The 119,720-nt window shown below is 35.6% G+C and overlaps 4 protein-coding genes, 1 long non-coding RNA gene and 1 pseudogene across 9 annotated transcripts; 4 read left to right on the top strand and 2 right to left on the bottom strand.

Moving 5' to 3' along the window:
- Positions 1-30,651: 30,651 nt before the first annotated feature.
- On the top strand, positions 30,652-39,483 carry LOC130054226 (cell death abnormality protein 1-like). The gene is made up of 7 exons (XM_056163243.1): positions 30,652-30,886; positions 31,107-31,232; positions 31,373-31,549; positions 33,748-33,960; positions 34,475-36,022; positions 37,449-37,569; positions 37,708-39,483. Exons 1-7 carry the CDS (start codon positions 30,826-30,828, stop codon positions 37,823-37,825), a joined length of 2,364 nt encoding a protein of 787 aa, XP_056019218.1. The 5' UTR covers positions 30,652-30,825; the 3' UTR covers positions 37,826-39,483.
- Positions 39,484-40,014: 531 nt separating this feature from the next.
- Positions 40,015-41,112, bottom strand: LOC130053818 (uncharacterized). The gene has a single exon (XM_056161416.1). The coding sequence runs from the start codon at positions 41,110-41,112 to the stop codon at positions 40,015-40,017; it is 1,098 nt and encodes a 365-aa protein (XP_056017391.1).
- A 15,035-nt stretch (positions 41,113-56,147) lies between these two features.
- LOC130054225 (uncharacterized) lies at positions 56,148-57,995 on the top strand. The gene is made up of 3 exons (XR_008802516.1): positions 56,148-56,705; positions 57,539-57,642; positions 57,890-57,995. It is a non-coding gene; the product is annotated as an uncharacterized LOC130054225 (long non-coding RNA).
- Positions 57,996-68,499: 10,504 nt separating this feature from the next.
- On the top strand, positions 68,500-69,157 carry LOC125671623 (RE1-silencing transcription factor B-like; annotated as a pseudogene).
- Positions 69,158-75,607: 6,450 nt separating this feature from the next.
- On the top strand, positions 75,608-88,241 carry LOC130054224 (multiple epidermal growth factor-like domains protein 10). Of its 5 annotated transcripts, none has more exons than XR_008802515.1 (7): positions 75,608-75,697; positions 75,866-75,991; positions 76,321-76,497; positions 77,677-79,545; positions 79,939-80,153; positions 83,333-83,453; positions 83,558-88,241. XR_008802515.1 is itself a non-coding variant. In XM_056163241.1 (7 exons), the coding sequence occupies exons 1-6, from the start codon at positions 75,637-75,639 to the stop codon at positions 83,336-83,338; spliced, it is 795 nt and encodes a 264-aa protein (XP_056019216.1). In that variant the 5' UTR covers positions 75,614-75,636; the 3' UTR covers positions 83,339-83,453; positions 83,558-88,241. The 5 variants fall into 5 exon arrangements, 4 of the variants coding, with proteins under 4 accessions (XP_056019216.1, XP_056019217.1, XP_056019214.1 ...); XM_056163241.1 differs by having other exon boundaries at positions 75,614-75,697; positions 79,336-79,545; XM_056163242.1 differs by lacking the exons at positions 77,677-79,545; positions 79,939-80,153 and having other exon boundaries at positions 75,614-75,697.
- Positions 88,242-94,906: 6,665 nt separating this feature from the next.
- On the bottom strand, positions 94,907-100,391 carry LOC125669073 (uncharacterized). The gene is made up of 4 exons (XM_056161415.1): positions 100,276-100,391; positions 99,438-99,804; positions 97,798-97,910; positions 94,907-96,392 (listed from the first exon to the last, which is right to left on the bottom strand). Exons 1-4 carry the CDS (start codon positions 100,389-100,391, stop codon positions 94,907-94,909), a joined length of 2,082 nt encoding a protein of 693 aa, XP_056017390.1.
- Positions 100,392-119,720: the final 19,329 nt, after the last annotated feature.

Raw genomic sequence — 119,720 nt, 5'->3', positions numbered from 1 at the left:
GACGTATTTTTGATAAAATATGTAACTTCAGAGTTTATATATTTCAATGGAATACACAAATCTCGCATAGAAACCGTTTTTAAAAATGTCATATCACCGATCATAATATATCGATATGTGGATGGAGGCACCAGGAATATATCAAATTACACGAGGAAGTTTCTTGGTCACGTGTTCTGTTGAAGTGTCGCGTCAGTCCACAGTGATTTATCCGGCTAACGGTCGTGTATAAGCTGACTCAACCTACAAGTAATGAGTAACGGTCACCAATTCCAAATAGTGTACAGCATGATATGATAAGCTAACCTAATACATTGCCGTAAATTAATGAATTACAAGTATGAATTTTTGACCTATATCCAATGAACAAGTAACGTAGAATACGTAGACTCTACCCACGATCAATAAGTATACAAGTTAGCGTTTTACACATTTTGGAGTGAAATATATTCAATATAACGACAAAAAGCTGAATTCACTGGGTATAACCTTTAATTTTTCTCAGTAAAATAATCATTTAAGGGTACAACTCCAATGTATGGGAAACAATAATGGATGTTCAATGTGTTTGGCGTAGTCTGTTTAAATGTGATATCGATTTATTTAAGGTTGCAAATCAAAAGGTCTTGCACAAGTACACATGAAATACACCATGATATGTATTTAGTTCGAAATGGTTTCGAGGTAAACGTTTGCATAATATATCTTTTTACAAGAAATTCAAGAATTCATAAAATGAAGTATTTTGATAAAAAGTAAGGATGTACAAATTTGAAAGCCTAATAGCATGTATTCATATATAAGAGCCATGATTTAGGGTTCACGGCGGGTGTGGCCGGTCGACAGGGGATGCTTGCTCCTCTCGGGCACCTGGTCCCACTTCTGCTTTGTCCGGGGTCCGTGTTTGCCAAACAGTCTATTTTGTGTTGCTTATAGAAGTTATGACATTGATCATTGTTTCTTATCTTCACATTTCATGCACAGGTAACTTGTTTTGGTGAGTGCATTGACCAATCAAGTTTTACCTGTTCTGCAGCTAAATATAGAATTAAAATCAACTCCGGTAAAGCATAACCATACAAAGGTAGTCGATAGATTTATCTTAAGACTTTATTGCCTTTCATTCATGGTTTATTTGCATTCTCACCATGCTACACATCGACGATATGATATTTGAGTTATTGTCCTTAGAATTTCATAGTTTGAAGTTTTTTGGTCAGCATAAATATCATGTAGGGAAAACCATTTCCCCTTCAATGATAAAAAAAGCCAGTAAGGTACAAATAAAATATTTCAGCATATTAATACATACATAAAATAAGCTGACCAGGAAGCTTTTGTAAGAGGTCGTATATTCCAATAACTGAAGAAAAATCCGTGAATCTGATTGGCTTTCCATGACAGCTGATTAATATCAAGGAAGTTTGTTTTCTACTAGATCGAATCTTGTGATGACGAGAGAAATTAAATGCATTGTGTCTATTTTTACATGAACACTGATAAGTATCCAGGAAGCTTTAACTGTAAAATTGTATCTTGTACTGACAAGAGAAAATGCCCTCGAATCTGAGTGGTTCTTAATGAAATCTGATAGGTATCAAGGAAGTTTTTCTAAAGAGAGGAAACCGTTTCCTTCACCCAATACTTTGTTAATAGATATGTTGGTTTGCACACAGAAATAAAATCCGTGATTATGATTGGTTTACCATGGAAGCTGACAAAAATCAAGGAAGTTTTTGTTTCTAAGCGATGAAAAGATTTCCTGGATTCAAAACTTTGTAAATATATTTTGGCTTGTATATGGGGTTTTAGAAACAATGTCTGTACTTTATTTTAAGAATTTTACAGGGAATTAAATTGAATGACTTGAATCATAAAGTCTTGACTACAACAATATTAAACTTTGAGGCATTCATTGAAAATTATGCAATGGTACTTAACATAATCGCATTGTGCTTTATTATAAAACATAAAACGACATTTAACATGATTTATCATGCTTTATTATAACATACACAATGATAATTAACATAATTTACCACGGTTTATTATAACATACGCAATGATATTTAACATAATTTACCGTGCTTTATTATAACATGCACAATGAGAATTAACATAATTTACCACGGTTTATCATCAAATACACAATGAGAATTAACATAATTTACCACGGTTTATCATCAAATACACAATGAGAATTAACATAATTTATCACGCTTGATCATAACATACACAATGAAAATTAACATTATTTACTGTGTTTTATCATAACATTCACAAAGAGAATTAACATAATTTACCGCGCTTTATTATAACATACGCAATGAGAATTAACATAATTTACCACGCTTTGTTATAACATACACAATGAGAATTAACATAATTTACCGTGCTTTATTATAACATTCACCATGATAATTAACATAATTTACCGTGATTTATTATAACATACACAATGAGAATTAACATGATTTACAGCGCTTTTTTATAACATACACAATGGGAATTAACATAATTTACTGCGCGTTTTGATAGGTATACAATGAGATTATCATAATCTAATGATAATTAACAGAACTTCTTCGGTTTATTGTCACAAGTTAATGAGAATCAACAAAATTAATGCACTTCATTATACCATATGACATTGTCACAAGTTAATGAGAATCAACAAAATTTGATGCACTTTATTATACCGTATGACATTGTCACAAGTTAATGAGAATTAACAAATGTTAATGCACTTTATTATACCGTATACAGTGACATCAAATAATGAGAATTAAAAGAATTTGCTGCGGTTTACCGCGATGATATATTACCTTGCTAATACAATTTACTTAAGATGAAATGCTGCGGTTCTTGGAATACTTGTTTCAGATCTATCGACCTTGGGACACGGTCGTCCTATTGTTCCAAACTCACCCAGGTCCATTGGTTTAAAACTGTTGAACTAAACTTAGTCTGGCTTTTTATTTTATTCCTCCTAATATAATGTTTGAACCGTGAAGCTATTTTTCATAAGGTTAAAATCCCCAACCCCGGTAAAAGAGAATACGAAAGTGCTGAAGTATTGACCCCTCTCATGATAAAGAGTTAGCAAATTGTCACCATTGTTCCACTCCAAGTATTGTGTCATAAGCCCTAAACTTAGGTTCGAACAAACCCCGCTCCACTGGAGGATCCAGAATTTGTTAAAGGGGCGGGGTCGACAGGCACTACCTGGGATAAACTTAATGGGTTTTACTGGAAAAAAATTCTTGACATTCAAATCAAAGAGCTGTTCCCAATCTTCAAATTCCTTAATAATGTACATTATAGGTAAGTGTACTTTTCCTTTATAACCACAAAATCTCATCTTTTTCAGTTTTCTTAAGGTTGCTCACTACACCCAGAAATAGTTTCTCAAATCAGTACGAATTGATTTAATAATAAAAGATATGATGATATACAATAAGTATATATGCCAAAAAAGGCAAAAATATACAAATGTGGATAAAACATGATTTAAAAAAAAAAAATTCAACACATATGAACAAAAGACTCTGGGAGATTCGAACTCGAGATCTGCGGTTAACCAGTTTAATACTTTAACCACTGAGCTACGAGCATAGGAAAACTAATTGATCGATACAAATAATGTCACAAAACATTTTGAATCGCCATATTGTGACGTGATATCATAAAGAGTATAAGCTTTAGTGTAGTGAGCTACCTTAATTCATAAGGGGGGTGTACGATAAAAAAGATCCCGTTCTGTATATCCAAGCTAAAATCTAATACTCAGAAACGGTATAAAACAACACGTGTTCTTAGGATATAAACGCCCCCTTAATGCGAATTATCAATGTATTACCTTAGTCATTATTTTATTGACGTAACTATCGCTTGTAGACAAGTAACGATAGTGCCACACAGACATTGCTAAAATGTTGTTAACTTTCTTAAAACTCATAGGACAAACGTGAAGATTTGCAGAATAATTCAGATCATTGTGCTAATAGCATACGTCACCTGTATGATCCGATGTCCTGGTATTATTTTTGTACATAATAACTTTAAAGTAAATTAATTTGTTTTTAAAGTTGATAACTTTCCCTCAGTTACATGCTAGAACACATTTGCATATAGAAGAAAACAGTGAAAGGATTACTTAAAAAGTAAATAGTAACAGGAACGCATAAATCTGCGTCTAGAAACAGCCCAACGCGGCTCAGAGAAATCCCAAAATGAGGTATAAAAATCAAAGGCAACCGTTTAACTTTAAAGTCCGAAAGAGCGTAAAACAACGAATTACTATCAGGTATTTGATATTCTTATTTATCTTAAACTTATGGCACAGTGCTGTTGTAACCATTTACACCGCTTTAGACAGATAAGATAACTGATGATCTCAAAGTCTTAATTGGTCACGTGACTGTGATTTCTAATGGCCTAATGAATGTTGTTTGTAAACACCGATTTAAAATCAAAACATTTTGGTTAAAACAGGTGAAGGAACGTATGTCATGCTACACAGCCTCATAAATACTTACTTATGATTTGACGAGCGTTTTACAAGGTCAGTGACTTAGCTAGGTTTGAAATATTTGTAAACAATGTGCCGCCCCCCAGAAACTGAGGACATTTTTCGTAATATGTAATAAAAAAAGTAAGGAAAATATTTGTAAGAACGAGCATACAGCGCTACTGTGTAGGTACGCCACTGAAGGCGGAACAAATGGTCGAAATTTGGACCGTGTGACTTTAAACAAAAACTGAATTCAAATATGGAAATGTAATAGTTCTGCATTAAATAAAAAATACAATAAAAGTCATTTGTATCCGATATCTTCTTATTCAGAGTCGTAACCAGTATTGCACAGGCTGCGATAGTATGATCCATCAAACCAGTGTGACGTCAGCTTTCAGATATGATGTATATTAATAGACCTAGTGCTTTTCCTTTATGTACAGTCTCCATTTTCATTTTCCATGTCAAAATACACAAAGATAAAGTTTTACATTGCAATGTATTTTTTTATCGTTTTGATTTGAATAGAAAATGTATTGACATCATTTCGGGACATTTTTAGTGAATCGCTGTTATTCTTCCATGAGATTGGCTTGCATGTGTACATCAATACTTTAAATAGTACTATAGAGTGTCAGCTCAGATGTTGAAACCAGTGTTCTTGAAGAATAGTGAAATACAAAATGATAGAAATAATAAAATCTCTGACTTTGAGATTGCAGTACAATTGTCAAAAAAGATCGATGATGTAAAATGCATTCAATTAGACAGAGACCTGTGGCGGATCTATGTGGATTCTTTAAGCAGTAGATCTAAACTGGTCACCGAAGGATTTGATCTTAGAAGTAGGAACGTACAGGTATATGCAAACAATCCGTTTTCAACAGGCACCGGCAATCCAAATGAGCAGGTACTTAAAATTACAATCAAAGGCGTTCCTTTGTCCGTCGACGACTCTGCCGTAAGAAACATGCTTGATCAGTTCAAAGTTTCTCTATGCAGTGAAATAAAATACGAAAAAATTAGAAATCCCAGTACCCTCAGAATGACAGAGATCTTGAATGGAAATAGATTCGTGTATGTTAAACCCTTTACAGAGGGGGAGTTTCTACCCCGATCCTGCGTGTGCGCCGGGATTCAGTGTTTGTTATTTCATAAGGGCCAACCCTCTCTCAAGCGTTCTCCTAGATGTACAAAATGTTGGAGCAATGAACACTTTACAAATCAGTGTGATAGCGTTCAGTGTTGCAAAGCCTGTAAAAAACCAGGGCATAATCCAGGAGATGAAAAGTGTGAGCTCTATACAGAGGCGGATCCTAATATTATTCCATTTAGTGGAAAAGATGACATCCTTTCAAATTTTCACCTTAACGATATCAAAGTATTCGGTGTTGAACACAAATCATCGGAGCATGCATATCAGTACGTAAAGGCAGTGCGTTCAGGTGACATTCCACGCGCGACGGCTATCCAAGCTGCACCCACTGCCTTAGATGCCAAACAAATCGGTAACAACATTTTGGCTTCTCAACATTTCATTGATTCTCAATACAACATCATGAAGGAAATCGTGGAAGCTAAGCTAGCTCAAGTTCAAGAATTTTACGATGCTTTGAAAAGTGCACCCCCAAAAGCCTTGTTCGTGGAATCCACCTACGACGATTTCTGGGGATCGGGGCTTAAAAAAACTGGTACGACGCACACTGACAAATCTGATTGGCCTGGTGAAAACACGCTAGGTGATATCATTACCAAGCTTTCCAAAAAGGTCAAGAAAACAAAAAATGCACCCGATGCCAGCAAAATGCGACACAGTCGTAGAAATCGGTCACAAAATGAAATCCTCAATTCTGGAGAATCAGATTAGAACTTTAGCGTAATGAATGATTTATCCATTATTTCCCTCAATGCTAGAGGGATGAATAGCTATGAAAAAAAGACAAAAAATTTTCGATTGGTTAAGAGACACTAATGTTCATATAGCTTTAATTCAAGAAACGCATTTTGTTGAGAAGAATCAATCGAAGTATAACAGCCGTTGGTTCGGCAAATGTTTTCATGCTTTTTCGAATTCACCCCATGCACGGGGTGTTTCAGTTTTATTTAACAATGTAGATATTGATGTAGAAAATGTACACAAAACTCAAGATGGTAGAATTTTACTACTTAATATAAATTTTCAAAATAATGCATACACAATTGTCAATATTTATAGTCCAAATTCAGAAACGGAAAGAGTGTCTTTTTTCAAAAAGCTAAAAGCTTATATTTCAAAATATGCCTTACATGAAGAAAATATAATTCTCGGAGGCGATTTTAATTGTGTGTTTGATAAAACGGATAGGAAAAATAAAACTACGGCTGCAGATAAAAGCACAAACATTTTGATAGAAATTTTAAATAAATTCAATCTTAATGATACTTGGAAAAAAATTCAGGGGTTAAAACCTGGATTTACGTGGTGTAATTCAAGCAACAAACCCGTAAGTCGTATTGATTATATCTTTTTAAGTCAAATCATGTTAGCTAAAGTTCACAAAATACGTGTACAACAAGTGCCAGGAACTCATTCTGATGGAATCAGGTTAAGTGATCACAAAGCTATTAAACTCACTGTTACTGTAAATGAAAATGAAAGAGGTAAAGGTTATTGGAAACTTAATACGAGTCTTTTGAACGATAAGAAATATAAAATGATTATTAATGATTTAATTTATAAATATAATGTTAAAATAGCAAATTTGAATACTATAAATGTACATGATCTTTGGGAACAACTTAAACAAGAAATTCGTGCTTGAAATTGACATTCGATGGAAACATATTGTTCTCGGCTTTTTTCATGAAGATAATCCTAAAGTGCATACATTTAACTTTGTGATTTCATATATTGCTTTCAGAATTTACAAAAGTAAAATGATGTTAAGACTTGAAAACAAAACTGAAAGTGTGAATAATCTGTTGATACAGGTTAAATTAGACTGTTATAGAACATACTTAACATTAAGAAAATCAAAGTACGATTTCCTAGATCACAAATTATTTGAGAGACTTTCTTTGTTACTTTAATGTTTTATATTATAACACATGTATTGCAATAATCTGTATGTACTATGTATCTGATATTCAGTTTCCAACAATAGCATTCCACCAGTACTTGAGGGTGACCTGTTCCTCAGTACTTGTTGTTAGGGGAGTGGTGAACTGTTTGTGATTGTGTCTCCCCTGCAACAATATGGATCAATCATTGCTTTATATGTATTAAGTAGATTAGATTTTGCATACTGATATACTTTTGACACCTAAATATACTTTGCTTTTTTTTAATTGAAAAATATTGCTATCTAGCATGTAAATCTTTAAGTGTAAAAGAAAAACAATATTATCAACTATACTGTTTGATATCATGTAGATATATTTCTTAAATATGCATACATGTATAGTTAACACATATATATACATATATCCAATCCATGGAGCCCCTGGCACCCTAGGTGAGGATTATTCGGGGGTCTCTGCGGAGACATTACCCCCAAATATCAAATGTATGTTAGCTAGAAATAAAAGATATTGAAAGGGGAAAAAAAAAATAAAAAAAATAGTACTATATTTCATTTGAAATTACAAGTCAAAGACAGAAAGAAAGTTGAAATGTTATTTTTTTAAGATACAGGTGACTCTCGATAACTCGAAATTCAAGGGACCTTGATAAAACTTCGAGAAATCGAGAGTTCGAAAGATTGAAATTCGGAAATTGAAGGTCCGTCGGTATATGGTTCAGATTTTACAGTAACCGGAACTGTGTACCAACAAGATCATATGATATCGTTTTGACATGTTTCCTTCATATTCTTCAGGTACTTTGATATCAAAATAAAAAACCTTATTTTGCATTAATAAAAACATTTCAAAGTTTATATATTTATTTGTTCTTTAATCATGCTTAGATATGCATACAAAACCAAGTTCCGATGACGCTTTACTATCGCAAACTAAACAGCTGAGCACAATGTTATGTTGCTTTACCCAAAACAAAAATTCTAAGGAATGGGTAAAACGATGTTTTAGAGTAACTTTACACAAAGAACAAATTCGAGAAATTTAACAGTCTGTAGATCTCTAAATTATGTACAAAACTTACTCTCTCTTCACGGCAAAACAAATTATAGATTTTATGCATAGTCGGATTATATATAATTGTAATCCCCCCGACTCAAAACCCCAGTGCAAGGTGTAAACTGACCAATTAGCCAATTATATGCTCAAGTGTGTGACCTCCACAAAGACGCACTGGCGATGTTTCCACTATGTAAATGTCTAATTACCCCCCCCCCCCCCGGCATTTAACAAAATCCAGGTAAGGCCCGAGCGGAAATTATTACACGCTTGTGTAACGGTTGGTATACGTTACCACCACTTCAAAAGATCGAGAGTGAAAAACAATGAAATTTGTTTTACGGGACCCAACTTCACTTCGAGAGTCCGAGAGATCGAACGTTCGAAAGATCGATAGTAAATTTGCTTTGTTATATAAAGAGAAAAAAATCTGGACCACCATTTCACTTCAAGAGTCCGAGAACTTCGAGAGATCAAAGTTCGAGCCATCGAGAGTCATTTGTGTATCATCTTTCAATATCGATGATGCAAATCGTAGATCTCTAGAGGCGGCTAATCTTATTTCAATATCTGATGACTACAAATTGTAGATCTCTAGAGGCGGCTTATCTTATTTCAATATCTGATGACTTCAAATTGTAGACCAGAGTGTGTTGCTTACTATAAGACCATGACTAATTGGGTTTTTTCTTACTCCTTTTTTTCTTTCGATTCTACGGATCAACACAATGTTATCCCGACGCATTTGAATCTAGGATGGGGTGAACTACACAACCGGTTGTTGATTATTCTAATTTTCTTTTAAAAGTAGATCAATTGGTGCCTGTCTATTAGCCGGAAAAAAAATTCAAAACAACCCTTCTCTATTTTTCCATATAGTTAACTAATTGCAGACATGAGGAATAAAAGGCGAAGATAACGAGCAGTGACCAATCCCATAAATCCCACAATGACTACGAAATAAGAGTAGGCAATCACAGATCCCTGGACACACCAGAGGTGGGATCAGGTGCCTAGGAGAAGTAAACACCCACTGTCGACCGGTCACATCCGCAGTGAGCCCTATATCCTGATCAGGTAAACGGCGTAATCCGTAGTTAAAATCAGTGTGCTAAGAACGGCCTGGCATCCTGAAGATGCAACACGTCAAACAACAGTTGACTCAATTTAATCATTGGTAAGTAATTGCTATTTTTCAAATGTTTCATTTTTTTCAGAACATCAAGCATAAGCACCCAACAGTAAAAGCATGTTTGAGAGGTGACATTGCATTAGTGAAGATATACTACCAGAATATTAAAAACATGAATGGAAACATAGTCTTGCGGCATATATTTCAAGTGGCTAGAAAACTACTCCTTATAGACGGGAACACTATTTTTCAAGATATCTTCCACCTACAGCTCATGCGATATCTTTGTTTTCTCCCATACTAGATCTGTCTTACTTCTGAAACTTTTTCACCCCCCCCCCCCCCCCCCCCCAGGATAATAAAGATAGCGTCATAAGACTCTTGTTTTGTTCATATTGTATTGTATCCTATTACAAGTAACGTGCATTTCTAATTTGAACAGAGTAAGTCAAAAATAATAAAGAATTCACGTTTTTGTACAGCGACATTTTTTTCTTCAAAATCTAAACTTATATATTTAACACGGGATGTTTTTTTCCTGCAATAATTTCGACCTTCATCATTCAATATCAACACTTTTTGTCTATACCCCTATTGAATTTAACTATCTTGCTGATTAGCTCAGTAGGTTGGCGTGTCAACTGCTGAACCGTAGATAGCGGGTTTGAGCAGTTAACATGCTAACCTACTGAGACAATAAGCCATACTTATACTTTTACCCAAATAACATACCCTCTTCAACTAATTCCTTTTATATAATGTTGTTAAAAAAAACAATAATACTAGCATGCATGTTTTTCCTTAAAATAACACAAATTACAGCCAACGTTCAAACACAAAATCTCTAAGTCCTTAATATTACACTTCCCATTTAGGCCTATTAAACTATTTTAATATATCCAGGCATGTCCTGGATTAAATATAGGATTCAGAATCCTATTCCCTGTATTATCAATAAGCGTATGCTCCTTATTAGGGTGTAAAGTTCTCTGTATTATAGTTTGAATTAGACACACATGCACTTAAATTTATCAAGTAAATCTTTATACAATAACGCATCGGTGCAAGAGGCTAGCTATCTATTAAAGACAGTGGTCTAACGCATCTTCTATGGCTTTCTCATAACGTAATGGACGTGCGAGCCTTGTCAACTCCACGTTTAACACTTTCGCTCATAAATACCGTTGCATACACACAACTATCCTTCTGCTTTCGGCCAGTAACTAAGGAAATTTAGGTGACTATCTAAATTATTTAGACAAATTCAAGCACAGAGCTGGTGGGTTTCTGCACTGGATCCGATGGGGTGCTCCCTCCGTACCTCCTTTGCCGCCTCCTAAACACAGTCTTCAAGAAGACCGTCTCCCCGATTTTACTGAGGGAGATCCGATGGTCGATCAACCACAGATGAAGAATAGCAAGCTACCTTCAAGAAGCCCTGTCCCCCGACTATAATGTGGGGATCCGTGGGCGATCGACTCTAGGAAGAGGAGATGGACCCATCCACCACCTTCTGGAGGACCTAACCATCCCCGGATCTTCAGGAAGACCCGTCCCCGTTTTCAGGAGACCCGAGGGTCGACCACCATCGTCGCCTCGTCGCAACAAACCAAGTGTAGCAGGGCCCCTACTGAGCAGTCTGCACTTTAAATCTTCACCATCGTCGTCGACAATAAGCCAGAGAGAGAGAAAAAAACGTTGGAGATCAAGAATATCGTAGGGATCTGGGTTGAAATAGTCCTCAGCACCCCTTACTTGTCGTGAGAGGCGACTATAAAATGAGGCGGTCATTCGGACGAGATCGCAGAAACCGAGGCCCCATTTCGCAACAGGTGTGGCACGATAAAGATCTTTCCCTGCTCAACGACCCTAAGCGCCGAGCATACGCCTAAATTTTGCAGCCTTACACTGGCAGTGGTGACGTCTGCATGAGTGAAAACAATATAGAATCAATCAAGATCCTTTTTTTTAAAATTGAGATTACTTTCTACTAAAACTGTCTCTTGGACTAAATCAAATAAATGTGAAAGTTTTCAATTTCAAAATATTGCTGTGTAAATCTTCTACATTTACTTCACATTGCATTACAGTTAAAACTAGTGTAGCATTCCTCCTTTAAATCATCCCAATCAGTTAGGAACAATGTAACATTAGGAACTTCATAGAGACGGGGAGGGGGTCATCAAGACTAGGGCGGAATATCTCGGTAAATCTAAATAATATTGGGTATTCGGGTAGAGCGCATTGGCGGTGGTTTTGGTATCAAGGTGGAGAATCGGTTTTAAGAAAACCTGTTTCACTCGATCCCGCGATTCACAGTTCACCTGTTGAAATAAAAACCTAGCTAGACAATTCAATTTTCAAATGGAATAGAACAAGTATTGCCGATATTTATGTTTGCATCCATGTTGTGAAAGACAGTCAGCGGAGTAGTATACATTCTTCAGCCCAATCCCAGACTGACCCCAGCATACCGAGGGAGATCATGCGTGACGTTGAATCCCTGTAAACAGGAAGCGGGTACCGAGGCTTCCACACCCCATGACACAAGATAGAGATGTGTGAAGATTTTTTTTTATCCATCCAGTCACCTTAATTACAATGCAGTGTGTCCTTAATGTTGTTTCGTTTGTAGGTCGACTATGTTAAATACACACACACAGTACACCACGCGAGTTTTATATCCCCCACCACCACCACCACCATGGAAGGACAACAAACATACATGTACTACTCTGGCGGAAGTTTGGGACCACGAATATTCACCGTGTCGCATGGTGTGTGTTATCTGCCAATACACATAGCATCCAGGGATCTTGTTCTGGCTATTGGCGCCTTGCAAGAGGCGTGAAATTCGCAGCAGCAGGCTGAATAATCACAATAAAAGTGGAATTTAAACAAGACTTATAGGTCACCTGAGTATCATGTAACAACCTTCCAATGTTTGAACTAGGTTTGTGTTTAAATATAAGAATTTTACTTTTGGATGGAAGAAACATTGAATAGCTATGTGGTCAGCCCCGCCTTTGCACCAGAACCCCTGACCCAGGGGCCATAAATTTCAGTTTTGAAAGAAGCATCCTTGATCATCATTATCATACTATTAGTTTGTCTACTTAATACCCAGCAGCAGAGGAGAAGATTTTCAAAGAAATAAAATGCATTTTCACTATATGATCAATAGGGCCCCACCCTAATACCAGAATCCCTGACCCAGGGGGCCATGAATTTCACAATTTTGAAAGAGGCATCCTTGCTCATCATAACCATGCTATTGGTTTGTCTACTTAATACCCACGGACAGAGAAGAAGATTTTCAAAGAAATAATGCATTTTCACTATATGACTTATAGAGCCCCACCCTAGCACCAGAACCCCTGATCCAGGGGCCATGAATTTCACAATTTTTAACAAGAGGTACTGTGTGCAATGCTCACTAAGAATACCCCCCGCTTACCCCAATCTCCCAAAGGGTGTTGGTAATAGGTATAAACTACCTGTTTTCTGAGTGTTGCTACTTCGATGTCCAGTGCGCATGACCTTTGACCTTTTGACCCCAAAATCGACAGGGAACATTTTCATCCCATGGGTAGTGCATATGTATGATATGGTGACTGTAGGTGGAAAGGATAATGCTTTAGAGCCCGGAAACCATATTGCTACTTCAATGTCCAGTGGGCGTGACCTTTGACCTTTTGACCCCAAAATCGATAGGGATCATCTTCATCCCATGGGTAGTCCATATGTATGATATGGTGACTGTAGGTGGAAAGGATAACACTTTAGAGCCCGGAAACCATATTGCTACTTCGATGTCCAGTGTGCTTGACCTTTGACCTTTTGACCCCAAAATCGATAGGGAACATCTTCATCCCATGGGTAGTCCATATATATGATATGGTGACGGTAGGTGGAAAGGATAATGCTTTAGAGCCCGGAAACCATTGCGTCTACAGACGGACGGACGGACGGACAGACGGACAACCCGATTCCAGTATACCCCCCCCCCCCACAACTTGTTGCGGGGGGTATAAAGAGGCATCCTTGCTCATCATTACCATGCTAGTAGTTTGTCTACTTAATACCCAGAGACAGAGAAGATTTTCAAAGAATTTCTACATTTTCACTATATGACCAATAGAGCCCCACCCTAACACAAGAACCCCTGCCCCAGGGGCCATGAATTTCACAATTTTGGAAGAGGGCTCAACGCTCATTATAATTATGCCCACAGTTTGGCTTCTTGATCCAGGAGTAAAGAAGAAGATTTTTTTTTAAATTACACTCATTTTGATGGTTTTTGCCCCACCCCTAAGACCCCAGGGGGGCAGGGACCACGAATTTCACAATTTTTGTTCCCCTCCACCCACAGATACTATATGCCAAAATTGGTTGAAATTGGTTCAGGGGTTTCAGAGAAGAAGCTGAAAATGTTCAAATGTTAACGCACGACGCACGACGAACGACGACGGACAAAAACAGATAGCAATAGGTCATCTGAATGACCTAAAAAAAATCTATAATTTTTCCGATATATGCATATTGTTTTCCCAGCTGTTTGAGAACATTCCAACGATACCAAACACTGTATGCGTATGTTAGTGGTAAAAGATGTTTGTTTAATTTTATTTTAAACTTCTAATTCCGTTCTTCATTGCTTAAATTCACGGTTTACCAACACTAGTAATACTAATAAGTAATGTGGGCAATTCCTGTTTTGAATGCGAATTAGTATTCAGTAAAGGGAAAACTCGCTACATGTAATATGGATATTCAATAATTATGGATATGCTCTCTCTCTCTCTCTCTCTCTCTCTCTCTCTGACAAATGGCTAGGCACATACTTACTTCATCATATTATGTTAATAGGCATCTAATCAAATTAACTCGAATGAAAATAGAAATTAGCGCAAAGTCGATGATTTACAAACTGGAATGAATTTATAACAGAAGAAAAAATACAAACCGTACAATTATTCAAAAATAATAAATCTTAAATCTGTTACATTTGACCGGGATTTATTTACTTTGATAGAGATTTCATCAAACAATTTTCACCAGAAGTATCAGGACTGATAATAAATAATAAATTCCATGCACATTCCGGGGACCTTTGCCACACTATAACTAAATTACGGTTAGCTAGTTCCAGTATTTGAAATTAACAGAAGTGTTCGAGTACCTGCAGAAATGTGAAATTGGGTCGGTGCAAGATACACGTGATCTTAGACTAGATCTGATATCGCATCGACGCAATATACATGCATTTAACATCTTTCGCTAGAACTCAAACACTGTGTTAATTTCAAATACTCGGATTAGCTGACCCCCAATAGTCTTATTGCGGCGAAAGTTCTTCGAATTTGCATGGAGTTATAGCATAGATTAGTCATTTTGTTTTATTTATAGAAAGCTATTGACGACGAAACATACCAACCTACAAGTTGGACTTTATTTTCAAAATATCAGAGGGGGCACACTGTAGGTTATTTTATATACAATTTTCGAGAAGCACAAAAAAAGTCAAAGTCCTGAAGGGCCGGAGAGTCAATTCGCACTTCATTGTCAACAGGAATATGTAATCTTGAAGGAGCAAGATAGTAGTAATCAAGGATGACGAATATCGTGTGTGTGAGTTCGCATATGTACGCTTCTTTTAGCAGGATTATACTTCCATGCATTATGCCTGGGTAAAGTGACTACATTTGACTATGTCATGACCACTGCCATTTAAATGACATGTACATATTCAACATGAGTCACTGCTAACTGATGATTGTGCTAAACAATTCATGATGTACAAATGCTAAGAATTGGAGGAAAATCATTATGTAGTCATATAGTACGGTGACCGCCCAGTATTCCGACGATCCGATAGTCCGACGGTCCGATAGTCCGACACTCCGATAGTCCGTTATTAATTTGTGGACACATATAAGAGATCGCTATGTAACAGCAGAAAACAGGATGAAGTGCCTTGTGCCAGGGCGATTTTTTACGTCACAATAGCAAAACATCGCACTGTGGGAAAACTTTGAACGGGTTCGACCTACATCGGTTACCTGTAAAGTGCGAAACGAAACGAAACGAAATCTACCGAAACGTAACCCACCGAAACGAGACGAAACCCATCGAAACGAGACGAAACAGATTGTATAACCGAACTTTATTAATTATAATAATTAATAATGGTGTATAACCGAACTCTATTAATTATAATAATTAATAATGGTGTGTAACCGAACTCTATTAATTATAATAATTAAAAATGGTATCTTAAGCCCCTGTTAAAGTTACCACTTATAAATAAAATTCGCCTCCCCATTGATGTAAGCTTTCGGCTTGACAGATACGAAGTTTTAAAAGTTGGAAGGGGGTGAGTAAGCACAAAGTTCATATCCGAAGTTGATTGAATACCATGTGCAATTAGTTTCGGATCCATACATTTTAGAACAGAGGGTTACAATTCGGCATAAATACACGTTCCAGTATTTTTTGCTCTAAAGACAAATCTATGTGTACATGTGGATATTGTGTATTTGTATGTAGTATATCAAACGGTGGATTCTGAGTATGTCTTCCCGTTCTCTTTGTAATTTCTGCTTCCCTTGTTCATAAGCCTTTTGAGTTTACAAAATGCTGACCTCCTCCTGATATTATTGCATAAAAAATTCTGTTTTCCGCCCCGTTTTCAATTCCCCGTCTTAGCAACACCACAAATGTATAGAGTTATATTTAGGCTCACTACATATCAATAATAATTTTTAATAGCACATGTATATTATATCTTACCTTGCATTCATATAATATGGTATACTATGTAACTTTTTCCGTTATTGAAAGTACTCGCACCTCAGCAGTTAGAGATAGAATAAGAAGTTAAGAGCTCTTCCTGCTTTCAAATTTCTCAGACACCAGTTTCTTCAAATAATGTATCTATGCCCAAAGGCGGATCCAACGCCAGCGACCCCACCCCTTGTTTAGTGTGTTTCGCCAGACCTCTGAGACTGTAACTCTCCGTTCTGAAATTTATGGATCTGAAATTAATTGCACATGGCATTTAATCAACTTCGGATATGTACATTTTGCTTACTCACCACCTCCCCCCTTTCCAGCTTTTAAAACTGTGTATCAGTCAAGCTGAAAGCCTACATCAAAGGGGAGGCGAATTTTATTTATATGTGGTAATTTTCACAGGGGCCTAAGATACCATTTCTAATAAAAGAGTTCGGTTATACAATCTGTTTCGTTTCGTTTCGGTAGATTTCGTTTCGTTTTGCCCACCTACATCTACATGTATATATTTCGGCATCGTCGGAAACCCACGGTTAAATACGCTTCGTTCCTTTCTCCATCACCCGTGGGTTCATTCATTCCTACTCGCTGTGTGTGTGTCTGTATGTATGTCTGTCTGTCTGTATGTATGTATGCTGAACTTAAGGAACATTTTCATCGTGTCTTTATAGAGAGCTATGTAGATACATGTAGGTATACATATATATACAGATATCTATAGGCTTGTAGGGAGGGCTGACAGCGGATACTCGTCGGGGACGTAGCAACAGAGGGGGGGGGGGGGAATCCCCTCCCCACTTTTTAAAAATTTTCCCTTTCTTCTTTTTTTTTTTTTTACATGTAAAAACTATTTTGGGTCCGGCTGCCCCCCCCCCCCCCCCCCCCCCATCCTTTTTGGCTGGCCCCCAGCTTCCCCCTTTCAAAAACGAGGCCACGCGCCTGCTCGTGCCCCTTAACAATTTCAAAGGTAGGGGTGGGGACAAGAGTATGTATTTAATGTATGTGCCCCCTCCTTACACTTCTGGGACCCCAAACGAGATCCTCATCTTTATAATAAATGTTGTTTGATAACATCCTCCCCTTAATTCTAGTGCAAGAAATTTCTGTTCAAAAATTGTTATTTGCTATAAAGAAAGGTATACCATAAAATTGGTATAAAATTCGGATATCCAGATTTGCGTTGAAAAACTTAGATAGGCTCTGATTGGCGCATAATTGCATTATTGTCGTCCCATACAAAAATTGATTTCCTTATTGATTGTGTTATGCCCCGTTATACAGAAAATTTTCATTTGATAAACTTTTGCCCGGGGGGGGGGGGGGGGGGGGGGGGGGACTTGAGGCCTACTTCAAACTTTTAAGACTTGAGCAGGGTGTAGGGATTCCTACCATTTTAAGCTTGTTATTTCAGGGGTTTGGGGTGAGTATGTAGGTTACCGTCGCCATCTTCATGACGTTTATATGGAAAATTTTGGAACTGAACCCCATTTTAGCATGTGCCCCAATCTAAGTTTTGTGCTCTCCTATCAACACTTTACGATGTTTGACTGCGGCATTGGCGTTGCCTTATAGCTAATAACAAATTCGTACGAACAAATTACTTTGTCCGAACAAATAGCTAATTCTTCCGAACGAATTACTAATATGTCCGAACAAATAGGTAATTCGTCCGAACGAATAATATATTTATATATGGCCTTTCTACGCCGCCGTAGGTTCACACTTGAATGATTTTGGTCAGAAATTGATTGTCTGATTTATAATCAGGCCGTGTCGATTTTGGCGGTTTCTGGTAATTTCCATAAAATAATGCCTGACATGAATAAATTTTAACTCTATTAATTAAAATTTTTGGTGATAGTCAACATGTCGGACTATCGGACCGTCGGAATATCCGACCGTCGGAATACTGGGCTTGAACCATATAGTACATTGTAACACGACAGAAAACCCCCAAATAAGCACCACAGTGGTTGTAAGAAGATACCATCCAACAAAAAAGTTTCGCAAATCAATCCCCTAGCTTAAACTTTAGTCAATGTTACAATGACTATGCAGTTGACATCTGTAAGACACACCGCTGTTTTTACTGTACTGACTCTCCGTGCATATTTTGAGAATTCACTCGGGTGTGACTGGTCGACAGGGGGTGCTTACTCCTCCTAGGCACCTGATACCACCTCCGGTGTGCCCAGGGGTCCGTGTTTGCCCAACTATCTATTTTGTATTGCTTGTAGGAGTTATGAGATTGATCACTGTTCGTTATCTTCACCTTTCATTCAGCAACTTAGTAGTCATAAAATGCTACCATCAAAACAATAAAGAAAACAAAAAATGTTTGTCAAACAACACAAACATACAACAATACCCCCCCCCCTCCAACGTGGTGAAGAATAGAAAGGGTTATACACATGCATCATTTAATTGATAATAGTACCAAACTTTTCATTTTTTATGAGAAGGGGCACATACTACAGACCATTAAAAGGTTTTCAACTCATTTGGTTTAAGTCAATGCATTCGCCGCGTTGTTTACCTATTTAAAAGCGTAAAATCGTTTTAAAAAGAATTATCATACACCCTGTAACTAATCATTATGAAACAGCCAATTAGAATTTATCATTGTGTAATTTTTAAAACTGTCACGCTATTATGATAACGTGACTAGCACATGTTTTGTGTGCACGCCGTTTGTCACTTGATTTTGTCAGATTTCTGCATGTTGCACGTTTTTCATGGGTCTGGGAATATGCGATTACTTTGAGATTTTTAAATTTTTGAATTGCAGCATATTTCTCTACATGATATCTAAACTTTAAGTGACATAGTAATCCAACAAGATTTGGTTCTTTATTCTGCATTAAACAGATAAATATGTATTGTTTAACATATAGAATTATAAAGTTTATAGCTTTATTATTTAAAGACAGTGGAATTTCACCAAATATTATATTTGACACATTAAAACCAATTCTTTCTGACATTTTTTCTATATATATGAAGACTTAACTCACTCCACAATGTTTGGGTCTTATTACAAGAAGTAAAAATATGTGTTATTGTTTCAATATTACTTGTACAAAATCTACAGAGATCATTTGTTTTAACACTAATGTTTTTCAAATAATAACCAACAGGAAGAATTCTATGTAAAATTCTAAACTGTAGCCACTGAAGAGAAGAATCACGAGATGTTTTGAAACAAATTTTAAACACATCTTGCACTGAAATATCATCTACTCCATATGAAGATAGAACATCTTTCGTGTATTCCAACTTATTTCAAGTTCAAGTCTACACCCTGTATTTCCTACAGCTATACTTCTACTATTGCATCCAAACTTTTTAATTATAAACAAACTTTGCAGTGCATAGATATAGACCATCTTATACGTTATCCACCAACATGTTCTTGTTCTTCATCTTCTTTCAACTACAGTCCAGCTGGACATGTCATTACTGGTGATGTTGATATAGTTGAAAATGAGGACCTCAAATCACTTATTCTTAAAGGTCCTAAATACAGAGAACCTCGGTCTTTTAATTGGCGACAGAACTTCATCTCTATTATGAGTTCTGTCGAAGATTATGCCAGACGATGGGCTAAATATGAAAAAGAAGAACTTGATACATTGTCAGAATGGGTTAAAAGCATAAGAGGGATATTAAAATCCCGCATTAGACACATGAAAACAAAAGTACATACCATCTATCCTTCTGTGTTTAGTAAACCAGAAGTGATAAAAGAATTAGATAGGTTACATGAGGAATATGTTTTGGTTCCAGCTGACAAAGCTAGTAACAACATTGTCTTTGTTTGTAAGGCTCATTATTACAACTGTATTTTAAACGAACTTGGCATTAATTCCACTTTTGGTAATCATACTTATACTCCAACTGCCCTTTCAAAAGACGAATTTCTTCAAAACCATGCTTCAGTTTTAGACACATTTAATATTCCAGTCAAGGGGTCGAATGAATATGAGTTACCGTACCTATACTGCATTCCTAAACTACATAAAAACCCTTACAAAGATACATTGCTGGATCCAGTAAGTGCTCTACCAAGCCCCTATCTTTGCTCCTCACGAAAATGTTAACAGCTGTGAAGGAGAAACTTCAAACTTACTGTGCGACTACATATGCCAGAAGTGGTGTTAATCAAATGTGGATTCTAAATTTTAGTAAACTTGAAATCACAGAATTTTTCCCAAATCAATAGCATTAAAACCTATGACTTTTCAACACTATACACGACCATTCCTCACGATAAATTAAAGACTAGACTTTTTGACATCATAGACAGTTGCTTCTTCAACAAAAACGGAAAACGGAAATATTCATATCTAGTGATCAGTCATTCAAAAACTTACTTTGTTAAACACCACTCTGATTCCACGCACAAGTACTCTGAAGTTGAAATAAAAAATATGCTAGAGTTCCTCATTAACAATATCTTCGTAGTCTTTGGTGATCAGGTCTTCCAACAGTCTGTTGGAATTCCAATGGGCACGAATTGTGTTCCTTTGTTAGCTGACCTGTTTTTATATTCATATGAAGCAGAATTTATTCAAAAACTTTTACGTGAGAAGAAAAAATCTCTCCCTGTGACCTTCAATTCGACTTTTAGATATATCGATGACGTTTTGTCTATTAACAATGATAGCTTTAAGTCATATGTCGATTTGATATATCCCTGTGAGCTCGAAATAAAGGACACCACAGAGTCGTCCACTTCTGCTTCATACTTAGATATTTTATTGAAAGTAGACATTAACGGCAAACTGACAACTCAACTGTATGACAAACGGGATGATTTCAACTTCTCCATCGTCAACTTCCCACATTTATGTAGCAATATTCCATTATCATCTGCATATGGTGTTTATATATCTCAACTGATTCGATATGCAAGAGCTTGTTCTGGGTATAGTCAGTTTTTAAATCGAGGTAAGCTACTGACAAACAAGTTGATGGTACAGGGATTTCAACAGTCTCGATTGAAGTCAGCATTTCGCAAATTCTATGGTCGTTATAACGATCTAGTTCGTCAATACAACCTCGCAATGGGTCAAATGCTGTCTGACGTGTTTCATACCGATTGTTAAGCCGTTCTTGGCACACTGATTTGACTGCGGATAACTTCGTTTACCTGATCAGGATATGGGGCTCACGGCGGGTGTGACCGGTCAACAGGGGATGCTTACTCCTCCTGGGCACCTGATCCCACCTCTGGTGTGTCCAGGGGTCCGTGTTTGCCCAACTATCTATTTTGTATTGCTTGTAGGAGTTATGAGATTTTGATCACTGTTCGTTATCTTCACCTTGCATGTAATGAAACTGGTTCAAAAAATATAGGCATACATGGATTAACATTTTGTTTGGTTGAGTGTCTATCAATTAACAGACATTTTAAATATTTTGAAATAGCAGTAATAATGCTATTGTATTTCATTACACATACTTCTTAAAGATTGTATAAACACTGAAATTTTTCTATGGTATGGAAGTTACAATCAGTATCAAAAAAATCTTGAACAGCTTTAATCCCCTTTTCATACCATTTCTCATAAAACACAGGTTTTCCCGCAATTCTAATATTAGAATTGTACCACACTGGAATATCATGAAAATTATTTTTAATATTTGGAAGATTTTGACTAGTCTTCAAATAAAAAAAAAAAACAAGCATTAAAAACATCCTTCCAAAAAACATTGCTTTTAACACATAATTGTTCCACAATAAAACTATCTCCAAAGTCATATAATTTCTTTAAAATATCATTTCCATACATGGCAAAAAAATTATTCATCCATGGTTTCTGACAGTTGGACCTAGTAAGCCTTTTAATCCAAGAGCATTTCAATGATGTAATAAAGTTACTTATATCAACCATCTTGATACCACCCGATAAATAGTCTTGTGTTATCACAGACCTCTTAACTTTATCTACACTAGATTTCCATAGGAATTCAAAAATAATTTTGTAGAGATAAGAAATTGTTTCTTTCTTTGGAGTAGGAAGTGATATAAACAACTGATTCAATTTTGGAATAAGCAAGGTTTTAATGACAGTAGCCCACCCAATGGGAGTAAGAATCCTTCTTTTCCACTGTTCAATAAGAGCAACGATTTTTGGTATTTGAATTCCGAAATTTATATCTTCAATTTCTGTAAGGTCAACTGAAAAATTAATACCCAATAAATTAAAAGTTGTTGATCCCCAATCTAATTTTAATCTTGTATGGTGAAAAACTTGATCTGAAAATTTCTTTGAACCAATCCATACAATTTTTGTTTTAGAAGAATTAATCCTTAGACCAGAAAAACTGGGAACAAAATTCTATCGTATCTAGAGCTGCAAAAAGCGATTCAGGTGAACCGACAAGGGCTAGTGAAGAATCATCTGCATATTGCGATATTTTGTGTTTTGTGTTTTCTATACATATGCCTTTTATACTTTTGTTTTGTTTAATTAATATTGCAAGAATTTCTGCACATAGGGTGAATAAATAAGGTGCAATGGGATCACCCTGCCTACATCCCCTTTGTATATCAAACTGTTCAGATAAAAAGCCACTCTGTAAAACTGAGGCTCTGAAATTTGTGTTTAAGATTTTTATCCATTGAATAAAGTTTCCCCCAAAACCAAAATACTTTAAAACTTTATATATGAATGACCATGACATTGAGTCGAAGGCCTTTTCGAAATCAATGAGAACTAGAAGGCCTGGGATATTATTTCTTTCAGTGTATGACATAATATCATAGATAAATCGAGTATTCTCCCCTATATATCTACCTTTTAAAAAACCAGACTGTGTATCGGATATTATATAATCCAAAACTTGTTTAATTCTAAAGCTGAGACAACCAGATATAATTTTGTATAATACGTTTAAAAGTGTAATTGGTCGCCAGTTTTTTAAAAACTGTCTTGGTTTATCCCCTTTAGGTAAGAATGAAATGATTCCTAGTCTTTGCGAAATAGGAAGTTCCCTCTTATGATATATACAATTAATAGCTCTAACGACATAATATTTAATGTCATTCCAAAAAAAATTAAAGAATTCAGTTGTATAACCATCGGTACCAGGGGATTTGTTGTTTTTCATATTTTTTAATACTTTAAGAACTTCTGCTTCTTCAATATCATCCTCCAGTTTTTTGGTTGCATGTGTATCTAACTTAGGAGAATTGTAATCTGAGATGATGCTTTCCAGGTCGACATTAATTAAATTAAAATCATTATTAGTATATACGTATACGGCTTCATAATATTTCTTGACACCTTCTAATATATCTGACTGTTTGTAAATTGTACCAGTATCGAACTGAATTTTTTTGATAGTTTTATTTAAATAATTTCGGGATTCTAAATTACAAAAGTATTTTGAAGGTTTTTCCCCTTCCTCTATCCAACGTGCACGAGACCTTATCATGTGACCTTGTAGCTTTTCTTTTCTAATGTTTTCAAGAGCTGCTCTCTTCTCATCTAGAATATTAAAATCAATAGGAGAGTCAGACTCTAAAATTTCAATTTCATCTAAAAGTTTCTTTTCTTTGATGTCTTTTTCTCTTTTCTTAAATGCTGAGTATGATATAGTAATTCCCCTAATTTCTAGTTAACTAGATAGGTAGTCACGTGGTACAGTGACGTCATATGCGACCTTCGTCGATCAACTTGTTGTAAAAGTAGTGTTAGATATTTTTTAAAACCTGGGTTTTAAGGGCCTAATTTATTTACCATGGGTAACATTTATTTCGATGTTGACAAATTTCCCGAGCCTTATATCTTTTAGCCACCAGTGCATACAAATAAACAACCAAATGTAGCGAGGAAAGCGAGTATGAAATCTGCATAAATTTGCGAGTAAATAATGTTTACATGGGATCATTGTCTAAACACTATTATTTGGTAATGCCATTTCTGTAAACAACTGTAATTAGCGTTGTTGCTTTTCTAAAATAAACAGTGCAATTATTATTAAATTTATTTTTGGAGAAGTTAGATAGACCTAACTAAGCCTACTGTCACGGGTGCATTTCAAAAAAATTAATAATAATAAAAATGATCAAACTCATTGTGAAAATCACAATACTTTTAAATTATTTTATTCAAGCAATTTTATTAATCATTATTTTTTGTTATCTACACGTTGTTACTTAGGAAGTGGGAGCGCGGCGTGCTGTTGTTGTAAACACGTTCGCGTTCCTTAAAAAAAATGAAATCATTATAATTCAATTCATAGTTGGGAAATATCATATTTTATCATTTATAATTGAAAGTTCAATTATCTTTTATCTTTAAATTTCTTTTTTCAAACTACCAGTTGGTAGACACTGCTAGCGAAGTTCTGCCTATATGTTGTTACAAGGTGAAGATCTGTTGGTGCGAGTGTGTATTGAATTTGAGGCCTATTTGTAACAGTGGGTAGCTTCGATAGAACCATTTTCTCGCAGTTTATCTACGTCTTTGTCCAAGTGCTTGTTTAAAAAAGTACAGGGACAAATTCTACTGGGTTTTTTTAAGGCAAAGTCGTTGTGCCGACAAAAAATATTCACGTCTTGTCCCTCATACCTTCCTTCGGAAATTGAAAAAACCCACTCCAAATCCTCTCAGCTGACAGCAAGTACACTCTTAAACGGCACAAAACACGCTAATGCAGTGTTATTTACAAGCCGTTAATGTGATAATTGTTTGTTTGTCAATTAAATTTAATCTGTTTATGAAATGGCTAACAACTGTTTTCAAATCATCTCGCTCGAGGTCGCATATGACGTCACAGATAATGGCGCGTAAAATATCGAAGAAAATATGCATATCGCAAGATTTGAATTTCATCGCTTTCAAACTCGAAAACTACGCAAACTCCTTCATTTAAAACACATGTAAAGTAGTTTTAGGCATGAAATGAATTAATTTTGCTGAAAAAATTAAAAAGTTTAAAAACATGCGATGTATCCTTTAAGAACAATTCACAATAGTATTTTAGGGGCAACCTTCACGAAAACCCGACAAAAAAAAAAACTAGGGAATTGTTTTTTTAAACATAGTTTATATTTACATGGGCATTAAATGTGCTTAGAATAAGCTCAGTCAGCTGCACAGCTGGCAGTACATGTTGTGATTATGTTTGCCATGGTTCGAATCCGCCTATATCTCCTTTCGCATTGCATATTTCTCTGCAGTAATCTACATGTAGTTTGAACTTAATATAAAAGGCATTAAAAATTAATCATTTGTATATAAATGGGAAAAAGGTTGTTGTGGCCTTCAACATGACATTTAGATATATCGACAACGTTTCATTTATTAACAATAGTCATTTTCATTCATATATCGATTCGATATATCCCTGTGAACTCGAAATAAGAGAAACCACAGAATCCTCCACATCTGCTGCGTACTTAAATATTTTATTTAAAATAAACATTAACGGCAAACTGATAAATCATCTTGATGACAAACGGGATGATTTTCCGTCAATTTTCCATATTTATGTAACAATATTCCATTATCGCATGCATATGGTGTTTAAACTGATTCGATACACAAGAGCTTGACGTCTGATCACGTCTCCAGATGAGTGAAACATTCTCGAGGGGAACCTTGAACAATATACAATCAATCAATAGGATTTTATGATCAGTTTTTAAATCGAGGCAGGTTAGTGACACACAAGTTGGTGTTACAGGGGTTTCGTTTACAGTCAGCATTTCACAAATTATGTGGCAGTTATAATGATCTAATTTGCCAAAACAATCAATCATTGGGTCAAATGCTGTCTGACGTGTTTCATGCCGATTGTTAGGCCGTTCTTGACACACTGATTTTGACTACCGATTATTCCGTTTACCTGATCAATACATGGGGCTACCGGCGGGTGTGACCGGTTGACAGGGGACGCTTACTCCTCAAAGACACCTGATCCTACTACTGACATATTCAGGGGTCCGTGTTTGCCCAACTCTCTATTTTGTATTCATTATAGAAGTTATGCGATTGATAACTATTCGTTATCTTCACCTTTCATTAAACTAAAGTAAGAATATTTACCAAGATTGTTTAATTGCATTAAATGGGAAAAATATAGCGTTCTGTTTAGTAGGACGGATTCATGATGTTATTACTGAACATCAAATTAAAACACAAACTCAAAAGCAAATTGTTAAATGTGTTAAAGATCTATACAGGCTTCTTGGCCCGAGTTCTTGGGTGTTTACAAACTCGAGGATCCTTCAGGACAGGGTTCAAAGAGATATAGATTCATAAAACATTTAGTAATTCATAGATTGTTATTCCCGTGAGGATCCGGGTTAGCATAGGTCCTCAGTACACCTTGCTTGTCGTAAGAGGCGACTAAATGGGGTGGTCCTTCGGATGAGACCACAAAAACCGAGGACCCGTGTCATAACAGATGTGGCATGATAACGATCCCTTCCTGCTCAAATGCCGTAAGCGTCGAGCATAGGTCTAAGTTTTGCAGGCCTTCACCGGCAATGGTGACGTCTCCATATGAGTGAAAAACTCTCGAAAGGGACGTTAAACAATAATTAATCAATAAAATCAAGAATTTTTAGAAAGCATGTAGAGTTGTTCTGTCAGTGATGGAAACCAGTTAATTCCCAGCCTTCTTTAACCTATTATAATACAGCTCACTGCAGCTTGAGTTACATGTATGCTCAGTCCAGATTGTACAGGGTCTTGGGTTGTAAAACTGTCTCATTCTCACTATGTGTTGTTGTTATAAAAGTGAGAGTTACATCAAAAGTCAGCTCGGCTAAGTTTATATAAGTGTATAAGCTCGATATGATTTCTTTTATTTCCCTTATGAATGCAATATTTTTTTTATATTTTTGAAAAGCATATATTACCTGCTTTCAGAAGATATAAAAATTATTTTTAATGCCTTGCAAGTTATATGAAAATAGCAATTTTTGCACATGTACGTTTTCTTACGATTTTTTTCTCAATGTTTAAACAGATCGGCATTTTACCTATACTTATATATAGAAATAGGGAAAAGTAAACACAGTCTCTAAAAGTAGAGGAAATGTCCTTTTTGATGGGCCTTTATTCATGTTATAATTCTCAGTAGTTTCTATATTACGATAAAATGATATTGGGACATACTGTGCGGTTTTCGTTAAAATTAACGACAAACCGTCGTCTCTAAAAGCAATCGACGAGCGTCGCACAATAAAGTCGTGAAAACTATTTGTATTGTCCTCTATTAGTAAATTCAGTACCTTTTGAAACACTACAACAATATGTATGTATGTTATAACAATCTAGTTCGTCAATACAACCTCGTATTGGGTCAAATGCTGTCTGACGTGTTTCATACCGATTGTTAAGCCGTTCTTGGCACATTGATTTTGACTGCGGATAACTCCGTTTACCTGATCAGGATATAGGGCTCGCGGCGGGTGTGACAGGTCAACAGGGGATGCTTACTCCTCCTAGGCACCTGACCCCACCTCTGGTGTGTCCAGGGGCCCGTGTTTGCCCAACTATCTATTTTGTATTGCTTATAGGAGTTGTGAGATTGGTCACTGTTCGTTATCTTCACCTTGCATACACATCTAGCAAAACGCCGCATGCGATTGAAATAGGACATTTCCGATGTAGACGTGAAATCAACGAACAGAAATCGAGAGATGACTAGGGATAAACACCATCGTTAAAATCTTATTCCCCCTTGATTTACATTTTAAACTTGTCTCTCAGACGTATTTAAGATATGTACAACATTTAAAGATCACAAAATGATGTATGAATGTCACCAGAAATGATGCAAAGAATGCACTGTCGTTGTATAACAGTACGTACAAATATAAACTCGCAAACAGAAAGGCCTACCAATAAGGCGGTTCACAAAAGAAGAACAATGATGACAGCATGATAATTTTACATGTACCGTAAGGTGGTAATATATTATAGAAAAGTTTGGAGGTGGGTAAAAAGAATCGGAATGGGGTTCAATGATAGACAAAAATAAAAAGACCTTGGGATTCAGAGCATAACATAAATACACTTCATATATACATGTACATAATTTCATAAAAGATGTAGTTGTTTATTTAGAGCAGTTTTTCCACAGTATTTTATTCTTTATTCTGAGTAGGAGAGACTGGGGTCACCAAAGGCAATACTATTTATAAATACAAATTGAATGTTCATCAACTGGAACTGGTTTGCTCCTTCCAGAAAAATTAGTTGTGTGAATTATCATTTATTGAAATGACAATGTGAAAAGGGAGATCACCAAGAAATATTTCATACATAGGTATCAATGAAAGTTACGTAATGATCTTCCCTGACATAAAAACAAACAAATGTAAGAAAGAGAACAAAGTGTAAAAACATATATACAGTACAATCAAATCTACTATACCGTTGACAACCTCATACAGATCTTTGAAATAACGAGTCTCGCTCTCTAGAAAAAATCAATATGACAGCTATCTACAATGTCATGAAGGATGGGGTGATGGGGGATCCATATCACATAATCATTTTGATTCCAAAACTAAACAACTATTTAGAAGGGATGGGATCATCTACCTGAAATTGACAATATTGTTTTCTTAACCAATATCCAAGTCCCGTGATGATCCGGTTTAAAATAGGTTCTCAGTACCCCCTTGCTTGTCGTAAGAGGCCGCTAAATGGGGCGGTTCTTCGGAAGAGGCCGCAAAAACCGATGACCCGTGTCTCAGTAGGTGTGGCCCGATAAAGACCCCTTCCTGCTCAAAGGCCTAGATTTTGCAGCCCTTCACCAACAATGGTGACGTTTTCATGTGAGTGAAAGATTCTCGATAGGGACTTAAATAATATACAACCAAACGAAACAAGGCACCATTGAGTATATCTGTTATAGGGAGGCAACACCTTTCTCCTTCAGGATATACACAAGACTGTATCTTTTACTGTGTTTAAATTCTCCGGTTTGCGGTGACCTCCGAGTTGAGGTACCGCCGTCGTTATAAACGTATTTAGCATTATATTGATGACTGTTCCTAACACTACTCACTCACTAGTCACGTGAACGTTGCATCCTTCCTAGAAGAGAAGGGATCATACACATACTGATGAACAATTCGCTGACTTGTGTTTTATTTCTGCTGTGTAAGAACTTTTAACTCCTTGTTTAAGTAATTTTATTTTTAATAAATTAGTATATGTGTTATTACTTTGGTTTTCTTTAAGCAATCAACATGCACTAGATTATATGTACAGAATGTATATTTACAATGACAGTTTTACCATTCATACCAAAATAGATTGTTATATATACATGTATATACATGTAAAACCCCTCACTTTCAGTATTATTTCATGCCCTTTTCTCTGTATTTAGTGTTCTTTGTTTTAGTTTGTTTTTACTGTTTTACATGTAAAACGCTTTATGGTAATTGTCTTAATTAGATAAAGCGCTACATAAATGTATAATAATAATAGAATAATATTACATGCGAGTGAGTGTTTTAGTTTTAAGAAATTGTGCTCGATTCCCTTCAATTGCAATAAAATATGTTCAAACCATAGTACGTACACAAATTTATGCAGATCTTCAAAATAATGAAGGTCTCGCTCCATAAAAAACGATAGCGCAGCTATCTACAGCATCATGAGAATGACTTGAATTTTATTGTGCTGTGTCATGTGTGTAAGAACTTTTAACTTCTCGTTCAGATAATTTGATTTTTTAAATAACGAATGCTTGCTTTCCTTGTTTTAGTTTTATTCTGCTTGTTTGTCGGTGACGTTGTGACCATTAGATTTCCTACCCTGTGCGCAGTCTACATATTGGGTCGTTAGATAAAGATCCTATTTTTATATTAGTAATATCGTTGTTTTGTTGGGGTGGAGGAATGCTGTGTGGTAACCCGCTAAGACTACACCAAAGTCGAAATCGCTACTGAATAGAATACACATGTAGTACTCTTTATCATTAAATCACATGGACATATTATAACTGATCTATCATTAAAATATCACAATACATTGATGAACTTTTAGTGACGTGACCTGTAGTCTGAATATGTACTGTGTCGAGGAAAACACTCCTCAGTCTAGCACACGTGCATATCAGAGGCAAAAGTTATTTGTACATAGACAACGTTCTAGTGTGAGTTTGTATAAGAGGAGTCAAGAGATCATTGTACATCCCGTACACGTGAATGCTCTCCAACAAGGAAGGAAGAAAAGTGAACTTTTTGTGAGATATAATACTGACTTCTTGGTTATCATCCAAAATGTACAGACGATGGATATATAAGTGTCTTATATTCTATCTTACTTTGGAAACTTCTTATTGTAAGTACACGTATCTCGTCATTAACCTGTATAAATTTACCCATCAATATTAAAGTGATACCTCTGTGTAAATGGAAAAATCCTACATAATATAATATGTAAGACACTACATACACACTTACCCAATAATCAATGATAAATTCATTACATGTAATTAACGTACTGCTGCTAATAGTTACACACGGATTATTATTACTATTCTCATTATTATATATTATAGCACAGTGTTATGACAACAAACTTTGTGAATGTCACTGCGATTGTTGTTCAACATGCTTTGGATCTTATTGTACCTCGTGCAGCAGAGAAGGCTGGAGTGGCTTAACTGACAATCTATGTCAGAGAAGTATGTGAAAGAGAAGAATTTTTACTGAAACAAACACAAAAATTGCAATTACAGATTTAGATTTAAGTGACTTTGAAAATTACATTTTGACATTTTATCATGAGTATACTTGATGTTAACTTTATTACTCCTCTTTTCAGAGAATATAGCTTATAATCAAAGAACCACCCAAATTTCAACAGATAGGGACTCAAGCAATGCAGTAGATGACGATAGCTCAACATATTCTAGGACTCAATATGAGGAGAATCCTTGGATAATAGTGAATTTTGATAAAATCGAAAGAGTAAAACACATGTTCATAACACTTCCTGCAGGTAAGGAAATGATGTATGAACAAGTGAATATAACGAACAGTGATAAATCTCAGAACAAATAAATTGTATTGTTTCACGTCATTATGTCTTCTAGAACAGTCATTCATTCAACACACTTATAAGTTGACTCTCTTGAATTTAATTTGTTCAGTGCCAAATATAATGAAAATTGTTCGTTGTCTTCACTTGTTCAATTGATACGTACTCCACTGCGTATTTATTTCTTTTTCCCTTGCTTATCAAAGTTTCGCTAAGACAAAAATTCAAAACGTTTTTACGACAATTTTCTATTAAGACTGAAAGGAAGTGCGTAGTGTCATCATCCCGTGATATGAGGGGGATTAGCAAGGATTCTGACTAGACTTCAATCCATTGATATCTCTAAAACAAAAATCATTACAAATTATGTCAAATGAATCTTGTCATTCAAAGTTTTTTGGTAAATATTGGCAATCCACCAAAATTAGAATTTAACTCATTTCATTGACCTTGTTTTCTTTGAGTCAAATATCAGCTTTTCTAATATTTCTGGGTTTTAAAAATACTTTTAATATACATTTAATGCAAGATACCGGGTACCTTCTCAAAATAATTTTGGTCAATGACCAGTTTCTTAGCACTTTTGTATAACATAGATATGCACATTTACTATTCTAATATTATTGCATTGCAAAGTTTAGCCTTTTTTTGTTTAGTTTTAACTGAAAAGAATTATAGTACTCATTGTCGTGGCAAATGGACCTTCGTTGAGGGTTCATTCTCGAGCAACTTAAGGACGAACTTTTTGGCCAAGGTCATCACACATTTATAGTAATAAAGAGTCTTTGTCTCGTTCGAGAATTTGTCACTCCAGCAATAGATGATGACTTGTGGACTAAATATGAAAAAGAACTTGATTCATTGTCAGAATGGGTTAAAAGCATAAGAGGAATATTAAAATCCCGCATTAGACGTATTAAAACAAAAGTACGTGCCATCTATCCTTCTGTGTTTAGTAAACCAGAAGTGAGAAAAGCATTAGATTAAAGGTGAAGATAACGAACAGTGATCAATCTCATCACTCCTACAAGCAATATAAAATAGATAGTTGAGCAAACACGGACCCCTGGACACACTAGAGGTGGGATCAGGTGCCTAGGAGGAGTAAGCATCCCCTGTCGACCGGTCCCACCCGCCGTGAGCCCTATATCCTATATATATATACTGGTGATAACGGAATATTGCTACATAAATATGGGAAGTTGACGATGTAGAAGCTGAAATAATCCCGTTTGCCATACAGTTGAGTTGGGTCAAATGCTGTCTGACGTGTTTCTTACCGATTGTCAGGCCGTTCTTGGCACACTGATTGTGACTACGGATAACTCCGTTTCCTTATCAAGATATAGGGCTCACGGCGGGTGGGACTCTTCGACAGGGGGTGCATACTCCTCCTAGGCACCTGATCCCACCTCTGGTGTGTTCAGGGGTCCGTATTTGCCCAACTATCTATTTTGTATTGCTTATAGGAGTTATGAGATTAATCACTGTTCGTTATCTTCACCTTTCATGTGCATGCCGCTTACGACCGGGGCAGTGAGTGATCTTTATTATGCCAACATCTACAGTGACACGGGTCCTGTTTTTAATCAAGGTTATATCCGACGGACTCGTGACTTTCACTGATCCAAAATCGGGTGATTAAATAATGTAGCTATATGAATACTGATTAACATACTAGTACTGTGGTACATGTAGCTTCATGTCATTCTTTGAAATAGCGTTATGATAAATTCAGCTTTATAACACATATTTTGACCTGCTTTATTCAATGCCGTAATGTCAGGACGGCGAACCCTATTCCTTTCCTTATTAGATTTCACTTAAACTTTGATTTAAATAGAAAGGTTTCGGTATAAAATTTCAGATCCTGTCTAAACTGATAGATATCCTTTTTTGATGGAGCGAAGTAAGTTACATTGTAAAGTATAAGAAAATAAAATGATAAGCGGTTGACATACATGTAGACATTTTATTATAACTAATTACTAATACACAATATATAACCGCCGCGGTGGCCTAGAGGTTAGAGCGTTCGAAATATAACGTTAATATAGCGCAAAGTAATGGATACTGGACAGTTAGACGGAAGGATGGGCAAAGGTCCGTTTGCTTAAATCAAATATTGCGTAATGTGTAATTTGTGTATTCTTTTATAGGAATTGGACATGACTTTATAGTATATGTGACGAATTCGTCAAATGAGAATTTAAATCAAAAATCTTTCTGTACCGAAACATGGAGTAATAAAAACCAGCGATTGAAATGGAACATTACATGTAAAAATAACCAAGTAATTACCGGTGATCAAGTTCTACTAGAGAGAAAAACAAATGGAGGAAGTTTGACCGTGATTGATATCAAAGTGTTCCGTAAGTATTCTATATTATTCTCACCTTTATAAAACCATCCAACAGACTAATTATGATAATCTGGACATGCTTAGAGAAACATACAGAGGGGTTGTCAAGTTATTCCATGGAAATTTGGCGACATACTTTTAAGTGAAGATTTATCCCCCCCCCCCCCAAGGTTTTCCCTTATACACTGTAGGTCCGGTTCAGTCTGATGTTAAAATGTCGTATTTTGAATAAAAACGACTTATTGAAATCCAACTATTTCTTAAAAGCTAAACTTATACCAGGGGGATATTGGATTTTAATTATAAGTGATATAATTTGTTGAAATCATTTGATTTCGTTTTAAATTTTTATCTAGCTTTACAAATGAATACATGACTTCCAGCTACTGAATTTCTCAAACAATAAACTTATACTAGAGGGGATATTGGATTTTAATTTGTTGAATTCATTTGATTTTGTTTTAAATTTTTGTCTAACTTTACAAATCAATACATGTATGGTTGTTCTATACAATGCAGCGTAGGTACATACGGGTACTGGTGTGATAAGACGTGCGTAAAGTGTTTGGACAATCAATGTGACGGATTCACGGGAGTTTGCATAAAAGGCTGCAAGAGTGGTTGGTATGGAGACAGGTGTGACGTAGAGTGTCCCTCTGATTGTGTAAATGGTTCCTGTGACAGATATAAAGGGTGTACAGATTGTCGTGATGGCTACAACGGGGCTGACTGTAATAAATGCACAATAGGTACTTATGGGGAAAACTGTAGTTTGAAATGTGTGAATTGTGATACATATTCTTGTAACAATGTCAATGGATGTCAACAATGTTGGAGTGGTTTCTATGGACCGAGTTGTAATAAGCCCTGTCCAGAAGGTTGCAGGAATAATGAATGTGATAAAAAATCTGGACTCTGTTCTGCGGGATGTAAAGACGGATACAAAGGCCCGGATTGTCAACAACCTTGTGACAGTCGATGTGCAACTTGTGATACAAACGATCCATGTATTTCTTGTGTAGACGGAAGCTATGGTCAACAATGTGAACTAGTTTGTCCAGAAACGTGTGGCGGGAAAAAGTCTTGCGATAGAGTCAACGGTAAGTGTCATGAGTGCGTTGCTGGAAAATATGGTGGAAATTGTACAGAGTCCTGTAGTAAGAATTGTGTCTCTGCTGACATCTGTAAAAGGAATGGGGAATGTCTAAGTGGCTGTATCAATGGATGGATAGGTGCGAAATGCGATAAAAATTGTCTAGAAAACTGTTCACAATGTACACTGTCTATGTCTGAAATTGTGTGTGAAAAATGTGACGAAGGACACTACCTAGACAGTGACAGGAAGTGTCAGAGCTGTCCATCGAACTGTTTATCGTGTGACAGTGAGTCGAGATGTACCCGATGCAAACAAACGTTTACTGGAAATCTGTGTGATAGTAAATGTAACGTGAATTGCATTGATGATTTATGTGAAATTGATGGCCGCTGTTTATTTGGATGTAATAACAGGAAGTATGGCATTGGATGTACCACGGATTGTAGAAAGAATTGTGTGTATTGTTACAATGGTAACAACTGTACACGATGTTTACCAGGATATTACGGAAGATATTGTACTGGTAATTGTTATGAAAACTGTTACAACTGTACTTCAGGTCCATCTTGTGAAGCATGTAAGCCTGGATTTTATGGATTTTACTGTCAGTACGGTTGTTCTTCTAAATGCCTGACCTGTGACTCGGCAGATTCATGTACTTCCTGTAGGAAGGGCTGGTCAGGTAGCTCTTGTCAGTGTAATTCAAAATGTGCTGATGGATGTGGAAACAATGGAAAATGTTGGAATGGATGTAACGGTTCATTTTATGGTGACTATTGTGACATCCCCTGTCCATCGGATAGCTGTGAGAAATGTGATCAAATGTTTGGAAGCTGTACAGAATGCACGAAGGGGCGATACGGAATCCATTGTGATATGAATTGTAGTGGGACATGTCTGGAATCAGCGTGTGATATCGCTGGTGGGTGTCTCCGGGGCTGTGTAAAGGGGTTTTCTGGAACAAACTGTGCTGATCGTAAGTAATGAATGAAGATTTACTGCAAAAGTGGGCACTTATGCGGTTTCTTGAAATATACTTTTAAAGGACTACTTTTAAGAACATACATTTTTGGTCATGATATTTAAATGTTCTTTGTTTTCATATTTAAATAGTAACAAACAAAATAAAGAATGCACTTTAAGTTCCGTTTTGAAATTTAACGACACTTGTCGACTAGAAATTATCTCAAATGCGATCAGAAATTCGGGATTGGACAAGCTAAAGTTATCTCGTATGTCATAAATTTGAGTTGTTCGTTTCCCGTTAACATGTATTTTTAATAAAATATCCAAATGTGAAGATATGGAAGTGGCGTCTTTTATTTTGAGTTCACCGGAATATATCAAATCGACATATGAATGTGAAAATGATTATTTTTAATAGGATAAACGTAGTCGATATATTTATATTTAAATGTCGAGTTAAAGGCTACAACAAGACATTTTTCTTCCCATGTAAAAGCTTTATAATAAAATCTGCCTCATAAGAATACAAAAAAAAACAAAAACAAAAAAAACAGGTCAGGTAATAAAGTACAATTCATGGCCATGGGATTTCCAGCAGACTGTTGAAAAACCCGGTCACCAAAAAATTTAGATCACTAATCACAAGATATGAATTTTTCAGCCTTCCATTTTATTGAAGTTGTGGTTTAAATAGATTTGTAGCTTTAGGTTAGGTTTACTGCTAGCTTTCTTTCTTCTTTTTTTTTTTTTTTTTTTTTTTTACATCTTCTACTATACCAAATACAAGATGAATATATCTAATTCAGTTGTTATGAGATTGATCACTCTTCGTTATCTTCATCTTTCTTGTTAACATATTATTAAAGATATATAGTTTGATTGTAGGTTGTGCTTTAAATGAAAGTTTGTAAAAATATGATATTTTTACTAGTTTGTGTGAGCAGATTACAGAATAGGTACAATGTTTTAGCGACAAAATATACACAAACTACCATGATACAAAATGGTAGTCATATAATTTTAATAATTGTGCACTTTATAAATGTTTCTTTGCGGGATATCGAAAATCATGAACTTCGATTTTTTTGTTTAGAATTACAGGGCCAAATAATTGATGAAGTTGAAATAACTCAGTTGGTCTGTATCAAAATGGAAAAAATAACCAAAAATCTTTCATACATGAAATATCAATCTAAATATTTTCCCACATATGAAAACGTCAGTTATGGCGGATTATTTAAGAATAGGAGAATAGGAACTACCATTCAACGCGTCAAACATTAACAACCAACGAACGTCAATTCTTCTCAAACCGCAAAAATCTGATATCATTGTACAGTATTATACAGGTGAATATGTAATGGACTTGTCTACTGTGAATAGGGTCATTTGGATGGCATTTTCACTACTTTTAACAATTTTGATTCTAATTTTAGAAATAATACCGTCAAAGAGTTCGTCATCAACAACGCCTTATGTATACGTTGTCGCCGTCCTTGGAGGTCTGTTACTGGTATTGACAATTATACTGGTTACATTCTTTGTGAAACGAAAAAGGTATTGAAAATTTATCTGATCGACTCTCTCTCTCTCTCTCTCTCTCTCTCTCTCTCTCTCTCTCTCTCTCTCTCCGACACTCTATCGTATTAATATTATTATAAAACGGCTTCCATTCAAAAGGTCTATACATTTCAGGGAGCGAGAAAGAACGATTCGAATGACCTATCAAACTGTCCGAGTCGCCTGCCAGGAAGCTGACCATGACTACGAATGTGTTAGCAGGGAACCTGACTATCAAACTATCGATTCCTGAAATTGCGGGACTGTGTTAGCAAGGTCTTCAGTCGTTTTCGAACTGAGTCACAAATAAAATGAAATAAAGAAAAAGCTACATTTAACATGTTTAAGAGAGTGTGTAGACTTTTGGCCCATTACTATATATCTACGTGAACTGTTCAAATTAAGAAATCATGATCACGTTTTCGTGTATGTTACAGGATAACCCCCTTGGTCTCAAAATTTTGTTTGAAATATTGAAGCCTCGGATAACGCTAACATTTCTCGACCTTAGAGGTTATCCTGCAACATTCGAAAACAAGAACTTTATTTCTATTCTACTAAGGCTCAGAAATATACAGCCGATCGTTTCCCTACATGTATAAAGCTTCGTATTAGGTCACTGTGATGGCATTGCAGTTTGCCAAATGAACTGGGCCTACATGTTTTTGCTGACGAAAAAGTTCAGGTGGTAGGGCTTTTCTACAACTATTTCAAAAAGACATTTCAAGCATTTAGTTTGATGTTGACAGATTGTAATAATTAATTTGAATACACAGTCCAAGGAAACTTGTTTGTACAGTAACATGTTTACGTGTGTATTGATCTCGTAATACAGACGATTGATTTTTAGTGAATGACAAATGTTCTTCAGTCATGATTATAGTGCTTTATATATATATAAAGCACTATAATCCAGCAACACTGACGCTCGATGGGACTAGACTTTTCTATTGCCACACATTGCACTCACTATAATCCATATATATATATATATATATAAAGCACTATAATCCAGCAACACTGACGCTCGATGGGACTAGACTTTTCTATTGCCACACATTGCACTCACTATAATCCAGCAACACTGACGCTCGATGGGACTAGACTTTTCTATTGCCACACATTGCACTCAATAATTTTAATATGTAGACGCTTTGTTTATTATCAGCTTTTGTAGTTTAGTTTCCTTTCCTATTTAGTTTTCTTTTCTATATATATATATTCTATCATCCTGAGGAAGGAACAAAATTTGACAATTCACGGTTGTTGGTGTCGTTGGTATTTTTTTGTGCTTTATATACCGGGGTATATATATATATATATATATATATAGAGAGAGAGAGAGAGAGCGAGAGAGAGAGAGAGAGAGAGAGAGAGAGAGAGAGAGAGGACCGCAAAATCCGAGGTCCCGTGTCACAGCAGATGTGGCACGATCAAGATCCCTCCCTGCTCAAAGGTCATAAGCGCCAAGCATAGGCCGAAATTTTGCAGCCATTCACCGGCAGTGGTGACGTCTCCATATGAGTGAAATATTCTCGTTAAACAATATTCAATCATGGAGATGTCCTGTATTTGAAGTGATACTACACGTGTAAAAATGTGTAGAATAATTCATGACATATATCGAAAGTAGTTATGCAATATGTAGGTGTCACCGTGATTCATAGCAAATAGGCAAGTGCTAATTGCCTTCTGACGAGAAAGTGACTGATTGATAACTACCATTTCAATTCTTTTCAAATACCGTATTAAGCATTTTGGAACAAAGGAGACATCAATTGTAAATTTCAGGACTCTTGTACCCCTAGGGACTTAGGGCAAAAATTGCCACAATTGACCAATTCAAAAAGGATTCTTCTTTATAGAAACTAAATGCATAGTGATGTAGATCAGGAAAACCTCTACCACGTGTAAATTTGATGATTCGCAGGGTAGATTTTCTGACTTCGGGGGGGGGGGGGACGTTGCATTTAAAAAATAAACTTTAATATCTCTTTTTGGTGAGTACAGGAAATTTTTCTAGATTTCATAGGCCTTGGAACAAATGATGCTGACGCATGTAGCTAATGCTTCGGTGACCGATAATGCCTGTGAGTCTCTTATTTTGAAACTTTTGAAACGCCAATTTAGTCATGGCTGTAGGACCGGAATTTTCGCGAAATCAACAATACTTTTAATAAATCTCTCCTTTATAAATAACAAGTATGACACCAATTTATGAAATGAGATTCTCAGACTCTCTCTTTCTCTCTCCCTCTACCTTCAAATGTAAATTATATCTAGAAATACTGGTTCCTGACAATTAGAACCTGTGTGCCAAGTTATAATGATATTGACGCTTAGGTGCATGTGTAAGTAAGAAAGCCAGCAAGAAATTATATCAGTTTTCTAAAATCATATTACACTACTACAATGTGAATTAATAAAATTCCATACAAACTGCTAGCCACAATGAAATATTATGGCAATGTTCTCTTTTGAGATTGATGGATTGATACTTGAAATATTATAAGCACTAAGCAAAGCCTCTCCAACTGTGCTTCTGTACATGGATGGCTTGGTAGTACTTATTCGAGAAGAGCCAGAACACTTTTTATATTCAGTAGGAATTGAACGAGTACTAGAGTTGAGACAATAGGCTGTGCACATCTTCCCACACGAATCATGGGCGGTAATCAACACGTGACTGCTTCTGTTGTTGTCTGGCTTTTTAACGCCTACTGCGCTTAATGCAGAAGACAAAGGGAATCGTTCATCTAGGAGAGCATGATCAGTGTAAAATCCTCGATAGTCCAGACCAAACGTCTTCACGTATACTTTAGAAATCCCAGATCCGATGTGAGAGCATCTCTCTGTTTTACTGGAACCCATCTGCTCGCTGCTCGGTTTACTTTTGATATTCAAGTCTTGCTGAAATACATCTCCAGATGAGAAATCCGGCACTCCATTTCTAATGGGAAAGGCGTCATAGTTCTGTCCATTCGATCTCTTTTTGTAAATCATCACTGGTATAAAAACCCAATTAGAAATATCCTCTTTACCATTAAGCACGAAAGAATTCTGAAAAGAGTGGTAAAAAGGACTTGTTTTTAAGTTGAACTGGTGGGTGGCATCTATATTTCTTCCCAAATGAGTGTGTTCGTAGTTACGTTTGATAGCTGGATAAGGAGTCGATAAATTAGCCAGTAACTCTCGTTTTGCTCTATATTGAAAATTCATTCTCTCGTGCTCTTCGATTGTCAAAGGTTGACATAGTTTCCTTTCACACCGCATCAGAACTGATCGACAATCGGAATCAACATCACAGTTATATGGTGGATCATCGTACTTCACAAACAAAGACCATGTTTTGGAATATCCGATCTTATTTTTCAGGTACTTGTCTTCACCATTAGCTTCTTTTCCAATCAATAATGGCCTCATTGGTGCGTCCGGAGCGTGGCCTCCATCCACTAACGGATACCATTCTGGATCAAAGCCACGTTGAATTTGGTTCTCCCGAAATCTTTCCCACAAAGCGTCCACAAAACAATGATGCATGAAGAAAAGTGGATCAGCGGGAGAATAATTGATATCAGAGAGAGTTCCACTAACCCAGTTGTGGACAGAACCGTGGTGAAACTCAAGACTGGTATCTATTTTAGTTCTATCAATGGCAATGTCCTCAATACGATTCTGAGAAAGAAAGAGTTCAATGAATTCCCTGCTGAATAAGCTACCTGATGATCCAATGTTGCGGATTAAGACACCAGCGTGTTCGTGTTTCCAGTCGCTGAACGGACCATCCCGAATAATCCCTGTTCCAGGACCCACGCCACTAGATGTGAAAATGGCACTGGAAGTGGGATCCTCCAAAAGATTGTCAAAGGAGGAATCCCAAAATGGAATGAACACTTCTGGCTCATATTTTTGTAATTGTCGCTCGAATCTACATATGAAAGAAAAGGAAAGGTGGATATAACGAACAGTGATCAATCTCATAACTCTTACAAGCAATACAAAACAGGCAAGCACGGACCCCTGGACACACCAGAGGTGGGATCAGGTGCCTAGGAGGAGTAAACATCCCCTGTCGACCGGTCACACCCGCCGTGAGCCCTATATCCTGATCAGGTAAATGGAGTTAACCGTAGTTAAAATCAGTATGCAAAGAACGGCCTAACAATCGGTATTGAACATGTCAGACAGCATTTGACCATTAACTTTTACTATAGAATGTATACTGTGACTACATAAATCATATGGACCGCCGTAAAATGGCTGAAATATTGCCAGAACGGCGTAAAACCACAATCAATCAATAAATCATATGGATAAATTCCTACACGTATAACATACATATATAAAAACACATTCGTATGCAAGCAGTGCAAATGTTTGTAAAATTAATCGCCATGGACTAGTAGCATGGTTATTTCTTGTTTTCTCGACATTGTGATATATGACGTGGTAGTGAGATTCTAACATTTAAATTCAAAGTAGAAAAATCATATAGGAAAATGAACAATTACTTACAGGTTTAATGATAATTAAAGAATAACAAAAGAACGTTTCTTAAGGTAACTCCATACTCGCAGTTTTATCTGATACAAGTTTAAATTGTGTATTTATTTCCATTCATTAGAGTTAAAACTAACAAATTATCAAATAAAATACATAGGTCAACACACTTTTTAAGATATGAGACGTACATAATCAGAATCATATATCACCGTCAGAAAATTGCAATTTTCATTAAACAGCGTTATCAAAATCTCATAAAAACTGGTTATGATGATATAGGAGCATTCATAACAATTTCATGAAACTGTATCTTCACAAAAATATACAAAATGTATGTAAAAAATAAAGGAAATCATCGCATAATAGACTTGATAAAGAAATCAATAGAAACAGAGTTATTGCCCTTGGTTTCAATATTTTGAAACGTATCATTGATTATTCATCTATAACTTAGACTTTTGAAATATTTTATTTTTAACAAGATTTTTTACAATAACTATAGGAAAAGACTCCAACAAAATTTATGTTCCTATCATGCATAAATCTAAATAAATCATTGATTTTGCAAAATCTGATGACATCACAGGAGGGTGGAATTACTTTAAGTGAAGACAATACTCGAATACATAATCGCGATGAATACAAGTAACGTACACACATGGGTATATATATATATATATATATATATATATATATATATATATATATATATAATTTAAATTGTTGCATTTTAATACTATGTATGTTATTTTAAAAATAGACTTGCAGTTATTGTTCTTTTATTCACAGTTGAGGTAAAAGTTCGTGTATATATGATATTAACCCAAGGAGAAAAATGTAGGAAAAGCTCGAATGTTTTCAATATCTGACTTTGTCATACCTGATGTTACATTGTTATTTTCTTTCTAGTATTTTGCGATCGCACTAACTAAAACTTTCTAAAGTTTGATAGTACCAGCTTATACCAGTGTGTTTAGTACGGTATCTGTCTTGTAAATCTGGAGCCTTCGTCATACTTTCACAACAATTAGCGAAAATAATTTTTCAAAAAAATCATTTGGTTTGATGTGACGTCTATGTTGTGAAAAAAATTAAACCTAAGCAATCCTATCAACTTCCATTGCAATATCTAACTAAAACACACAGAAGCTGATTATATGGCGAATTATTTGAATGTTTTTGCAGATAATATGATTTCTTTTAACTTGACAGTTTTCACTTACAAAAAAAGGTAGGTCCGATGAAACCCAAGGAAGGCGGGTCCAAAATGAGCACTGGGTGCAACAGCAGCCGGATGCAAGTTCACAAACCAGTCATAAGCATTGGACTGTCTGTTCTGAAATATTCAAAATATATTGTTGTTGAACAATCATTTTAATTAGTTCACCTCAGTCACTCAGGTGACCTATTGCTAATAGTCCGCGTCCATCGTCCTATAACAACTTCTTCCCAGAAACTACTTGGTCAATCTTGGCCAAATTTGATATGTAGCATCGGTAAATGAAGGAAGCGGGGATTGTAAATTTCATGACACTCCAGTATAAGGGGCCTTGATTTTGGGGTAAAAATTGTAAAATTTATGTATTTCTTTAAAAATCTTATTCTTTACTCCTTGACATCTAGCAGAGAAAGTGAGTATATAGTAATGATAAGCAAGGAAGCTTCTAGAAAAACTAAATGCATACTGATGTAGAGCAGGAAGGCCTCGACCAAAATTGTAAATTTCCACCAATGCTTCTGTCCCCAGGGCAGGGCCAAGCTTAACTATATAGTGATTATTTGTAAAACACCTAAATAACATCTTCTTAAGTGTTGTTGATACTAAATTAAAACTACATGGATATTTAGAAAGAGCAGGTAGTCCTTTACAAAAATTGAAAATTTCATGATTTCTGGAGTAGGGGTTCTGACCCCATGGTGGGGCAAAACTTAGTATATAGTATTTATCTGTAAGTTTCCTGATACTGTATAAAATTGGGATGCATACCTAGGAATAGCAGAAAAGGATGTACAAAAAATGGTGAATTTCACAACCCAGGCTTTTGACTCTAGAATGGTTGCAAATTAGTCATATATTTTAATGTTTTAATGTCAACCTATTATATTATGCAAAGCCTTTCATCGGTGTATGCACTTTTGAGGACAGTGACGTTTTAAGAACACATCTTGATTCTGAACATTAGAATTAAGCTTAGATATTCAGAACAGGAATTTGTTTCTAAATTCCATAGCCTCTGGCTCTGGGAGTAGTGATGCTTTTTCACTTGTACTCAGGTGATCGATAAGGCCTTTGGGCCTCTTGTTGATTTATTATTATAACCAAAAATTGATTTGACTAAATACTAAAGGCAATCTATCAGTGCAACAATAAGCATCTGTACCCACCTCATGTGTATAAAGACGTATTTTGCGTCTCGATTTGCGTAAGAGTTAAACAAATGGAAACAACTATTGCGCAACTCGGAAATTGTGTATAATGTAAACATTTAAAAAAAAACCAAAATATGAATAACTTCATATTAATAATTAGTTTATTGTTGCAGAATTCTAACGCTTTGGAAAAAGAACTCACAACTTCGCAAAGTTCGTTTGTTGATGTCGCCGAGTTAATTTGCCAGTGAATTCAAACCCCTTTGATTTCCATACTCAAATGGTTCTATATTTTCTCTCTCTATTTAGAAAACGAAACTGTTCATGTCAACTAATTTCCCCACCAATATTTTATCTAAATATTTTGGACGAAATGTGTCCAGTCCGGTTAAAAAGAATCGTCCAAATAGGTTTGAATATAGGATTTTATCCATAGTTTTGATTTGTCTGGTCCGTTTTTATACTTTTCTATTAAAAAGGGATTGGTGGACGCGGGGATCCAACTAGGCTTTCATAACCTACTAGGATTACTTTTCAATAGTTAAGAGCTGATTAATTATTCGTGTTTATGATAAATGAAGACCGAATATCTACATGTACCATTTATCGGGATTATGAATTAATACAATAATTAACGGAGTTCGAATTGGCTGGGAACTTCACATGGCTACGTCAACAACGAAATTATATGAAGCTGTGATTTGTCGGTTCACAAAGGGCTGTAATTAATTAATCATTTGCAAGAATAGAGTAATAACAGATTTTAATCGTGCGTAGAAAACTGACGCTCTACCATGATGGGTTTTTCTAAGGAACGGGTCTGTAACACGCTTGGTATGCCCTATCCCCCCCCGTAGAACTCATTTCTGCAGCTAATTGGTTTACTGCCAGGGGGATTTGTGTCTTTTACATTCTCTAATATAAAGGTATAAGTTCAAATTTCAAAACCATCCGAATGTTTTTAGTGCATAAAAGTTTCAAATAATAGAAAAGTGTATTTGTATCAGATAAATACACAAGATTCATATCCAAATTCTGAAGATGAAAAAAATACCCTGTCACTGGTGTCAGCCTTCATTGCTTGCAGTGCTCGATGAAATCGTTCTCTTTCATTGCGGGTCAAGTGTCGATATTCTTTTCTCACGATAGGTGTTGCTCTTTTCATTTTCTTGACGGGATTTGATTCCTCAACATCGAATAGTTCAAATATATCAGAGAACTGTTGTAAACTGTTGATGTTGATCTTCGGAACACCATCTTGGTTCCACGTCTCGTTGGCACGTTGCACTAGATATTGGTTTTGGCAATAGTAATGTATTGATTCTTCTCTCTGGTCCATCAGAACTTTTGTATTTAGTTTTGTTTTGCATCTGCTTATACAGTTCTGTATAGTCGGTGGTAAAGGGTATTCGCACACTTTACTGAAAATGGGACCCAGCATAATCATAAAGATTACAAGATGATTCCATCGTCTATACAAGGTAAGCTTGTATGTCATCTGGAAGGAAAATGTCCATTAATACATAATATAATAATATAATGTACATCAGGGGAAAAGTTCTTAACCAGTACATACATATTCGCATAATATGTACATGTAGTATGCATGCCTACACGAAACTCGAGTTACGTACGTTTGCGTGCTGTGAAAACCATGCATCATGGATTTCGTGCAAAAAGTGTGTAGGATATGCTATCTGTCGCCATCAAACATGATTATGATCTTTTAAGATTCAAATGTATTTATTTAATAATTGCCGATTTGCTACCTATCACCGAGTTTGACATTCTATACAATATACTATACAATTAACACGGCTCGCCCTTTCTCTCGTTGAAAATCAAAAACGTTTCAGATAATAGTGAGTTGTATCAATTATTTAAGAGTTCAGATCCTTTCTTACCTTGTTGCTTTAAACTTGATTGTATAGCCCTCATTCATCGATGTCTTATGTTTTAAAAGAGTGCATGTGCCTGTATTTAAATCGCAAAAATCACATTCGTCATTTCGCCCATCCATGTTTTAATATCGACATCTAATTATGCAATTAGAAATGAAGGAGTGGATATTGATTATTCAGTACTCTGCTGGGAATTCCTGATCCTTCACTAAAACTGTATCATCTGTATTGAAAATTTGCATGTCTGTAACTTAGAAGAAAAGACAAACCTAATTTGTAAATTATACATATATGACATTATATCAACGTTTTCGTGTTTTATACAACGTATTTGTTTTTTATGTATAAGAAATACATGATGTTGTCAATTCTTTCTATCCTATGGATATCTTGACGTGTTTCATAACAATTGTTAAGCCGTTCTTGGCACACTGATTTTGACTTCGGATAACTCCGTTTACCTGATCAGGACATAGGGCTCACGGCGGGTGTGACCGGTCGTCAGGGGATGCTTACTCCTCCTAGGCACTTGATCGCACCTCTGGTGTGTCCAGGGGTCTGTCTTTGTCCAACTATCTATATTGTATTGATTGTAGGAGTTACGAGATTAATCACTGTTCTTTATATTCACCTTTCATATGATAAAGCATGGTAAATTTGATAGATATAGCAATTTAACAATTTAGCGAGTTTTCTTTGAAATCACAGAAAACAAAGTGACATTGGCTAGTTTTACTGGTGATATAGTTATTTCGTGGATTCAATGTTACCTGTTTATACTTACGTTACGAACCAACGAATGTCACTTCATAAAACAGCATCAAATGCATCTGCTTCACGAATTTACATCCTCTGAAAGCTTCATGAGTTGGCTCCTTGCGTACTACCACAAGGACTCCAAAACTGGTCCATGAATTTCATCAGTTTGTCGTCGATATATGGCTGAAATATCACAAAAGTATGTGTATGCAATAGGGAGTGATCTTGTTAGACCCCCTATCGGATGTTTTTATTTTGTGTATATATGTTCTCTTTCTCAATGTCAATTTTATAGATGTATGTAACAGGGGGTCATCTAGTCATTTGCAGCATATGATCTTAATTTTTACTTGGTTTTAATGACCCCCTGTACTGTATATACTTTTCGTCATTTACTAAATAAACGACATTTTCTATTCTCAAACTTGTTCTGTTTTGCCTGCTTTAAGCAAAAAACGAGTGCAGTCCACTTGGCTAGTGCTTTTGAGCTAAGGATCATAAAGACTTTTATTCCTCAAATGTAAGTAATAATGGACACCTCAGTATATCAAGATAAATCGGTATAGTATCTTCGCAATGAATCAAACCGCGCCTCACCGGAGTAGTAATTGTAAACATGTTGAATTACCATATAGCAGATGTAAAAAAAAAAAAAAAAAAAAAAAAAAAAAAAAACTCTGTTGAATTTATATAAGTTATGTACTAGTACTACTATTTACTACTATTTGTTGACGACAATGACTTTTCAGTTCTGATCCATTCAACAAAAAAATCGTGATCTTGTGTATGGGCAACATATGGAGAGTAAATCACTATTATGCACTCCATCTTGTATCAGCTGTTAAATTCTACTCAAACGGGAAGTAACTTCCGGAAGAAATCTTATAAACCTTTCGGAAAATGTTGTCATAATCTAATGACGTGGATGAATAATTGACAGTAATTAGTGCATAAGTCATGGTCCATTGAGATCTGTTAGATGCATTTCCAATATAAACGTGCATTAATTTTATGTTAATTTCATTGGAAATTTCAGGTGTTGAGAATAGTGTGTAAATTTCACAGGTGTTACACTGCACGGTTGATAGATTGCTCTGCTGCTATATTTCCTTTTCATGTTATAAAAATTAGCTGATAGTGAGAAAAGATGTTTTACTATCAGAATGAACATTGCATTGTATTTCTAGTACTGGAATGACATATTCTCCCTATATTCTATGTAAAATAGGATTTTCCCATCTCACGTAGAAATGCCCCATCATAAGTACTCATATGGGACTACAGAAATCTCACCCTATGCAGTCTGCCCATTAGAACTGTTCATTTCTTACTTTATGTTCCCTAGGTGTAATCCAAGAAATAAATCATTTTTCAAATACATGATGGCATGAACTCCGACGCTTCACGCCAACATACTTCATGAAGCATGTTAGCGCTGTAGATCATGATGGCGTGAAACGTAGTAATTCATACCCTAATGTACAGCCAACTGCCAAAAGTTTATAGACAAATGGCGGACGTCAATGTCTAAACGTCAACGTAATACGGGTTTTCAGTGGCTATGAAATTACAAAGAGAATAAATCTTACCTCAGTATTTTGTTATATATCCCTTTGATCTGATCATTTTCAACATTCTGATAGGTAGGGATCGATAGAGGTTCCGTATGTAAGTAACGGGTATGTTAATCCAGATGTCATTTATATTTCTCTCCAAGTCAGTGACATTGTTTATATTAGAAAGTCTGCGTTTAAGTTTATTTTTCAACAGAAACCAAATGTTTTCAATTATATTTGCATCAGGCGACTGTGCTGGCCAAAACATACCTGGAATTCTGTTTATTTGTTTATATTCTTGTACAATTCGGGTACGGTGAACCGGGGCATTATCATCTTGAAATATGTAATCGTTAGTAGGAAAAATTTTCACTACAACCGGCCACAATTGTTCTTCAAGGATATCAATATATTTATTTGCATTAATGTTGCCATTAACCACCGTTAGTGTGCCAACTCCATTCCAGGTAATGCATCCCCACAACATTAAACTCATAGCAGGTTTCGGTGGTGCGCCGGGGCTGATGCACGCTGGTAACCATTCTTCTCCTGCCTTTCTCCAAATATAAACTCGATTGTTTTGTCCCAAAACAACTTTACATTCATCAGAGAAGATCACTTTTGACCAGTTATAGTCAACAGTCCACCGTCGTTTACCTCTCGCCCATGCCACACGGTTTTTCCTATTTTGTTCCCGAATCCTAATTTTCTTCCTGCATACACGTCGACGGTACTTATTTTTTGACAAATAACGATGAATTGATCTTTCAGACACGGGAACTTGCCTACCTTGATTAAATTGTCCTGTTATGTCTTTTAATGGAGTGGTACGGTTAAATTTTACAAGCCGCAATAGTTGACGCTCGTCTCTAACGTCCATTTTTCTGGGGCGTCCCGATTTTTTAGCATTTCCCGCACTTCCTCGAATTTCACACCGTTTTACAACAGCATACACAGTTTTCCGGTCCATTTTCAATACCCTAGCAGTTTCAGAATAATTTCCCGTTTGTCTGTAACTGTCTACGACAATTTGTTTCATAGCTGGCGATAAATTCTTAGACTTTCCATAGCTAGATTCAGAAGCTTGTATCAGACGATCATCAAATAAATACCAACATATGACGTCACATATGACGACACAAGACCCTGTACTTATATGTGGTATGCATACGGAATCCCCGTTATCTATATATAGAATTTACAAAAGAAAAAACAAGCCACTTCCGTGAAGTTGGAATTTAGATCCGCCATTTTGTCTATAAACTTTTGGCAGGTGGTTGTATTTTAGCTGACCTGAATTGAAAGCTCAAGTGAGGTTTTCTAATCGTCTGTTGTCCGTCGTCTATCCGTAAATTTTTCACATTTTCGACTTCTTATCCAGATCCACTAAGCCATTTTCAACCAAACTTGGCAATAAGCATCCTTGTGTAAAGGGCTTTCAAGTATATTCAAATGAAGAGTCATGCCCCTTTCAAAAGGGAGATAATAACAAAAATGCAAAAAGGGTTGGGTCATTTAAAAAATCTTCTTCTCGAGAACCATTGGGCTAGAAGTGCTGACATTTACCCGACAGCTTCCTGACATAATGCAAATTCAAGATTGTTAAAATCATGACCCCGGGGGTAGGATTGGGCAACAATAGGGGGTCAAAGTTTTACATACAAATATATAGAAAATATCTTTAAAAATATTCCTCTGAAGAACCACTGGGCTAGGAGAGTACAAATTTCTATGAAAGCTTCCTGACATAGTGCAGATTCAAGTTTGTTTAAATCATGACCCCGGGGGTAGGATAGGGCCACAATAGGTGATCAATGTTTTACATACAAATATATAGGGAAAAGCATTAAAATCTTGTAATGAAGAATCACTGGACCAGAAAAGTTAACATTTACATGAAAGCTTCCTGACAGTGCAGATTCAAGTTTGTTAAAATCATGTAGAATGGGACTACAATAGGGGATCAAAGTTTTACATACAGATATATAGATAAAATCTTCAAAAAATCTGTTTTTGAAGAACCATAAGGCCAAAGAAGTTTACATTAACATGATGCTTCCTGGCATAATGGAGATTCAAGTTTATAAAAATCATGGGGATAAGTTGAGGCCACAATAGGTAATAAAGTTTTACATGCGAATATATAGGGAAAATCTTTAAATATAGGCGAAGGTGACTCAGGTGAGGGATGTGGCCCATGGGCCCGTTGTTAAAACTGAATTTGTTTCTAATTTTTACATTTTACTTTCATTTTCTGTCGGAATTCCCAGCCGTTAAAATATACGTCTATAAATAACAAGATCCATACGCATTTTGTTCACAGCTGCACCGCATTGATAACAAAATATCTATCATTACAACAGGTAAAGATATCGAAGGCAAATATAAATGTAAATATATGCGTATGAATTTAAAAAAATTAAAAAGTGAAGCATCATCAGGGAATGTTACATCACACAACCTTTATTTCAGTTTGTATATGTACTGTGCATACAGTTCTTGAATCCCTAGATACATATAATGAAGAGCAGGATATTATCATAAGACATTTTATTTAAAAGTAGTCTGACAAGTGGAACGTTATAATACGTTCTCAATAATTGAAACAAACTTTAAAGATCGTTTATAAATATTTTACGCTATCATATATCTATCAGGTGTTAACGGAAATTGAAACCTACCAGTATGCATTTAGTTTAGGAGACTCATTTGTGTCACATTTGCAGTTCTTTGTGTAAGATATGGACAATGAATGATTAGTGTGTAATCCATATCGTATCAGCAGCTAAGTTCTCATGAACGAAAGAAACTTCTTTGGTTTATTGTATTTGAATTTCACTTTCTCGGGATTGTTTCAAAATATCAAAACAATATGTAAATCTGATTAGAAATTTTGGTTGAGGAGAGTGTAATTTCTGAGATATCATTCAGTATTCTATTGAATTATTGGGTGGACACAAGCTGTGTGCGTATACTATAGACAGGTCACATATATTTGAGTGATAATGCAAGGGGAAGATAACGAACAGTGATCAATCTCATAACTCCTACAAGCAATACAAAATAGATAGTTGGGCAAACACGGACCCCTGGACACACCAGAGGTGGGATCAGGTGCCTAGGAGGAGTAAGCATCCCCTGTTGACCGGTCACACCCGCCGTGAGCCCCATATCCTGATCAGGTAAACGGAGTTATCCGCAGTCAAAATCAGTGTGCCAAGAACGGCTTAACAATCGGTATGAAACACGTCAGACAGCATTTGACCCAATGCGAGGTTGTATTGACGAACTAGATCGTTATAACGACCATAGAATTTGCGAAATGCTGACTTCAATCGAGACTGTTGAAATCCCTGTACCATCAACTTGTTTGTCAGTAGCTTACCTCGATTTAAAAACTAATACAAGTTATCAAAGCGTGAATTGTTTATAATATATTAGCCGGTAGTATCTATTAATTGACAATATCAGGAAGAAATTGTTTGAATTTGGCCATGGAATTATAGGGGTATGGAAACGATTGAGCTAGAGATTTTATGTTTTCATTTTTAATATTTACAATGCTTAGCTATAAAGTACTTCTAATGGTCACCAAAATGTGAATATTAGTTTTTGAGTTACAAGTGAGATGCAGCTCTCAAAGTTCTTCGTTAAGTAAACAAGGTCCGTGCTATGTCTTGTTTACATATAGATTGCTTAATAGGAAATAACATGTTTGAAACAAAATGAGATGTACTAAACAATAGACACTATCAAATAATGTTCATAATTTTAAAAAATCTGCTTGAATCGACTTTTTACAAGTATATTTAGCCTATATGTAAACAATAACATGGCACGAGTTCTGTGAACTCTCTCCAATATACATTGACAACTGACATTAAAATTTTTGCTGACCATCAGAAATACCTTAGTTAAACATTCTAAAAATTAAAAATTAAAAGATAAAACTTCAAAATGTTCACCTCAAATCGTGTTCATACCATTTCCTCTTCGACGCAATCGACACTTTTAAGAAAGAAAGCTGGTGAATTTCCAGTTTTGTTTGAGTTATTTTATTCTCAAACGCTCATACACTTTCTAAATTTTTGTTTTCCTGTAGTCCGGGTGTTTGCATAATAGCTGGCATTCATCATTTAAGCAATATAGGTACCCATATGATTTAGGAGAAACACACTCAATTGGTGACCAAAACATGCTCGGCAATGTTTACGATAAATATAGATTTTATACCTGCTAAATGTCTTACGTTTGATACAGCAACGGGATCAAGAAATGAAAGGTTGCAAAGCGAGCGACCTAGTCACTAGGCTTTGGCGAGCGATTATGACCTCCTTGCAATTCAAGGGGATATAAAAACCGAACCGTTCATGTATGGGTGAGTATGTACAAATCTAAGCACACTCTACAGGCCACATGTTTCGCTCGATTGATTTGATACTTCACATTTAGCTTTGTTATCAAGAGAGAAAAAATACAATGTATTATAGGGTCCAAAGATTAACGACACCACGGGACGTCACAAAAAAGTTTATAGGTACTTTACAGGCCACACTGAATATTTTATTAAACATAGATAATAACGGCAAACTAGAGACTCAACTTTATGACAAATGTGATTACTTCAGCTTCTCCATCGTAAACTTCTCACATTTATGTACCAAAACATTCCATTATCGCCTGCATATGGTGTTAATGTGCGTATTATTAGTGTTTAAACCGCGGTAGGCTACTTAACAGTCTCGTTTCAAGTAAGCATTTCGCAATTTCTATGGTTGTTATAATGATATAGTTTGTCAATACAACCTATCATTAGTTTAAATGCTGTCTGATATGTTTCATACCAATTGTTAGACCGTTTTTGGTACACTGATTTTGACTACGAATTGCTCCGTTTACCTGATCGAGATATAGGGCTCACGGTGGGTGTCACAGGGGATGTTTACTCCTCCTATACTCCTGATCCCATCTATGGTATCTCTAGCGGTCGATGTTGGCCCTACTATTAATTTTGATTTCTCTATAGTAATTTTGACATTGATCACTGTTCGTTACTGTCGTCATCTCATCGTTTGCTCAATTAATTTGATACTTCACAGGTGGCTCTGTTATGAAAAGAGGAAAAATCCTATTGATTTGGGGGGCAAAATGGAAAGGTCACTACAAGATGTCATAGAAAAGAAAGTTACGTTTACTGATTGCCTATATTTTGAGGTGATGCCTCGCTTTCTGGAGCTCTTGTTCACTAAAGTAATAGATTTTACACTAGTTTTGATAATAGTAAAGTGAAGTCTACTGTAAAAGAAAAGTATGATACACGGAGTATGCCAAAGTACTTGATAGTATGTTGGTAAAATTTCATAATTGAACTAATTTGTTTATTTATATGTATACCACTTTATTATAAATTATATTGCAATATCAAGTGTTTGTCTAAAGTATTTGTTTTCAGCGATATTTTGACCAGAAAACAACATTCAATTTATTGAAGATTTATGGTATTTATGAGTTATGCTAAAATCTATGGTCGTTATAACGGTTTATTTTGCCAATACAACCTGTCGTTGGGTAAAAAGCTTCACACTGATTTTGACGGTGGATTGCTCTGTTTACCTAATCAAGATACAGAGCTCACGGTGGATATGACCGGTCGACAGGGGATGTTTAATCCTCCTAGGCACCTGATCCCCACAGAGATTGATCACTGTCCGTTATCTTCACTTTTCATTAAATTAAACTAAAACTATCTACATAGGCGGTTTAATTGCATTAAATGGGGAAAAAAATCTAGCGTACAACTAAGAAGGACGGATTTGTGAAATTATTACTGAACATCAAATTCGAACACCAACTAAAAAGCAAATTATATAAAAAGTGTTAAAGAACTATACAGGCTTATTGCCCACTGAGTTCTTAGGCGTTTACGATATAAATCAAACTTTAGGACCCTTGAGGACAGGGTTAAGGAGAGGCTTTCACTAAACATTTTGTAATTCATAAACTATTATTCCCGTGGGAATCCGGGTTAGAATAGGTTTTCAGTACCCCTTGGTTGTCGTAAGAGGTGACTAAATAGGGCGGCCCTTCGGATTAGACCGCAAAAACCGAGGTCCGTATCAGAACAGATGTGGCACGATAAAGATCACTTCCTGCTCAAAGTGCGTGAGCGCTGAACATAGGTCTACATTTTACAGTCCTTGACCGGCAATGGTAAGGTCTCCATATGAGTGAAAATATCTTGAAAGGGACGTTCAACAATAATCAATCTATCAAGGAATCATAGATTATTACAAAGCATGCAAAGTTTTTCTAACAGTGATGTAAAACAGTCAATTCCCAATCTTGTTTTACCTAACATAATACAGCTCACTGCAGCTTGAGTTTTGCTCAGTCCAAATTGTACAGGGTCTGGGGTTATAACACTTAGACGAGGTCACTTTTGATCTCAATCTCACTATGTGTTACTGCTTGGTTAAGTTTATATAAGTGTATAGGACAGATACATATCTAACAAAACACTGCATGCGATTGAAAATAGGATATTTCCGATGTAGAAGTGAAATCAACGACCAAAAATCAAGACGGAAATCGGGAGATGACTCAGGATAAACGCCCAAGTTAAAATCTAATTTCCCACAGGTCTATATCTAAAAGTATTTAAGATATGTACAATAATAAAAGATCACAAAATGGCGTATGAATATCACCAGAAAGCATGTAAAGAATATACCTGTCGTTGTATAACAATACATACAAATATAAACTTGCAGAAAAAGGCTTACGAATAAAGCGGCTCACAAAAGAACAATGATGACAACATAATAATTTTACATGTGCCATAAAGTGGTAATAGATTATAGCAAAGTTTGGAAGTGGGTAAAAAGAATCAAAATGGAGTTCAATGACGGATAAAAATAGAAAGATGTAAGGATTCAGAGCATGAAATATATAAACTCAAGGGAGCATAAAGAAGATGGATCAAGGGATTCAGAGGATAGTGCAAATAGACCCAAGGGATTGAGAGCATAAAGTAGATAGAATCAACATAAATCATATCATATAGGCACCTGATCCCACCTCTGGTATATGCAGTGGTCCGTGTTTACCCAACTCTCTATTTTGTATTGCTTATAGGAGTTACGAGGTTGATCATTGTTCGTTATCTCAACCTTTCATCCATAATTAATGTAGTTATTAATTCAGGACAGGTTTTGCTAGTATGTCATAGTTTATTCAGAGTATGAGACACTGTGATCTCTATAGGCAATATAAAATTGACAAACTTATGCAGATCTCCTAAAAAGACGGTCTCCCCATCTAGAAAAATAATATGGCAGTTATCTACAACATAATAACGGGTGATGGGTGAATATATAACACAAGATCAGTTTGATTGCAAACTTAAAGTGTCCCGGAAGTCAAATATACATTTTGGTTTGTCTTGTGTATTTTTAAAAATAAATACCGATAGCAAAATTATTTCAGTTATTTTTTAATCAATAAACGATATAATGGGCAAAAACAACCTTCTTCGTAAATTCACACCTTTACGATACCGAAAACGAGACTGAAAATGTAATACCGGATCTGACGTCACAACCCATCATTGGCGGTTTCTTCACAACAAGACGAGAGTATAAAAGAAGAAAATATTCGAAGAGAAATGGCAAGTAAGAGTAAGGGACGCATGTGTGTAGTTGTAGGAAGCAACAACAGGCCCTCGGACACCATTTCCGTCCATGTTTTCCCGAAGGACGAGCGACAGAGAGCAGCATAGACTCGATTTGTGAGACTGACCCGTGCAGACTGGACAGGATCGTCCCAGTATACTGTTGTTTGTAGTGGACATTTCACGGACGGATGTTTCCAGGCTCAGTTTTCACTGATGAGAGAATTTGTAATTCCTGCGAAAAAACGCCTCTGCTCTGGTGTGATTCTATCGATTTATTCTAAGAGGAAAGTGGACGACCTCAACCTTGCCCTCCTCTCTTCGCCCGAGCCTAAACCCAAGCGCCAGGCTGCCGTCAAGCTGGAGAAAAATAGGGTAGGTCGTGTGTAACTTTATTATGAAGATTCCATCGGTAAGAAAGTTGATAATTTTTATTGTAGTCTGTGACGTTTATAAACTTTTTTCACTTTATAAATTACAATACACGTACCATATGACGAGTTTCTAACATGCCCCCATCTGATCAGGACCCTGGATTAGATTGCCGTTTAAACATATTCTGTCATATAGATCCACTGACCTATCTTAGTAATGTTATCAAGAACTTTGCATAATTTAAATATACATAGACTTCTATTACTCTTTTAGTGGGCAATATTATTTTTCCAACACGATTAAATGTTAATATTGCAAAGATACCAATTCTGATCAATCAAGTGAAGGCTGAGGGGTGTAGAGTGGGTGGCCTGTAACCCCTGTTATAACTCCTACATGTACATCCTTTGGATTTATACGTTAATGAAAATTAAATTAAATTATTTCCAAAAATGACATGTGATGAAAACCTCTCTTCACTAATTTAATTTACACAAATCGTGGGCGGATCCAGGAATTTTGGAAAGGGAGGGGGTTATACCATTATTAAATTTTAGTTGTTAAAGGGGGGGGTTCCACCATCTATATGTGTGGGTGTTTTTTAGCAATATTTTCTGATGAAAGGGGAGGGTTCCGACCTTCGGGATACCCCCCCCCCCCTCTGAATGATCAGGATCCCCCCACTGCAAATTATTTCAATATTTACATGGGGACATTTTATTTCAAAATAATAAAAGAATAACAGTAAATACATTATATAGTACTATCGTAACAATTATTTTATCCTTTTTTATTGGGAAAGGTTGATGATTACTGTTCTATCTTTTAATGAGAATTCCTCAAGGCTGCATGACATAACGAAGGAGGGGGACCAACAATTTAAAATCAGCTTCCCGAAGTTCAAGTGTTCGTAGGAAGCCTGTTGATCCACCAATTAGTAAGAATGTACTTCTAAAGATAATCCACTATCATAATTCATATCAAAATTAATTGGCATGGCATTTTTACTATTTTTGCATTTGTCACTTTTCTTTCAATCAAGTTTAAAACAGCAATAACAAAGTTAATATGAGAATTTTTATTACAAATGTATTTATCAAAATGCAATACATATAGTAAATAGCAATTGATATATAAGGATATAAAGCATACATAAAATTTTAAATAGTGTCCATTTATTCCAGCCCATCAGTCCTGATGAAGGAGACTTATTTGGTTTTTCAAGGGTCATCAGAACCATTACCATGCTCATTGCCAGCTCAACCACCTCCACTGTGCAGTGAATTTTTCCATCCTGATAAAGAAGACGCAGTGCTACATTTTGCATTGAGGACAAAACGTAATACTAGCTATTTGGACATTCTAGCAAAGCAGATAAAAAATATGTTGGTCAAACAGATGTGCTCTATTTTAATCTTGTTTAAAAATGTTAAATCATTGTGAAACACTTTTATCTTTGCTTTTGTTTAAATTTGAACCAAAGTCATATAGAGTAGTAGGTTGTGAAAACAAATTGTGTTATTTTTTACAAATAAAAAAAGACTGGGAACAACCATGATATAGGGTCTGACCGTTGGGTAACAATCTGTTTGGTCTTGCATGCAACAGTATATTTTTGCAAATAATTTATAGAATGAAATATTATCATAGTATATGTAGTAATAGCTTTACAGTATATATAATAGTTGTAAGAGTTAAAAAATGGGAACATGAAAGCAGGGTCCTCGTCCCGTTCCTGGGTGCGGACACATTTTATTTGAAATATGTTTGTATAGCTGATGCTTTCTAGAAAATTGATGTATTATTTTTTGGCCATTTCTGTTAGAATGTTGTGCTTGAATTTTTTTTGTATGCATCATGTATGAATCGTACATTTGTTTTAAAAAAAAAGTTGCTTCAACTAAATCATACCATCACTCAGGTGCATTGAATCCTTGATACTCCTCAGAGGCAAAGGAATTTCGTCACAGCACATGAGGGTAGAGGGACTCGCACCTTGTGCCCTAGGTATCCTTAACACCATCAAACAAATTGCCTGTGTGTTATGTATCTGTTACGCCTGTAATTCCGGGAAATGTTTGGAATTATTCACTAATGATAAACTAGCAATCGGACCCAATGGCCATGTGAATTTTGTATTGATTAAATCAATAAAAAAAATTGACTTGCTCTTCAATTGTTGCCCTCATTTCTCCATACTGGGTATTGGTATTATGCCATCTCGAGCTCATGCACATCTAAACACACTGATGAAAACCCAGGGTGTTCAGTAAAGCAGGCCAGTTCCTTATTGAATGACTCCCCTCTTCTCATCAACCCTTGGCAATTCGGTGCAGCATACACTTTCCTTGGCAGCTGACATATGGGAATAGAATCCACATTGACACCTAAAGTGATTTGTAAACCATGTGAATTTGTGAAAGAATAGAGAACTCAATAATGGGGAAAAGATAAGACAATTCTCCTCTAGATGATAATTTTTAAAAATTATTAGAAAAATTGTAAGTACAGATATAACAGTATAAAATGGGTGTCACATGAGAGGATAGAAAAATCAATGTTATTTTTCAGCTCTTTCCCAATGAAGTAATGAGCGAAAATACACCACAGGATCAAATAATTTTGTCTGTAAAAATAGTAGGCCTATTGATAATTGAGGGTATATACCATACCACTCCCTAATTACTAAGGGGTGGTATGGTACACACCAGTGCGACCACTAACATTGTTATTGCAAACAAAATGACATATTCCTGTGAGTACGACGCGGACAGGCGTAATATGGTGATTAGACATCTGTAATTTTATCATTAAAGTAATTAAGAATGATGTACAGTTAAAAATTATTGATCAATTTCGTATTTCCCAAAATTTATTTTATAAACAGTCTAACGGCGCCTTACCATTTCGTGCTTCCGAGGCGAAGTTCAAGTTGTTCACGTTCAGCACTCTCTCCATTTAACTCGTCGAAATAATGGGAATCCATTGCAGCTGACTCTTATTGGTAAGGGCCGATGTCCTGTACGTCCTCGTTACGATAATCTTAAAAGGAAGACGCTGCAAATGATATGTGGAGGTCGATTTCGTCCACAGAAACAGAGGTATCGCTCGCATTTGTCATACTGGTCTGTTTGAGACTGATGGGTTGTGACGTCACACGTCATTATGGCTTAATATAGTAAAACCGGAAGTTCAGCTGATTGGTTTCGGGCAGGTGCAAAAATAGCTAACTTTGACGGGGAATATCTCGGTATTGAATGCACGCACGATCATAATTTTTTATTCTTATATTTTCGAATGTATTTCTAAACCAATTTACCATTTTTGCACCCATGACTTCCGGGGCACTTTAAGCAACTATTTGGCAAGGATGGATGCCATGTTTTTGATATTGGCAATATTGATTTCTTAACTAATGTCCAAGGCACGATTGAATATATCTGTTATAGGAAGGCAACGCACCTCCCCTTCATGATATGCACAAGACTGTATTTTTCAATGTGTTTAAATGCTCTGGTTAGCAGTGACCTCGGAGGTGAGGTACCGCCGTCGTTATAAAAGTATTTAGCATTATATTGATGACTGTTCCTAACACTACTCACTCACTAGTCACGTGAACGTTGCATCCTACCTAGAAGAGAAGGGATCATACACATACTGATGAACAATTTGCTAACTTGTATGGTATTTTATGTGTGCTATATAAAAACTTTAACTTATTGTGTAAATACTTTGATTTTATGCCCCGTCATGAATAGTGTTTGTCATGCCCGTCTTCCGTCCTTCCGTCACACTTTGCGTTTAGCTCATTTTCAAAGAAACTACTCAAGATATTTTTTCCAAGCATTATATGCTGATACATATTGATGACATCTATGAAACTGGATCAATATTATGACCTTGACATTTCCTTTGAACTGGGCCTCCCTTTTCCCTATTTGGGGCTTAGCTTAGTTTCAAAGCAACTACTATCAACATTTCTATGAAAACTCTTACACTGATACATATATTAGTGGTAGCTATTCAACTGTGGCATTATTTTTTCACCTTGACGTTCCCTGTGACGTTTCTACATTTGTGATGTCCGTGTATATAAATGAGGATCTACATTTCATGTGAGTATACATTGGGTTTTTTTTCTTTTGTCATAGGCAATTTTTGATCATTCATAACCTTTTTTATAGCTAGGCAAAGTTTAACCAATGCAAAATTGCTATTTGACTTTATTGCAATTTTCTTCGAATTTTGGCAAATTTGAATAATATTCAGAGTGAAATGAATGGGTGATACTTTAGTCAAAAAGTTTAAAGATAAAACAAAACATTAAAATGGGTGACATTTTGAATTTAGAACACTTTAAAATCTTTGCCATAGATACAGTGCATGTCGTTATAATGATCTAGTTTGGCCATATAATCTATTGTTGGGTAAAATGCAGTTTGACGTGTTTCATACCGATTCTTTGGCCGTTCGTGGCACACTGATTTTAATTACAGCTTACTCCGTTTATATTTTTTTTTCTGTGTGAGAACTTTTAACTTTTTGTTTAAATAGTTTGATATTTTTTATAACGATTGCTTTCTTGTAAAAGCTGACATGAATTAATAAATATAGTATAATTCTATATGTCCGCCATATTTCTTGGCTAATCCGCCATATTAGTTGGATATTCTATTGTTATATGTATCAGGATTCGCATGGTATATAAGGGGACGAGTTTTGCTACACTTCACTTCACATCACTATACAAAAACGCGGAGAAATATTTCATCTATTATCTATTGATAAAATAGAATAAGCAATGGGTATAAAATCTATACCATTCACACTTACTTCAAGCAAAATGCAAATATATAAATACTAATGTACTTATGCACATGACATGTGTGCTCGCCATGAAAACGCATCGAATGTGGACGACTATTTACCTGGATTTACTCGTAATATCTGTAAAGGAATGCAGATGTACGTGTACACTTGTCGAAAATAATCTAAGTAGTAGTAAAACTCCCTTTATTTGCATAATCCATGAAACAAAACGATAAGCTCCATTTGTATTCCAACAGTAAATACCATTGTACAGACTGCGACACACTTAGCCCGTGCCGATCAGCTATCTTCAATCAGGGGAAGTATCAGAGTATAATATTTACCCTGTATTGTGCATGAATCCTTATACCGTGTGATTTACTGGTCAGAGTATTGCAGATTTATAAATCAGGAAATCATTTATAGGTACATAAATTGTTCATACATATATAATTTGTATATACAACACTGCACGAGTGTATGGGGTGAGAGAGAGAGAGAGAGAGAGAGAGAGAGAGAGAGAGAGAGAGAGAGAAAGAGAGAGAGAGAGAGATGGTGTGAGTGAAAATAAATGAACTTGAGAGGAGAGGGGGGATTCAAACGATGATCTTGTGATGATCTTCTAATAATCGCGCTCTTATTAAGACAAATGATATCGTTAATTCATTTAAAGGAGAATAGTAACTCAATATTGCTCTCATTAATTGATAATACAGATTTATTTGATTCATTTAAAGCACACAATAATTAAAAATTAAACATATTTTTAAATAATGTTATTTTCAATTACTTCATTTTATGATAATTTGACATTCAATAGATCTTATATATCTATGACATTTTGCGTTATTACATTCTGCATTGAACTCGATGCAAATTGTACTAATGCAAAATGTAATAATTGAGTTTATCATATTATGCGTCTTAATCAAGTACATAGAATCAAGGGGAGGGGACAAGAGTGTCTGCCCCCCACTTTTAATAACAATATCCATATTTGTTATTTTGTAATGCAAATAAAAGATATATTGGGTGACAATCCCCCTTTCCCCACTTGACCCCAGCTTGAAAGTTTTGATATAATAGCAGAAGACACTGTAATGATTTCATGTTTTTCAATGTTGCAAGAGGCCTACAGAAACGGTGATCTAGAAACTTAACTATGGCTGATACACAATTAGCTAGCAGCGGGTGATCTAGAAACTGTTGCTGATCATGTGACCCACAGAGGGTATATATACAGCTGCAGCCAGTCAGTAAGGTTCTTTTAAGTCAAGCGGAGGAAGAAGAAGCATTATAACGGTTAGTTTGGTCAGGTGGATTGCCTAATATTGGAGGCTTGCCACAGGTGGATTGCCTTATATAAATATTGGAGGCTTGCCACACTTCTTTGTTTTATAGGACCATTTGTTTGGAGTCTGACCACAGTAGTGGCTAGCATTTTAGAGGTTGACCTCCTGGAGGTTCGCCTATTTATTTGTCATTCTTCCTCGGTTAGGGAAGGTGTAAGGCTTCAGAGGTTAGCAGTTCACTGTCCGTCCTGAATAAGGCATTAACACAGTAACTGCTGCTTCTGGAGTTGGACCACCTTTATTCGGCTAGGGCTTACCTCTTAGATAGTTGTTACTGCCTGAATAAGACATATCTCTATCTAGAGGTGTATAAACTCATAAAGTAGTAATATAGGCCGACCAAGTGTGATTTTCCCCTAAGTAAGGGAAGGGTCTTATTTGTATATATTTGCAGACCAGTAGTTATATATATTGGAATCACTTTAGAGAGGAAAACTGTATCATTTTGTTCAATCATTTTTACAGAGGAAAATTATTTACTTGTTGAATTAATTCAAAACCCCAGATCCTGGAATCAACCGGGTACGAACCCCCTTGACACGTTACAAAATTTGGTGGCAGCGGTGGGATCTGGGCAACTTTTTGTTGGTTTAATTCATTGATTTTTGTCCCTCTTTTGTAATTCGGAGCTAATTCATATATTTTATCATTGTGTAAATCCTTAAAACATTATGATGTCAGCGGTAGAAAAAGAATTAAAGAAATTACAAGATAGCTTAGGATTGTCAGATACAGTCAGGAAGACAAGCGCCAGAGATTCAGGCATACCTGAAAGCAGGCATATCACAATAGGTGACAAGTCATTAGAGGGAACTGGAGCGAAACCTAAAAAGGGAAGGAAGACCACTAGTTTTCTTGAAGATGACGAGCCTAGTTTTGTAGTAAAGGACAATCCGTTAAGCTCTGATCAGAGTCGATTATCAAGCACGCCGTACATTGACACTGCAGCCTTTGATGAGGTTTATGGAGATAATGTTACACGCCGGCGCCAGAAGAAGACTGAGCACGAGGCCGTCCGTTCTGGAGTGAAGACTGACAAATATGATGGCAGTACATCTTGGGTAGATTTTAAATCTCATTTTGAAATATGCACTACCCTGAATAAATGGTCAGTAGCAGAAATGGGCATGCATCTGGTGGTATCCTTAAGAGGACAAGCCCAGGGTGTCTTAGGTAATTTACCTGAGGGAGAAAAGTGTAACTACAGATTGTTGTGTAAGGCACTGGAGGAGAGGTTTTTACCCACCAACCAGACTGAACTCTACAGAGCACAGCTCAGAGAGAGACGGCAGAAAGCCACAGAGACATTACCCGAACTGGGACAAGAGATTCGGCGGTTAACAAATCTGGCTTACCCCACAGCTCCCGTAGAGGTAAGGGAAACCCTTGCGAAGGAACAGTTTATAGATGCTTTAAGGGACAGAGACATGCGTCTGAGAGTGATACAAGCGAGACCTGCCGACTTGAATGACGCTGTCAGACACGCAGTAGAGTTGGATGCATTCCAGGCAGCTGACCAGCGTATGCATGAAAGCCCAACTTACGCTAGATCCACACATAATGAAGACGAAAAACTGGACCCCATTTCAATATTGACCAAGGCAGTGGTTGATCTCAAGGAGGAAATAAAGGTCCTTAAAGATGAGAAGAGGCATACTGAAAGCCTTCAGTCTGTACAGAGAAGAAGTGGACAAAAGCCTAAAGTTGTATGCCACTTTTGTAAGAAACAAGGTCATGTTAAAGCAAACTGTTTTAAGTACTTAAAGTCCTTGGGTAAAGCAGCCAGCAAATACGACTCTTCAGGCAGAGAGGGTTATCCTGCTTTCCGGAACAGCCGTGATAAAACAAATACAGGCAATAAGGAAGCAGGTAAATCAGGGGTTACCTGTAAAGTTGGTGAGGCAGGAATGTTTATACATGCTGAGATTAAGGGCAAAGTCGTGAAGTTTTTGGTAGATTCGGGTGCAACATTGAGTATAATATCTCCTGACATTGTTAACTCTGTTGTAGGTGTTGCTTCAAACTTCGCTAAGTTAGATAGACCTATAGTGACTGCTAACGGCTCACGCCTGAAGACAGACGGTTTAGTCACCATCACATTTAAGTTAGGAAATGAAAATTTTGTGCAAGCTTTTGCTGTTGCTGAGATAGGTGTTGATGGCATACTAGGTTTGGATTTCTTACGAGATCAGATGTGTAATTTAGATATGTCTTCTATGACACTAAGAGTCAGAAACAAACTTTTTAATTTGCACCTTGAGGGTAAAATTGGTTGTTGTAGAGTTACCCTGGCTGACAATGTTTGCATACCACCAGGTAGTGAAATTGTTACAATGTGCAATGTTTTACCTCCATTGTTTGATAAGGTCCCGGAGGTAGGTCTTATAGAGCCTTCTTGTCGATTTGTGGATACTGATCGTGCTTTGGTAGCTAGAGCCGTTGTATGTGGAGGCAAAGTAGCACCAATTAGAATGATGAACTTGTCAGATCAAGCTCATACGATCTATAAGGGGACATTAGTGGCTAACTTGACACCTGTTGACAGTGTTTGTGCTGGGGTACAAGAAAATAAGAATTTTGTCAAATTCCAAAGGTTGCCCGATCATATAAAAAACCAGTATGAAAGAACTGTAGAAGGGATGGACTCCAAGAATGCCAAAATGGTGTACAAACTGTTATTACAGTATTCGAATTTGTTTGCCGCAACTGATGCAGACCTAGGCCAGACACGTGTAATTGAACACAAAATAGATACTGGAAGTGCACCTCCCATCAAGCAGCATGCAAGACGTCTTCCTGTCCACATGCAAGCAGAAGTTGATGAGCATGTGGATGACATGCTTAAAAGAAATGTCATTGAAGAATCAACAAGTCCGTGGTCTTCGCCTGTCGTCCTTGCTAAAAAGAAAGATGGTACAACTAGATTTTGCGTTGACTATCGTAAGTTGAACGACGTTACGGTAAAGGATGCCTACCCGCTACCAAGGATAGACGACTCGATAGATCAACTGAGTGGAGTTAAGTGGTTTTCTACACTTGATTTAAACTCCGGTTACTGGCAGGTGGGAATGACTCCAGATGATCGAAGCAAGACCGCATTTGTAACACGACGAGGCTTGTATCAATTTAAGGTGATGCCATTCGGGCTTTGCAATGCCCCGGCTACCTTTGAGCGTCTGATGGAAACAGTGTTAAGAAACCTACAGTGGCGTATCTGTCTAGTTTACCTAGATGATATAATTGTGGTAGGGAAAAGCATAGAAGATATGATTCAGAATTTGACTCAAGTGTTTGATTGTTTATTAGCTGCCGGTCTAAAGCTAAAAGCACGCAAGTGTACCTTATTTGCAAGGAAAGTGGAATATTTGGGGCATATCATATCAGAGAAGGGTATAGCTACAAGTCCTGATAAAGTAAAGGCAGTTAAAAATTGGCCAGTACCAACCAACCTCACTGAGCTGAGATCGTTTATTGGTTTCTGCAGTTACTATCGAAGATTTGTGCTAAATTTTGCCATGATTGCGAAACCCCTGCATGATCTTACAAAGAAAAATGCAAAATATATTTGGACTGACAACTGCCAAAATGCCTTTGACAGATTGAGGACAGAATTATCGACAGCCCCTGTCTTAGCTCATCCAGATTTTGAACAAGAATTCATCCTCGATACAGATGCCAGCAATGAGGCAATCGGCGCAGTACTATATCAAGTACAAAAGGGAATAGAAAGACCAATAGCATTTGCCAGTAAAAGTTTATCGAATTCCGAAAGAAAGTACTGCGTTACAAGAAAAGAACTCCTAGCTGTTGTAACTTTTGTAAAGTATTTTCGTCAGTACTTATATGGAAGAAAATTTAAAGTAAGGACAGACCATAGTTCGTTGAGATGGTTGATGAACTTTAAGGATCCCGAGGGGCAGTTGGCCCGATGGAATGAGGTATTGTCCTGCTATGACTTTTACATTGAGCACAGACCAGGAAGATTACACAAGAATGCTGATAGTTTAAGTAGGATCCCATGTAAACAGTGCAAGAGCGACCACCAGCATACCTGCTCAAGTCTGATACCAGAATCAGACGCAGTTGTAAATAGTATTACCGACTACTCTGACACACCACTGAGTGAAATGCAAGATTCTGATAGGGACATTAGTAAAGTTAAAAAGTGGATTGCCGCACAGAAGAGACCTGAATACAATGATATATCAGGAGAGTCAGTGACAGTAAAATCCTTATGGTCTCAATGGAATAGATTAGTTTTGCAAAATGATGTCCTCTGTAGGAAATGGGAGGATTTGGTTACAAAAAGTCAGAAATTACAAGCAGTTATTCCTAGTGCAGAAAGGAGAGTAATACTTAAATTTTGTCATGATGATAGGACAGCTGGTCATTTAGGCATGCATAAAACCTTGTCAAGGATAAGACAGTCCTATTACTGGCCAGGCTTACAAAAAGATGTGCGTCAATACATATTGGGTTGTGAAATATGCACAAAGAGAAAGGCATCAAGTATGTCAAACAAAGCTCCTATGCAATTGGTAGGTTCAGGGTATCCCATGGAAAGGATAGCCACTGATATTCTTGGCGAGTTACCTGAGACTGACAAAGGCAATAGGTATATCTTAGTCGTTGCAGACTACTTTACCAAGTGGACAGAGTGTTTTGCTCTGCCCAATATTGAAGCCAAGACAATAGCCTCCGTGATTGTGGAAGAGGTAATTACACGCTTTGGTGTTCCTGATACAATACACTCGGATCAAGGTCGCCAATATGAAAGCGAGCTCTTTCAAGAAACATGCAAGCTCCTGGACATTCAGAAGACCCATACTACTCCCTACCATCCGCAATCAGATGGTATGGTCGAGCGTTTCAACAGGACATTGACCACCATGCTTAGTGCCTTCGTAAATGAGCATCACTCAGACTGGGATGTTCATTTACCTTACGTAATGATGGCTTACCGGTCTTCCATACAAGAAACTACTGGCATGACACCAAATATGCTGATGTTAGGGCGCGAGACGAAAACTCCCGTAGACATTATGTATGAACCACCACGTAATGTTAAAAAGGCACCATCACACAAGTGGGTGTGGGAACTTCAAGAGCGCCTAGAAATTGCCCATAATACAGTCAGGAATAATATTGGCCAAGCAATGGTGCGACAAAAGCACTATCATGACCGAAAGCTAAAGTGGAAAACATTTCAAAATGGTGAAGAAATATATGTATTCTTCCCCCGAAGAAGGCCTGGTAGATCTCCAAAATTTACGAGCTTTTGGCAGGGTCCCTATAAGATTATCAGAAAGATGTCTGATTTGACCTACATGGTTAACTGTGGACCCCGAGGAGGTGAGCAAGTAATACATGTGGATCGCATGCGGAAGAAACATCCACAAATACTTGCTGGTGAAGAAGTTCAGGAAACAGAAGAAACTGTGTTGCCAGAGAGAGACACTGCACATGATACAGTCCCAGATCAAGAAAATTCAAGAAACAATTACAATGATCGCCCTGTTAGAAATAGAAAGCCACCTACATGGCTACATGACTATTATGTTGATAAATAGTCTATGTGATCAAAATTATTTATTAGTATTAATGATCATTTATGTAATCTCTGTGTATTGTAGATGGCAAAGACAAAGACAACTCCAAACTATGAGTTTCGGCGCTACCCCATGTGTTCATACTCAGCTAAGAGTGAGGAGGACTACAGGGAGCATGTTTTCAAATGCGCAATGAGGACTTTTCAATGTCCAAGTTGTGACTTTTCTAATAACAAAGAAGCTAACCTGAAGAGACATGTAAAGAGATGTCACCCAGGATTGGCACAGGAAGATTTGATTAAGCTTGGGGTAAAAGAAAATAGAAGTGAAGAGGTAAATGAGCCGGAGGGTGATCACGAATGGTTGTCTCAAGATCCGGGAGACCTCATTGGGGACGTTTCGGACAATGGGAGTGATGAAGATGAAGATTCATCAAGTCAGAATACAGATTGCTCCCCTAAGGATGATGACTGTCTTATGGAAGGAAGACTATTCCGTAAACCAACAAAGCCTTCCTTACCAGTGTCTCTCAAACGTAAAGGGATGTAGTGCCTCCAGTCCCTGAAAAGAAAACAAAAGATCAGGCGGTCCCGGTCAATGCTATAGAGAGGAAAAGAGACATGGGAACCCAGACAGATCCTGTCCGGAGAATCGTTAAAACCAAGACTGTAAAGAAATTCAGAGAAGGGAGCGTAGATACTAAGATTATTTCTGAAGAAAAAGTCGTGTATAATTAGTAATATGTGGTTGAATCATGAGCTTTTGTTAAATTATTGTATGTAAAGAAAAATTCTTTTGTTACTACAGGGATAAGTAACCCTGTAGTGTAGAATGTACAATAAATCCCACCCTGTGATTTACATCATGATTTTCATTTACATGCGGGTCGCATGTCATCGAAGGCGTGGGTAGTGTAATGATTTCATGTTTTTCAATGTTGCAAGAGGCCTACAGAAACGGTGATCTAGAAACTTAACTATGGCTGATACACAATTAGCTAGCAGCGGGTGATCTAGAAACTGTTGCTGATCATGTGACCCACAGAGGGTATATATACAGCTGCAGCCAGTCAGTAAGGTTCTTTTAAGTCAAGCGGAGGAAGAAGAAGCATTATAACGGTTAGTTTGGTCAGGTGGATTGCCTAATATTGGAGGCTTGCCACAGGTGGATTGCCTTATATAAATATTGGAGGCTTGCCACACTTCTTTGTTTTATAGGACCATTTGTTTGGAGTCTGACCACAGTAGTGGCTAGCATTTTAGAGGTTGACCTCCTGGAGGTTCGCCTATTTATTTGTCATTCTTCCTCGGTTAGGGAAGGTGTAAGGCTTCAGAGGTTAGCAGTTCACTGTCCGTCCTGAATAAGGCATTAACACAGTAACTGCTGCTTCTGGAGTTGGACCACCTTTATTCGGCTAGGGCTTACCTCTTAGATAGTTGTTACTGCCTGAATAAGACATATCTCTATCTAGAGGTGTATAAACTCATAAAGTAGTAATATAGGCCGACCAAGTGTGATTTTCCCCTAAGTAAGGGAAGGGTCTTATTTGTATATATTTGCAGACCAGTAGTTATATATATTGGAATCACTTTAGAGAGGAAAACTGTATCATTTTGTTCAATCATTTTTACAGAGAAAAATTATTTACTTGTTGAATTAATTCAAAACCCCAGATCCTGGAATCAACCGGGTACGAACCCCCTTGACACGTTACAACACACACCACCACCAATTAAGAAAATGAAGATATTATGAGGCACTCATAGTAGCTAGAGGACTCTAACCATCCCATCCCACCCCAACGATTGAAGAAAATGAAGTGTAGGGAGAAATTGTTGAGGCAGTCAAAGTAAAAGACTCCTTAACCCTTTACACCCACATTAGGTCTTTGAACATCGGACAAAACATCTTGGTTTGTTTGGGTTTTTTGTTTTATTTTATTGCTGTTTTCGTTCATCTTTTTTAGATTATTATTTTGAAAGGCAAGAAATTTTGAAGAATCCAATTCTCCATTTTTTTCTTCCTGTTGTACCCCCCCCCCCCCTCCATGAAAAATGACGATACATGTCTCGTTATTAGATGTACATTTTGCTTTGCAACACATGCATGCATACTAATTGTATGGTGTATAATTGCATCCTTTACCAAGTTTTCCTTCATTTACACAGTGTAAGGAATGGTAAACCAAAATCACAAAACAAAACGCATAAAGACCAAGATATTTTTAAGCGTTGTAAGTTCATTCACGAATACATAAATACATGTATTCAGAAAAATCGCATGCATGCATTGCAGGACTAAATTATATATGTGTTTTAACGTTTCTGTAACATGCCATAATGATTACTTTCAGGCCTGAGTGTAATTTATTCATAAATATTTTCATTTCGTAGATCTGGCGCAATGAATCTGATGCTCAGTGTATATGATAAGATTCCCAATTTCTATAAACTGCGAAACCTCGACCAGACAAGCATTCAATACAGGAAAATTTTTCGACTCTGACATCTCCCCTGATTGAAGACACCCTGTTTGGCACGGGTGAAGTGTGTCGCAGTCTGTATAATGGAATGACAACGTGTTGTAAAGTTCTAACGAGATACAAATGAAGTTTTATCATTTTGTTTCGTGAATTTATCAGAATAAAGAGAATCTAATATTTTCGGTAAGTGCACATCTCCGATACCTGTTGAGTAGACGTCCGTATTTGATACGTGTTTTTTTTTGTTTTGGCGAATATGCCATGTGCATTACATATTATGCATATGGCATGCACAGGGTCTGTATTTTGCAAGAATTGATATAAATAATAGATTTTATGTCAGTAAGTAATTGGCAAATGATTTCTCCGCATTTATTTCATAAGAAACTGCAAATACTTGCATGCACTTGCAAGTATGCAAGAAAAGCTTCTTTTTTTTTTTGCATATTTGTCTAAATTATCCAAACTTTCAGAATGTTTCATTGGTAAACAATAAATGTTTTGTAGTTTTAAGCAAAGTATAATGTTTAAAATGTGATTTTATTTGTTTCTCATTCCCTATATATTACTATCGGAGATGTGCACTGGTCGAGTCCACCTAGAAAAATCGCTCAGGTGTGACAATCACATTTTGGGTATATACGGGTAGAGTAAATTAGGCTTCCTGAGAGAAATATGGCGGATAAGATGAGAAAGGTGTTCATATTTATTAATTCATGTCAGCTTTAAGGTCTTCCGTAACAACGGAAGACCTACTGATTGTGCTGGTTAAGATTATTCTTATTATTTTTTTCCCCCTTCTTTTTCCTAGACGCTAACTTTGAAGCTTCATATCTCGCTCATTTCTGCATGGATTTTGCTCAAATTTTCAGGGTTTATAAACTTTACAGAACAATTTTAAAATCATGTTTTACATTTCAGAAATTCCCTTCTGTTCACGAGTTATTCCCCTTTGAATGAAATTTTAGGGGCTTTGGTTTCCAGACAAAGGCTCCGAGACTATATACGCTTGAACAAAAAATGCATTGAAAATGAAAAGTAGGAGCATTGTAGTTGTGCACATCGTATTTTGTTTTTTGATTACAGCGTTCGAAATGGTGGTTGACAGGGTTAAAAAATTAGGACTTCCAAAGGAGCAAAAAATTACACATATTTTCCTTTGTATCTTTTAAACTAAAAATATTTTGTTAAGACGTGTAGAACAAAAGTTGTGCAAAATGTTAAGATCTTTCTTTTGATATCCCTAAAAAGGGGCTGGTCCCTTCAATTAGGGATCTGGGAATCTTCAAAGTTTTCGCTTTATAACTCAAAAACGGTAAATATTTCGATATGGCTTTCGCAGGAAAAGTTGTTCTATAACATCTTATTGATCTCATAAACATAATATTTTGCTCGATTATTGTGATATATATGAGTAAAAAGCTTGACCTGCAAACAGGTAACCGTATCATTAGGGAGGTGAAGGGGGGGGGATATGCGTATAACTTAAATAAACTTGCTTTAATTGATAAATCTGACTTCATGAAATGCTAATATTCTTTTAAAATAAGGTATTAACGTGATCTATGGTTCCTTTAAAAATCATCTATCGACAACTTTCTGTTTTTATTATTTAATAGCTTTAATATAAACAATTGTTCCAAAGAAAAAAAGAGGAAAAGGTTATCTCTTCTACGTTTGTTATTAAAACAACGATATATTTAATTGAAGAAACAAACCTTCAAGCATAGAATAACTCAGTTATTAACTACACGCATCTTAAATACACCGCGGGGTTTGTTTTTGTTTACAATTACGTAACCGCCTCGAGGAACCATCGCGTGTGAACCCAGGGCAAATACACAAAGTACACATTGTCGTCCTAAATATAACACAGAATGTTATGTTTTTGATCTTATTGGATTTTTCGAATAATTCAGTCTATCCGGGGATGTATATACTTGTTTATACGTCCCTGGTCTTACGTTTGATTTGTTTTTAATTCAAAACTCTAGAGCATTGAGTCAGGCATCAATTTTAAAATCTGCAATTTAATATACAGTTCGTTTCTCAATCATGTCTTATTGAATGTGTGTTTAATATCGGAGATTCATCGCTGCTGGACTAGCGATCTGTGATTTCACACTACTTTAACTGAACACACAAGCATTACTCAAATTCTTCGTTGCAGAAGTTACATGATTTGGACCAGGAGTTCTGAATCAATGTTTAATCAAAGTCATTGTTTTTAAACAATAAAACAACAAATCATTTGAAATGAGACTGGTCGGCCATGGGTTTCTGAATATTTTATACGCATGTTTAGATTTGGTTTAATCAAGATTATAAACTATTGATTTCAAAACATGTTCAGAAATAATTCGTTATGTTTGTAAAATGTATCCCTTTTCTTTTTCACAACGAAGAATTTGAGTAAAGCTTGTGTGTTGTATGATAAAATATTTGTAACAGCTATAAACCTTTATTGTATATCCTGAGCCATAAATTTCAGAACTCAACCCCCCCCCCCCAAAAAAACCCAGGAGGATAAGGTGATTTGACTCGAAGCATCGAAGTATGGTCTGAAATAAACTAATATTAGTCCTCTCTCTCTGACCACTCTTCCCGGCTCTGTATCTTTGGATGTTATGGGAAAGCAGGATAACCATTTTTGTCGAGGGGAGGGGGGATGATGTGACATATTTCCACACAAGGATGAAAAACATCATCAGTTACAATTTTCAGCATTTTATCGGTCCAAAACAGGCATTGCAATTTAATGGAAAATCGTCACCCTTATTGCCCATTGCCCCTTACGGAAAAGCAATGTTTTTATGACATATACAATATAAAACACTACTTTTTATAAAACCTTCCCATTAATATCTGACAATCTAACAAAAGAGACTGCCTCTTCGAGTTGGAAGAACAGAAAACAATATTACCAAACACTAATTATAGCCCCAGCAAATAAAGTTTGAGATATCGTCAAATCTGTTTTTCCGTGCAAATGTGCGCAGACCACAACTTTTAAAAATACACCGTAAGCTCATCCTCCACATAAAGATTATTAATTACCATAACATGAATATTCTTGATGTAAGGTCATTTGCACCATTTCTAAAGGTCTAAAAATTAAAAATTGATTAGAGTCTTAATATATCTTACTTATGGCAAAATTTTGTAATTAATACTGATAAAAAGTTTCAATATGATCAAAGAATATGTCCTGGCCTTGACCCATGGTCACATTGTCAAGTTCACTTTTTAGAAAACACAAACCCTGTCCTGGCCATATCAAGTAATGAAGAAACATTTAGATTTCATACTTACAACAGATTTTCATGTTAACTGAGGCTGCATTAGGACCTGACCCAAGGACATATGGTCAAGTTCAAGGTTTTTTATGTCACACAGCTCCGACGGAAGACCTTTCGTTGCTTTGCAACGAGCTTTGCTCTAGTTTCTATTTGTATTTTGAATGTTTGCTGGTGACGTTCTGACAATTAGATTCCATAGCCTGTGCGCAGTCTACATATTGGATTGTTACATACAAATCATATTTTAGTCCCCTAAAGACGTAGTCGAAGGGGACTTTATGTTTGCACTCCCGTCCGTTTGTCTATCCGTTAGTCCCGCAAAAATCATTTTCCACATTTTGCTTTGTTCTTGCAGATATTTATTTCATATTTAGTACATGGCTTTGAAATAACAAGTTATGGTCCATGGGCTTAGAGAAATAGCATAAATTATCAGTGTTCCGGACTTTATTTGATGTGCTTGTGGATATTTATTTGATATCTGGTATATTGCTTGTGGATATTTGATATCTGGTATATTGCTTTGTGGATATTTATTTGATATCTGGTATATTACTTGTGGATATTTATTTGATATCTGGTATATTGCGTGTGGATATTTATTTGATATTTGGTATATTGCGTGTGAATATTTATTTGATATCTGGTATATTGCTTTGCCATAGCATGGTACAGATAGTAGTTGATTTCCAAACATTCTTTGCTATAACAAGCTATAGATCGAAGTTCGAATTTCTTTTCGGTCCAGAGATTTTTCACTAAGATAAGCCCTTCGGCTTAGAAGAATGGCATACATTATCAGTTTTCCGGATTTATTTTGTTGTGCTTACAGAAATTCATTTCATATTTGGTATAATGCTTTGCCATAGCATGTTACAGATAGTAGTTCATTACCAACCATTCCTATCCTGGTTCCCCAATTTATCATAACCTACATGATGAACTTCGAATATTGTTGCAGTCCAATAATTTTTGCGACCGGTAGGGGACTATGTATTGTTACGCAATACTCTCAGTATGCTTGTTATGCTAGCAATATTGCCGTTTTGTTGGGGTGGAGGAATGCTCTGTGGTAACCCGCTAAGACTACACCAAAGTCGGAATCGCCACTGAATAGGATACACGTGTAATTCTCTTTATCATTAAATCACATGGACTTATATTTTAATTGATCTATCATTAAAATTTCAGAATGCTTTTATGAAATTTTAGTGACATCACGCGTAATCTGAATATGCACTGTGTATGGAAAATATTTCTCAATCTAGAATTCGCGTATATCAGAGGTAACAGTTATTGGTACACGGACAACGTGCTAGTTTGAGTTTGTATAAGAGGAGTCAAGATATTATTTATACATCCCGTACACGTGAATGTTCTCCAACAAGGAAGGAAACCTTTTTGTAAGATATAATTTTGTCTTCTTGGTTATCATCCACAATGTACAGACGGTGGATATATATGTGCCTTGTATTCTACCTTACTTTGGAAACTTCTTATTGTAAGTACATGTACACGTATATTAACCTGTACCAATTTACCCATCAATATTAATTAAAGTGACATTTCTATGTACATTTGCAAAACAACTGTATAATATAACATGTATGTAAGACACTACATACAAATGTAACCAATAATCAATAATAGATTCGTTATTATATTACAGCACAGTGTTCTGACGACAAAACCTGTGAATGTCACTGCAATTGTTGTTCAAACTGCCTTGGATTTTATTGTACCTCGTGCAACAGAGAAGGCTGGAGTGGTTTAACTGCCAACGGATGCCAGAGAAGTATGTAGAAGAACAGAATTCTTACTAAAACAAACACAAATATTGGAATAATAGATTTTAATTTCAGATACTTTGCATTTTACATTTTGACATTTTATCATGAAATGTGAAGATAACGAACAGTGATCAATCCCACAAGTCCTATAAGCAATGCAAAATAAAGAGTTGGGCAAACACGGACTCCTGGATACGCAAGAGGTGTGATCAGGTGCCTGGGAGGAGTAAGCATCCCCTGTCGACCGGTCACATCCGCCGTGAGCCCTATATCTTGATCAGGTAAATGGAGTTATGAGTATATTTGATGTTGATTTTATTATTCTTTTTTCCAGAGAATATAGCTTATAATCAGACAACATATCAAAAATCCACAAATACGGATTCAAGTAATGCAGTAGATGAAAAAATCTCAACATACTCTAGGACTGAAGTTCAGAAAAATCCTTGGATAAAAGTGAAGTTTGATAAAATCGAAAGAGTGAAACACATGTTCATAACACTTTCGGCGGGTAAGGAGAATATATATGAACAAGTAAATATAACGAACAGAGATCAATCTCACAGAACAAATCAAATTAAAGCTAGGACTTTGTATTGTTTCTGATTCTCTCCCGTAACCATGTCTTCTAAAACAGTCATGGATTTAACGCAACGCCCTTAATGGTTGACTCGCTTGAATTTGATTTGTTAAGTGATAAATATAATGTAAATTGTTCGTTATCTTCACAGGTTCAATTAAAACTTACTCCAGTGTGTATCATTTTCTTTTTCCCTTGCTTATATAAGTTTGGTTGAGAAAAAAAATCAAAAAGTTTTTACGACAATAATTTCCGTCGAGACTGAAAAGAATCATACAGTGTCAGTCATCCCGTTATAGCCAGCGAAGCTCTCGTCGCAAAGCGAGGCGACGAGATCGCTCCAATGATTACACATTTGAGTCACGTGATTTGCTCTTTATCAGCTGAATAATGATGAGTATTACCCGGAATGCGTCTGCAAAAATGTCGCCGTCACTGCGGTATACTTCATGGACAATCCCGTATATAAAATAAATAAATAAATCGGAAAGTATCACAAACGTTACTAAATTCCAGACAAGCTTTGTCATGCCTTCGTACGGTTTGTTATTGATTGGTTTGAACGAAAGGAAAAGCAAATATCGCAGCTAATATGACGTCACAATGCATCTTTACAATGACCGCGTGATATTTCTCGCGTGAAATGAAAAGGCAAAAAGTCGTGTTGTAAGATATCATGGGTCTTTGCTCGTTTCAACGGTCACACCGTAAAACATATTATGAGAGAGACAACCAAGGAATATGACTACACTTCAATCCACAAAAGACTTTCCACTGCTATCTCAAAAACAAAAATCTTCACATATTCAGTCCAAAAACTTAAACGGTACAGCTTTGATAAACTATGGGCCATATGGAAGAATATTTTTGACTTAATTCTTACAAACAACTTTTACCTTTTGTTTTGTTCGTTATATGGGTTTTTCATCTATATTTCGTGCAGGAAGTAACCATGGGTTCAATGAATGAAATAACCAGTGTTATGAGAGAGGTATATGTGTTACTCAATAATTCTGGTCATATTTATGTACAGAGTGTATGTATTTATATATGTTTGTTTAAAAAAAAAAATCTTTACATATTAAGTCTAGTGAATCTTGTCATTCTCAGTTTTTGGTGAAGAAATAAAGATAAAGACAACGGATAAACTCCACCCTACGCGAAATCCACTCAAACTCATATGGGCCTAGAACGAATGTTAGTACTGTAGAAATTATACAATTTGTATGATGTTTCAATGCGCGGAATCTATTTCCACGTAATCAGTCCACATGAAACTTTAAAATATTGACAATCCACGAAAATTAGCCCGCAATAATATACATGATTCCACAGTATCGATACACCTTACAATTTAACTCATCGAGATTTTGTTTGCTGTGCCATGTACATGTATCAACTTCTAATATCTTTGGTTTAAATACATTTAACCTTTTTGATGCAAGATATCGGGAACATTCTCAAAACAATATTGGTGGAAATGAACACCAGTTTATTGGTACTTTATACCTCATAGATATGCACATTTACTATTCTAATATTCTCGCACTGCAAAGTACAGACTATTTTTTTTAACTTTATTGTTTAAATGTCTACAGTAACATGCGTTCTCTGTTTTAATTGGTGTTGCGGAAACGCGGAACGGAAAACTGAACGGAACAGAAATTTAAAAACTAGAAATGTAGCTAACATAACACCAAAACAAAAATCAGGCAAATGTGGTTTATTTTTATTAAATTCAAAATGAGAATTTATTTACAATCGATAAAAGAATTAATAAATCTCATAATTCTGCATGATAAATTGATTAAGCATATGGAAAGTTGAAGATAACGAACAGTGATCAACCTCATAACCAAGTTGAATGTTAGCGAGCAGCGACACCTATAAGTAGAGAATAGAAAAAACGCAGTCTGACTCAGGGTGTATAATTATACCCCCTTCAAAACATCTTTAACGCACATGTATATTCATAAAATACAGTGTATGTGTGTACTTACATTCTTCGTGTTACAACAGGAAGTATGGTATGTGAAGGTGATAAACAACGATAATCCATAATTTTATTAAACCAACAAGTTGAACATCTTGTGTTTGATTTATTATTTTCTAACTAACAGCGACTGATGACCGTAGCACTCCAATCCTACATTTTAACAGATAGGCGAGAACTTCTGGAAATTTATTTCTAATCCAACTATTGATATCTTAATATTAATATGACGTCCATTTCATCCAATCCATATGTAAATTATCTGTTAGCCGTTTACCTATTTCATATATTATGAAATACAGCTGTTAATGCCTCTTATATGTACTAAAGTCATAAACTTCATCTTAGTTTATTTTGATTCTGTTTCATTCGTTTTCCCCACCGTTTCTCTTCGAGTCCACCTTTCCACAGAATACCGGTAAATCTACGAAATTTCACTTTACATTATGTCAATAATGATAATATCCTTTTTATGGAGCAAAGTATATTACTTAATGACCTATTAGAAAATCAAATGATAAGCAGTTGCATGCCATATAATTATAATGAAAAAACTTTATAATTCCATATAAAGAAAACAATACATGATTGGAAAGGGTGTATCGTTCCCCTGGAAGTATACGTACTATATATGAAGTCTAACGTCAACATACTTGCAAAATAATTGAGCAGATATTTTTTTTTAAATGAACAGTTACACGGACGCATGAGCAAAGGTTTGCCCCTTTGAATCAAATATCGTATAATGTATAGTTTCTGTATTTTTTTTGGGGTAGGAATTGGAAGTTACTTTGTCTATGTGAAGAATTCGTCAAATGAGAATTTAGATAGAGAATCTTTGTGTGCCAGAATACAGAATAATGAACGTCAGTCATTGAAATGGAACATTACATGTAAAAATGACCAAGCAATTACCGGTGATCAAATTGTCATTTTGAGGGAAACAACAAGAGGAAGTTTGATCGTGTATGATATCAAAGTGTTTCGTAAGTATTCTAGATTTCCTCACCTTTATCAAACCCTCCGGCTGACTAATTATCATGATAATTTTCCTGCATCTATGCGTGCTTAGAGGAAGATACAGGGATTCTGGGAGGACATGAAGTCATTCCATAGAAGTTAGGCGACATACTTTTATGCAACGATTTATCTGTTACCAAGAAAGGTTCTTCCTGATTGGTCCATTGAGCCTGACGTTAAAATCTTGTATTTTGAATAAAAATGACTTGCCGACTTCCACATATTTCTCAGAAGCTAAACTTGTATCAAAGGGGATATTGGATTTTAATTATAAGTGGTATAATTTGTTGAATTCATTTGATTTTCTTTTATATTTTTGTCTAGCTTTACAAATGAATGCATGTATGATTGTTCTATAGAATGCAGCACAGGAACATATGGGTACTTGTGTGACAAGACGTGTGTAAAGTGTATGGACAATCAATGTGACGGATTCACGGGAGTTTGCATAAAAGGCTGCAAGAGTGGTTGGTATGGAGACAGGTGTGACGTAGAATGCCCCTCTGATTGTGAAAGTGGTTCCTGTGCCAGTGGTAACAACTGTACACGATGTTTACCGGGATATTTTGTAATGGTAATTGTTTCAAAAACTGTTACAACTGTACTTCAGGTTCATATGATTGTGAAGCATGTAAACCTGGATTTTATGGAAGTTACTGTCAGTACGATTGTTCTTCTAAATGCCTTACCTGTGACTCGGCAGATTCATGTACTTCCTGTAGAGAAAGCTGGTCAGGTAGCTCTTGTCAGTGTAATTCAAAATGTGCTGATGGATGTGGAAACAATGGAAAATGTTGGAATGGATGTAACGGTTCATTCTATGGTGACTATTATGACATCCCTTGTCCTTCGGATAGCTGTGAGAAATGTGATCAAAAGTTAGGAAACTGTACAGAATGCACGAAAGGGCGATACGGAATCCATTGCGATATGGATTGTATCGGAAGTGTTGTCTTATTTCGAATTCACTGGAATATATCGATTCGACATACATGTATAAATAAAATAAGTATTGTTAATATAATAAACGTCGTCGATATCTCTAAATCTCTAGTTGAAGACCAGCAGCAAGATATTTTTTCTTCTCATGTAGAAACTTGACAATAAATTCTGCCTCATAAGAATACAAAAACAAGTCAGTTAATAAAGAAGCACAATTCGTGGCCATGGGAATTCCAACAGACCGTTGGAAGACCAGGTTACAAAAACGTTTTAGATCACTAATCACTAGATAGAAATCTTCCCATACCATATTTATTGAAGTTCTAGTTTAAATACATTTTGTAGATTTAGAGAAGGTTTCCTGCTAGTTTTTTTGTACATTGTTTCCTATGTGAAATACAATATCTATATCTCTGATTCTGTTGTTAACACACTATTAAAGGTATATAGTTAGATAGCAGGTTGTGCCCTAAATAAAATTTTATAAAAATAATTTTTACCATTTTTGTGAGCATAAGAGAGAGAATGGTTACAATGTTATGGCGACAAAATATATAAAAACTACCATGATACAAAAATATTACAATCATAGAATTTTAACCATGATGCACTTAATAAATGTTTCTATGCCGGATATCGAAAATCATCAACTTTCATCGTTTTTAAATTACAAGGCCAAAAAATTGATGAAGTTCAAATACATCAATTGGTCTGTATCAAAATAAAAAGAAAATCAAAAATGTTTCTTGAAATAGTCCCGTGGGAATCCGAGTTAGAATATGTCCCCAGTACTCCTTGCTTGTTGTAAGAGGCGACTAATTGGGGAGGTCCTTCGGATGAGACAGCAAAAACCGAGGTCCCGTGTCAAAGCAGGTGTGACCTCTCAAAGGCTGTGAGAGCCGAGCATACAGTACCTGGCCATGACACAGTACGCAAAATGGCCGCCGTAAATAAAAGAAATTACACCGTGGTGGTTTCTTTCTCAATTTTGATATGCGGTCAAAAATTATGACAGTTACATGTATCCATACATGAGCGTCATATCTGACGTCATGGATTATAATGATAATGATACCATATTTATATAGCACCCTTTTCATACACTATGTTAATGTACGCTCAAAGGTGCTTTACAATGCATATATACCTTACAACAGAATGTTATACACATAACACATAGAAAATAAATAAAACATTAAAAGCTGTACCTATTATAAGTTGCTTGTATCTATTATTAGCAGTAAAACATACGTCAAATAAAATGGCTCCGAGAAGAAAAGACCTGTCAACAGAGCAAAAGTAGACGATAATTAAATTGACCGAGAGCGGTTTTAGTAGCCGGAAATTTTCAGATATTATTGGAATAAGTGGAAACTCTGTCCAGAAGGTCGTAAGACGAAATGCTGAAAGACGTTGTGTGGAAAACAAAGATTGATTGATTGATTATGGTTTTACGCCGTTTTTGGCAATATTTGAGCCATTTTACAGCGGGGAAAACAGAAAAGACCAGGCAGAAAACGATTGGTGGACAAAAAAGGTGATCGCATCCTGTCAAGGTTGGTGAAAAAAAATCGCTGTCAGACCCTGTCAGGCTTACCTGAAAAGTGTCTAATAGAACAGTAAGAAAAAGGTTGAAGGAGCAGAAGTACAAGTGGTGCTCAGTTACAAAGAAAATAACAATTTCGAAACTCAATCGTCAAAACTGTGTTTCATGATGTCGATCAAAGTTAGGGTGGACAGTGGAAGAAAACTGGAATCAGGTCATATTTGGTGATGAGATGAATGTTGTTTTAGGCAAGGACAGAAAAATTTACGTCTGGAGAATGCCCGGAGAAAGATTTCAACCCGCCTGTCTTGGAATGTACAGCAACCATTCGCCCCACTCCGGCATATCGGCTATGTTCTGGGGATGTTTATCTTTTAATGGTGTTGGAACTTTGACCAAAGTGAAGGGAAATATAAACTTTGAAAAGTATGTTTCAGTTCTAGATGATAATTTGTGGTCCCTTGTCGCGAAGGAGTTCCCTGCAAGTCACTGGATACTGCAGGAGGGTATTTGTCCAGTGCATCAATCTAGACAGTTGAATGGAAAACAATGAATATATATACCTACACTTACCTGGTCCAGTCGATCACCTGATATTAATATCACTGAAAATGTATGGAAAACAACCAAGATTCGAAATCACAAATTGTTATGACCTTATTCGTGTAGTGAAGGAAATAAGGACTTCTATTGATTCAGAGACGTTTTAAAAAACTATACAAATCCATACCCACACAATTACGGGCTGTAATAAAGGCAAAGGGTTACATAACCAGGTACTAGTAAGGTAGGATACATTTTAATTCACCTTAATGGGAAAAAACAAGCAATACGTCAGGTATATAGGTAGGATTTATTCACGGCGACCATTTTGCGTACTGCATTATGCCCAGGTACTGTAGGTCTAAAGTTTGCAGTCCTTCACCGGCAATGGTGACGTCTCCATATGAGTGAAAAATTCTCGAGAGGGACACTAAACAATATAAAATCCATCAATCAATTATGCATGTAATATTAATCTACATATTTCCATGCATACTATGAAAACGTCAATTAAGGCGGATTATCCAGGAATGAGAGAATAGGAACTACCATTCAATGCGTCAAACATTAACAACAAACCACCGTCAATTCTTCTCAAACCACGAAAATCTGACATCATGGTACAGTATTATACAGACGAACATGTAGTGGACTTGTCTATTGTAAATAGGGTCATTTGGATGACATTTTCACTGCTTTTACAATTTTCATTCTAATTTTAGAATTAATACCGTCAAATAGTACGTCATCAACAACGCCTTATGTCTACGTTGTCGCCGTCCTTGGAGGTCTGTTACTGGTACTGACAATTACACTGGTTACATTCTTTGTGAAACGAAAAAGGTATTGAAAATTTATTTGATCGAGCCTCTCTCTATGTTTTATTCAACACTCCATCGTATTTCTCATTATTATAAAATGGTTATTGAAAGGTCTATAAATTTCAGGGAGCGAGAAAGAACGATTCGGATGACTTATCAAACTGTCCAAGTCGGCTGCCAAAAAACTGACCATGACTACGAATGTGTTAGCATTGAACATGATTATGGAACTATCGATTCCTGAGAGCTGTGTCACAAATGAAGGAGTTAAAGACAAAAATATACATAAAGGAACATGTAAAATTTCGTTCCATTACTATTTTACTACGTGATTCAAATACATACAAGTCAGACTCTCTCTCTCTCTCTCTCTCTCTCTCTCTCTCTCTCTCTCTCTCTCTCTCTCTGTGTGTGTGTGTGTGTGTGTGTGTGTGTGTGTTACTGTTAATGTTATACAACTCTTCCTTGTGATCAGTATATTTGTTACGGTATGTGTGTATCCGATGTTTTGTAAGATTTACTGAGTCAAACAAAGTGTTTCCTGCAACACTGTAGTTCTTCTAAAAATGTTGGACCTACCAGAAAATCTTCAATATGCAGTATTTTTTTCCTGGGCGCCATTGGCATCTTATATCGTGTATTTTTGTATCGTTGTCTCAAAATTTTATATCAAATCATTTCTAAGATATGTTCCCACAACACTTGTGCAAATCTAAAACTCGCAGGTTAAAATATTTTTTGTTTGTTAACGAAGTCATGTAATGAATACTTCCTGCAAATTATCCATTTCAAACTATGTTACTTGGATGCGTCAAAACAAATGAAGTGCTTTTTATGTGGAAAAAAGAAATATACGTTTAAAATAGAAACAAAAAACAATTAAGTTGGGGATGGGTTAGGAGTATCAACTTCTTATACCAAACTTAATGCTATGCCAGGTCACTGGGTTCCAAGGCAATCGGTCAAGTCCTCCGGGTCCCCCCCCCTCTCTCTCTCTATCTGTGTGTGTGTGTGTTAAATTGCGATGGGTAATTCGGCGGAAATTATCATGAATAAATTGAGAATTCAAACTTTCTAAAATTAAAATGTCGGTGCTTCATGATCAGCAAATGAATGTATTTTATATATCCATATCAGTTAACGTTAAGGATAATAATATGAGCTATTTTAGGATGTTATAAGGAGATAATTTTAAAGATTTTTGTGTCATTACTCCTCCCAAATGCGAAAGAGTATAAATATTGCGATAATTTATCACTTCATCGTACCATTTCTTGCTACTGGACTGGTAGGCTGCGTTATTTCAAGTGCCAATCCATTAAATATTACCTATTTTTACACGAAGTGTTGTATATATATGTCGTATTTTGATTTTCGCTTTGTTTTAAACATCTCCAAATTGTTTTATTCGGAACACCTTTGCACATGCAATTTCCGAAGGTATTTAGCGTCAAAGTGTCACAAAGAAAAGAAAGAAAACTTATCTAATATTGACATAAACGTCAAATTAGGCTACAGCGTCTTGGTAACCCTCAAGACTATTTTACAAACATACGATGTAAAGCAAAACATTTATAAACCTTCACCTTATACATGTATATATCAAAGCTTATTTTTTCCTTAAAGGAAAAGTAACTTAAGGATCTTGTTCACATTTCAGGTCGTATTATACTGCCATTAAATAGCTTTTTTTTTGTAATTCATTTTTTTTAATTTATTCATTTTGTGTTTGTTTTCACAATAAATAAACATTTACATATCCACAACACATGATAATATAGTATACACATATTTCAAGCAACTACAAACGTGTGTATATTTAGATATGTATATAGTGTGAAAAGTTTTTAACAAAATTAAATAGCTTTCATCTCCAAAGTAAAACATAATAAGTCGTCTGTAGAATATGATATTTGCATTTATGAATTTCTTTTTAAATTGTGCTTTGCATTAGCCCTCTGTAAGTCATGTACATAAAATAGTTTTAAAGGACAGTATGATATCAATATTGATATTATATAAAGATGTGATTGAACAGTTATCAATACGTGAGTGAAAATTTGGTCCATGTAATACACAATAGCTATAATTCAGAATACACTCTGTTTGCAATCTTAACGGTTTGCACAATGAAAGTTAAAGATAACAAACAGTGATCAATCTCATTACTCCTATAAGCAATACAAAATAAAGAGTTGGGCAAACACGGAACCCTGGATATACTAGAGGTGGGATTAGGTGCCTACGAGGAATAAGCATCCCCTGTCGACCGGTCACACCCGTCGTAAGCCCTATATATCGATCAGATAAACAGAGTAATCTGTGGTCAAAATCAGTGTGCCAAGAACGATCTAATAATCGGCAAGAAACACGTCAGACAATATTGAACCAAATGATACATGTAGGTTGTATTGGCAAATTAGATCGTTATAACTGTCATAGAATTTGCAAAATGCTGACCTTAAACGAGACGAAACCCTGCGCCATCAACTTGTTTGTCAGTAGCCTGCCTCGATTTAAAAACTGATCATACGCAGGACACCTTGCGTATATCGAATCAGTTGAGAGATATAAACACTATCTACAGATAATACTAGAATATTGCTACATAAATATGGGAAGTTGACGATGGATAAGCTGAAATCATCCCGTTTGTCATAAAGATGGGTGGTTAGTTTGCCGTTAGTATCGATTTCCAATAAAATATCTAACTATGAAGCAAAACTGGACGACTCTGGGGTGTCTTTTATTTCGAATTCACGGGTATTTTGATTGATTGATTTTGATCTTGCGTCGTTTCCTCAATATTTCAGTCATTTTACGGCGGTTAACTAGTTGAAATATGTTTGGTTTTGGGTGTTTGATTTTCTCTGACCGCATCCAGTGAGTCTCCTCTTTTTCAAAAATCGGGGAAACGATCTTTTGTGTGCCAAGGGGGTTGTGATCCTTGACACGGGACACCGTTTAACGTCTCATCCGACGGACATTTAACGGGGATATATCGATTCGACATATGAATGAAAATTATCATTGTTTATAGATAAAACATCGTTGATATATCTAAATGTCGAATTCAAGACCACAGCAAGAATTTTTTTCTTCTCACGTAAAAGTTTTGTAATAACTTCTGCTTCATAGGAATATAAAACCAGGTCAGCTAACAAAGGAGCACAATTCGTGCCCATGGGAATTCTAACAGACTGTTGGAAGACCTGATCACCAAAGACTACGAAGATATTGTCAATGAGGAACTGCAGCATATTTTTTATTTCAACTTCAGAGTACTCGTGCATGGAACCAGAGTGGTGTTTAACAAAGTAATCTTTCGGATGATTGATCACTAGATATGAATATTTGCGTTTTCCATTTTTGTTGAACATGCAACTGTTAATGACGTCAAATAGTCTAGTCTTTAATTAATTTATGTTGTTGATTTGAAAAAAGTCTTGCGATTTTAAGTTTACTAAAAGTTCTTTAGAGTTTTTTAGAATTCACATTTGATTTACACCACTTCTGGCATAATTATGTAGTCGCACAGTAAGTTTGAAGTTTCTCTTTCACAGTTGTTAATATTTTCGTGAGGAGCAAAGATAGAGGCTTCGTAGAGCACTTACTGGATCCAGCAGTGTATCTTTGATTGTAAGGGTCCAAAAGAAACTAAAAGCAAAGGAAGAAAAGAAAGTACATATCCAGCTGAATATTTTCTCCTGCGTTGGAGAAATGGTCGAATCACAGCAAAAATCATGATTTCGGTTACAGAACACTAGTACTTAGGGACGCAGGACTTTCTCTCCCCCTCCCTGTATTTTTATTACCTCCAGGAGTAGGTTGGAGTCATAATAGAGGATTTTAGCTTTTCATAAATGTCTTTAAAATTCTTCATCCCCTAGGCACCTGATCCCACCTCTGATATATCAAGGGGTCCGTGTTTGTTCAACTTTCTATTTTGCATTCTTTATAGGAGTTCTGAGATTGATTACTGTTCCTTATCTTCACCTTTCATCTCAACAACAGCAGGTCGATGAATACAATGTAGTTATCTTAATATGGAATCATTCTCCGGTAGTTCAAATTGAATTTCGTTCAATTCAAGTCAGATTTGGAATATACAGGATATCAATTAAAACAAATTCTTTTCAAAACTAACAGGGCCACACTAATCATATTAAAAACAAATGTCCCTATTTTGAATGAATTCAAGTTTTTTTTTCTTTTCAAATCATTAAGTTATTGAAAGGACATAGGCACGATTTGAGCTGAAAATTAAGATTTTTTTTTTTCATTTTTATTGTTTAAAATGCTGAACTAAATTATTTCTAATCGTCAACAAAATTTGAATATCAGTTGTTGAGTTATAAGTGAGATACATCATTCACCGACAGAAACTGGACGATGGAATAATTATAATGTTAATAGGGAAAATAGAACATGCTGTTTATGTAACGTAGATAATGTAGGTGATGAATACATTATATTATGCATTGGGAAAAGTTTGAACATGAAAGAAAAGCATTTGTACCAAAATATTATTGATCATGACCAAATGCTTTCAAATTTTACAATGTTTTCTCTACACAGAACGATTTGTTGTTAAACACTATATTCAAATTTATAAAAACCGTAAACGAGACGGTCTATCCTCCTGGTTAGTCAACTGTTATGGTATTTGATACTTGCAATACATGTATATATAAACACTGTCTTCTCTGCTCTGTTTACGCATACTTATAATTGTATTAAATTGTTTTTGTTTATATGTTCTATATGTTGTGACTTTCAACTGAGAAAAATAAACTCATTCATTCATGAATCTACGCCGTCTAAATAGAGCGTGAAAGGAGTGTACGCGCATTTCAAAGGACTGTAAACACGCTTGTCATTAGCCAGGAAGTGAGAACAGGAAGATTTTAAAGAAATATATCAAAAGCGTTCAACATTTCAACATAGATTAGGTACATGTTCAAAGAAAACACAATTACAATATTTTGAGCTCTTTTATTTTTACACCGAAGCCGTCAACTTTGGCGTCATGTTGATAGTTGAGTCGCGGACCAAGTAAACATGAACAAGGTTCGTGCCTTTTTTTCAAAATATCTCAAACACACCTTTGAGTCAACTTTGCAAATATAGGTTTGCCGCTATGGTTTACACATATCAAATACTATAATGTTATTAATCAATATTATCAATAAAGCATTTCACAAAAAAAATGTGTCTACGCACCTTTAATTATGCCCCGTCTACGCCCCCCCCCCCTTTTTTTTTTCATATCAGTCTTTAATTCCAAAATACATTACTATTTCGGGGTAAAGTCTCGGCAGAGACCCCCTTATAATCTTTACCTAGGGTGCCAGGGGCCCCCTGGATTAGATGTATATAGGCATAGGCATACATATATATAAATTTATACATATAAATATCTACATATAGAAAACACAAACATATATGCATACATACAAACATACACACATATAGTATACTGTTATGTAACAAAATGTATTAACATGTTATGGCAAAAAAGGTTGTTATTTTTACGGAAAAACACCACAACAATATAATAATGTACATAAAGAACCTGAAACTGCCATATGCGGGGTTAACAATTCAAAAGTTCATATCACAACCCCCATGGCAGCACTATAGGAGGACAGGACCCCTCCTCATAGTGGGGACTTCTTGCAAAAATACCAGTATATAAAAGGTTCATTACAAAATTTTATTTGATATAGAAATATAGTTGTTTGTAATCAATTCAAATTGTTCAAAATAAACTCACATTGAAGCATAGTTAAAAATGTGCATATACAAATATTTGTCAGAGGTTTCATATTAGAAAAAGTCATACCTGCAAAGATGTATAAATTACAATTTGTCTTTAATTGCTTTCATAACTTTAGCATATTTTTTGTCCTGAATTTTTGTGTACACTTCTGTATAAAAATTCAATTTACTTCTTATGTGATTACATATTTCTTGAGGTTTTTCGTCTTTGTTATCTAATCTACAGTACATTTTAAACTTGTATATTTTACAGGCAATAAGAGATATTATGCTATTCAAAAAGATTGTCTTTTCATTGTTTTCATAGTAAAATCCTATCACAATTGTTTTCCACGATATATCAAATTTTAAAATTTGTTTAACAATGTCCCATATATGAGAAACATTTTTACATTTTAAAATAAGATGTTCATTGTTTTCTTTAACATCTCTGCAAAAGACACAAAAATCATTTTCCACTATTTTCCATTTCTTCAGCAATTCTCTGTTACACAATAGGTTATTTAACAATTTATAATTAAATTCTGATATACTTCTGTCTCTTATGGATAAGATATTTTGTTCATAAATAGATTTCCAAGCCGTTTTTGGTATTTCAAAAACCTTTCCGTAATATGCTTGGTGTAATGGAGGTATACATTTTTCATGGCAAAGAATTTCGTAAATCAACTTTGAATTGATATCACACACTTTAACATGTCCTTTACATAATAAATCGTATGATGTATTCCAATGAAAAATGTTTTCGTATCGTATATTTGAAAATTCATAACTTTCGAAGGTTTTTGTTATGACTGTTTTTATAATCATATATTCACACATCCAGTTTTTTTTTTTTTACATGTAAGTTTGTCATCAAACCAGTCCAAAGGTTTTATGCCATTTTCATTTACAATATCATTCAAATATTTAAAACCACTCCTCAGCCAATTATGAAAAAATATTGGCTTGTTTTTGTACATAAAATTTTTATTACACCACAATGGTTCTTTCAATAATGCATTCAGATAAAAAAAAAATTTTTTTTTTTTTTTTACTTTCGTTGAAAAATACAAGCATTTTCTTGTAGAATAGAGGAAAATGTTCCATTATTTGATAATCATTTGATTTCGTAATATTTGTTTTACATAGATATTCAAAATCAAAGTCTCTTTCTTTGCACAAACTATCTACAAAAAAGAATAGAGAGTTTCTACGCCCCTTTAATTATGCCCCAATGAAAAGTGAAGATATCTAACAGTGATTAATCTCATAAATCCCATACGCAATAAAAATGGATAATTGGGAAAACACGGACCCCTGGACACACCAGAGGTGGGATCAGGTGCCTAGGAGAAGCAACCATCGCCTGTCGACCGGTCACACTCGCCGTGAACCCTATAACTTGATCAGGTAAAGGGAGTTATCGGTAGTTAAAATCAGTGTGTCACGAACGGTCTAACAATCGGTATGAAACACGTCAGACAGGATTTGACCCAATGATAGGTTATATTGACAAACTAGATCGTTATACGACCATAGTATTTGCGAAATGCTGATTTTAAACGAGACTGTTGAAACCCATGTACCATCAACTTGTTTGTCAGTAGCCTGCCTCGATTTAAAAACTTACCATAGGCAGAACAAGCTCTGGCGTATTGAATCAGTTGAGATATATAAACACCATATGTAGGTGACAATGGAATAATGCTACATAAATATGGAAAATTGACGATGGAGAAGCTGAAATGGATCCAGTAAGTGCTCTATCAAGCCCCTATCTTTGCTGCTCACGAAAATATTAACAGCTGTGAATGAGAAACTCCTAACGTACTGTGAAACTACATGTGCCAAAAGTGGTGTCAATCAAATGTAGATTCTAAAAAATTCTAAAGAACTTTTGGTAAATTTGAAATCGCAAAACTTTTCTCAGATCAACAACATGAAAACCTATGACTTTTCAACACTTTACACGAGCATTCCTCACGATAAATTTAAGACTAGACTTTTTGACATCATAGACAGATGCTTCTTCAACAAAAATGGAAAACGGAAATATCCATATCTAGTAATCAGTCATCCAAAAAAATTGTGAAAAACCACTTGTCCTGAAGAAGGGACGGGTCGTATATATATATATATATAAGCACTAAAGTTCCAACAACACCCGATACCTCAGAGTGTCGGATCCACAACATGGATATTAGGTCAGATACAAAAAATTATACAAAGCACTAAAATGACCAACGACACGAACAACGAGATTGTCAAATTTTCGGGACGACCCGTCCCTTCTTCAGGACAAACGAAAAGAATTACATAATGTGGCCAATATCAACAGAGCATCATAACAAAAACTACATATAAATACATTTAGCACTACAACTACACTAATCTACAAACGTATTTACAACGCAGACTACATGTTTTTGGTCTTTAGGCTTGCCAATCAATGTTAAAAGTGGAGCGAATTAGAACATGCCTTATTCGTCCAAAGAGCTGATCCAAAATGTCCGAAATGAAAAACAATAAACTTAATTAATCTCAAGTGGAACGAGTTAACCCAATTACGTTGACAAATAGTAAAGCTAACTGGTACCCAGAGAGGTTCTATTTTAACCATGCATAATTTATAAAAGATAATAAGTAACAAATACAAAAAAAAATTAAATAAATGAAAATAAGCTATGTAAACGAAGTAAGAAATAAACAAAATTTGAGAGAAAGATAATGTAAACAACAAGTTTGAATAAGTTAACAAAATGGACCAACTCCAAACAAAAACAAAGAATAAGCTGCCCAGGAAATTGAATCAACATCAGACAATCCCGTACTGATCATGTCTAAGGTAGATGTGCAAAAAACATAGAATCACGGAAACTGATAAATGGGTTTTACATGTAAGCAATCGGTTCTGAAGTTCAAAGTATATATTTATATATATATAATACCGCAAAAACCGAGGTCCCGTGTCCCAGCAGATGCGGTACGATCAAGATCCCTCCCTGCTCAAAGGTCATAAGCGCCAAGCATAGGCCGCAATTTTGCAGCCCTTCACCGGCAGTGGTGTCGTCTCCATATGAGTAAAATATTCTCGAGTGGGACGTTAAACAATATTCAATCAATCAATCTTTAAGTGTCAGATCTAAAAAGATACTAGGCTAAAATGTTTATAAAAGCTCTGTAAAAGCCACGACATTGTTGGTTATTTCAACCTAAAATTTTCGACTGGCGTCTTTATCAAGAGACATATACATAAAGAAATATCACACACCGCACACAACGAAAAAACGACAACCATTATTGTCACATATTTACAGTGATGCTAGAAGATAACCATTATTAATCTACATTGTAAGGAGAATGATGCTGTCCGAACTGTTTGATTGTTAGGCTGTTTGTGGTACGTTGATTTTGACCATGGATAACTCCGTTTACCTGATCAAGATATAGGGCTCACGGCGGGTGTGATCGTTCGACAGGGGATGCGTACTCCTCCTAGGTACTTCACCCCACCTCTGGATGGATGGATGTATATTGTTTAATGTCTCGCTTAAGAATTTTTCACTTTTATGGAGACGTCACCAATGCCGGCGAAGGGCTGCAAAACTTAGGCCTATGCTCGGCGCTTATAGCCTTTCAGCCTATATCGTGCCACACCTGCCCTGACACGGGGCCTTGTTTTTTTTTTTTTTTTTTTTGCTGTCTCATCCGAAGGACCGTTCCATTTAGACGCCTCTTACGACAAGCAAGGGATACTAATGACCAATTCTAACCCGGATCCCCATGGTAATTCCACCTCTGGTTTATTTAGGGGTCCGTGTTTGCCTAACTCCCTAATTTGCATTGCTTGATCACCGTTTATTTTATTCCCCTTTCATGATACACTGCACACTGGATTGTTGAAAAATGTTTGTTTCCGTTGCAAGCGCGTCAACAGACGATGGTGTAAAGAATTTCTACGATCGGGTTGGGATGAAAATAAAAAAAAATTCCCCAAAAAATTATAGAAACCAGACAAAGTTAGAGATAACTTCCAAACAACATGATTGTGAAATAAAATGTTGGGAGTATTATTATTGGAGTGATTAAGTTTATCTTTAACTTAATCACTCCAAATCATTATAGACGTTTTCCCCTCTAACTTCGTCAAGAAACAAAATATGAATATTACGTACTTGTACAAATTAGTATTGACAGAAGTGTAATATAGCAGGGTATGATTTCGAACTACAGGCCTGGTCAACTTTCTTTAGAAATGGAAATGCCCTGTATTTGAAGTGATAATTCACGTGTAAAAATGTGTAGAATAATTTATGACATATCTAGAAAGTAGCTGAGTGCTAAATGGAAACAATGATATGCAACATGTAGGTGTCACCGTGATTCCTAGCAAATAGGCAAGTGCAAATTGCCTTCTGACGAGAAAGTGACTGATTGATAACTATCATTTCAATTCTTTTCAAATACCGTATTAAACATTTTGGGACAAAGGGAATATCAATTGTAAATTTCAGGACTCTTCCACCCCTGGGGCCTTTGAGCAAAAAATTGCCCCAATTGACCAATTTAGGATTCTTCTTTATAACTAGATGCATAGTGATGTAGATCAGGAAAACCTCTACCACGTGTAAATTTCATGCTTCCCAGGGTAGATGTTTTGACTTGGGGGGGGGGGGTGCATTTAAATAACTTTAATATCTCTTTTTGGTGAATACAGGATTTTTTTTCTAGATTTCTTAGGCCTTGGAACAAATGATACGTATGCATGTAACTAATGCTTCGGTGACCGATAATGCCTGTGAGTGTCTTGTTTTGAATCGCCAATTGATGGCTGTAGGACCGGAATTTTTATAAAATAAATATTTAATAAATCCCTCTTTTATAAATAACAAGTATGACATCAATTTATGATATAAGATTCTCTCTCTCTCTCTCTCTCTCTCTCTCTCTCTCTCTCTCTCTCTACTTTAGATTTAAGGTAGCCCCGTCCTCATGTGACTTATCAATATTATTGGTTAAAAGTGGAATTTTTTTTTATTAATTTCCACTCAGTATAGTTTGATTTGATTAATAACCAAAGAAAATGTCTATCTTGCCACCTTTTTAAAGATGTCAGACATACAAAAAAGGAAGCATACATCAACACCACAAAATCACACATTTTCGTCAAACAGAATAATAAAAATAGACAAAAACTTGTTGAAATGACAAAATTTAAATATCAACAGTTTTTAAAAAAAAAACAAAAAAACCTGCGAATTCATAAATATGTATAGATTAATTGTGGTTATTAGGGAAACCAATGTATAATAGACCTCCTGTAGAGGAAATAGGAGTTATTGCTCTTGACAACATTTTTTATATCATAATTGTTTATCTATGGAAAATATAAACTTTGTCAGTATTAATGGTTTACCAGATTTTTTTTATTATATCCAGTGAATAAAATTCCTCATAAAGATATATTTCTATCATGTGCAAAGTTTAATCTATTAAGATTTTTGCAAAAACCTATGATATCACATGAGGATCGATCAACCTTAAATGATTTCTAGAAATACTGGTTCATGACAATTAGAACCTGTGTGCCAAGTTATAATGATATAAACGCTTAGGTGTATGTGTAAGTAAGAAAGCCAGCAAGACATATCAGTTTTCTAGACTCATATTACACTACTACGATGTGATTTAATAAAATTCCATACAAAATTGCTAGACACAATGAAATATTATGGCAATATTCTCTTTTGAGATTGATGGATTGATACTTGAAAAATTATAAGCACTAAGCAACGCCTCTCCTAATGTGCTTCTGTACATGGATGGATTGGTAGTACTTATTCGAGAAGAGCCAGAACACTTTTTATATTCAGTAGGAATTGAACGAGTACTAGAGTTGAGACAATAGGCTGTGCACATCTTCCCACACGAATCATGGGCGGTAATCAACACGTGACTGCTTCTGTTGTTGTCTGGCTTTTTAACGCCTACTGCGCTTAATGCAGAAGACAAAGGGAATCGTTCATCTAGGAGAGCATGATCAGTGTAAAATCCTCGATAGTCCAGACCAAACGTCTTCACGTATACTTTAGAAATCCCAGATCCAATGTGAGAGCATTTCTCTGTTTTAATGGAACCCATCTGCTTGCTGCTCGGTTTACTTTCGATATTCAAGTCTTGCTCAAATACATCTCCAGATGAGAAATCCGGCACTCCATTTCTAATTGGAAAGACGTCATAGTTCTGTCCATTCTGTCTCGTTTTGTAAATCATCACTGGTATAAAAACCCAATTACAAATATCCTCTTTACCATTGAGCACGAAGGAATTCTGAAAAGAGTGGTAAAAAGGACTTGTTTTTAAGTTGAACTGGTGGAGGGCATTTATATTTCTTCCCAAATGAGCGTGTTCGTAGTTACGTTTGATAGCTGGATAAGGAGTCGATAAATTAGCCAGTAACTCTCGTTTTGCTCTATGTTGAAAATTCATTCTCTCGTGCTCTTCGATTGTCAAAGGTTGACATAGTTTCCTTTTACACCGCATCAGCACTGATCGACAATCGGAATCAACATCACAGTTATATGGTGGATCATCGTACTTCACAAACAAAGACCATGTTTTGGAATATCCGATCTTATTTTTCAGGTACTTGTCTTCACCATTAGCTTCTTTTCCAATCAATAATGGCCTCATTGGTGCGTCCGGAGCGTGGCCTCCGTCCACTAATGGATACCATTCTGGATCAAAGCCACGTTGAATTTGGTTCTCCCGAAATCTTTCCCATAAAGCGTCCACAAAACAATGATGCATGAAAAAAAGTGGATCAGCGGGAGAATAATTGATATCAGAGAGAGTTCCACTAACCCAGTTGTGGACAGAACCGTGGTGAAACTCAAGACTGGTATCTATTTTAGTTCTATCAATGGCAATGTCCTCAATACGATTCTGAGAAAGAAAGAGTTCAATGAATTCCCTGCTGAATAAGCTACCTGATGATCCAATGTTGCGGATTAAGACACCAGCGTGTTCGTGTTTCCAGTCGCTGAACGAACCCTCCCGTATAATCCCTGTTCCAGGACCCACGCCACTAGATGTGAAAATGGCACTGGAAGTGGGATCCTCCAAAAGATTGTCAAAGGAAGAATCCCAAAATGGAATGAACACTTCTGGCTCGTATTTTCGTAATTGTCGTTCGAATCTACACATCAAAAGTAATAATTAACTATTACTATACAATGTACATTGTGACTACATAAATCATATGGACCGCCGTAAAATGACTGAAATATTGCCAGAACGGCGTAAAACCACAATCAATCAATAAATCATATGGATAAATTCCTACATGTATAACATACATATATAAAAAACACATTCGTATGCAAGCAGTGAAAATGTTTTGAAAATTAATCGCCATTGTGATTAGTATTGCTATTTCTTGTTTTCTCGACATGTATATGGCGTGGCAGTGAGATTCTAACATTTAGATTCAAAATAGGAACATGAACAATTACTGACAGGTTTAATAATGATTGAAGAATAACAAAATAACGTTTCTTGAGTGAAGATCATACTTGAATACATAATCGCAATGTATACAATGTAAAACTTATACGGTACCAATTTTGATGCACCAGATGCGCATTTCGACAAATAATGTCTCTTCAGTGATGCTCAACCGAAATGTTTGAAATCCGAAATAACTATGAAGCTTTAGATCTAAATACAAGTAACGCACCCACGTATATATATGTAATTTAAATTATTGCATTTTGATACAATGTATGTTATTCAAAAACATATATATAAAGTCTGGCAATTATTGTTCTTTGATTGATAGTTGGGATAAAACGTGCTGTATATGTGATGTTAACCAAAGAGAAAAAATGTAGGAAAAGCTCAAATGTTTTCAATATCTGACTTTGTCATACCTGATGTTACATTGTTTATTTTCTTTCTAGTATTTTGCGATCAGACTAACTAAAACTTTCTGAAGTTTGATAATACCAGCTTACACCAGTGCATTTATAAATATTTAGTGCGATATCTGTCTTGCAAATCAGGAACCTTCGTAATACTTTCAAAACAATTGGGGAAAATATTCTTTTTAAAGGTCATTCGTTTTGATGCGACGTCTATGTTGTAAAAAAATTAACCTAACCCATCCTATAAACTTTGATTGTAATGTCCAACTAAAACACATAGTAGCTGATTATATAACGAACTGTTTAAGGAGGTGTGCTACACCAGAGAAATTTGATGTAGATGAAAAGTGGAGGATATGTACAAAAATATTTTGAAGTTGAAAAATTTCAAATTTACTTTATTTTGTCATGAAATACAGTTTTAGTAGAAGGTAATCTGAAAAAAATTTAAAACCCCTGCTGGACTCGAACCTGCTACCTACAAGTCAGCAATCGGTATTCTAACCTACTGAGCTACTCGGCTAGGTTCTAACTGGAAAAGGAAAAGTCAAATATTGCTGATATCGATTTTTTCATCCATGTTTTTAAAGGAAGTCAGCCATTATGACGATGTAGAGTACTACCTTAAATGTCTTTGAATATAATATAATTTCTTTTAACTTGACAGATTTCACTTACAAAAAAAGGTAGGTCCGATGAAATCCAAGGAAGGCTGGTCCAAAATGAGCACTGGGTGCGACAGAAGCCGGATGCAAGTTCACAAACCAATCATAAACATTGGGCTGTCTGTTCTGAAGTATTCAAAATATATTCTTTTTGAACAAACATTTCAATTGATTTATTACTGTACCCAAAGAATTGGTTTGACTAAAAAATAAAAACAATATATTAGTTTCTTGGGTGGCGCAGCAATTTTACATGCAACTTGTTCGCATGTTTTATTGCTTTGTGGCCTTTTTTGTACGCCAGCTTTTTGATAGTATTAGTGTTTTTATATGTATATTGACTGGGATTGATTTGTGTAATTTATATGTTTATTTGTTCATTTGCAAACCTAGTCACTAGTAAACGGTTGTTTCCATTAAGTTGTTCCAGCCAATTAATTATGTATATTTTGGTGGATTACATCATTTTGTTTTAACTTGTTTTATTACGTCATTTGTTTGATCATGATAATAAATGACATATGTTTTTCATTAGACATTTCATTGATTATCCAAGCATAAAAACTGAGCTACGGAATGCCCGAGTATTTTGCTTGTATACGGGTTTTTCTATTTCAAAATCGCGGAATATAAGTATATCAGTGCAGCGATAAGCATTTGTACCCACCTCATGTGTATAAAGACGTATTTTGCGTCTCGATTTGCATAAGAGTTAAACAAATGGAAACAACTATTGCGCAACTCGGAAATTGTGTATAATGTAAAAAAAAATATGTATGGATAACTTCTCATTCATAATTGAATTATAGTTGCAGAATTTTAATGCTTTGGAAAAAGAACTCACAACTTCGCAACTTTCGTTTGTTGATGTCACCATGTTAGTTTGCCAGTGAATTTAAACCCCGTTCATTTCCATACTCATATATTTGAATACTTTCTCTCTCTCTATTTAGAAACGAAACTGTTCATGTCAACTAATTTCCCTACCAGTATTTTATCTAAATATTATGGACAAAAAAAATGAATCATCCGAATAGGTTTGAAAATTTGATTTTATCCATAGTTTTGATTTGTCTGGTCCGTTTTGACACTTCCCTATTAAAAGGGATTAGTGGAGCCGGGTGACCAAACTAGGCTTTCATAACGCAGCTTATTAATTATTCGTGTTTATGATAAATAAAGACCGAATATGTACATATACCAGTATCGGAATTATGAATGAATACAATGATTAACAGAGTTCTAACTGCTTGGCAACTTCACATGGCTACGTCCACAACGAAATTTTCTGAAGCTATGATTTTTCGGTTGACATAGGGCTGTAATTTAAAATTAATTTGCAAGAATAGAGTAATAACAAATTCCAATCGTGCGCAGAAAAAAGACGCTGTACCATGATGGGTTTTTCTAAGGAGTGGGTCTGTAACACGCTTGGTATGCCCTATTTCTCCCCAGAGAACTCATTTCTGCAGCTAATTGGTTTACTTCCACGGTGATTTGTTTCTTTTACATTCTCTAATCTAAATTATACGTTCAAATTTCAAAACCATCCGAATGTTTTTAATGCATGAAAGTTTCAAGTAATAGAAAAGTGTATTTGTATCAGATAAATACACAAGATTCATATCCAAATTGTGAAGATGAAAAACATACCCTATCACTGGTGTCAGCCTTCATTGCTTGTAGTGCTCGGTGAAATCGTTCTCGTTCATTGCGGGACAAGTGTCGATATTCTTTTCTCACGATAGGTGTTGCTCTTTTCAGTTTCTTGACGGGATTTGATTCCTCAACATCGAATAGTTCAAATATATCAGAGAACTGTTGTAAACTGTTGATGTTGATCTTCGGAACACCATCTTGGTTCCACGTTTCGTTGGCATTTTGCACTAGATATTGGTTTTGGCAATAGTAATGTATTGATTCTTCTCTCTGGTCCATCAGAACTTTTGTATTTAGTTTTGTCTTACATCTGCTTATACAGTTCTGTATAGTTGGTGGTAAAGGGTATTCGCAAACTTTGCTGAAAATGGGACCCAGCATAATCATAAAGATTACAAGATGATTACACCGTCTAGACAAGGTAAGCTTGTATGTCATCTGGAAGGAAAATGTCCATTAATACATAATATAATAATATAATGTACATCACGGGAAAAGTTCTTAACCAGTACATACATACTCGCATAACATGTACATGTAGTATGCACTCAAGTTACGTACGTTTGCGTGCTGTGAAAAGCATGCATCATGGATTTCGTGCAAAAAGTGTGTAGGATATGCTATCTGTCGCCATCAAACATGATTATGATCTTTTAAGATTCAGATGTATTTATTTAATAATTGCCGATTTGCTACCTATCACCGAGTTTGACATTCTATACAATATACTATACAATTAACACGGCTCGCCCTTTCTTTCGTTGAAAATCAAAAAGCGTTTCAGATAATAGTGAGTTGTATCAATTATTTAAGAGTTCAGATCCTTTCTTACCTTGTTGCTTTAAACTTGATTGTATAGCCCTCGTTCATCGATGTCTTATGTTTTAAAAGAGTACATGTGCCTGTATTTAAATCGCAGAAATCACATTCATCATTTCGCCCATCCATGTTTTACTATCGACATCTAATTATGCAATTAGAAATGAAGGAGTGGATATTGATTATTCAGTACTCTGCTGGGAATTCCTGATCCTTCACTAAAACTGTATCATCTGTATTGAAAATTTGCATGCCTGTAACTTAGAAGAAAAGACAAACCTAGTTTGTAAATTATACATATATGACATTATATAAACGTTTTCGTGTTTTATACTACGTATTTGTTTTTAATGTATAAGAAATACATGATGTTATCAATTCTTTCTATCTTATAGATATCCTGACGTGTTTCATAACAATTGTTAAGCCGTTCTTGGCACACTGATTTTGACTGCGGATAACTCCGTTTACCTGATCAGGATATAGGGCTCACGGCGGGTGTGACCGGTCAACAGGGGATGCTTACTCCTCCTAGGCACCTGATCCCACATCTGGTGTGTCCAGGGGCCCGTGTTTGCCCAACTATCTATTTTGTATTGATTGTAGGAGTGATGAGATTAATCACTGTTCGTTATCTTCACCTTTCATATGATAAAGGATAGTAAATTTTATAGATATGGCAATTTAGCGAGTTTTCTTTGAAAGTGACATTGGCTAGTTTTACTGGTGATATAGTTATTTCGTGGATTCAATGTTATCAGTTTATACTTACGTTACGAACCAACGAACGTCACTTCATAAAACAGCATCAAATGCATCTGTTTCACGAATTTACATCCTCTGAAAGCTTTATGAGTCGGCTCCTTGCGTATTATCACAGGGATTCCAACACTGGTCCGTGAATTTCATCAGTTTGTCGCCGATATATGGCTGAAATATCACAAAGTTAGTGGAAAGAATTATGTATTTCTGTGGAAAAATAATTTAAATTTTTTAATCAATTTAAATGATAAATGAAAAGAATCAAGATAAGTGCGAATAATGTTAGGACATGTCGATTTACATTGTGTGTGTGTGTATATATATATATATATATATATATATATATATATATATATATATATAGTTTGTAAATAAAGAATTCGGTATTTGATACAGTAAATACATCCAATAATAAAAGTCAAGAAACACAAAACTCGAATAACATTTCACTGTTAGTGCTTTCGGCTTTAATGTCTCTTCAGACAGTTATAAAATGAAATAATATTGCTAAGTAACGTCAACATATCACGAGGTAAGTAATTGTCCTTTGTGACGTCATAATAAATTACACTGGTAGCGGTATAATACACACAATATTAGACAAAACTTGGAAATCAATTACAGATTTCAGTTCAATGTAGTTTCAATTTTACACAGTTATTTTCTATTAAGTTTGGGATTAAACAATTTTATAAAGTATTCCTCCTTTGTAACTCTGGAAATTTCACAGTCATTATACATTTTATAAAATGGAAATATGTTGAAATCTCCATGACCACAATTGGCAAAATGTTCGGAACATGGCGAATTTCTGATACTTGGATCGCGAATTTGCTGCTTGTGGACGCGCACACGGGCGTTCAGTTTGTTGGTTTGTCCGATATAGTTTTCATTACAGGTAGGGCAGGTCATACAATATATTACATTTTCGGATTTGCATGTCATGTTAGAATTAAAGCTCTTCAAGTAGTTTTAGAAAATAATCACTTTCAATTTGATGATCAATTCTATCTTCAAATTAAAGGCACGGCCATGGGGACAAAGGTGGCTCCTACCTATGCAACCTTAGTAATGGGTTACGTGGAAGAAAAACTACAGAATAAACTTCCTGAAATGTTTGATGCAAATTTTGCACAATATATTCGACATAATTGGAAAAGATACCTCGATGATATTTTCATTTTTTGGAATAAAACTACAGATGATTTACAAAAATTCCGTGCTGAAATCAATCAATTACATCAATCAATTCAATTTACTATGGATATGAGTGATAAAGAACTACCATTTTTGGATCTCCGAATCATTAAAGATGATACCAATATAATCACGGATCTTTATTGCAAAGAAACAGATTCAGATCAATATTTGGATTTCCATTCATGCCACCCTTCCCATACTAAACGTAACATTCCATACAACATGGCTAGACGGATATGTACAATAATTACAGATACTTCATTACGGTCAAAAAGACTGGAGGAATTGAAAGCATACCTTCGACGACAACATTATCCGGAAAACCTCATTAATGACGGAATTACCAAAGCACGGAACACACCTATATCTATCTTAAGAAACTCCCGACACGAAGAAAACGATGTAAACAACGATATTTCTTTTGTAATTACGCATAACCCTCGCAACCACAATATTTTTGGAACAGCTAGAAGATTTTTTCCTATATTAGAACAATCCCAAAATCTCAAAAACCTGATAAAAGAATCTCAAATAAAAAACAGCAGAAGACAGGCTCCTAATCTGAAGAGAATTCTAACGCGTGCCCGATTTACTACGGAAAATTCCAAATCCGTGCAAAAATGTGGTGATTCACGTTGCGGTACATGCATTCATCTAGAGGAAGGCAGAGAAAAAATTCTTAAATGCGGCAAAAAATTAACACCAAATTCTAACATGACATGCAAATTCGAAAATGTAATATATTGTATGACCTGCCCTACCTGTAATGAAAACTATATCGGACAAACCAACAAACTGAACGCCCGTGTGCGCGTCCACAAGCAGCAAATTCGCGATCCAAGTATCAGAAATTCGCCATGTTCCGAACATTTTGCCAATTGTGGTCATGGAGATTTCAACATATTTCCATTTTATAAAATGTATAATGACTGCGAAATTTCCAGAGTTACAAAGGAGGAATACTTTATAAAATTGTTTAATCACAAACTTAATAGAAAAAACTGTGTAAAATTGAAACTACATTGAACTGAAATCTATAATTGATTTCCAAGTTTTGTCTAATATTGTGTGTATTATACCGCTACCAGTGTAATTTATTATGACGTCACAAAGGACAATTACTTACGTCGTGATATGATGACGTTACTTAGCAATATTATTTCATTTTATAACTGTCTGAAGAGGCATTAAAGCCGAAAGCGCTAACAGTGAAATGTTATTCGAGTTTTGTGTTTCTTGACTTTTATTATTGGATATATATATATATATATATATATATATATATACATGTATATATATATATATATATATATATATATATATATATATATATATATTGTATACAGCTCCTATTTTATTTCTAGTGTTTTATGAATAATAAAGCATATTGTTTCAATGTTTAAAGATTTTGTTTCTCAATAAAAGCACTGTTCTCTGAAAGTGTCACAAAGCCTTTTATAACAAGATATCAATATAAAGAATAAATGTATTGGTAGCGTAACTGTTCCATACTTAGTTTAATTATCCTGCGGTTCCATTGTTTGTATACCGCTAAAAGAACCTAGACTTTTATTCCTCAAATGTAAGTAATAATGGATACCTCAGTATATCAAGATAAATCGGTATAGTATCTTCACAATGAATCAAACCGCGCCTCACCGGAGTAGTAATTGTAAACATGTTGAATTATCATATAGCAAATCTAAAACAAACGTGCTACTCTGTTGAATTTATATAAGTCTATGTACTAGTATTACTATTTACTACTATTAGTTGACGACAATGACTTTTCAGTTCTGATCCATTCAACAAGAAATCGTGATCTTGTGTATGGACAACATATGGAGAGTAAATTACTAGTATGCACTCCATCTTGTGTCAGCTGTTAAATTCTACTCAAACGGGAGGAGTTGTAACTTCCGCAAGAAATCTTATAAACCGTTCGGAAAATGTTGTCATAATTTGATGACGTGGATGAATAATTGACAGTAATTAGTGCATAAGTCATGGTCCATTGAGATATGTTAGATGCATTTCCAATATAAACGTGCATTAATTTTATGTTAATTTTATTGGAAATTTCAGGTGTTGAGAATAGTGTGTAAATTTCACAGGTGTTACACTGCATTGATAGATTGCTCTGCTGCTATATTTCCTTTTCATGTTATAAAAATTAGCTGATAGTGAGAACAGATGTTTTACTATCAGAATGAACATTGCATTGTATTCCTAGTACTGAAGAGTAGTGGCCCCTTCAAAGGGGAGATGATAACGAAAATCCAAAATAGTGTTGGGTCATTAAAATAATCTTCTTCTCGACAACCATTGGGCTAGAAGTGCTGACATTTATCCGACAGCTTCCTGACATAGTGCAGATTCAAGATTGTTAAAATCATGACCCCGGAGGTAGGATTGGGCAACAATAGGGGTGGGAAGTTTTACATTCAAATATATAGAGAATATCTTTAAAAATCTTCCTCCCAAGAACCACTGGGCTGGGAGAGTACAAATGTCTATGAAAGCTTCCTGACATAGTGCAGATTCAAGTTTGTTTAAATCATTACCCCTGGGGTAGTATAGGGTCACATTAGGTTATCAAAGTTTTACATACAAATATACAGGGAAAAGCATTAAAATCTTCTGATGAAGAATCACTGGACCAGAAAATTTAACATTTACATGACAGCTTCCTGACAGTGCAGATTCAAGTTTGTTAAAATCATGTAGAATGGGGCTACAATAGAAGATCAAAATTTTACATACAAATATATAGAGAAAATCTTCAAAAATCTGTTTTTTAAGAACCATTAGGCCAAAGAAGTATACATTTACATGAAAGCTTTCTAACATAATGCAAATTCAAGTTTATAAAAATCATGGTCCCTGGGCCACAATAGGTAAAAAGTTTTACATGCGAATATGTAGGGAAAATCTTTAAAGATGGGCGATGGTGACTCAGGTGAGGGATGTGGCCCATGGGCCTCTTGTTAAAACTGAATTTTTTTTCTAATTTTTACATTTTACTTTCATTTTCTGTCGGAATTCCCAGCCGTTAAAATATACATCTATAAATATCAAGATTCATACGCATATTATTCAGAGTTGCAATGCATTGATAACGAAATATCTATCATTACAATAAGTAAAGATATCGAAAGTAAAAATAAATGTAAATATATGTATATGAATAAAAAGAATTAAAAAAGTGAAGCATCATCGGGCAATGTTACTTCACTCAACCTTTGTTTCAGTTTGTATGTAAAACTTATACCGTACCAATTTTGATGCACCAGATGCGCATTTCGACAAATAATGTCTCTTCAGTGATGCTCAACCGAAATATGTACTTTGCATACAGTTCTTGAATCCCTAGATACATATAATGAAGAGCAGGACATCATCATAAAACATTTTATTTAAAAGTAGTCTGGCAAGTGGAACGTTATAATACGTTCTCGATAATTGAAACAAACTTTAAAAATCGTTTATAAATATTTTCAGTTATCATATATCTATCAGATATAAAAGTAAATTGAAACCTACACGTATGCATTTAGTTTACGAGACTCACTTGTGGTAGATTGTGTCACATTTGCAGTTCTTTGTGTAAGATATGGACAATGAATGATTAGTGTGTAATCCATATCGTATCAGCAGCTAAGATCTCATGAACGAAAGAAACTTCTTTGATTTGTTGTATTTGAATTTCACTTTCTCAGGAATGTTTCAAAATATCATGGTTATAATATCATGATGAGGAGCGTGGACGATTGGCAACATTGCTTTTAATAAATAGATAATCAACAGTAATTAACTGTTTGATTTATTTCTACTGTATACATATGTAAACAATATGTAAATCTGATTAGAAATTTTGTATAAGGAGAGTGTAATTTCTGAGATATAATTCAATATTACATGTATATTGAATGCTTTGGTGGGCAAAGGTGTGTACGTATACTATAGACAGGTTACATGTATATGAATGACAATATAAGTTATCAAAGCATATATTGTTTATAATATATTAGCCGGTAGTATACATTAATTAACAATATCAGGAAGAAATTGTTTGAATTAGGCCATGGAAAAGATGTAATCATCATTCATTTCTCTTCGATTCGATCGACACTTTTAAGAAAGATAGCTTGTGAATTTCGAGTTTTGTTTGAGTTATTTTCTTCTCTAACGCTCATAAACTTTCTAACGTTTTGTTTTCCTGCAGTTCGAGTGTTAACATAATAGCTGACATTCATCCTTTAAGCAATATAGGCTCGATTCATTTAATACATTGTGGTGTTCAAAGTTTAAAGGTGGAAAAATAAAATGTGAAATTTTCAGTTCAAATGTTAGTAGGCGCTTTACAGGCCATATTGGATATTTTATTAAACATAGATGTTAACGGGAAATTAGCGAATCAACATCATGACAAATGGGATGACTTCAGCTTCAGAGGAGATATAAGACTTCTGCTTCGTAAACTTCTCATACTTATGTAGTAATATTCCACTATCGCCTGCATATGGTGTTAATATTTCTGAATTGATTCGATACACGTAAGCATGTCCTGCCTATAATAAGTTTTTAAATCTAGACAGGCTACTGACAAATAATGTGATGTTATAAAGCTTTCAACAGTCTCGTTTAAAGTAAGCATTTCGCAAATTCTTTTATTGTTATAATGATTCAATTTACCAGAACATTTGGGTCAAAAGCTGTCTGATGTGTTCCATACTACATGTAATTGTAACACCGTTCTTTTCACACTGATTTTGACTACGTTGAGGAGATGTAAGACTCGTGGCGGGTGCGACTGGTTGACTGGGGATACTTACTCCTCCTAGGCTCCTGATCCTACCTCTGGTATGTTCGTGTTTGTCCTATTCTTATTTTTGTATTCCTTACAGGAGTTATCATTTACTGTTCGTTACCTTCCCCTCTTCATTGTTTGCTCGATTTTAAATTGATACTTCACAGGTAGTTTTGTTCTCAGGAGAGGAAGAATTCTATTGATTGTGGGGTCAATGTCACTAAGGGATGTCTTAGAAATCGATGTTAAGTTTACCTACGTTGCCGCTTTGCGGAGCTCTTGTTCACTAAAGTAATAAATTTGACAATAGTGTTGATAGTAGCACAGTTTTGCCTACTGTAGTCATTTTGATTAGGATTTTGAAAGAAAACCATACTTTGGAAATTGTTTGAATTTATAATTGTTTGTCTAGTTAGCTTTGAGCTAATATACCACCGGTCATACTTGTAATGGGTGCTACTACACAGAGTACGCTAAAGTACCTTAAAGTATGCTGGCCAATTTTCATAAGTTAACTAATCTATTTATTTATATGTATACCACTTAGATAAGCATAAGGTGATGGTGTTGGTATCTTTTTGATTTGTCGAGCACAATCACAAAGCTTTTTGCATAATTTAGAAACGTCGATAATCATTCTGGAGATGACTCAAAATCAAAGCTCCCGACAGAATTTAAATTACATCTGCTTCTGTTTTATGTGGCAAGTCTCTGATGGTTAAAAACTTAAAATCAGAGGTGTTTGTATAATTGTATTTATATATCACTGTTCGTTATCTTCACCTTGCATATATATGATATTCAATGAGCCTGGAGCTCATGGAAATAAAGAATCGAAGACCTTTACAAGATTGATTGATTGATTGATGTTTTCCGCCACACTCAACAATTTTTCAGTTATCTGGTGGCGCCCAGGTTTTATTGGTGCAAGAACCCAGATACAATTGTACCTTGTAAGAGACCACCGACCTTCCGAAAGTAAACTGGGAAACTTTCTTACTTACGGCGCGAGCGGGATTCGAACTCGCGCCAACAGAGGTGAGAGGCCGTGTGATTTTGAGCGCGATGCTCTAACCACTCGGCCAAGGAGGCCCTTGGAATATTTAACAGTAGTGAATGGCGAAGATGGAAACCTTTGAGTGGGTAACCTCGGTTTCAATCGAGTCTTGGTAAATTTGAAAAAGAAAGTAAAATATTTAAATTTTCATTTTAAAACTGCTTGAAAAAAAATTAAGTGTCCGTGTGAAGATTCTCCTTTCAATGTTGGAAAACCCCTATGCAAATGTACCACCCTTACATATGAATTTTTAAAACAGTATCTATATATAGATAATGAGAGAAATGTGGTGTGTCTTTGGTATGTGCACATTTCATGCTTCTCTAGCAGAGTCATCTACCACCCATGAACCAATGAAGCGATCCTTGTAAGGATACACGCCAAGCTGAATAACATGGGACCTTATGAAGTTAGGCCATTCCAGGGTAGTACACTCTTCTGTATGTATAAGAAAATATAATACACAGCTATGACATGGAGCACTAACATATAAACTATATTCATGTGATCTGTCTTTGGTTGTCCACATTACACGGTGTCCATCTTCTGCTACTTTACTAGGATGATCTGTCTCAGATCGCACTTATGTTCTTATTCGTTCCACTCAAACGAACATAAATAATTTATAAAATAAACACAAACACGTATAATAGGATGTGAAGCGCTCTGATAGTGCAGTTTAATTATTTCAACTATATACAATATTCATATCTTCTTTATCTTCCTATCTACAAAACAAAACAAACTTTAAGTAACAATCTAAAAAACATGTAAAGCAAGGGCGGGTGGGTGGGTATTCAGTTATCTGCACTTAAAAGAGCCTTCGAATGGCTATAAATCTTTCCGTGCTAACAGCGGTCAGTTAAAACCCGTTCTATGAATATTTAAATGTCACCTGACAAGGTGACCGGCATTACAACCAATAGATTACACGTATAAATAAACACGAACACGTGTTATTCCACCTTTAATAAATACATTTATGTTCTTATTCGTTCCACTCAAACGAACATAAATAATTTATAAAATAAACACAAACACGTATAATAGGATGTGAAGCGCTCTGATAGTGCAGTTTAATTATTTCGAAAGACAAAGAAGAGCGATATAGAAAATAATTTGAATATGAAACTTTAAATACCTAAATTTTTGGTAACTGATAGTTTATCATTAATGTTTTCTCTCACATAGCCATCCTTAGCTTTTTCTGACCGCCACCGCCCATGCTTTTTAAACAATCTGTCGCTAATACCAGCTGTTGCAGCTGATGTTGCCCCGCCCGACCGTAGGCTATGAAGACCAAACTTGCTCTTATCTAACCCTATTTCTCCAAAAGCATCCAAAACGATTTCTCGTGCCCTCGTATAAGACAGAGGACGATTATCTCTCCTAATCTTATATGTATTAGTATTTTTACAGAATGTCAAAGATCTGAATAAATATTCTGAGGAACTAACTTCAACATCCAACGATTTAATGTATTCTTCTAAAGTATGAACAGGACAAGTATCACCATGAGTTCTAGCAATACACAACTCATGCCCTTCTTTATAAACATCCGTCTTACTTTTGACAATGTTTATTCTCATGCAAACATTATCAAATGACAAATCACTAAGTTTAATATTTGCCAGCTCAGAAAATCTTAGGAACCCTGCAAAACCTAACAAACACATACATAAAGTGCGCATTTTATACAAATTGTTCGATTTGTATCTCCTAGCCAATAATTTCAAATGATCTGGTGTAATTGGTTCTTTCTTCACAACAGGCTTGGAAGTCTCTCTTTGTTAACTTCACTAACGCAGATTCACATGGATCTTTTAGTCCTGCTAACTGATGGGCCCAACTTATAGAATGTGTAGCTAGTTGAATTTTGTTTGATGATTTGTAATCTTTAGCGATAGAAATTAAATATAGAGCCACATGTTCATCCGCTGCGGGTAGTGCAGAAATAGACGGCAGAAAAGTGCCGCACCATCGACAGAAAGCATTGAATGCGTACCTATATTGACTCGATGTATTGCCTGCTCTTGATTTAAGACAGAAAGTTGGTAAAAGGTCCCGTAGCTGTTGTAATCGCTGATCTTCAATCCTTACACTATCGGACCACCTTCCCGTTTTAAATATATCTGAAAAATGTATATAACGGAATACAAAAATTATTTTTTTAAACTAGAAAAGTTCTACATATAGTGCACCAGGATCCTTAATCAACTGCAATACACCAAATACATATACATAGATGTATCAGGACCAAATATCATCTGCAATACATCTAACCAATAAAACAATCTGGTGTACCAGGACCAAGCTCATCTGCAATACACCCAAAAACATATCTACATTTCTATACCGAACCCATCATGAATTCGTCAACAGAAACTTGAGCATTCCTTGCATCTAACTTAATAGACAGTATTCCAGAAGTAAAATATTTAGACCCAAACAAACATGTTTTGTTATTACCCTGAATAAGCATGTCTGTACATTCATTAAACAACAAAGCATCTTTAACATACCATCTATATATCGTATCTTTATCAAAGATAAACGGCCAAAAAACGGCAGAGGGCCAGTTTGGAACAATTAAGACCCCAAAAGCTTTGCAGACAATTAGATGTTTAATAGCTCGGACGACCAAGTAAATTGGGGGTACTAACCAATTGTTTTCGTGTTCCCAGTTTTGGGTAAAACAGTCGATGGCTTCTGAGCCAGGATTCCAAAATTTTGAATTATACCGTTCCAGCTTGCAGTTATTATAATTTGCAAATCTGTTAACAGTAAAAGGCCCAAACAAGCTGTTAACAAAGTCAAAAAACGTTACGGTAACACCCCAATCATAATGATCTATGATATTGCTCAGAAAATCCGCTTTCTCATTTTCTAGTCTGGGAATCCATTGAATGTCAATTGAATTTTTTTGCTCTACACACATCTTGAAAATATTATAAGCAAATGATGTTTCATACTACCCGACTTAACAATTTTTACGCAACTCTGATTATCAGTGAACCATTTTATTTCTTTGTTCACCAAACTATCTTTAAAGGAAGCTAAAGCTAACTCAATCGCTCTAAGCTCTCTCCACGTAGAGCTCATACTCCTCTCAAACTCTTTCCACATTAAGTGAAACGTTTTTGAATCAGCTTCAACCGTGTAAGCTCCTGAAGCGGAACTACTTGCGTCAGAGTAAATAATGACACTTTTCTTAATCGGCGTGTGTAAATATCGTGTTTTTTCTGAATGTATACATTGTAGCCAAAAATTACATTCATTTAGAACCTCATTCTTATGCGTAAATACAATATTTTCGTCCCATGACTTTCTAAATGCTATCTCTATAGAAGAGAATCTTGTCATAATGCTACACATGTTACCCATAACTGGTGACATTGACATTATTTTTCCCACAACTCTCGCCAATTGTCTCGCCGTCACTTTAGGAAAACACTTCACCAATTGCTGTAAAGAAGCAACTGTGTCGTCAAGACGTCTTTTGGGCACTGAAATAGAAAAAGACTTTGAATCCCACAAAATTCCTAACCATTCTAAATTCTGAGTTGGATAAAATACTGATTTTTCAATATTGATAAGTAGCCCAAATTCTGATAAACTACTTTTGATGAATTCAGAAACTGACAAACATTCATGTTTAGATGATGCGAATACGAAACCGTCATCTAGGTAAAGAACTATTTTAATTCCCCTTTTTCTCCAGAATTTAACAATAGGTCTTAGACATTTCGTAAAAATAAATGGAGCGGATGACAAACCAAACGGAAGCACGGTATAACAATAAAACTTGTCATTCCATGAGAACCCGAGATATGTTTGGAAACTATCAGATATATCTATATGATGGTAACCGGATTTAAGATCAAATTTTAAGCAATAACAATCTTTTTCAAAATAATCGATGGCTGTTTTCCAATCTTCAAACTTTATTTTTTCATATCTCACATAATTATTCAGTCTACTCAAATCTAGTATCAATCTCTTTTTCGACCTGTTTTCTGCTACGCTGAGAGGACTTACAATATATGGTTTGTTTGTAACTTCTACGACACAACCCGCCTTAATTAACTGAGATATTTCTGATGTGACAAAATCAGCGTTAATTTGTGCAGATTTATTATTTCTAAAATTCATAGACGGTGGTATGGAGACAAAAGGAATTTCATAACCAGAATGTACTATTTTCAAAATATATTGAAAAGCCCCTATTTCCTCCCATTTACTGTAATGCCTTTTTAGACTATGTTTTATACCGCATTCCGTTTTACTCTTTTCAACAACACAAGTCAAACAACCTGTATACTTATCATTGACTTTGAGTGGCCTTTCCCTTTGGGCAGTTGGACTTCCAGTGCCCTGTTGTGAAACAGTTGAAACAAACGTCGTACGGCATAGGCTGTCTCCTTGACTGCTTGTTTCTGCCCTGGCCGTAGAGAAATGGCTGTTGTTGCTGCTGTTGAAACGCAGGAAAGGGTTGAAAAGTATTAGAAGCCCCAGGAAAAGCCAATTGAGCTGGAGATCCCGCTGCTGCTGGTGTTTTTTGCGTTCCATAAGGCTGAAATCTCTTGTTCTGCTTTTGGTGTCTGAGGGCCCTGTTTTCTGCACTACGGATCTTCTTTTCGTCATCAGAATTGTCTGCGATTTCGTTACACTGATATTCGTTGACGGTTTTCCACCCTGCAGGAGACGAGTCTGCTATGCGTATATGCTTCTGACGAGTTTTCAGTTTTTTACTTAGGTCGGAAATAATGCTCAATGACTCCGAATCTTTCAAATCAAAGGCTCTCGACTCTAATTTCTCTAAGCCCTCTAGTAACTCAGCATTAAACTCCAATTGAATTCGGTTACCTTCGGACTTGATCTTGTGCAGAGAATTTTCTTTTAGCTTCTTTGATATCGACTCTGACTGCTCGGCTTTTAATTGTCCCGAAAAAGTTTTAAATTGGGACTGTATAACTCCCGTAAATAATTTGACAATATCTGAGACTTCCAGTGTAGAATTCCCTCCTGTGTTTTCTTTTGTCAGTCTATCAGTATCTAAAGTCAGCTCGTCACCCGAATCGCCCATATTACGTGTCATAGAGAGAGTAAAAAAGACGTGTTATCTGCACTTAAAAGAGCCTTCGAATGGCTATAAATCTTTCCGTGCTAACAGCGGTCAGTTAAAACCCGTGCTATGAATATTTAAATGTCACCTGACATGGTGACCAGCATTACAACCAATAGATTACACGTATAAATAAACACGAACACGTGTTATTCCACCTTTAATAAATACATATCTTTTTGCATTAAGACAGCAACCCCCCAACCTAGGGAAAATGGAAAACTATTCTTTTTATACCATTTTACATAATGAGACATAGAATTCTTCAAACGGAACGAAATATGGCATGATATAAATAAGAAAGCTGTATCACATCGTCACAATTAAAACATCTTGCTATGGATCAGAAAGATTGTTTTCATGATAATTAATAAATGAAACGAAATAGAAAAATCCATGTACTTATATTTTTCCATGAAAACAATAAAAACTTTTAACGCAATATTACTGCAATTTTGAAAATTTTCTTTTGCTCTAAAATATGTCATTTCTACAGTTCTTGCATTATTGGTGACCAAAATCAGGATTGCTTATCAGTTACAGGCAGAATTAGATTACAGGTAAAGCTAATGTTAATGGTATTAAAGAAATCTAGTATTTTTGTTACATATGAAATACAATAAGTAAAAGTAAATAATAAGACGACAATCATGTACTTTTGAAAAGAAGATTGTCAACTTTATTTTTTTTTCTGTCATGGAAATAATAATTCATATTTCTACCCCCCCCCCCCCCCCCCCCCCCAAATAGGGAATTACAGCTTGTATTAATATTGTTTTCATTTTGAAAACAGAAATCAATTATATTATTAAAACCGTATACAAATGATCAATTCAGGGTACTAAAGGAAAGATCTATACGGGGGAATAATTTTCCGAAAAAAGCCACTTTGTTATATAAAGTTTCTTTAGTTATTGATATATGAATATTTTTAACCTATAACCTACATTTTAACCTATTACTTACAATGTTGATTTTATCCTTCAACGTTGGCCTAAACAGCATTTCCCCCATTTAAGCACCGATTTTGACATGAATTTTGGCTTTGAAGTCTGTCAATGCAGACTTCCACTTGTGATTTTCTTTTTTATATTCTGATAGGTTACAATATTAAGAACAATTCACAATAGTATTTTAGAAAACTCGACAAAAACTAGGGGAATTGTATTCTAAAACATAGTTTATATTTACACGGGTATTCAATGTGCTTAGAATAAGCTCAGTCAGCTGTACAGCTGGCAGTACATGTTGTGATTATGTTTGCCATGGTTCGAATCCGTCTATATCTCCTTTCGCATTGCATATTTCCATGCAGTAATCTACATGTAGTTTAAACTTCATATAAAAGGCATTAAAAATTAATTATTATTTGTATACAAAAAGGAAAAAGGTTGCTGTGGCCTTCAACTTGACATTTAGATATATTGACAACGTTTCCTCTATTAACAATAATCATTTTCATTCATATATCGATTCGATATATCCCTGTGAACTCGAAATAAGACACCACAGAATCCTCCACATCTGCTGCGTACTTAAATGCTTTATTTAAAATAAACATTAACGGCAAACTGATAACTCATCTTGATGACAAACGGGATAAATTTCCGTAAATTATCTATATTTATGTAGCAATATTCCATTATCGCCTGCATATGGTATTTAAACTGATTCGATACACAAGAGCTTGACGTCTGATCACGTCTCCAGATGAGTGAAAAATTCTCGAGGGGGACGTTAAACAATCTACAATCAATCAATAGGATTTTATGATCAGTTTTTAAATCGAAGCAGGTTAGTGACACACAAGTTGATGTTACAGAGGCTTCGTTTAAAGTCAGCATTTCGCAAATTATGTGGCTGTTATAATGATCTAATTTGCAAAACAATCAATCATTGGGTCAAATGCTGTCTGACGTGTTTCATGCCGATTGTTAGGCCGTTCTTCACACACTGATTTTGACTACGGATTACTCCGTTTACCTGATCAGGATATGGGGCTCACGACGGGTGTGACCGGTCGACAGGGGATGCTTACTCCTCAGACACCTGATCCTACTACTGGTATGTCCAGGGGTCCGTGTTTGCCCAACTCTCTATTTTGTATTCCTTATAGGAGTTATGCGATTGATCACTATTCGTTATCTTCACCTTTCATTAAGGTATTCCATGTATAATGAAAGGATAATGAACAATTTTGAAGGATTTAGATCAACATAAATGTTTATTGTTAAATAATGATGAAAGTGAAACAGATGAAATTCACATGAATGGTAAATGATTAGAAGCTGACCTTTTTGCACTTAAGACTTTTTGGAAGAGTTGTCTGCCCTTTGTAAAAATAAGAAAAATCTAATTTTCTAAAAATGTGTGTGGTCAATGATTAATTTTATTTCATATTTTCACTAAGAGAAAGTGTTTGTAACTTTCTACAAAGAGATTTGTATGAAAATATAATTTCTTTTTAAAATATTGTAATAAAACATGCTTTTCCCATATACTTCAATGTTAAATTCTAGGTGAAATAAATCAAGCAGTAAACAAAATTTTGAAAATTCCTATGGTGGATTATTTTTATTTGATGAACCCTTCAAAATGATACCATGATTACAAAAATTCCACCATCCATTTATTAGATATGAAATATGGTCATTATACATTGAATACCTTAAACTAAAGTAAGAATATTTACCAAGATGGATTAATTGCATTAAATGGGAAAAATATAGCGTTCTGTTTAGTAGGACGGACTCATGATGTTATTACTGAACATCAAATTAAAACACCAACTCAAAAGCAAATTATGTTAAATGTGTTAAAGAACTATATAGGCTTCTTGACCCCGAATTGTTTGGCGCTTAAGATAAGTGCCTGGTGTTATAAATCAAACTCGAGGATCCTTCAGGACAGGGGTCAAAGAGAGATAGATTTCACAAAATATTTAGTAATTCATAGATTGTTATTCCCGTGAGAATCCAGGTTATAATAGGTTCTCAGTACCCCTTGCTTGTCGTGAGAGGCGACTAAATGGAGTGGTCCTGTGGATGAGACCGCTAAAACCGAGGACCCGTGTCATAGCAGATGAAAGGTGAAGATAATGAACAGTGATCAATCTCATAACTACTACAAGCAATACAAAATAGATAGTTGGGCAAACACGGACCCCTGGACACACCAGAGGTGGGATCAGGTGCCTAGGAGGTTGTGTCATGATAACGATCCTTTCCTGCTCAAATGACGTGGGCGTCAAGCATAGGTTTAAATTTTGCAGCCCTTCTCCGGCAATGGTGACGTCTCCATATGAGTAAAACAAAAAGTCTCGAAAGGGACGTTAAACAATAATTAATCAATGAAACAAGAATTTTTAGAAAGCATGTAGAGTTGTTCTGTCAGCGATGCAAAACAGCTAATTCCCAGCCTTGTTTTATCTAACATAGTACAGCTCACTGCAGCTCGAGTTATGCTCAGTCCAGATTGTACAGGGTCTTGGGTTGTAAAACTTAGACAAGCTCACTTTTGGTCTCCTCCGCACTATTTGTTACTGTTATAAAAATAAGAGTTACATCAAAAGTCAGCGCGTGTAAGTTTATATAAGTGTATAAGCCAGATACACATCTAGCAAAACGCTGCATGCGATTGAAATAGGACATTTCCGATGTAGACGTGAAATCAACGACCAAAAATCGAGAGATGACTACTGATAAACATAAACGTTAAAATTTAAACTTCCTTTCAGACGTATTTAACATATGTACAACAATTAAAGATCACAAAATGGCGTGTGATTGTCACCAGAAATGATGCAAAGAATGCACTGTCGTTGTATAACAATACTAACAAATATAAACGCGCAATGAGACAGGCCTACCAATAAGGCGGTTCACAAAAGAAGAACAGTGACGACAGCATAATACTTTTACATATACCGTAAAGTGGTAATATATTATAGAAAAGTTTGGAGGTGGGCAAAAAGAATCAGAATGGGGTTCAATGAAGATAAAAATAGAAAAAAAAAAACTTGGGATTCAGAGCATAAAATAAATGCACTTCATATATACATAATTTCATAAAAGATGTAGTTGTTTATTTAGGGCAGTTTTTCACAGTATTTTATTCTTTATTCCGAGTAAGAGAGACTGCGGTCTCCAAAGGCAATACTATTTATAAATACAAATTGAATGTTAATCAACTGGAACTGGTTTGCTCCTTCCAGAAAAAATAGTTGTGTGAATTATCATTTATTGAAATGACAATGTGAAAAGGGAGATCACCAAGATATATTTCATTCATTGGTATCAATGAAAGTTACGTAATGATCTTCCCTGACATAAAAACAAAGAATGTAAGAAAGAGAACAAAGTGTAAAAACATATATACAGTACAATCAAATCTACTATACAGTTGACAACCTCATACAGATCTTTGAAATAACGAAAGTCTCGCTCTCTAGAAAAAAATCAATATGACAGCTACCTAAACTGTCATGAAGTATGGGGTGATGGGGGATCCATATCACATAATCATTTTGATTGCAAAACTAAGCAGCTATTTAGAAGGATGGGGTCGATTTATCTGAAATTGGCAATAATGTTTTCTTAACAAATATCCAAGTCCCGTGGGGATCCGGGTTAGAATAGGTTCTCAGTACCCCTTGCTTGTCGTAAGAGGCTGCTAAATGGGGCGGTCCTTCGGAAGAGGCCGCAAAAACCGAGGACCAGTGTCTCAGTAAGTGTGGCCTGATAAAGACCCCCTCCTGCACAAAGGCCTAAATTTTTGCAGCCCTTCACCGGCAATGGTGACGTTTCCATACGAGTGAAAAATTCTCGAGAGGGACGTTAAACAATATACAACCAAACCAAACAAGGCACCATTGAGTATATCTGTTATAGGAAGGCAACACCCTACCCCTTCATGATATACACAAGACTGTATCTTTTACTGTGTTTAAATTCTCTGGTTAGCGGTGACCTCCGAGTTGAGGTACCTCCGTCGTTATAAACGTATTTAGCATTCTATTGGTGACTGTTCCTAGCACCAAGTCACTTATTAGTCACGTGACATCCTAACTAGAAGAGAAGAGATCATATGCATACTGATGAACAATTTGCTGACTTGTGTTTTATTTCTGCTGTGTAAGAACTTTTAACTTCTTTAAGTAATTTTATTTTTAATAAATTAGTATATGTGTTATTACTTTAGTTTTCTTTAAGCAATCAACATGCACTAGATTATATGAACAGAATGTATATTTACAATGACAGTTTTACCATTCATACCAAAATAGATTGTTATATATACATGTATATACATATATTTACATTTGCAACTGTTTTCTCCTACATAACACTATTACGAGCAATACGTATTTATTTCTGGATAAATCTACTACGGGGTCAACAGAGGTCATGGCTGTGCGTATGAACATTTGTTAAAAGTAGGTAACAGGTACTACTTTTACTAAGGCAATACACATCTAGCAATCGCTCTCACTTACTACAGAAATCTTTCAATAGATGAAATCAACATCACAAAATGTATTTACGGTTTTATTTGTATTCCAAGCAGTGGACTTTCATCAATAATTGATAAAAGCATTTCTGTAAACAATGTCTTTAGTTACTAGCCTACTAGGCCTAATGTATGTCTAAAATTTCGTCTGCTACAACTTCACCCTGGTCATCGGTGATGCGGAATTGTACCTACTGCTAGACGATGACATTAGGCTTTAGCAAAAAGGTCATTCACAGGATGTATGGCCGATAAGTCGTCATTGAAGTACATTAAGACCTACACACCACACTGCTTCCGTGCCACAGCAGCCATAGAGCCACAGTGCTTGATGTCGGTTTCCAAGTTTATGTCGGGACATCGAAGCGAGGCGTCGTTAAAAACCTATTACAAAAAATTATCGAGTCAAAAGAAGCGTTCAGTGAGCTCATGTTTATCAACAATTACATATCCAAATCCCAACCGTCCCTTACCTTCGTGCAGTTCCACATTCTCTACGATGTTCAGTTCTTTCCGGAGATTCATCTGAGCTGCGTCCTCTGTCCTGTCTATAAATGATTTGCCTACACCTGACGACTACCGCCCTGTTTTTCATGTTCCTCCATCTCAGTCTTCTGTTAACTCCGTAATATCCACAGAAATATCTTTCAAAGTCGGTCTTCAACGTCTTCTCTTTTCAAAAGTCAAAGCGCATCACAACTCTTAGTGTAACACTGCGCATCCCCGTTTAAATCATAATTCCCCCACCCCCTAAAATTAGACATATGGAAGAGTTTTCCATTATATACTCCCGAGTTAATGTATAAGTATATGTTGATATACTTGCTTTCTAGCGTCTTAATAATTAAAACAGTTCTTCATTTTATAGAACTTTGTTTTGTGTTGTCATTTTGAACATCTATGACGCTTCGTTGTGGACGTCAACAATTTGAAATGTATGGAAACGTGTTGTTAACACAATTCAGCAATTTGATCACGTGACCAACCCGTATTTAT

The sequence above is a fragment of the Ostrea edulis genome, chromosome 4 (assembly GCF_947568905.1).
Source record: "Ostrea edulis chromosome 4, xbOstEdul1.1, whole genome shotgun sequence".
NCBI lineage: Eukaryota > Metazoa > Mollusca > Bivalvia > Ostreida > Ostreidae > Ostrea > Ostrea edulis.
Note: the sequence above shows the minus strand (reverse complement) of the source record. Positions and strands in the feature narration are given on the sequence as shown.

What these genes read in the sequence shown, in the direction of transcription:
- LOC130054226 (XM_056163243.1), top strand. Translation starts at nt 30,826, where the DNA reads ATGTACAGACGATGGATATATAAGTGTCTTATATTCTATCTTACTTTG. An exon ending in TACTTTGGAAACTTCTTATT is followed by an intron (nt 30,887 to 31,106) that starts GTAAGTACACGT and finishes TATATATTATAG; the next exon opens with CACAGTGTTATGACAACAAA. An exon ending in GATTGATATCAAAGTGTTCC is followed by an intron (nt 33,961 to 34,474) that starts GTAAGTATTCTA and finishes AATGCAGCGTAG; the next exon opens with GTACATACGGGTACTGGTGT.
- LOC125669073 (XM_056161415.1), bottom strand. Translation starts at nt 100,391, where the DNA reads ATGGATGGGCGAAATGATGAATGTGATTTCTGCGATTTAAATACAGGC. An exon ending in ATCAAGTTTAAAGCAACAAG is followed by an intron (nt 99,805 to 100,275) that starts GTAAGAAAGGAT and finishes TCCCATTTTCAG; the next exon opens with CAAAGTTTGCGAATACCCTT. An exon ending in CATCGGACCTACCTTTTTTT is followed by an intron (nt 96,393 to 97,797) that starts GTAAGTGAAATC and finishes TTTGATGTGTAG; the next exon opens with ATTCGAACGACAATTACGAA.
- LOC130053818 (XM_056161416.1), bottom strand. Translation starts at nt 41,112, where the DNA reads ATGCATCATTGTTTTGTGGACGCTTTGTGGGAAAGATTTCGGGAGAAC.
- LOC130054224 (XM_056163239.1), top strand. Translation starts at nt 75,637, where the DNA reads ATGTACAGACGGTGGATATATATGTGCCTTGTATTCTACCTTACTTTG. An exon ending in TACTTTGGAAACTTCTTATT is followed by an intron (nt 75,698 to 75,865) that starts GTAAGTACATGT and finishes ATTATATTACAG; the next exon opens with CACAGTGTTCTGACGACAAA. An exon ending in GTATGATATCAAAGTGTTTC is followed by an intron (nt 79,546 to 79,938) that starts GTAAGTATTCTA and finishes ATTGTTCTATAG; the next exon opens with AATGCAGCACAGGAACATAT.